The sequence below is a fragment of the Delphinus delphis genome, chromosome 10 (genome assembly GCF_949987515.2).
Source record: "Delphinus delphis chromosome 10, mDelDel1.2, whole genome shotgun sequence".
In the NCBI taxonomy this organism is placed as follows: Eukaryota; Metazoa; Chordata; class Mammalia; order Artiodactyla; family Delphinidae; genus Delphinus; species Delphinus delphis.
The window spans coordinates 61,123,243-61,261,976 of record NC_082692.2 but is presented as its reverse complement, the minus strand read 5'-3'; the positions used below and the strand labels follow the sequence as shown (position 1 = coordinate 61,261,976).

General features: G+C 44.5%; 2 protein-coding genes across 2 annotated transcripts in view; both read right to left on the bottom strand.

The window, feature by feature from the left end:
• Window positions 1-18,793: 18,793 nt before the first annotated feature.
• SCN10A (sodium voltage-gated channel alpha subunit 10) lies at window positions 18,794-94,668 on the bottom strand. Its single transcript, XM_060023762.1, has 26 exons — window positions 94,399-94,668; window positions 92,675-92,802; window positions 88,653-88,733; window positions 76,124-76,252; window positions 75,443-75,534; window positions 73,037-73,258; window positions 72,571-72,634; window positions 66,199-66,340; window positions 65,857-66,054; window positions 64,998-65,168; window positions 58,286-58,394; window positions 55,921-56,159; window positions 53,128-53,301; window positions 45,351-45,710; window positions 42,917-43,363; window positions 41,450-41,590; window positions 39,707-39,830; window positions 38,544-38,698; window positions 35,325-35,498; window positions 31,223-31,345; window positions 29,672-29,956; window positions 28,894-28,947; window positions 27,918-28,055; window positions 27,557-27,661; window positions 22,739-23,009; window positions 18,794-20,001 (listed from the first exon to the last, which is right to left on the bottom strand). The coding sequence occupies exons 1-26, from the start codon at window positions 94,666-94,668 to the stop codon at window positions 18,794-18,796; spliced, it is 5,604 nt and encodes a 1,867-aa protein (XP_059879745.1).
• Window positions 94,669-131,500: 36,832 nt separating this feature from the next.
• Window positions 131,501-138,734, bottom strand: part of SCN11A (sodium voltage-gated channel alpha subunit 11) — a 130,669-nt gene continuing 123,435 nt past the window's right edge. Inside the window, exons 29-30 of the mRNA XM_060022322.1 lie at window positions 136,187-136,457; window positions 131,501-133,251 (exon numbers count right to left, since the gene is read on the bottom strand). Coding sequence (XP_059878305.1) covers window positions 132,224-133,251; window positions 136,187-136,457 — 1,299 coding nt within the window. The 3' untranslated portion in view covers window positions 131,501-132,223. The remainder of the gene's footprint in view (window positions 133,252-136,186; window positions 136,458-138,734) is intronic.

Here is a 138,734-nt window from a genome sequence, read left to right as displayed (position 1 = left end):
AGAGTGTTCTTCGTATGCTTTCCTCTAAGAGTTTTATAGTGTCCGGTCTTACATTTCAGTCCCTAATCCATTTTGAGTTTATTTTTGTGTACGGCGTTAGGGAGTGTTCTAATTTCATTCTTTCACATGTAGCTGTCCAGTTTTCCCAGCACCACTTATTGAAGAGACTGTCTTTTCTCCATCATATATCCTTCCTTCCCTTGTCATAGATTAGCTGACCATTGGTGCATGGGTTTATCTCTGGGCTTCCTATCTTGTTCCATTGATCTATATTTCTGTTTTTGTGCCAGTACCATATTGTCTTGATTACTGTAGCTTTGTAGTATAGTCTGAAGTCAGGGAGTCTGATTCCTCCAGCTCCGTTTTTTTCCCTCAAGACTGCCTTGGTTATTCGGGGTCTTTTGTGTCTCCATACAAATTTTAAGATTTTTTCTTCTAGTTCTGTAAAAAATGCCACTGGTAATTTGATAGTGATTGCATTGAATCTGTAGATTGCTTTGGGTAGTATAGTCATTTTCATAATATTGATTCTTCCAATCCAAGAACATGGTATATCTCTCCATCAGTTTGTGTCATCTTTGATTTCTTTCATCAGTGTCTTATAGTTTTCTGAGTACAGGTCTTTTATCTCCTTAGGTAGGTTTATTCCTAGGTATTTTATTCTTTTTGTTGCAATGGTGAATGGGACTGTTTCCTTAATTTCTCTTTCTGATCTTTGGTTGTTAGTGTATACGAATGCAAGAGATTTCTGTGCATTAATTTTGTAACCTGCAACTTTACCAAATTCATTGGTTAGCTCTAGTAGTTTTCTGGTGGCATTTTTAGGATTCTATATGGATAATATCATGTCATCTGCAAACAGTGACAGTTTTACTTCTTTTTCCAATTTGTATACCTTTTATTTCTTTTTCTTCTCTGACTTCCAAAACTCTGTTGAATAACAGTGGTGAGAGTGGACATCCTTGTCTTGTTCCTGGTCTTAGAGGAAATGCTTTCAATTTTTCACCATTGAGAATGATGTTGGCTGTGGGTTTGTCATATATGGCCTTTACTATGTTGAGGTAGTTTCCCTCTATGCCCACTTTCTGGAGAGTTTTTATCATAAATGGGTGTTGAATTTTGTCTAAAGCTTTTTCTGCATCTATTGAGAAGATCATATGGTTTTTCTTCTTCAATTTGTTAATATGGTGTATCACATTGATTGATTTGCGCGTATTGAAGAATCCTTGGGATAAATCCCACTTGATCATGGTGTATGATCCTTTTTATGTGTTGTTGGTTTCTGTTTGCTAGTATTTTGTTGAGGATTTTTGCATCATATTCATCAGCGATATTGGTCTGTAATTTTCTTTTTTTTGTAGTATCTTTGTCTGGTTTTGGTATCAGGTTGATGGTGGCCTCATAGAATGAGTTTGGGAGTGTTCCTCCGCAATTTTTTGGAAGAGTTTGAGAAGGATGGGTGTTAGCACTTCTCTAAATGTCTGATAGAATTCACCTGTGAAGCCATCTGGTCCTGGACTTTTGTTTGTTGGAAGCTTTTTAATCACAGTTTCAATTTCATTACCTGTGATTTGTCTGTACATATTTTCTATTTCTTCCTGGTTCAGTCTTGGAAGGTTATACCTTTCTAAGAATTTGTCCATTTCTTCCAGGTTGTCCATTTTATTGGCATAAGTTACTTGTAGTAGTCTCTTAGGATGCTTTGTATTTCTGCAGTGTCCATTGTAACTTCTCCTTTTTCATTTCTAACTTTATTGATTTGAGTTCTCTCCCTGTTTTTCTTGATGAGTCTGGCTAAAGGCTTATCAATTTTGTTTATCTTCTCAAAGAACCAGCTTTTTTTTAATTGACCTTTGCTATTGTTTTCTGTGTTTCTATTTCATTTATTTCTGCTCTGATCTTTATGATTTCTTTCATTCTACTAACTTTGGGTTTTGTTTGTTCTTCTTTCTCTAGTTCCTTTAGGTGTAAGGTTAGATTGTTTATTTGAGATTTTTCTTGTTTCTTGGGGTAGGCTTGTATTGCTATAAACTTCCCTCTTACAACTTTTTTGCTGCATCCCTTAGGTTTTGGATCATCATGTTTTCATTGTAATTTGTCTCTAGGTATTTTTTGATTTCCTCTTTGATTTCTTCAGTGATCTATTGGTTATTTAGTAACATACTGTTTAGCCTCCATGTGTTTGTGTTTTTTACATTTTTTCCCTGTAATTGATTTCTAATCTCATAGAGTTGTGGTCGGAAAAGATGCTTGATATGATTTCAATTTTCTTAAATTTACTGAGGCTTGACTTGTGACCCGAGATGTGATCTATCCTGGAGAATGTTCTGTGTGCACTTGAAAAGAAAGTGTAATTTGCTGTTCTTGGATGGCATGTCCTATAAATATCAATTAAATCTATATGGTCTATTGTGTCATTTAAAGCTTGTGCTTCCTTATTAATTTTCAGTCTGGATGATCTGTCCATTGGTGTAAGTGAGGTGTTAAATTCCCCACTATTATTGTGTCACTGTCAATTTCCTCTTTTATAGCTGTTAGCAGTTTCCTTATGTATTGAGGTGCTCCTATGTTGGGTGCATATATATTTATAATTGTTATATCTTCTTCTTGGATTGACCCCTTGATCATTATATAGTGTCCTTCCTTGTCTCTTGTAACATTCTTTATTTTAAAGTTTATTTTATCTGATATGAGTATTGCTACTCCAGCTTTCTTTTGATTGCCACTTTCATGGAATATCTTTTTCCATCCCCTCACTTTCAGTCTGTATGTGTCGCTAGGTCTGAAGTGGGTCTCTTGTAGACAGCATATATATGGGTCTTGTTTTTGTATCCATTCAGCAAGCCTGTGTCTTTTGGTTGGAGCATTTGATCCATTCACATTTAAGGCAATTATCAATATGTATGTTCCTATTACCATTTTCTTAATTGTTATGGGTTTGTTTTTTTTAACATCTTTATTGGAGTATAATTGCTTTACAATGGTGTGTTAGTTTCTGCTTTATAACAAAGTGAATCAGTTATACATATACATATTTTCCCATATCTCTTCCCTCAGCCATAAAAAGAAATGAAATTGAGTTATTTGTAGTGAGGCGGATGGACCTAGAGTCTGTCACACAGAGTGAAGTAAGTCAGAAAGAGAAAAACAAATACCGTATGCTAACACATATATATGGAATCTAAGAAAAAAAAAAAAAAGGTCATGAAGAACCTAGGGGTAAGGCGGGAATAAAGACACAGACCTACTAGAGCATGGACTTGAGGATATGGGGAGGGGGAAGGGTAAGCTATGGGTTTGTTTTTGTAGGTCCTTTTCTTCTCTTGTGTTTCCCACTTAGAGAAGTTCCTTTAGCATTTGTTGTAGAGCTGGTTTGGCAGTGCTGAATTCTCTTAGCTTTTACTTGTCTGTAAAGCTTTTGATTTCTCCATCAAATCTGAATGAGATCCTCGCCGGGTAGAGTAATCTTGGTTGTAGGTACTTCCCTTTCATCACTTTAAATATATCGTGCCACTCCCTTCTGGCATGTAGAGTTTCTGCTGAGAAATCAGCTGTTAACCTTATGGGAGTTCCCTTGTATGTTATTTGTCATTTTTCCCTTGCTGCTTTCAATAATTTTTCTGTCTTTAATTTTGGTCACTTTGCTTACTATTTGTCTTGGCATTTTTCTCTTTGGGTTTATCCTGTACGGGACTCTCTGTGCTTCCTGGACTTGGGTAGCTATTTCCTTTCCCATGTTAGGGAAGTTTTCAACTATAATCTCTGCAAATATTTTCTTGGGTCTTTTCTCTCCCTCTTCTCCTTCTGGGACCCCTATAATGTGAAGGTTGTTGCATTTAATGTTGTCCCAGAGGTCTCTTAGGCTGTCTTCATTTCTTTTCATTCTTTTTTCTTTGTTCTGTTCTACAGCAGCGAATTCCACCATTGTGTCTTCCAGGTCACTTATCTGTTCTTCTGCCTCAGTTATTCTGCTATTGATTCCTTGTAGTGTAGTTTTCATTTCAGTTATTGTATTGTTCATCTCTGTTTGTTTGTTCTTTAATTCTTCCAGGTGTCTGTTCTTTAATTCTTCTAGGTCTTTGTTAAACATTTCTTGCATCTTCTCGATCTTTGCCTCCATTGTTTTTCTGAGGTCCTGGATCATCCTCACTATCATTATTCTGAATTATTTTTCTTGAAGTTTGCCTATCTCCACTTCATATAGTTGTTTTTCTGGGGTTTTATCTTGTTCCTTCATTTGTACAAAGTCCTCTGCCTTTTCATTTTGTCTATCTTTCTGTGAGTGTGGTTTTCCTTCCACAGGCTGCAGAATTGTAGTTCTTGCTTCTGCTGTCTGCCCTCTGGTGGTTGAGGCTATCTACTTTTCTCTATATTTTAAAGTTAGAATAAGAATCAGAAAGAAAGAAATTCTACCCCAACCAAACAAACCAACAAATAAGAGTTAAGTGAGTGGAGAGAGTGAGTCTAAATCACTGTTCAGTCAAGTTTTGCTGTGAAGGAGAGCAGTGAGATGGGACGGGAGTGAGATGTGGGGAGAAGGGGGAAGGGAGTATGTGTGTTTTAAGATGAGGGACACAGAACCTATTTGAAGGATGGTGGGAATGATGACATTGATGATGAAGGAAGAGGGATAACTATACGGTGGATGAGGATGTTATGTGATCCAGGGCACAGACTGACTTTCGATTTGAGCAGAAACTCTTTTTCCATTTTAGGAGGAGGAACACAGAGAAGATGCTTATAGAGGCAGGTGGATTCATCTATTTGCTTGTGGGAAGATGTCTGATCATTTTATTCCTTCAATGAAGTGTAACAGGATGTTAAATTGTAAGTGTTGATTGAGACACCAAAATATAATAAATCTGACATGCTAAAGTGAGGTGCTAGACCAAGATACAAATTTTTGAAGAAGTAGTTATATGACTCTTAAACTCCACCTGCATTGAGGGATAAATGAGTCAGGCTGTCTGGAGGAAGGTGGAAGAATTTTTCGAGGTCCAGGTGAGGAAGGGCCACCTGAGTCCTGCCTGAGAATCTTCTGGGGTTCTTTGGAACTAGAGGAATCTTAAAACCATGGATCACCTTTATACGCTGTGAGACGTGCTTTAGATGTTTTTTTTTTCTGGAAGTCCTGCAACTACCCTAAAACTTGAATGTATTGTTGAACAGACCTATGCCAACACTTCAGAGATGGCAGAAGACAAGATGGCAGAGTAGAAGGATTTGAGCTTACCTTCTCTCATGAAAATACCAAAATCACAACTAACTGCTGAACAACCATCGACAAAAAAGACTCAAACCTACCAAAAAAGATATTCTACACCAAAAGACAAAGGAGAAGCCATAAGGAGATGATAGGAGAGGTGCTTTCGATATATAATCAAATCCCATACCCACCATTTCCCACACACTGGTAAATAATTCTGTCGCAGAGGTTCTCCCACAGGAGTGAGAGTTCTGAGCCCCACTTCAGGCTCCCCAGCTTGGGGGTCTGGCATCAGGAGGAGGAGCCCCTGGGGCATTTGGCTTTGAAGGCCAGCGGGGCTTGAGTGGAGCTGCACATGACTGGGGGAAAAAGAGACTCCACTCTTGGAGGGTGCACATGAGGTATCATGTGCACTGGGACCCAGGGCAAAGCAGTGACTCCGTAGGAGCCTAGGCCAGACCTACCTGTGGGTCTTGGAGGATCTCTTGGGGGGTGGCTGTGGCTCTCTGTGGGGGCAAGAACACTGGTGGTGGAAGCCAGTGAATATTCTTCACTGTGGGCTCTCCCAGAGGCTGCCATTTTGGAGGCAAGACTTGGTCCCACCCAACAGCCTGCAGGATCCAGTGCTGGGACCCCTCAGGACAAACAACCAACAAGGCGGGAACACAGGCCCACTCATCAGCAAACAGGCTGCCAAAAGTCATCCTGACCCCACAGCTGCCTCTAAACAAACACACACCTTGACACAGCCCTGCCCAGCAGAGGGACAAGACCCAGCTCCACCCTCCAGTGGACAGGCACCCACCGCTCCCACCAGGAAGGCTGCACCAGCCTCTGGACCAACCCCACCTACCAGGACGCAGACACCAGAAGCAAGAGGAGCTACAATCCTGCAGCTTGTAGAACAGAGACCACAAATATAGAAAGTTAGACAACATGAGATGGCAGAGAAATATATTCCAGGTGAAGGAACAAGAGAAAACCCCAGAAGAACAACTAAATGAAATGGAGATAGGCAATCTGCCTGAAGGTGGAAGGATTTTTGAGGATTGTTCTTTGATGGGAGGGGTTAGAGTGGGCTGAGACAGTGTACAGAGACCCATCCCCACCTCCACTGGAGATGTATTGTGGGTCGGGTGCCTGCCTTTTATCTGAACCCTGTGAGGAGGATTTCAAGAGGCCAAATCTGGGACCCCTGCAACTGGGAGATGCACTGGCTGGTGTTTGACTCCTGCCTGGGACATTAAACAGCTAAAAATGGGCTGCTCTAGCTGTTGGTAGGGATGCTGAAGGAGAGGTGACTCTATTGTGACAGAGAGGCCCTCCCAGAATTTGTCAGAGTATTTGTCAGACCCGCAACTGTTCGCATACATCAGATGTGGGTTATGAGAGAGAGAGAAAGAGAGCGAGTTTATGAATCTATCAGGGCCTCTCAGCAGACAGAACCTGGAGGTGGACCACCTCAGGGTTTCTCAGGGCTGTGGAAGGAAGTGAGTAGGCAGATGAGCTGGAGAAGAGCATATTATTCCAGACAAAGGAACTGCAGGTGAGAGATCTCCAGGAACCAGAGCTTTTAGCTGAATTCATAAAAGCTCCCAGGGAGTCATAGTTAAATGTTGGCCAGGCTCAGAAAGCAGGAGAATTTTCCAGTTCCCTTCTCTCTCCAGCCCCCAAACCCTGTTGGAGTCAGAGACAGCATCCAGGAAGCAGGAGCAGGCAAGTGAGTGAGAAAGCAATCAACTCCCCTTCCCGGCAGCTGGCAGCCTGCTGCAGCCTGCCTCAGCTGAGGGAGGGGGAGGAGCAAAAATCTGAATGAAGTTGTAAACTGTGGCTATTACACAGGACTGACATGCTAAATATCACATCAACTGTGTTTTGGAACTTAAAGTGACCAACGGATTTCTTATTACATGAGTAGTCAGAAAAGTTCTGGGACAATCCAAGATTTCATTCAGAAGTGTTACAACTTCTGTCCCAAGGAAGAAATGCAGATGGCTAACAGGCACATGAAAAGATGTTCAACATTGCTAATCATCAAGGAACAGCTGTCATCAAAAAGAACACAAATAAAAAACATTGGCGAGGATGTGGAGAAAAGGGTACCCTCATCCGTTGTTGGTGGGAATGTAAACTGGTGCAGCCACTGTGGAAAACAATACGGAGGTTTCTCAGAAAACTAAAAACAGAACTGCCATATGACCCAGCAATTCTACTCCTAGGTATATATCTGAAATAAACAAAAACACAAGTTCAAAAACATACATGTACTCAATGTTCATAGCAACAGTATTTACAAATGGAAAATATGGAAGCAACCTAAGTGTCCATCAACAGATAAATGGATAAAGGAGCTGTGGTATATACATATATGCATATGGTTGGCCAAAAAGTTTGTTCAGGTTTTTCTGTAAGATCTTACACAATGGAATACTACTCAGCCATAAAAAAGGAATGAAATTTTGTCATTTGCAGCAACATGGATGGTCTTGGAGGATATTATGCTATGTGAAATAAGTAAGACAGAGAAAGACAAATACTGTATAATATCACTTATATGTTGAGTCTAAGAATTACAACAAACTAGTGAATATAACAAAAAGGAAGCAGACTCACAGATATAGAGAACAAACTAGTGGTTACCAGTGGGGAGAGGGAAGGGGGGAGGGGCAATATGAGGTGGGGGATTAAGAGGTACAAACTACTATGTATAAAATAAAGTATAAGGATATATTATACAACACAGGGGATATAGCCAAAATTTTATAATAACTATAAATGGAGTATAACCTTTAAATTTTTTGAATCACTATAGTGTACACCTGTTATATATAATTAACATATAATTATATATTATATGTTATATATAATATTGTGCATCAACTATACTTCAATAAAAAAATAAAATAATTTAAGGAATGGTGAATGACAAAAATGAAGTTGCATCATTGAATAGAGAAGTAAGAATTGGGAGCATAGACTGAGAATGAAGGAGGGGGAGAAGTCAGGGGTTAGGAGGGTTGGAGGTTTGAGAAGAGAGAAGGAGGCACAAAATATCATTTTGGTGGGTAAGAAAATGAACTTTCTAGGGAAATACAATAGGATCATTGGACAGTATTTAGAGTCCATCTAAGGTTTGTGGTTGTGAAACTGAAGTGAGACTAGCAACTCTCTGGAGCAGGATCAGAGAGGGTAGAAATTTGGGTTTAACTGGAGTAGTTAAGGTTTCACTGGACAAGTAGGATGCAGGAGAAAGTGACAAAAGATTTGAAAGTGTTCGGAAGCATGTGATTATCAAGGTAGACCATGACATCAGAGTGGGTAAGGAGAGAATGGGAGTGATGGAAAGGCAAAGGATGGAAGACCTACAGCATTTGAAGAATTATTTCGGTGGAGCTAATAAGGTAAGCGTACTGGAGAGGGGATAGTTGGCAAAATTATATGACTGGTGTTGCTGATAGTGATGACAAGGTTCAGGATATGACCACCGAGTAGGTAGCAAATGTAGGGTGGAGGATATGATCATTGGATCTGAGAAAACTGTGTATTGGACAAACCATTCTGGAACTGAGGACAGGAATAGGGTTGGGGACAGTGAGCCAGTAGCCGTCACATTGATGAATGGTGGAGAATATCCTCAGGCTGTTACTGCTGATGAGACTTCAGAGATCAGTAGGTAGGTTAGAAGCAGCAGTCATGGGGTGAACCAGGATGAGGCAAAAAGGTGTCAACGTGCAAAATTTAATTCTCAGGTTTATGCAAGTGCAAGATCAGCACTTGAGAATGAGCACTTTCCCTAAATTTTGTGCCCAGGGCACCTTGCTTGCCTCACTCGAGTCCCCACCCTGGTGAACAGTACTAGAAGAGAAGGCACCGTCCCTGCAAGAGGGGAGGAGGTAAGCCTACTTTTCTGTACTGATCTGGAAAAATATCAGAATTATTGTGTGGGGGCTTCTTGAATGGTGCCTCTGCTTCAGGGCAATCCATGATGACTGTGGGCACTCAGGGAGGAGGTGTTGCTAGATCTAAACAGAAAACATCTTTTCTGGTCCAAGAGGCCTCAGGATTCTCAGACAATATATTCTGAGTATCTGCTCTGGTGACCTCCAACTGTGGCACCTTCAGGATCTACTGTAACATTTATGCAGAAGCTATGTTCTCCCTGTGCTGCTCCCATCCATGACTAAAGATGGTGGGGGAACAAGAGCTGGGCCATTCTTGCCTAACAAAGAACACTTCACTGGGCAGTCTTTTTTCTGGGACTGCCCACCAACTTGGCTGCGACTTTCTCAGAGGTGCACTGTAGTCTGAGGTTCTTCCTGTCTCATCTTCCTTCCTTCCCTCTCTCCTTTCACAGTGGCAGACCTGCATCGCAGTCTGAGGCTCTCTCTGCCGACTCTTGCTCCTTTCCTTTTATTCTTTATAAATGTTTCTCCCGGTAAATCTCTTGCACATCTAGTTCTGACCTGACATCAGCTCTTGGAGGACCAGGATGGACACAGCAGTCCTCTCCACACCATGGCAGGGTGTTGTGGGAGAAGTTTGTCTTAGTCTATAGATTCTCTTGGGAGAGATCCAAGGAGGGATTTTGAGAACTGGTTGCTGCAGGAAATGTTTCAACTGGCAGGATAAGGACATCTAGAAGTGCTCGGTATTGTCCTCGAAGAGATCCCTATCCAGAGAGATTTAGAACAATGTAAAACATGGTGCAGGCTCTGTCCAAAGAAGGGACAGTGGGTGACTTAGGTGGCATCACAGTCCACACATAATGATGCCACTGGAATGAAGCCACCAGTTTGACCCCTTATTTTTCAGTGGTCAGGAGAGAGCTTTGGCTGCTCATTGATTTCTTTTATGGGGTGGACACCAAGGAGGGAGCCGGGGAGTTTCTCCCATAGTCCTCTGCTGCTCTGAGTGGCACAAGCCAAGCTCCTTGTTAACCAATAGTCATGTAGTATTGGGTTGGCCAAAAAGTTCGTTCGGTTTTAAGTAAAACTAAAAGACACATTTTGCATTTTCACCAAGAATTTGATTGAATAATGTATTCACTAACCGAACAAACTTTTTGGCCAACCCAATATAATGCTGTGTGCCAGAAAAAGGCACCATGACAACTTCTGGGTAAAGGCCCAGTTTGGAGAGTCTTGTTGCAAGTTGTAGAACGTCAAAGTAGCCCAATACAATAAACTGATGGAAAAGGGGGCCATAAGAGGTTGTGGACTTGTCAAGAATCTTGTCAGTTTACAAGACGTGGTGACAAACTGAAACTCAAGCTTGTAATTAAACTTTTATTCATTGTAGAACAGTTTTGACGGGGAGGCAAGGATCTACTTGCTCCCAAGGCAGTTATCACCAAAATCAAATCTTCAGTAGTGCTTGAGAAGGTGGGGAGAGGAGCCTTAACTGTCTCATCAGTCAGAAGCAGGTGGGTGATGGGTAGGGAGCTAGGAGGAGAGATGACAGTATCACTTCTGGGTGGGACCCTTTGCGCACCCCGTGTAACCTAGGGGAAGTGATTCCTTTCCTGCAGACCTTTGTCCAGGAGCCATATACAGCAAGCCTGCAGATGGGATGATGGATGTGTGGATGGCATGAGAAAACAGTTTCCTAATACTGAGCAGGGGACTATCTTGGAGTTTGTCTTAATTTGTCTTCCCTCAAATCAGGAGCTGAGACAAGGATTTGGGGGCAGGTTTATTTCAGAGGTGATTCCAGGAGGCAAAAGTGAAGAAGCAGAGACAGAATTAGCTAAGGAAGGGAGAAACTTCCCCCCAAAATGGTTAGTGCTGTGAGCAACTGGGCAGGGCAGGGGTAGGGTGAGCCTAGAGAGTTAAAAGTTAAGGGGGCACTTGCTCTCAGGATTGTGAAAGACTGGCCCTACAACGAGGGCTCAGACTTTCTATGGATTCTCTGAGAAACTTGACTCAGAATTGTTCCTCCCTGGTATGGGAGGGTAGGATATTAATTTATCTTCCAACTCTTGTCTTGCATTGGTTAAGGACTGTCCTCAAGGTTGTCAACATCTCCCCTTCACCCTGCACTTCTGGGCTGCGATGCCTGTGTGGGGAAAAGCCCAGTGGCTTTGGAGAAAGCCCTGAGACAAAAAGTTGCATAGTTCTATTCAAAATCAAATGAGGCAAGGAATGTGGTGTGGGGCACCAATAGTACCTGCTACAGAGTCAAAACAGTAGGATCCAAACATGGCTTCCCATAGTGGATTTTGGAGGAGCTACTTTCTATCCTGACCACCAACATGCTGGTTTTGTCCAGGGAGGACCCTGCGTGTGGTTAGATGTTCCTTTGCATGTGAAGCACAGTGTTTCCCACCCAACACCCCTATACATACTCAGTGGGGGAGGGGTGCAGCATTGCCCTATGTGAGGACCACCCTGGGACACAATGTGGCAGGATGGGCTCTCTTATTTCTCCCCCTTTATCTTTCTGCTTCTTTCAGTGGGCAGAGAAGGCATTTTTTATCTCCATTAAACCTCCTTGGTGAGTTCAGCATGGCAGGAATCTTTATTCCCATTGTATAGATAAAGAAGGTTTTCAGAGAGGTTGTGACATGTGAGCAAGAGAAGGTCTGGAATCAAAGTGGGACTTTCTGCCCTCATCCAGAGCTTGGTTCAGAGCACCAAATTGCTTAGCCGATGAGTTGAGTATTTCTGTATGGGTCATTTGCAGACATCGTCAGCTTCCAAGTGGTTCTGGGCTCGCTGTTCTAACTACAAGAAGCATCAATATTCGACAGGCACACACACACACATATCTTTATATTACTTTGTAATATGATTAAATCTGTAAGCAAGAGCAGCCACATTTCTAATAATCAATTAACTCAGTTCTGCTCAGGAAAGAAAAAAGAGTCCTCTTCACGCATACTCCTTTAGAATTTGTTATCTTTGTACAATGAACCATGTTGACCAAGTTTTGTTGTGGTTGTTGGTTCTACGGTCAGAACTGGTGTTTTAAAGGGTCAACAGTAGACACAAATTTTCTTGGTATAGATTTGATGCCCACAGGCAAATCTGGGCTTTCTCTGCCTGAACTCACTTGGATGATGATTCCTCTGGGGCTTCTCAGGAGAACACACCTCAAACATATTCCACTTCAGGCAGTATATGAGTGATTTTCCAGAGCCAGAGTACATGACTGATATTTGGGTCCTAGGGAGCATTTATTTGGAGGAAAAGGGCTTGGACCTGTCACCAGAGGTGAAGATGGAAGCTGGCACCCCTGTCCATGCTGTGGGGCTTCTACCTGAGCAGACTTGGTGACTTTTAGTCAATGCGCATGAGAAACTCAAAAATCCATTTGGCATACCCCCTCCTTAATCTCTCTGCTTCCAACTTCAACTTCTCTGTAATTTGTCACTGTTGCCAGAGTGATCTTTACAAAACATGAATTTAACTCGAAGTTTGTAACACTCATCAGGCATTTTTGTCTGCCTAGCCTCCTTCTTCCATTTGGTAACAGTGCCTTAACGTTTTTGGGGGGAAGGTGGGCATAAGGGGTGGGAAGAGATAATTGACTGCAGTCTTGCTGGAGCTGTCAATCAAAATGCCCCTCCCTTTTCTTGCTGGAGCTGGGCCAATCAGATGTTCTCTCCTTGGAATCTGAATCCTATCTGGACACTGGCGGCAGGGGTGTGGGGTGGGGGTGGGGGGGAAGTAGGAACTGATTGGTCCTGGCTCCATGAAGAGATTGTCTATTCATGCCTAATACCCAGAAACCTGACCAGCCTTTGCTGCTGTACTTGCTGAGTGTTCAGTGTTTAGTTTCTTTCTGAACTTCCCCATAGCCTTCCAGTACATTTCTTGTTTTTTTTAAAATAAATTTATTTATTATTCATTTTTGGCTGCGTTGGGTCTTTGTTGCTGCACGAGGGCTTTCTCTAGTTGCAGTGAGAGGGGGCTTCTCTTGCTGCGGAGCACGGGCTCTAGGCGCACGGGCTTCAGTAGTTGTGGCACGCAGGCTCAGTATTTGTGGCTCACGGGCTCTAGAGCACAGGCTCAGTAGTCGTGGCACACAGGCTTAGTTGCTCCGCGGCATGTGGGATCTTCCCGGACCAGGGCTCAAACCCATGTCCCTGCACTGGCAGGCAGATTCTTAACCACTTTGCCACCAGGGAAGTCCCAGTACATTTCTTTTATGCTAGAATGGGTTGTTGCTTGTAACCAAATAACTCTTACCAACACAGAAATTGATACATGGAAACTGGTTAATTAATATTAATAGACCTTAAAGTGCGACATTGGCCGAGATGAAATGGGGTGGGACACTGGAAACTTCTATTATGCTTTTTAGCTGTAGCTTGTTATATCTGGAGATTCAGACCACCTACCTCTCACAGGAGGAGTTGAAGGACCTTGATAGAAAAATCTACAGAATTTGGAAAGGTGTGGGCTACTTCTTGCAGGCTTAGTAAAGGCACACAAAAAAAGAGTTGTCAAAACTGGCTCATATGAAAGCGGAAAGAGAGGCCTTTTCTAACTATGGCCAGCAACCCAAGATCTTATAATCATGCCTTGGACAGTAGAAGAAACAGGTTTCTGTCCCAAGCTAATAATGGTGGAGGAAAAGCAGGGAGGTTGGAAACTGGTGTGCTGGAGCCAGCTTATACTGACCCAGGTCGACATCTCTTCCCAAATCTGCCTTCAGGGATGTCACATCGGTAGCTTGACGTGGGCCATGGTGCGAGTATTTACATCAGATAAATCAGAATATGCTACAAATAAGGGATTTCTTTTTTCTTGTGAAGAGCTAAATGTTAAACAATTTACCAGCATACTGATGGTTGGAAATACAGCGATAGAGGTAAGCATGGGAGCTGGGAGAAACCTGACACTCTCCCCTCCTCCCACACTCCCTCAAGGGATCCTGTCCCTGTACTCTTACAGGGCAAACGAGATATTACTCCAATTTAAAGAGCTGTCCAGTGGAATACAGACTGGGGTAGGGGCGGGTAAGCTGTGCCTCTACACCCAAGCCAATTCTTTTTTTTTTTTAAACAATATTTCTGTATGGTGGCTGCCTGAGGCCAGGATGCAGGCAATTCAGCTGAGGGGTGAAGGAGGGCAAATCATCTATTGCTAAAAGGCAGTAATATCCAGTCCCGATTCTAGATTGAAGGACCATAACCTGACAAGATCTAATGAGTTGGTAAAATGCAAGAGATAGTAATCATACTAGTGTTTCAAGGGAGTTGTATTGCCACAGAAACTTCAGTCCAGGGAAATAACAGCCCAAGATTGCTCAAACCTGAAAACAGTTTCCAGGGCTCACTGGTAACCAACAGAAAGTACAATAAGCTGTTGTAAGAAGAAATTGCTTCCCAGTGCTCCTGTCTCATGAGGGAGTCAGACAGTGGATGAGGAATGCTCCCAGAAGCAGGACCAAGAAATCCTTCCACTGTCAAGGCCAGCAGTACATACTCCCAGGTATACTGTGGACTGGCACTTCTGGATGTGGTTTCTCTTTTTCTAAATGTTTTTGTTCTTTTGGCTGTGCCACGCAGCTTGCGGGATTTTAATTCCCTGACCAGGGATTGAACCCAGGCCCTTGGTAGTGAGAGCTCAGAGTCCTAACCACTAGACTGCCAGGAATTCCTCTTTTTCTAAATAGAGATTTTTATTGAAGTTAACATGTTTATCCTATGCTATTGTCCATGGTATGGCTGGCCTTTGGGTACTGGGCCATGAGGAGCTAACTTTGGACAGATTAAGAAGAAAAAATTAGCCAAATATCGTGAATTTACTTTGACATTGTTTTTGGTGCTGGGGGTACATCCGTGAGCAAGTAGAGTCCATGCTCTCACAGGGCTTACATTCTAGTGGGGAAGACAGGCAATGAGAAAGTACATATATAACATATCAGAGCGCAGTAAGTGCTGGATGGGGCTGGTAATTAGATAGGTTGGTAAGGGAAGAACTGAAGAAAATGTGGGAGTGACCTATGTGGATATAATGGCTGAAGGAAAAGCAAGTTCCAAGGGCCTTTGCCCTGAGGCAAGAGCATGCCTGGTGTGTGTAAGGAACAGCAAGGAAGACAGTGTGGCTGAAGCACAGAGAGTTGGGGTGAAGATGAGGTCAGAGAGGAGTAAGGGCTAAATTATGTAAAACCATGGTAATAACGTCTACTTGGAGTACATAGAAGCCACGGGTGGATTTTGAGCTCTGGCTGCTGTTTGAGAATAGACTGCTGGGGACAAGAGTAGAAATGGGGGCAAGCTGTAAGGCTACTGAAATAATACTTGTGAGAGATGATCGTTATTGAATAAGGTTGATAGTCGAAAGTTCCCTTTCTCTAGAATTTTCTTTTCTGTTATCTACGATAGAACTCCTAATCCTTTTACAACTCAGCTCAGATAATCCAAGTCCAAGACAGAAACACCACAATTCAAAGCAGCAGATAGTGACTACTTCTGTGAAGAGGGAGGAGAATCTAACCTAAGCTATTCAAAAAATTTAACTTGTGAGCTATAACACACACACAGAAAACTGCAATTAGATATATATGCTTAGCTTAACACATGGTTATAAAGACAGCACTTATAAAGAGAACCACCTAGGGGGGAAATTAGAACATTGCCAGAGATCTAGTCACAATGCCTCCTTCCACCTATTACTAACCTCTACACTGCCTTTAATGGACAAATCCCTGCTTTTCTTTATGCATCCCTAAACAGTATATTTAATTTTGCCTGATTTTGAACCTCATAAAATCATATAGTATATATAGTTTGGTGACTGGCTTCTTTCACTCAATATTACGTTTTTAAGATTCATCCATAAACTTGTACAAGGCTATATCTCACTCTCATTACCACATAAAATTACATTTTAAAAATGTACCACAATTTATTAATTTATTCTACTGCTGATGGACATTAGGTTGTTTCTAATTTGGGTCTATTATGAACAATGATAATAAGAAATCTTGTTCATGTCTCCTAGAGCATGTGTGCATGGATTTCTCTAGGTTTCATACCTACCAGTGGAAAACCCAAGTCACGAGTATATGTAAAAAGTTTAAGTTAAACTGTTTTGCAAAATGGTTGTACCAATTTACATGCTCCAGCAGTGCATTAAACTTCCTGTTGCTCTACATCTTTGCCAGCAGTTGATATTTGTTAGATTCTAAAACTTTTATAAATCTGATAGGTGTGTAGTGATATTTCACTATGGTTTTAATTTGAATTTCCCTGATTACTAATTAGGATTGTGTGCTCTTTCATATGCTTATTGATTATTCAGGTTTCCTCCTTTGTGATGTGCCTTTTCAAATCTCTTGCCATTTTTCCTACTGTGTTGTCTATTTTGTATTGATTTATAGATGTTAATAAAAATCTCTGAATATTAGACTTTTGTTGGATGTGTTTTATTTATTTTATCCACTTGACAGCTTGCCTTTTCATTCTTTTTAATGATCTATTTTCATGAATTTATGTTCTAAATTTTAATGTAGTCAAGTTTATCAGCCTTTTTAAAATTTTATGGTCACATAGTTTCCTATATTATCTTCTAAAACGTTTATAGATTTGCCTTTCAAATATAGATACACCTGGAACTGATTTTAAGTACAAATAAGGTCAGATTCCTAGGTACCATACAGTTTTAGGTAGGGGTCCTTATCTTTTGCGGGGGACACAATTCAACTCACAAGCTGGGACAAAATATGTAACAAGAATATATTTGAGAATAATATCATCTACTTAATAAAACTAGTCTGATGGTTGGGTACATTTAAGTCTTCCACAAAACATTGTAAAAGTAAGCCACTCCCTAAGCTCTCTGTCCACCCAGCTGTCTTATAAACACTTGGGCAAGCATCCTCTCCGAGGGCATTTTCATCGGCTGCATGAGATTTAGCCGTTGAAGTAGCTGCACAGTGAATATGTGTGCTCTCTGGTCCAGTGCCATTTGGTTGAACTCATCTTTTAGATACAAACCAAGCATCCAGAGAACAGCTGATCTGTACTGGGTCAGCCTGTGCCCTCAGCTATTCCATCATCATCTTATTAACCTGCTTCTGTGGGTGCTTGCAAACCCCAATAAGCATTTCGAAAGCCTCTTTGGCCTCTGCTGGGCCAACTGCGATAGAGAAAGGATAGATTTTTCTGTGCGGCCCCAGAAAAATCTGTGTCCATGAAGCCTGTCAGGGGGACCAGTCTTTAGTCTTTGTAATAGAATAAACGGGAAATCTTATGAAGCGATAAAATACTTATCAATGAATTGACCTGAGCCTTGTCATCATGGCAAGGAATGTCCCAAGAGTTAATAGACGATCATGGCTCTCATTAAGACCCTTTATGTCTTATGCTATCACACGAACTTCTTAATCTCTTTCATCTCAAGACCTGCCATGTGACTTTGGCCTGAATATCATCCCTTGGCAACCCTTCCACCATTCAATGCATAAATCCAGTGAATCTTTTGGGGCTTAACTCTCATTGTGTCTTGTGCTTAGAGCAGTGCCTGTCATATAATAGGTACTTAAAAACATTTGTAGGATGAGTTAAAGAAAGTATTGGCCTTACCTTTTGTCTCCCAGATCATCTTTCTCAAAATGTTCCTTTATTTTTGATTATACTAATTATGGAGTCCTGGTCCGAGGGGAATGTGAAAACCTCCATCCTTAAGTCTATGAGAGGTGAAACAGCCTCTAGAATATATTCAAAAGCTGTCTTTTGGCCATACAGCAGAAAGGTCTGGCCATTGCCGCTTCAGGGGAGAGTATTTTCGTTGTCTGAATTGGGACAGGGCATCACTGAGTTCTACAACATGAAATGCAAAGGCTGCAAAGACTGTCCATTCTGCCCTCCGCCACCATGGGGAAGTGGTTCAGAGGGGAATGAGTTTGGCCCAGGTCAGCCAGGCAAGCAGTGGGAGAGTTAGTTAGGATGAGAACAGGCTCCCAGGACAATGCTCCTTCCTGCCTACCCAGCCTGAACCCAAACTGCAAAATATCAGGAACCCTGAAAGTGAAGGAGACGTGATTTATGACATGTCAGTGTCACATAATTTTTTAAAATGATGCTTTAGGATATAACATTGGTTTTGACATACCTTTAAAAATATTAATTTTAATGGGTATCTCAGAGGCCTTTCATGACATAGACCACAGGTATTACCCTGGGCTGGAGCAGCTGTCCGGCAGCTCTCAGCATGCAGTCATGCAAAATCCTAAATAACACTGCCAGTCTCTATGTGGTGTTTCACAGAGGATGACCTTGGACCTTTAGCAACATCCTTGCCATGTATCTTTGGAAATTCTGGTCCTGAGGTGTTTGTCTTGGTAAATATAAGCTCTGGTCACCATCAAAATAAAATGTTCCAGGGACATTTTCTGGAAAGTAAGGGAACCCATCATCTGATATTGAAAATTAAAAGGGAAGTCACAGCGGAAATGCCCTTGGCTTCTGACTCTTGTTAGTGTGTGAGGGTTTCTCCAAAGGTGGGTACCAACTGTATTCCCTGCCCCATTCTGACATTGTGACCAGTGGCATGCGTTGGTGAGGCGGTGGTGGTAAGTTGTCACAGAGCAGAAGGATACATCAGAGCTGGACGTGCCCATGCTGGAGGGTCCTCACTAGGGCCCAGTGGCTTCCTTAGTGGCAGCCTCCCCTTCATTTTGTATCGAGCTAGATGTGCTTAAGTTGACTTGATCGCTAAGGCCTCTAGTGACACTGTCGTAGGATGGTGGGAAAGATGTGGCAGAGGCAGTTTCAGATTTGTCTGGGAGCACACAGTTTTCATCTGCCGCGAATGCAACAAAGCCTTCATCTGGGAGTGGCACAGCCTCCTCCTCAGCCCTGGGCACAGGCGGGGGATTGGCGATCGTCATGGAGCGGTGCAGCACGTAGCTGCGATAGGCCTTTTGGATGACAGTGGCTGAAATGTCTTCTTGCTTCCACCGGAGGGTGGTTGCTATTGGTTCATAGGATGCTTTTGAAAGATTAGTTGCCATAAATTTCTCCTCCATATTTGCCTTCAGAGAATCCAACTCCCCAGATTCTCCCAGAACATTCTTGGTGAAGGTAAACAGGATGTCCAAACAGTGGATCTTATCTCCAGGGACCAAGGGCAAGTCCATCTGGATTAATATATTCCCATTGGGTTTTGGGATCCGCAGGGGGCCAGAGAGCGTGTCTGCAAAGTCTGAGAGGGCAGAGAAGGTAATGAACTGGGTGGCCTCCGGGTCGAACTTTTCCCAAGTCTCGTAGAACATGTCAAAGTCATCCTCGCTCAGGGGCTCCGTACTCTCCTTCGTGGCCACATTGAAGTTTTCCAGAATCACCGCAATGTACATGTTGACCACGATGAGGAAGGAGATGATGATGTAGGTGGTGAAGAAGAGGATGCCCACGATGGGGTTCCCACAGTCCCCTCTAGTGCCGTTGCTGTTGGGCAGGTTGGGGTCGCAGTAGGGAGGCCCCGTGTTGAGGATGGGGCTGAGGAGCCCGTCCCAGCCTGCCGACGTGGTGATCTGGAAGAGGCAGAGCATGCTGTTGGCGAAGGTCTGGAAGTTGAACATGTCATCAATGCCAGCCTCCCACTTGACGTAGGCGAAGTTGGCCATGCCGAAGATGGAGTAGATGAACATGACCAGGAAGAGCAGCAGCCCAATATTGAAGAGGGCGGGCAGGGACATCATGAGCGCGAAGAGCAGCGTGCGGATGCCCTTGGCCCCGCGGATCAGCCTGAGGATGCGGCCGATCCGGGCCAGGCGGATGACTCGGAAAAGCGTTGGGGAGAATAGATTTCCAAGTGATGTAAGAATTGCAGAAAACACCAGGCCTTTAAAAGTGAGGGGAAATGATCTAATTAGTACTTCCAACCATGAGCCCTGACAAAGTTGACTGGATCACACCCCCTCTTCTCTGCCTGGTATGGACCTCCAAGTGAGCACCCATATTCAGGGACTCTGGACCCTCTGAGCCTGGCACAGTGGATGGCATAAAGTAGGGGCTCAGTAAGTGTCCATTGCATAAATCCTGTCTCCCTCGAGTAAGTCTCACCTTTCCCACCATGTTCTTATCTTTCCCTCCATCCAGATACATTCTTAGTCAACCTACGTGGTCAAAACCCAATTTCTGCAGCCTAGTTCAGCTGAAAGTGATTGCACCCTGTTCCACATGCTCACAGTCCATTGTCTGTTTCCGTCTGTAACATAGACCCGGCTCTTTCCTGAGAATTCAGCCTTTGGGTCATGCCTTTACTTCCACCCTGGTCCTGTGCTCTGTGAAGGCTGGGACCCACTGTGATTCATCTCCCTATCTCCTACTGCGAAGACTGACTCAGTTCCTGGCACATGGGCCTGTGGATAATTGTACAGAGCCTAGTATTAATTATAAGGGGCCTGAGGACTTGGGCACCTTGCTGACAGCTAAAACAGAATGGTTTTGAATGGCCAGCTGTCTGCATAATAGATTTTATTTGTTTCTTTCATTTCCAGCTGTGTTTGAACTCTGTGTTAGGGCCTAGAGATGGGCTAGTTTAAGGTCATTTATAGCCCCCTAACCCGAACTATGAACAAGAGTGTGTATATCTCCCTATGTGATATCTAACTTGAAGATTTGTGAAACTTGGTCTTGGGGACCTGTGGAGGCCTGTTAAGACCACCAAAGATTAGGCAAGGCCTTTAGGTCAAACAGGATTCAAAACCTCTCGGGAGAAATGGTGAGGGGTACGATAGAAGCTCTCTCTCCTTGCCAGGGTGCCCTTGATTCCATTCTCCTACTCGCCTTTTGTCCTATGAATATGGGTGGTCACAGTATTGTGTTGGAAGGAGGAAGGAAATGGAGGAGAATTGGGATAATTATAATTTTGTATTATGAAATCTTTATGAAAGCCCCTCTCTTAAAGTCCAGTTTAACTGGGGCATTTTCCCATAGTGTGAGATACATATGTGTTTTTATAATCTACTAAGATTCTGCCAGCCAACTAGCCTACCTTTACAAGGGAGAATGAGTCTTCATACTTGTAACAATTAGACAATCAATACATGTCTTACAGGTGGAAAGGAAGAAGGGGAGAGGGAGGGAGAGTGGAAGAATGGCTAGTGGGTTCTTGCACTTGTTTTCGAGCTGTCGTTATGAGTGATTTCTGTCCAGTGACGGGTGTTTCTGTGTAGGTCATAGGAACTGGTAGTTAAGGTGTCCCCATAATAGAATGGAGTACTCTGAGTATATTTTATTTCTATAGTACTGATATGGGAAGTCACATAAGCAAGCTCCCTTCTCTAATATAAAATTAAAAATGGCCTTTAGAGTCTCTCACTTTGGAAGGCAAACAAACAAACAAAACAAACCTCCCCCACCCCGCCCCTGGAAAACCCAGCAGCAATAGGAAAATAAAACAAAACAAAAATAAATTTAAACTCCCCAAACAAACACAACCCAAGGCTGTGTTTCAGCACCAGGATAGAGAGATTAAGTGCTGCTTTTGTTGTATTCAGATGCTATTAGCTCTTGATAGCAAATCAATGGAAAATAAAATCTACAGCTATGCCCTGACATGAAAAGTAAGGAGGTCATGATATAATAGGTCAGGATATATTTACAAAGCAAAGTAAACCTGGTGTGCTGGGATTTGGCCTTTATAGGATCCAACTTTGGCTAAACCACACGAAGGCCAGGGACGGTATCTTGGTCTTTGGTAGGAGGCTGTTAGTTTATTAAAAAGAATATTAGCATGGTCTAAATTCAGCTCCACCCTTTACAAACTATATGACCTTGCATAACTTTCTTAATCTCTGAGGCTCCATATTAAATGTATAAAATAAGTATAGTAACACTCCTTCCCAGGGCTGCTGTGGAGATCCGTGGATCCCAGCCCAGTGCTCAGAACTCAGCAAACACTCAATTATGGTGGCTCCAATCCCCATTTTAACCTCTGACTCCATTCATTTTCTCTGAACACCGTTGGCCCCCAAATACTGAGCCTGTCATTCAACAACACCCAGACTAGGTCATAATAGCATTGATCTCTTGGCATTGGTCCCTTGACTTTACTGTCACTCATATTCCCTAAGTGGACAGTTATACAGAGATTTAATTCCAGACCCTTGACTTAAGAATCTCCTTTGAACAATCTCCTCCTGGTCTTTCCTCACTCTTCTGGCAACCACCTCCTTTTCCAGAAAGTATTTTATGACTCACCTCACACCACAGCACCCACTCTCTGCTTTGAAGGCCATAAAGATAAGACCCATTGGAAACTTCATCATCTTAGGTTTTCTTGTGCGTGATTGTTCCCTATCGGCTCCCAAATTTCTGGCGATGGCTGCACACACAGTAGGTGCCTGAATACCCTTCACGGCAGCATGGAGAAGGCTAGTGGAACCTCTGCATTTCACTGAGAGGCCCGGGGCATTTTAAATCTGCTGCTCTTGCAAAGCAGCAAATACTGGGCTCCTCTAACATACAACGTAGGTTTTTAAAAGTTTGTTAGCTGTCCCCTTGGTTTTGAAAGAGCAGCCAAAACAAGACCAAGTAGAGGCTGGGTGTCCCCACCACATGCGATGCCCACTTACTTCCAATGGAAAGGACCACGACAATTAAGTCAAATACATTCCAGCCATTGGTGAAGTAGTAATGCCTCAAGGCGAACATCTTCATGACACACTCGCCAATGAAGACGGCCACAAAGAACTGGTTGATTTTGTTTAGGATTTTTGTCTTTTCTTCACTCTGCTCATCAGTCTCCACCATCATGGTGATCATGTTGAGGCAGATGAGGACCATGATGATGATGTCGAAAGTCTGCCTTGTCACGATGTCAAAGACAAAGCCCTGGTACTTGTTCTGAGAAAACAAGAGATGGTACATCAGGCCTTTTAGCAACATAAACCAGGCATCTGGAGAGGCTGTGTTCTTCACAGATGGGTTTTTAAAGTCTGTCTCTTTTGTCTCCCTCACACTCCACATCCCAACAGAAGCAGAATCCTAACCCTCCAAAATCTCACTCTTAGTTGTTTCTACCTCATTGCCTCTCCTGGCCCCACGAAGTCACTAGGCACTTTGTCCTTGTCCACGCTCTTCCCTCCACTTGCAGTGCCCCTCCAGTCCTTTCTCTGGGCCACCTAAATCCCCATAGCCTTGAAGCTGCTGCATATCACAGGAAGATAAGCTCAGTGCTTTGTGATGACCTAGAGGGGTGGTATAGGGAGGATGGGAGGGAGGCTCAAGATGGAGGGGATATGGGGATATATGCATACATATAGCTGATTCATTTTGTGCAGATGTCTAAGCAGGTCTTGGTTGTTTGCATTCTTGGAGAGAGGCAGAGTGGTCTGGACAACCAAGAGATCATTTTTAGGGGGCTATTTTTATGGTGTTTAAAAAATTTTTCCTGGTGTGGCCCTCTAGACTTTCCTGTGCTGTTAACATCTTACTGGTCTGTGAGCTCTTGATTCCAATCTCATCCTCCACCCTCACCTTCTCAGACACTTCTGAGCTCTGTGGAACTCACCTGCCTTGATCTGCAAACTTCTCCTCCTACTCAGTGGCTGCTCACTCTCCTCATGCCATGGACCCTAGGGCTGGGGGCAGAGCTGAGGTCCCTCTTGTTCCCCATTGTCACTCCCAGACCTTTGCTCCTCCTGTGTCTTGTAAAACCCTTCCTCCTCTGATGCCTGTGTCTTCAAGTTAGCCTTCCTTTGCCCCCTCTTCATCGCTACCACTTACTGACCTCCTGGTCCCTCTGCTTCATTACTGATGAGTGAGACTCTTGGCCACACTTGGCCACTCTTGGCTATTAGCTCTCGGTTCCTTACCTAAATCTCTAATGACCTAGTTTTTCCTAACTTAGAGAAAAATCTTCCTGAATCTCACATCTCTCTCCAGCTACCAGCCTACTTCTCTCTTCACTTCACAGTTAAATTTCTTGAAGGAGTTGTGTGCAATCACTGTTTCCCATTCACGCCTCAGCCTCCAACATAGCTTTTGTTCCCATCCTGCCATTGAAATGGTGCTTGTTAAGATCACTCGTAACGTCCAACATACTGGTTTGGCATCGCTTACCGCCCCCTCTGCCTTGAAACTCTCTTTTCTTGGTTCCCAGAGGGCTTACTTCCCTGGTTCTCTTCTTGCCTTTCTGTCTGCTCTTTTTAGAGTCTTCTTTACTCAACCTTTAGATATTAGAGTTCCTCAAGGCTTAGTCCTATGTACCCTTTGCTCTTCACGCCATTCTTTCTCCCTTGGCAATTTCTCCAGCCTGTGAATTAATATGTGTGTGATTTTTACTAATTGTTTTCCTGTCTCACTGAACTGTCATCTCTGTGAGGGCAGGAACATCTCTCACTGCCCTATCCCCAGGGTCTGCATAGTATCTGGAATGCAACAGATGATCAATAGGCAGATGAATGAATGGATGACAGAACGGACAGCTCTGAATTACACACACTTCAAACAGAATTATAAAGCCACTCCACTAGGTTGATTACATTTAATTCTGTACAAAAGGCACTTCCTGAATGTGTACTGTGTACAGGGCTCTGCGTGAGCGGCTGTGAGGGAGAAAGGAACCTGTCATGAGTCTCACCAGGGAGCTCCCAGGAGCCACAAAGGGGAGAAGGGCTGTGACAGGGCTGGTTCCTGCTTTCTGCTTCATGGTGGGGATGGGTTGCTACCCTGCAGGGTTTGAGCAAAGAATCAGGGTGGGTCTGGCTCCAGGTATAGCTGCTGGCTTATGTCTTTTCTGGGATGCTGAGCCACTAATAGCTTTCATTTCATCACTGAAAATGGCAAAAAAAAAAAAAAAAAAAAAAAGAGGCCCATTCATGACTTCTAACTAAACAGAGCAGGCAACATTACTAAGTTCTGGGCATCAAGTTTGCCCTGGATATTCAGCTGCTGGGGAGTGGAGCGGCTCTCTAGCTGCTCTTGGCTTAGCTTGTGGGCAGGGATCACTTCTTTGCAACCCTCGGGGCTCTCAGAGATGATGAAGTGGGTGACTGATGATGCGATATTCTGGAGCCTATTATTTTCCTATAAAGTGGAGTATGTGAAACCTGATTTTAGTGATTTCTATAGTAGGGAACATTATAGAATAAAATTTCCCAGTCTTGTGGAAGCCTTAGGCTCTGCTATGGATGAAGCATAAGATTTAGAACTTGGGATTCACGTGTGGCAAGGAGTAGTATGTACATGCCTGTGTTGGAGGTCCCTATGTCATCCGAGGCTGGCCCTGCCATGAACTGGCACCCATGCACCTGTGGAGCAGAGTCCTGTGCCAATGCTCAGCTTACCTGACCAGCTCAACCTGTTGGGACCCCTCAGGGAAGAAGATGGCCTTTCCAGTGCCAATAATCTAGTGAGGAGGAAACTGGAGCTGGGAAGGTGAGTCTTAGGTGGGAGTGGGCATTTCTCTTATTGCTTGGACTTTGTGGAGGGCAGATGATCAGGCTGGTCCCACTGTGGGGTGGGTGCCAAGACGTTGCCTGCCATATGGATGCTGGCCAGGAGCTAGGATGGGCCAAGGCTCGTGGGCCCTGGAGAGCAGCCAGATGCAATTGCCGCCTGGGCCCTGATCTGCTAGTTTCCCTTTTGGTATCCCTAAACCTCAAAGTCTTGTTTAAATGTTCCAGCCTTGCCTCAGCTATGCTAAAGGGAACAAAGGAAATAATGTTTGCTGTGCCTGGACCAGAATATTAAGGAGAGAGCCATGTTCCTCCACTAAAGCTATTATAGTGTGGATAGTTAGTTAGTTAGTAATATACACCCCCTCCCACTCAAAGGGATGGCTAATGTCAGGAACACAGCTGGGCTATGAGGTCTCACTTTGCTTATCCGTATGGAAGACCTCCTCCAGGGCCAACCTTGGAGGACCTTGGGGATGGCTTGATTAGGAGACGTGATGATTTTGTTGTAGGTCTTCCTGCCCAACCACTGACTTCCACTCCTACTGCAGTGCCTGGAATTTCAGCATTAGGTTCCTACCTTTATATTAAGATAGTGTCCTTTCCAGGGTCCCTTTTGGAAATGCAGCTCACCCTGTCCCAAGGAAATTGTCTTCCTTGAGAGGAGGAAGCTGGAGGTGGCCTGTGGGATTGGCTGATGAGAGGGGAGAAGCTGAGATGTTATAGAGAGATGGAGTAAGTATGTAGGGAAGGGTACCCAAAACTGTCATGATTTTGCCAAGGGTTGACCCCAGCACAGAACACCTTGGTGTCTGTTCAAATGTGGATTCAACATCAGTCCAGCCACCAGAAAAGGTCAGCAGGGACATAACTGCTCGCTTCTCATTAGGTCTTAGGATCCTTCTCCCGTAACCCCTGCTTGACTCTGATTGGCTGGGCTCAGCCTTTCACCTACATCTTCTAATTTTGAGCCTGTTCCTGCCCACTGGACATTGGAGGGATACTCCCTGAGCCTTAGGGACTCTCCCTCAGGCTAACTCAACCCCAGTTATCTTGATCTTATGAGGTATTTGGAAGGACACCTCTGCCCCTACAGAGGTCTGAACATCTTATCACTCCCCGTTGTAACACTTCTTATCAGAATGGAGAATAGTAATACATTTGTGACCACTGTTTCCAAGTAAAGCATGTGAAAGGTCATAGCATTTTCTTCTCCTCCTGTAAATGTTTTTAAGACTTTGTGCTCATGAAGTTTTTAGTATCTTATGCAAACCCCATGCCTTGATTTAGAAATTATAATGTCTTGGCCAACAGAATGTATGTCTCCCTGATTCATTTAGGGAAAGGCCTGTACCTTTGCTGAAGGTCCTTAGGTTTTGCCCTTGTGTGGGGAAGGGCTAATGGGACTGTGCCATGGATCTTTTTGAATAAAGGAATCACAGGGGAGTATGCCTCTAAGTTTTGGTCAGTCTTTAAACACTAGAGTAGGATAATTTTTGGTTCCTATTGTGTCACCTGACCATGACCATGACTGGGCCCAGGATCCCAGGGTGGTTGGGTTTGGCTATTTCCTCTCTGTCTTCCTGTAGGCATGGGGTAGAATGTGGGGTGAGGCTGGCAATCCGTTGCAACCTACATCAAAATGCATAACCACAAATGTTTCATCTCAGGGCTCTAACCATCCTTACTATCATTTAGCCTAATCTGTTCCTGATCTGGTGCTGGAAACTTAAGCCTGTTGGGCAACTCAAGTACTTCCCTAAACAGGTCTATCTGGAAACCTGCAGGAGTATGTTCACTCCAGAAGATCAGAGTTGCTTCTTGCAGACTTTTCTTCCTTGGGCCTGGGAACTCTCATTACCTCATCCTCAAAATCAACCCAGATCTCCTCCTCCACAGAGAGCATTGGCCAGACGCCTACCAGCACAGGCATGGGCTGTCAGGTTGGATTTCCAGACACTTTCTGCTAGAGAGGCGAGCTCTGGGGCTCACCAGGGGCCGTGGGATGGGCTTCTGGGGCTTCTTGGAGCCCAATTTCTTCATGGCATTGTAGTACTTCTTCTGCTCCTCTGTCATAAAGATGTCCTGGCCCCCTAAGTGCAGAGAGATAGGATAACACACACCACTGTTATTGCCCCCAGATGGCAGCCTTCAGTCCTTTCTGGGCCCAGACCCCAGACAGGGGTGAAGCCTGCAATCAGGGGGCAAAGGTCGGTGTTGGTGCTAAAAGCCAAGATTGGGCTCCTGGTCAGGCATGGGGGCTGTGACTAGTGTTGCTTCAGTCACGAGGCCCGGGGATCGACGGTAAGTCTAAGACTCATCACTACCACAGAAACGCCTAAGCCCCACTTATCTTTTTTTTCTGTTGGTTGAAGTTGTCAATGATGACCCCAACGAAGAGATTGAGTGTGAAGAAGCTGCCAAAAATGATGAAGATGATGAAGTACAAGTACATGTACACGTTGTCCTCCCACTTGGGCTGCATGTTCACCTGTGAGCAGACAAGTGGGGGCATGGGGACGAGGGGGCATCTTAGCTTGTGTTTACCCCAAAGAACCCTGAGACAAGGACCTGGCTGCAGGTGGCTTATTTGCGAGGTGATCCCAGGAAGCAGAAGTGAGAGAGGGGGAGGCAGGAACAGGATAAAGGCAGCACCACTACCATGGGCAACAGGCACTCCATGCTCTAAGGACTGTAGAACACACTTCAGATTTGTACCTCCAAGGGACAGGGAAGTGAGAGCTTTTATCTACAGACTCCCAGAGCTTATTTGTGAGGGTTGCCCCTGTAGACTCGAAGTCCTCTGCCCTTGGGGGAAGAGCTGCTGAGCCAGCTCTGAGGCACTGAAGAAAATCAAATCTCAGACAGAATAAGAAACAAAGGATGAGAGTGAACTTAGAGGTGGGTTGAGGGGATATGGGGCAGGGCATCAGCAGTGTCTTGTGCCCCAGCAGGGAAGGGTCCTTCCCCAACAGCACCCATCTCCTCCACCTGGCTGCCGTGACAGTACCTGAAATTCCACTGTTCTAGCTAGCCACTGCCCTTGCCCCTGCCTCTGCCCAGGGAGCGCCCTCATGCACGGTCCTTTAGAGGTTATCTGATAATTTCCTCAACGGTGAACAGAGGAAGAACTTGAGAAGCCTAGGAGACTAGGTCAGCTTAAATATCCAACAGAAGGCCAGCTGGACACTGCTCCGGGGGGGATAGTGCCAGACTGCTGGGTGATCGCCTTTTCCAGTACCAAGGCCACCTTCACCCCATTTCAAATAGACTAATGTGGGCGGGAGGCACAGAGCGGGAGGCGGTAGTCACCACGGGCTGAGACTCACTTCCCGGGAATCGACAGCTGCGTACATGATGTCCATCCAGCCTTTAAAGGTTGCCTGGAAACAAGGAACAGAGGCCACTCAGTGTCTGCCCATCCATCTACATCGGCCTCTGTTTTGATTCACTTATTTGTCTGTTTTTCTCATAGAGCATTGGCCCCCCTGGAGCCAGTTCTGACATGACTCTGATTTCAGTGCCTAGCACACCATAGCTACTCAGGGACTTGTTGTTGAACGAATGCATGAACAAAGGGTGGAGTGCAGGAAGCTGTGGGTAACTGCATGACAAATGTATAAGCAATTGCATTAACACTGAATGAACAAGTGGATGAAGGCAAAGGATGAATGAATGAGTGGAAGCATGAATGTTATTGACTGTCATCATCACAAGCATTATCTATCATTACAATAGACTGGAACATAATTTATTACCCTCTAGGAGACGATCTGCAATAGAAGACTGTTCAGTCTGTGTGGCTATACCAGGTCTATTTTGTACAAGTAGTGAATTCTAAGTCATCACCTGATATAGCCCCATGGCAGGCCTATCCCTTTATTCTATTCTATTAGCCCAAATTGGTCTAATTGCACTACTGGGAGATCACACTCATTGGTAGGGCCCTCTAGCCTCATGGTGCAGTCTGTAGGAACAGGGAATAATCTCACTTCCCACTGAGTGCTACCCCTTGCAAAGTCTCCACATAGCATCTTCTGGGAGACCCCAGGCCCTCCACTTTATCGAGCAGCCAAAGGAAGAGACACGGTTGATCTCAGGACTCACCACCTGCAGAAGTGCGAGGTAGCCCATTGCAACATTATCAAAGTTGACCTTCACATTGACCCAAAAGAAGCTTCCAGTGTGGTTTTGACGTTCACAGTCAGACATGTTATTCACAGTAGTCCAAGGCACAAGAAGAAAGCCTTCACTGGTCTTGTTGATGCATTTCTGAAACTTCCCTGCGAAGAGGTTCACACCCATGATGCTGAAGATGAGCCAGAAGATGAGGCAGACGAGGAGGACGTTCATGATGGAGGGGATGGCGCCCACCAGGGCATCTACCACCACCTGGGGGGAAAGGCAGAAAGATCTGGAACCCCACCGATGCCACACCCTTCTTGCCCAATCCCAGTTCTTTCTACCCTCACTCGGGCTGCTTCATGAGCCAGTGGAAGCAAGAGAAGTGGGTTAATTAGAGCCATAATTCAGACTCAGAAGACAGAGACACTGGGCAGTGAGGATGGGTTTATACATTCTCTCTAAAGTTCATTCAGGGCAGGTTTCAGTGTCTCTCCTTAGGATTGAGGAGATGGACACACTTACAAGCACATACATACTCATTTAGGGGTGCCAGTGTGTGTTTTGTACTTGCACATACAGACTTCTAGAACTTTGCTTTATTTTATAAACTATATGTTTATAAAATACAGTTTATAGTGTCCTTTGGTCAAGAATCAGTGAAAACCCAAATCCATATTCACAAACTTGTTTATTTGTAAATTAGCAACCTGGAGATAAAATAAAATAAACATCAAAGTACTTCAATCATAAGCTTCTAGCGTTTGTAAAGATACAAGTTAATTTTAAAAGTCCACTTTTGTTTTGAAGGTACGATGTCTTCTTTGAGGCAGTGGTGGAGGAAGAAAGCAAACCTTGCTTTCTGTACCAGAAGACTTTCATAATTATGTGGAAGGGGAGGGGAGAAAATGAGCAGTCCCTCATCCCCTATAAGACAAGGGCCAGACTTGTGAGCATTCCATCCTGAGGAAGACAGTGAGGGCGAAGTGGTGGCTGAAAGCCTTGGATGAGGAGAGGGATGGATGAAAGGAGAGAATCCATAGGACCCAATGACTGTGCTGGGTTGGAGAGAAGATGCATTCCAGTGGGTGGTGACTGAGCTGCTGAGCCGCTGGTGTCACTGCATTTAAATGGAGTGTCAGAGGCAAGGCTCATTTGTCATGGAAAGATGAAGAGCTTGGGGTGTTCCGGAGATTTTGGCGATAAGGACAAAAGGCAGGGTGGGGAGATTGAGGTAAGAGATGCTTGTGACGCTGTGAAGCAGGATTGCCTCACTAAGAGCAGGAGAGAGTGAGGTCTGAGTCCTGGTAGATGTGATGTTTGAGGTGAGAAGGGAAGCGGGCTTACAGAGGGACTTGAAGGAGAACTAGGAGAGTTAGGATACTGCAGCACCACCAACGTAACAGCAGAAACTGGGGACCCCTGAGCTGACCTGTGGGGGTAGGGCCTGGAGCTCAGGGTCAGTAGTATGGAGGCCGTAAAGGGGGAATGGGTACCAAGTGCTGCAGACCAGAGTAATTAGGAGATAAGTCTTACCCGCATGCCTTCAAATCGAGACAGGGCCCGCAGTGGCCGCAGGGCACGGAGGGTCCGAAGGGCTTTGATGGATGCCATATCAGAATACTGCAGCACCTTCGCTATAAGGCTTGTCAGTGAGATCTGAGTGCAGGCAGAGAGCAAAAGCATCACCCTAGGGTTCCAGAAAGTTGACCCTGGTGGATGGAGACAGGAAATCCCTCCCACTCCCTACTCTGTCAGAGCCATCATCCTGGCTCCCACCTTATTCTGAACTCCAACGAGAGGTATAGTGAGAGTCCAATCTCTTCTCTTTCATTAAAAATTTCATTCATCATTTATCTGAACTTTTGGCCAAGAAAATCTCAGTCTCCCACATCGCCACCCCCTTGTATGTAGGTGATCAAGCTCCCAGTGTAGTAAATCAGCCTTCCCTTTCCTCTCTAGAGGCACCAGCCAGTTCCCAACAGCCTTTAAAATTTGATTGACTTTCAGAGACTTGGAGAGATGCTGGCCCTTCATGGGGGTTATGCAGAAAGTCTATCTTGAGGAATATAAAGTGAGGCTCGATTGTACGTGCTGAGAAAAGTGGGGAAGAAAGAGTCCTGGGCTGGGTGGGGTCTAGTTCCCTCTCAACCCTGATATTTTTGTGACCTTGGGTCAGTGCCTTGTTAGTGCAGGTTGTACTTTCAACCTTTGTAAAATGAGGAATCAGACTAAGAGAACTCCGAGGCCCTCACAGCTCTGCAGTTTTCCAGGAAGAGTGACTGGCATGGGGCCAGGAGATTCAGCTTTGACAGATAGCTGAGATATAATGACTGAGTTGTGAGTCCCTGTTGGTTGGTCAGTTTTACATTTTTTAAAGTGTTGGACCAAGGACTGCAAAGGCACAAACTTACATGGAAAAATGGTCACACCTTCCAGGAACTTTGAAGGTGCGAGGGAGATACCCTATGCATTGGCCTGAGCTTGCCAGAGACTGTGACCCAATCCTGGGGGACCCCCAACTGCACCACGACTGGTGGGCTGAATTCAGGCTCAGCTTATCTTGACAGCTAGGAGGGGATGTCAGAAAGGGAAGGGTTTACACTTGGGTGCTAGAGCCCCAAACAATGCCTGTTCTCTGAATGGTGGCTTATTCCACCAGGACAGAAAACTGGAATGGAAACAACCCCCTTCCTCCAACCAGGCAAGGCTCCAGACACCAGCAGGTGGCACCCAGCTGCCTGGCTAAGTGAGAGCAGGAGGTTTGGGGCCAGTTCCATGCTGGACCCTGTTCAGTCTTTTGCTCAGCCCCTGGGAAGGCTGCCTCATGTGCAAAATCTGCAGTTGGGGCAATTAGGAGCTGGGGCCTCTCCAGCAAAGCCCACCCATCCAAGCCCAGCTCCATTCCCACTGCTCAAGCCACAAGCCTCCCAACTGGTCTCTAGGCTCCCGTATTGCATCCATCCCATCCATTCTCCTCTGCAAATTTGATTATGATCATGTTTCTCTCTTACTCCCAACCTTCACTGATGCTTTATCATCTCAGGATAAGCTCCAGACTCCTTAGCCTATATTATATGGCCACAGCCTGCTTTTCCAGTCATATTTCACCCACGTATCCTACCCAAATCAAGTTGTTCCCTAAATGTACCTGTGTCTGTGCCTTTGCCCAGGGTCCTTCTTTAATTAAGATTGACCACCCCCAGTCCTTTTTGCACGTTGTTGCTCCTGCTCATTTTAAGCCTTATATCTAATGCCACCTCCTATATGAAGCCTGCCCAGCAACCCCACCCCCAGAGTGGAAGCAGGTTCATGTCTCTGTGTCCCTAAGACACTAACTATTTCCAGCAGTGCTCACCACATCCTCCCTCATCATATGTTTGTTTCTCTCTGTTGTCCCACCTGCTGGAAGAGTAAAGTATAAACTCCTGGAGATAGGGAATTTTTATTTCTTGGCTTCTATCCCCCCCAGAGCACTTCATAAAACAATCCTATATGCAGTAGTTATTGATATAAATAAGCATTTGATAAATTGAAAAAATAGAGAGAGGCATGTTGGGATGGATGGATGGAAGGAAGGAAAGAAAGAAGGAAGAAATCTTGATGGAAAGTTGAATGATGGTTGGATAGAAGAATGGACTAAATGATACAAAGATGGATATGAGAGTTGAAAGGAAGAATGGAAGAAAGAAAGCAAAGAAGAAAGATAAAATATAAAATCATGGATAGTGAATGAATGGGATGGATGAATTGGGGAAGGATGGATGGCTGGATAAATGATGGACGAATGAAAAGATAGAGAGATGGGTAGAGGAATGGAAGAGATTAGAGAATGATGGAAGGTTGACTGGATGGAAGAATGGGTGAGTGGATGGATGGATGGAAGAAAAAGGTGAGTGGACAGATGGGTGGAAGAAAGGAAGGATAGATTGATGAAGTAAAGGAAGAATAGAAAGATGGAAAATGTGTGAACAGAAGGAAAATTGGATGGAAGGTGCTTGAATGAGTGAATAGAAGGTTAGATGACTGGATAGTTCAATAGAAAGACAAGTCAAAAGATAGAAAGATAGAAGGGTTAAGGACAAATTGATAGAGGGATGGAAGGAAGGTTAGGATGAATAGATGGGCAGAAGGGAGGAGGGAAAGAAGAGTGAGAATAGTTGGATGGAAGGAGAGGACTGACAGGATAAACAGAAGAAGTAAACATGAATGGATGTTTGGAAGGAAGGAAAAAGGAAGGGTGAATGGTTGGATAGATGGAAGGAGGGATGGATGGTCAGAAGGAAGAATTAGTAGGCAGATGGATGGATGGATGAGTGGGTGACCACATCAGGGGATCAGGACTGAAACTAGTGAGACCTACTTAGGAGTGACTGCCCCTAACAAGAGTGGGTAGCTGGAATAAAATTTTCCTTTCATTTATGAATAATTATATGATATGCACAAAATTATCACCTGTGACTCAGATTGCAGGCCTCACAGCTAATTCCTGTGGTACAGTGGCCTGATGCTGCTAGCGCACTGGTATCAGGAAAGAAGAGAATTAGGTGCACAGACCTGCTGTGGAGGACCTGCCAACACAGGAGGCTGGACAGAATGTTCTGAACTGGACCCCATCCAGCTTCAGGAGGCAAGCACCAAATACAGACACATTTCCTAACACCTCTGATGTGCAGACCTTGGCACCAGTGGCTGTGGGAGTGTGGGAAGCAGAGGCAAACATAGCACGTGCCTCCCCCACCTGCAGGGACCCTCAGACGTGCAGCAGTGAACAAATAGCTCAGGCAGCCATCCTGAAATGCCAAGACTGCAAGGGCCTGGATAGATAGAGGACTGTATGGTTAAGAGGAAGAGGAGCTCTCTCCGGGCTTTGGGGGCTAGGAGAGCTCTTAGGAGATTTTCCTGAGGTTGGTCTCCTCACACCTTTGAGGAATCTCAAGTTTAATGTGTGGGAGGTACTTGGTAAATCCCCTAATGCAGGGCTAGTGGCCACAGGTTCATCTGAACACATGAGCTCCAGCCCATCACCTCTCCAAAGGGACTCTTTGCCCCTTTTAGTGCCACTGGGGAGACACCAGTGGTTTAAGCTCAGTGGTTCTCAATCCTGTCTACACATTGGACATGCCCAGGGGCTTTTACAAAATACTGATGCATGGACTCCACCCAGGACCAGTAAGACCCCAATCTCTGGGAAGAGTAGTGTTTGTTCACTCTGTTCTTAAGAGCTTCCCAAGTGATTCTAAAGTGCAGCCAGGGCTGGGGATCATTGAGTCAGTGGGAGGGCAGGTTCTCTGTGCCAGGAAGTCCTCAGCATCCCTAGGTCTAGAAGCCCTGACAGTGGATGCAAGGTCATGTGCCATCTTGCTTTGGATGTAAAATACAGAGGTAGTAAGTGGTCTTTCTGGATGGAGACCTAGGAACTGAAGACTCACCTGAGTGTCGCTGTTGTGTTGGAATCATGTACTGCCTGGATCTTACCTGGATCACAGGTATGCAGGGTTATTCTCAGACCCCTTGCTAAGACTTCTCTTTGGAGTCACCCTTGAAGGCCAGGCCTCCAAGCTTCCTTTGCGTTAGTTGCAGCCATCAGCCAGGGAAAAGGACCCCAAAGCCCACAAGTGCCCACTGAGACACTCACGTTCACGATGAGGAAGTCCAGCCAGCACCAGGCATTGGTGAAGTAACTTTTAAAGCCATAGGCCACCCATTTGAGCAGCATCTCAAACACAAAGATAAACGTGAACACCCTGTCGGTGTACTCCAGCAAGGCCTTCACCGTGGGCTTCTGGTCAAGGTAAAAATCTTCAAAGGCCTGGAAGGAAAGGAGCAAAATGGTAGGCGGCCTAGACCCACAGCACTGGGGCCCAGGGACAGGGAAGGACCCAGTCAGCCCCTGAGAGAGCTTTGGTAACCAGTTTGCCTGCATCATTTTTTTTTCTCTGCTCTGGGAGGTAGGGTGGGGTAGTGGAGGAGGCCCTGTGAGATACAAATGAGGACTTCCTCGGAGCCAACAAGGACACACAGCCCTGCTTATACTTTGCAGGGGAACTGAACACAAGTGAGAAAGGAAACCTTCTCTAATTGGATTTTGGAAGTGAACCAAAGGGACTGCTAACAGTGACTTAGTTTAAAAATAAAAGCAACAAAGGATGTTCGTGAAAGTGAAAGTAAGACTCACCAGTGAACTCTGAAAAAGAATGCTGCATTTCATTGGTAATCAAGGAAATTCAAATGAAGAGAAGATGCCATTTTTCTTTTATCAGATTGATGAAGAGGAAAGGGCATGGGTGGGAGTGGATGGTGGGGGGGAACCCCGCAGTCAGTTTGGCTGTGGGGAATCAGCTACTCTCATATACAGCTGGCCGGAGTGAAAACTGGTTCAGTTTTTGGGACCCCAACTTGGTAATATGACTCAAAGCTTTTAGAAATCCAGCAATTCTGCCTTCAAGAATGTATCCTAAGGACACTAGATGTTGTTGGTGTCCCACCTAGATCCTGCTTAAGGAGCCAGTATGACCATCCCCAGCTGCTGTGAACGTTGGTTGCTAAAGGCTGGTGAATGCCCCTGTTGCCTGAGGACACATCCCTGGGCTGAAGGGAAGTGCCTCCGCCTTAGGAGACTATATCACCCCTCTGGGGGCAGCCGCAGCCAGTGTCTGACCATCCCCTTGCCTCAAGGTGGGACTGTCTCGTGAGGCCCTTTATGCTTCAGAGTTCCTGTGGGATCAGGCTGAGGCTGGGCTTCATGGGAACCCATGTCTTTTCCCAGCTCCATTCCCTGTTCTGTCCTACTTCCTTCACATGCTCCAGCTCAAAGCACACCCTCCACAAACTGCACAAGAATTCCTGCTTCTGGTTCTACTTCTAAAGCTAGACCTAAGACGGGAAACAAGCCAACGTTTCCAAAGGAGTGCGCATAGGATATTCAATGCTTATTAGGAGTGAGCTTGGGGGTTAGTTACATTGCAGCCATTTAATGAGGTAGGAGGACCATATTACTGAGAAAATTTACTGAGAAATTACAGAATGCAAAAATGTGGTTTCCGTTTTGTAATATTTATGTGTTACATGCATAAGAAAGATGGGAAGGAAATGCACCAAAATGTTTTCAAAAAGTGAGATTCTCTTTGAGTGATAGGAAAATGGGTGATATTTTTTCTTTGCATTTCCCCATAATTTCCAAGTATTTTTTTTTCCCTTTACTTTGTCAGATAAAAACTCATGTTATTTCTTTTTTAAACGTACTCAAAGTAAAAGCATAAGGAAGACTAAATTTGGTGCCAGCCAGTTCAGTCCCTTGGGGAAGGAGCTGGAGAGGGGAGGGAGAACACTGGGGTGGGGCCAGCAGCTGGTTAAGGATGTGAGCTCCCTGCCGGGAGGGGAGGGCAGGGGAGCAGCAGGGGTGTGTGGAGAAGGGGAGTAGAGGGCCAAGGGAAGGAGGTGATGAAGAAAGCACTTAGTCCTCATCAAATGATTGAGGTTATCATTTGCAGGATAGAGGAAGGGCAGGTGTGGAGAATGCACTGCCCAGCCTCCCTTTGCCCCGCAGTGTGGCCTCTGCACTCAGGACTGTGCTGAGACTGCTATTCTAGGGGGGCCGTCACCACCCTGTGCCAGGGCAGTGGGCACCATCAGACGCTGCCACCCCCCCTCCAAGATGGCAGCCCAGCCTGCTCTGTGAGACTCCTCTCCCTCAGCTTTGTGCCCTTGCTGGCCTAGCTTTCCTTCCACCTCTCAGATCAAACTTTCTCACCTACCTTTGCTCCTCCCTAAGGCTGAGACAACACCCTGAGCAGTTTGGGCTCCCTTCCTGGGAAATATGGCATTTAAGTGGGTGCCCAGATGGTCAGCAGATTGTTTTCAGGGAGTAAATGGCACACAGGGAGCAAAAGGCAAGTGGAAACACTGGAAACCGTGAATCAAGAGAGTGGGATGCTAGTCCTCCCTTTAACTAATGAGCTGGGAGCCTGGGCAGGTACCTCCGTGTCTTTAGGCTGTGACGTCCTCATCCATAAAATGTGGACAGCCAAGGATGAGTCCCTTCCTGTGTCTACGTCTACCTTGGTTCATTGGGAAAATTAGTTGAGACTGTGTAGTGAGCCTACGCCATGGTGCAGAGAGAACATCCTTCCTTGTCCTACAAAGCTCGACACCCAGCAAGGGGCTTAGGAAGTGTCTCTTAACTCAGAATCTAGAGGACTGTAAGGTCTTGTTATTCAAAGTGTGGCCTGTGGACCAGGGTCAGCATCACGTGGGAGCTTGTTGGAAATGCAAATTCTCAGGCCCCACCCCAGATCTACTGAATCAGAATGTGCATTTTAACAAGTTCCCCGGGTGATTAAATTTTGAGAAGTGCCGTTGTAATGATTTGCCATGCACTTTGAGTGAGTGACAGCAGTACTTGCAAGCGGCTTGATAGGGCAGGGAAGGATGGTCCTTTTCGTACTGGGCCCTCAGAAAAGGGCAGTGTGTTGGGAGGTCAGAAGGTGGAAAATCAGGGGCTTTGGGATCAAATGAAGGCAAAGTTAGGTTTTCCTACTGACAAGCTGGGTAATCTTGGACAAGTCCCATAAACCCTTTGAGTGTCAGTTTTCCCAACAATAAAGTGGGATGTATACACTCACTGCTTGAAATCCAAGCAGCCAGGTGTAACAGGCCATGACACGGGCCCCTCAAGCACCTACCATGCCCTCTGCTAAGAGGAGTCCTCGTGCTGGGCTGCAGCTCGCCTTCCAGCCACACGTTGGGGACTTTCAGCCCAGGAATCAGGGGAACCCACTGCTGCAGCTCCAGGGCCTTTGGTGGTGGAGACCCCACCTGGAGGGCTTTGTGGCATGGAACCCCTACCTCCGCTTACCAGCGCTCCACTGCTGAGCAGGATCATGAAGATGATAAAGCTCTCGAACCAGCTGTGCTCCACAATGACGTAGCAGGTCTTGCGCACCTGCCAGCCCATGGCCCATGGAAACTTGGAGCTGTTCACTTTGCAGCAGGGACAGTGGCGAATGCAGCCTGTGGGGAGAGGGGACTGATGGTGAGCGATGTCCCACTAGTAAAGGAGGCATTGTTTTGACTCCAGCCCTGAAGGGAAACCACTCTGCAGGGAAACCCACTTGCCGCTATTTTGGAAAAGAATTTTTTCCTGGAATATGAGAGAAGTGGGGTCACTTTCAGGCGGTCTCTCCATCGTGCCCTTCAGGTGTCCCTCTCCACCACTGGTCTTGCACACTCTCACCTCCTCCCAAGCATCTTCCTCCCTACAGATGATAGCATAGCCCTTATCCTTATCCCACCCTTTCTGGAGCTTTGACAAGACACGGGGCCTGAGCCTGGGGGTGTCTGAGGGGCTACGCCTTGAGCCTGTGCTGAACTGGGGGGTCTCCACATGGCTGGAATGGGGCCTGGGGGCAGCCCAGCTCAGGGTCATGTGAAAGTGGAAACTCAATTAAGTGGTTTCTTTGTTTAATTATTTAGGCCACACTTACTTTCATAGCATGAACTATATGTTTATTCACTTATTGCACAGATATCTATTGAGAATATAACAGGCTTCACTGTTCTAAACATTGAGGAAAAAGAAGAGTAAGATGCAGGTTCTGCCTTTAAGGGTCACAGAGGAGATGCAGGGACACAGGTGCATCATGGCCCTCCTCTGGGTCCTTTTATGTCCCAAGTCAAGAGTTTATGGTGGTGGCTACCTTTTCCCTTTCAACCTCAAGAGGGCTGGTTTATAACTCAGTGAGGTGTTTTCGAGGGTGATGAGGAAGGCAGAGCATCTGTTTGCCATGTCTGATGTGGCATGAGATGCAGATCCCACCAGTCAGCTGCTGCGAGTCTGGCATCTGTGTTTAATGCTGGGCTCTCAAGCTTGGGAGTGAGGAGCAAGGGGCACTGCTTGCCTGTCTCCCCTAGACCCCAGGCCAGAACCCTGGACACAGAGGTGACCAGATGAGTACTTGTTGCGCTGGATTCTGGCCCTAATGAATGTCAAGTGGAGGAGGTCTGTGGCTGCCACTCTACCTTCTGTGACGCAGTCATCTGGCTCATCGAGGTCATCCGCCAGCTCAGGGATCTTCCTCAGGATCTCCCCAAGATCCAGGCAGTCCACAGTGCTGCCTTCTGAGGAGTTTGTGTCGTCCACTCCCTGCAGGGCAGAAGCCCCGGCAGTGAACCCAGCTCTCTGAGGGGCCCAGTGAATCTGCACACTGTCACCACAGGTCCGACTGGCTCAGCGCTCCGAGATGCAGAGAGAGCCCCTCAGGGCTGGACCCACCACGGCGTCCCTTCTGTCTCGGTGCCTTGCCAGCTGAGCCCCAGAACAGTCATGCTCTCTGAAGAGCCCCAGAGGTTCAGCTGTGTGAGGCTTTAAACCTCCAGGCCCCTGATGGAGGGCTGGCGATGGCCCGAGACACAGTAATTACACCCATAAAGACTCTCAGCCTTCACTGGGCTTGAATATTTAACCATGGAGCAATGCTGCAGGGGCCCTGTTGCCCTCCTGGCAGCTTCAGCCCTATAATGTCTCCAGATGAATTCAATTAGGAGCTGAAGCTGCTCTCATATTAGTAAACCTGACCGCTTGACTAATGGACCCAAATGGTGGGGTGGGTCCCCATCTGTCACCCTCCCCACCCTCCCTGCCTGGCTAGGGTCATGGACAAAATCAAAACAAAAACAAAAACAATCCCCAGCGGTAGTGTACTGAAAACACCGAGTAGAGAAAACTAGCCAGGGGAGTCCTTAGAATGCTCAGCAGAAACATGTTCTCCATGTGTAGAAGATGGCAACCCTCACCCAACTGGAACCAAGAGGCTGGTGTTCACCCAGAGCCCTCAAATCCCTTCTCATCCCACCCTCTTCTCTCACCCCGCTGGGTCAGCCTTGCCCAGAGGCACACAGCCAGTGGCTGGCACCCCTCAAGCTGATGGGCTTGATAACTTTGGGATGAATTATGTCTTCCTTATCTTTGCTTACCCGGTGCCTGTCACCATCGGCACTCAGTGGCTAGGTGTCAAGTTAACTTCTTGCATTTAATACAGTGCTATTACAGATGCTAAATCTTTAGAGATACCTCTTTCAATGTAGCTTGTTTTCTTTAAAGATTTGTAATGAAACCACCAAGTTTATTTTTACCTCTTATAAGATCTTCTTCCTGCTCAGTCTATGTAAGTCTGTCAGTACAGCACTCAGTACAGATAGCCTCTCCCCGGCACCAGTCTGCTTTTGGCCCGAGAAGACAGTGTGGACAACAGAAAGTGGGGGTGGGAGGTGGGAGATGGTCACAGGGAAGACTTCCTCACCCACAGCAACTCTGACTTTTATCTGCTGGCTCTGAAAGATACTTAACTTTCTCTGTGCACTGTCTTTTGTTTCCTTTTTTCTTGGCTGCCATTTTCTGGGCACTTACTCCATTTCAGGCAGGAGCTAAACATTTGACAAGCAGCATCTCACTGAAGCTTCAAAAGAATCCTACCAAGTAGCCATTACCACTTAGCTTCCCAGATGGAGACACGGAGGCTCAGAGAGGTTGAGGAACAGGTCCTCGGTCCCCCAGTCTATGGAACCTCATTCTTCCCGGTGAAATCATGCTGATTAGCCCACAGGTTTGGAAGGACTTTAAAAATTCCCAAGATGAGACATGAGCCTCCACAGTTGAGCGTAGTCTGGAATACCCCACGCCCAGCCCTATCCTCCAGTCCCCTCCATCCCACTGGTCATTGTCCGGCAGGCTGTTTAACCTCTCCAGGAAGCTCACATACCTACCTCTGTAGGGCCCTGAGCAGGAGCCTCGTCTTTCAACTTCTCACCTAGGTGTGGAGCCAGGTCCTCAGAGGACATTCCAGAACCTGAGCTCCTGGGTGGCAGGTGGTCCTCATATCTCCCGACTTGTTGCCGCTGCTCCTGCTAGTGAGAGAAAGCCCCAACTTGGGTACCTGTGCCCACCCTCAGCTAAGCAATTCTAACTTTGAAGAGTCATCTGCCAGAGCCAAGGACCTAACATATGCAACGAACATACATACATACAGCCAGATAGATCTGTGTGTAATATCTCGTGTCATTACTTACAAGTTGTGTGACACTAGGCAAGTTATTTAACCTCTCTTATTTTCATTTTTCCCATCTGAAAACTTGAGAAGGCAAGATCTACTTCATTTGGTTATTTTGATGACTAAATATGTTCATACTTGTGAAGCACTTCGCAAGCAGTGCTTGGCTCCATAGATGTTAGCCATGATCATTATCACTTGTCCAGGGGTCAGAGTGGTAGTGAACTTTGCCCTCTGGAGACCCCAAGAACCCCCAAAGTAATTGAAAATGACTCTGAGTGGAGACAGCATCACAGAGTTTATGTCCTTTACTCTGGGGATGGTGACGCCCTGCCCTCGGCTGTCACCCAGGCAAAGGCATGTAAAATATGGCAGCTGATAACAGCAGCTGCTGGAACACAAGAGCAGTGACAGCTGCGAGGGACGGAGGCTAGGGAAGAGCTACAGACTCAAAGCACAGCTGTCTGAGGCCACTTAGTGGCCTGGCCAGCAGTGCTCTGTCCCCGGGTCCCACAGGGACCCCTGCCTTCCAACATTGTGGAGACGTGCATGCCCTGAGTCGTTGAGAAGAGGTTAATGAGGGTTGATTTATCAGCTTAAGGTAGAAAGGAACTATGCAAAGCATTTAAAAAAATATATATATTACCCAAAAATATGCTTCAAATTCTTTGGTGCCAAAGGAACAAGTGTCATTTCCCTGTGACATCCCCTGTCGGGAAAAGCTGGATGAATGAGTCACATAATGATCAGGACTTTTTAGTCTGCTGGCGAAGATGAGACGAGACTTGCTCTTGGACAACATCCTGTTCTTAGAGCAATCTTATTAGCACCTCCTGCACAGAGACTGGGTTGGGTGGAGCAAATGGGGCAGCTATATGAAAGACAATTTCAAGCAACTCCAAGTGGCCTGGGGCTCAAGCAATGCCCCTGCTCCCTGCTTGCCTGGTGAATTCTGACCCTTTCTTCCAGGCTCTGATTAAATGTCACCTCCTCCAGAAAGCTTGGCATGGCCTGTGCTTCCTATGTGAAGGGGTCTCATGCCGGGCTTGCCTGGGGCTCTTCAAGGCTGCGCCAGCCCTGAGGTTGGAAAACCTCTTCATCAAAATTTCCCTACTGCCCCTTGTCACTCCAGCCCTAAGTCCCCACCCTGCTTCCTGTGGCTGTCCCGTGGGAGAACTCTCACCTGCCCTTGGGGGATCACTTCCTGCTGGGTGCTCTGAGCATCCTCCTCACCATCATCCTCCAAGTCATCGAGGTCAGACTCGCCCTCGGCAATGGGCACAGAGACCCATATGTTAGGATTGGTGATGAAGTCACTGTGGTCATCCCTGGGGCCTCCGGGAGCCAGGAGCCCTCCAGGGCTCCCCGCAGCCGTGTCAGCAGTAATGTGGTTCTCAGCTTTGGAGGTGGAGAGTGGGAGTTTCACCACCAGCTGGGGCTCTGCCTTGGGCCGGGGGAGCAAGAAGGGCCAGTTGAGGAAGCTGCAAAGGGCCTTCTTGATGCGCCGGCCTAACACCTGGATCCTCGCTAGGGCCACCTGCAGGTTGTTCACCTCCCCGTCGTCCTCTGGGGCTGTGAGGTTGTCGGTGCTGAAGGAGTTCAGCAGCAGGGCAATGAACAGGTTAAGCACCTGGAGAGAAGGAAAGGAAGATCACTCAATCGATGAGCTGACCCCCTCCGTGGCCCACCAGGTCAGCAGCTGGGTGGCAGGACAGGCACACTGGGGCCTCTCCCTGCCCACCCAAGATGCTTTCCTTCTTGGGGGAACAGACATTCTGACAGCAACTGAGAGGAGCCTCGGGGATGCCCCAAGCAACTTGCTTCACGTGGACAAGGCTTGGAAGTACATTCCCCACCATAGAGGAGGGTCACCCCTGCTGAGCAAAGGGACATTCAGGGACAACAGAGAGGAGCAGGCATGGGCCTGCCCAGGACCACCCTCGTCAGCCATACCGTGGTTTCTATTGCTCACTCTGGAATCCTGGGCACATCTCCTCTCTGCTTCCAACTTCGTGTCCTTCAGGACCCCCTACCTGTCAGAGTGGTTGTGAAGAGGAAATGGCACGAGGATATAAAAGTGCTCGGAAAGGCAAACTTCCTGCCTCAGGGTCAGGGGCCTCTGTGACACTGCAGGGATGGGGAACTCAGCCTGGAAGAAAGGAGTTTTGCCCAGCCCCCTACTCGGGAGAGCAGGCAGAAGGCACCTCTGGCTCAGGGACCCTGTTGGGAAAGACCTTGAAGAGTCTGGATTTGTTTTTTCATCCTCTCTCTTGGTTTAGCTTTCTCTTATCTGTAAAACTCTTATGGGAAAAGAATTCAAGTTGGTTGACTTCCAAGGCAATAAGAAAGGGGCTCCTGCAAGACATGGAAGCAGCTCAAGTGCCCATCAATAGACGACCAGCTTCAGAAGATGTGGTACATATATACAATGGAATATTACTCAGCCATAAAAAAGAATGAAATACTGCCATTTGCAACAACATGGATGGACCTAGAGAATATAATGCTTAGTGAAATAAGTCAGACAGAGAAAGAAAATTACTATATGATATCACTTATGTGTGGAATCTAAAAAATAATACAAATGAATTTATATACAAAACAGAAACAGACTCACAGACATAGAAAACAAACTTATGGTTACCAAAGGGGAAAGGTAGGGGAGAGGGATAAATGAGGAGTATGAGATTAACAGATACAAACTACTATACATAAAATAGATAAGCAACAAAGATTTACAGTATAGCACATGGAATTATACTCAACATCTTGTAATCATCTATAATGGAAAAAAACCAAATCGCTATTCTGTACATCTGAAACTAACACAATATGGTAAATCAACTATACTTCAATTAAAAAAAAAAAGGGGTTCCTAAAAATAACACCCTCCCCTCACCCTGGTCAAGGCTGGGAGAGCAAAGGCACCCAGAACTTGAGGGAGTGGAGCCAACTGAGGACAAGGAGCCAGACTGGGCCAGAGAAGGGGTGCTGGGGCCAATTGGGAGAAAGGCCTCCAGAGGGGCTCCCCGCAAACCTGAGAGTGGATTTTGTTATTGTCATGGCATTGGATGTTGTCCAGGATCCAGCTCCTCTCCTTCCTCTTGTCCCATTGTGCCTCCCCTCCTGCTCCTAGGTAGAACCTATGTAACTCTACTCCCCCCACCCCCGACAGGAATACCTTCTGAGAACCCTAGAATGGGGAAGGGAAATTTTCCTTCAACAGCTAACAGCTACCATTTATTGACTTCCTGCCTTGGCCCAGAAACTGCACTAGGCAATTTGTGTATGTTGTTCCTGTAATTTAATTCTCCCAGTAAGCCCATAAGTAAGCACTATTTTCTTGATTTTAAGGAAATTAAAGCTTGGGAGATTGTCTCTTGTGCTGGGTCACCCAACTTTACTAGAGGTGGAGCTGGGATTCTACATCAGGTCTTTCCTGCTCTGTCATATGGGCTTATTCCAGCTGCTTCCCAACAGATATTTCTTATGTGTCCCGTACAACTTGGAAAAGTGTGAAGACTTTTCAGTCAGGGAGGTACAATGTGGGCAAGACATGTGCAATGTCAAACTTTCTAGGATAATATGGAAGTCTCCTGCATTGCCCATGCACTCACCACCAGGTTGCCCAGCACCATAACCGTCAAGAAAAGGATGAGGCAGATGGACTTCTGGCCGACTTCCATGCAGGCCCACATGTTCTCAATCCACTCTCCACAGAGGATCCGGAAGACGATGAGGAAGGAGTGGAAGAAGTCGTGCATGTGCCAGCGTGGCCATTCTTCGTTAGGTGCTGAGATTTTGCGCCGGTTGTCACGGTAGTTGTCCCCGAGGAGCTGCTTGCCAACCAGAGCAAAGACGAAGACAATGATGGCCAGGATGATGGTGAGGTTCCCCAGAGCCCCCACCGAGTTGCCGATGATCTTGATGAGCGTGTTTAAGGTCGGCCATGACTTGGCCAGCTTGAAGACCCGCAGCTGCAGAGAAACAGAGACCGTGTCAGGTCCTGGTGGCTGCTTCCATCACCTTTCATCTCAAGTCTTGGCCAGAAACAAAAAAAAGCACAAGGTAGCTCATTCCATCAATGTGGGTTGATCCCGGGAAGCTGCTTTCAAAGACCTTTCTTCGTATGTCACCAGTTACTCAAAAATATGACCAACTCTATATGGTCCCTATGTACTACTAATGTGCTCCACTGACTGTGGCAAAGTCAGGGGTCTCATGTTGGGGTGTTGGTCGTGTGACGTGTACTCTGTTCTATAGCCACAAGCCTCCTGGATGTAGATCTATTCTATGGGGTGGAGTGGGGTATGATGGAGCTCATAAATGTGTGAGAAGAGCCCACCTTTGACCTGAAGAGAGCCTAGCTTCCTGCAGGTAGGGCACAACCCACTGCATTTGAGAGGTATTGGCTACCCATCATCTTGGGGCATTTCTCATCCTGAGGCCTTGGACAACATCTTTTACCCCCACCATCTCTGAAATGGCAAGTATCTGTGATTTCATGAACCTGGGATTCATATGTTTATTTAATTGACCAACCAATCTACCTACTTTGTTGGACACCAGCCATGCACATACATAGCACTGTACTAGCCTGTGAGGTATATGGAGAGAAGTCTGTGGACTCCTGTCCTCATGGAACTAATGGTTTAGTTGCAGAGATAAGGCAAAGACCCAGAAAGTCTTCACTGTAAACCCAAATGTGCTAAGTCCCACAGGAGAACAAAAGCACCATGCATAAAGATGCCTAAACATTTAAAAAATACATTTGTGTGGTTCTCTAATTTGTTAGAAAGAAATATGTGAGCTCAGCTGTCATGGGGTATTTATGGAGCCCTTACTAAGAGCCAGGCACTGGCCAAGGAGCTGGGATGCTGTGCTGGACACAGTAGCAGCAGTTTTATCACCCAACACAGCAATAAGTTCCAAGGTTTAATCCTCTTATGCAGGAAGCTCCATACATATTTTTCTTTGTGATGGAGGCGGTCTGTGTTCACCTTAGATCTAATCTGGAACTTACTTTAATGAGGATGCTTTACTTTTGGAATAGAATGCAAGGTAAGTCTAACATCTGCCCTCTACTGAGGAGGTCACCACTTGGTGATGAAATGGGCCTCGAACTTGTGAAGAATATCAGAAGATGAACTAATATGGTAGACTATATTGGGTCCCCCTTGGGTTCCCCTTTCCATCAAAAAGTTACTAAAAATGCTAGATAATAAAATCTTAAGTGCATTAATGATCTGTCAATAAAGTAAGTAATTCTTTAGCCAAAAATTAAATAACTACGGGAATTCAGAGATATAAACAGATTGCTGAAGTCAGCTTTTCTCTGAAGACATTTGCAAAACTGATGAATCTGAGCATAAGTTTTAATGGTCTCATGAGGCACAGCAATCAGGAAACACATCCCAGGGCTGCCTAAGGTAGACAGTATAACAGGAATTTCTCCCACCATTAAGGCGAGATCCCATAAGAAATATCTCTCAAGACAGGGGCATGGGACTTCCCTGGTGGCGCAGTGTTTAAGACTCTGTGCTCCCAATGCAGGGGCCCGGGTTCGATCCCTGGTCAGGGAACCAAATCCCACATGCATGCCACAAATAAGAGTTCTCATGCCACAACCACGAGTTCTCATGCCACAACCAAGGAGACAGCGAGCTACAACTAAGGAGCCCTCCTGCCGCAACTAAGACCCGGCACAACCAAATTAAAAAGAAAAAAAAAGATAAGGGCAAATTGAACGGCAAATTTTAGATAAAACTGAGAGAGGTTACTGCCAGAAGGCACTCACTGAAAGAAATTCTAAATGATGCACTTCAGGCGGAAAGAAAGTGATCCCAGAAGGAACGTATTATGTGCAAGAATGGATAAACAGCAAGGAAGCGCTAAGTATGAGAGTGAATCAAAACAAACATTGAATGGACACAACAGTAAAGTTTCACGGGGTAGGGCAGAGACTGGCTATATGGTCACCATTCACTTTTACTCCTCTCAGACACAAAGGAAGACTGTTTTCCCACTTTACTTGCAAATAGTTGAGGTCATATTATTGGGTTCTGGCTGATGGAATGGAGATGGAGACAGAAGTAATGTACACTACTTTCAGGCAGAGCCATAAAACATCATGCACTTTCTCTTCCCCTCCTATGGCCACCACAGAGGCCACCCATTGAAGATGGTGGTGACATCACACCATCCTGAGTCACTGAGTCACTACTTGGAGCAGACAAACCAGGAGAGTTTCCCAACCAGCACTGAATATGCTGTAAACATAAACCTCTATTACGTTAACTCACAGATTTAGAGATTGTCATTACAACTAGTTGTACTTCTCTTGAGTAATGTAGAAATTGGTACATTGCAGAGAGCCATTTCAACACATTGGATATGTGGCACTGGCTTAGTGATCACGTGGTGTACAATAAGGAAACTGATAGAAGAATCCTTGGAAAGTGTTGATCTGTGTTGCAGGGGCAAAACGATGGTCTGCAATAATTCTGGGGCAGATCATGAACCAGTAGCACTAGGCAAAGGGTCCGTAAAACAGAACCTTAGTATCATGTGTCAGTTGTAGTTGGTTACGTTTGTCAAGACATTACAAGAAAGAGATGAGTTCAGGGAATATTTGGTTGATTGATAAGAAATAAAAGGAAATAGAATCCAGAAGTTTAATGTATAACTGAGTCACTTTTCTGTACAGCAGAAATTAACACAACATTGCAAATCACTATATTTAAATAAAATAAAATAATCCAGAAGTTTAGAGTCTTGAAGGTTTAGGGAAGTACATTGCTTTAGATCTCAAAGAGTGAGCAATGAGATTAAGTCTTTATGAGTTCAAGACCAGTTAAATTTTTCAATGAAATGAAGCACATCTTAGTAAAGATGCTATTAATGGCGTAGCCACCATTTGAGGCAGAGAGAGGCAGGAGGACAAGAGAGCAAAGAAACAAAGCAGAACTGAGAACTTTGTCATAGAAAGCACTCTGGATGTATAACACACACAGAGGTCTGAAACCATCTAAGTTTTGAAGGAATTGTATTGCAAAAGAAACCATGAGCCCTGACTAAAAAAGCCTTTGACTGTGTAAACTTTGCCATCTTTCCACAAGCAGGAGGCAAGCTTTGAAGGTTGTACAGGCCTTCAGATATGGCACAGTCACTTCTAGAAGGAGTCCCACCTAGAGCTGACTGGCTTCCATCAGACTATGACATGAGTGAGGAATAAACCTTTATTGGGCTAAGCTACTGAATTTTCAGAAGTGTTTGTACAAATCTGGAATTATTTATCATGAATTAAGTCATATAGCTTTTAAAAACAAGATAAAATTAAAATAATTAACACGATAGTAAGTTGGGAAGGGGTAACTGGAATAAAAAGTTGTCCTGAAAAGTAAAGATTTTAGCTAACTTTTGACTTTAAGTTAACAATACATGCTGTCATTTCTAAGGTAACCACTCAAAGAATAGAAACAGAGTATTTAGTTTCCAAACCAATAAAGGAGGAAAATGGAACAAGGAAAAACAAACAGTCCAAAATAAATCAAGAAGAGAGAGAACAAAAATGCTACAACAGAGGAAACAAATAGAAAACCGAGAATATAATGATAGACACACACCCAAATATTATCAGTATTCACAATAAAATAAGTAGACTAAATGCTTTGGTTAGAAGACAAAGAGTGGATTGAATAAGAATCCAAAATCTGACTGCATACTATTTACAGTAGACATATAACAACCTTAAAGATATGCAAAGGCTGGAAGTAAAAGGATAGATAGAGATATATCAGGCAAATTCCAAACTAAAAGAAAACAGAGTTGTTTAATTACTACAGGCAAAAGAGACTTTTAAGGCAAAAAGCATTTCTAGGGATGAACAAGGTCAATTCTCACTGATAAAAGTTTCGCTCCACTGGGAAGATATAATAACTTAAAATATGTATGCATTTAATAACATAGCCTCCAGATAGAACCGTAAGGAGAAACATCACGCCGTAATCATAGTGAAAGATATTTTTATACACTACCATCTCAGTAATTGCTAAAATAAGCAGGGATATAGAATATCTGGACTACACAATGAACTTTCTCTACCCAATGGATATATATGCAGAGTATTGCACCATACAACTGCAGAAGACGCATTCTTTTCAAGTGCATAAGGAACATTTTCACTATACTGAGCCAAAATGAGATTATCAATAAATTTCAAAGCATTAAAATCATACAGTGTATGTTTTCTGAGTATAATACAATTAAGCTAGAACTCAATGGCATAAAGATAACTAGAAATACCACATACATTTCAAAATTAAGAACCATGCTTCTAATTAGCCTTTGAGTCAAAGAATAAATCAAATTTGAAATTAGGAAATATTTAGAACCAAACAATAAGGAAAATTCTGGGGCTTTCCTGGTGGCACAGTGGTTAAGAATCCGCCTGCCAATGCAGGGGACATGGGCTCGAGCCCTGGTCTGGAAGGATCCCACGTGCTGTGGAGCAACTAGGCCTGTGCGCTGCAGCTACTGAGCCTGCGCTCTAGAGCCCACGAGCCACAACTACTGAAGCCCGCACGCCTAGAGCCTGTGCTCCGCAACAAGAGAAGCCACCGCAATAAGAAGCCCACACACCACGACGAAGAGTAGCCCCCACTCGCCGCAACTAGAGGAAACCTGCGCATAGCAACAAAGACCCAATTCAGCCAAAAATAAATAAATAAATAAATAAGTTTAAAAAATAAATAAATAAAATAAGGAAAAATCTACATATTAAAGCAGTTCTTAGAAGGAAATTGAAGTCTTCAATGAATATATTGGAAAAGGAAATAGGCTGAAAATTCCAACCTAAGAAGTTAGTAAACAATAAAATATGTGGAATGTAAGCTGCAATTAAGATAAGATGCAGGATTAATTGAAATAGAAAACACCAATGAAGTAGAGAGGATCGACAAGCTAATAGATGGTTCTTTGAAAAGACATTAAATTGACGATCTTTGGCAAGACTAATAAAAATAGATAAAAGAAAGCACAAATGACTATTTTTAAAGAAAGAAAAGGATAACATAAGTACATGTGATATGGAGCATTAAAATGTAACAGCATAGCATATACAACTTAGTGTCAATAAAATTAAAAATTTAGATAAGAAGCAAATTTTTTTAGAAAAATAATAACTTACCAAAACCAATTCGAGAAATTGAAAATCTGAGTAGTTTCACAGCCATTAAGAAAATTAAATCAGTAAAGAAAAATCTTGACTTGCAGATGGCTTAATTAGTGAATTCTACCAAACTTACAAGAAACAGTAATTCCAGTCTTACCCAAAGATTGGGTGTAGAAGAAGAGGAATATTCCTCACTTCTTTTTACGGAGATTAGCATAACCTTGATGCCTAGATACTAAAACCTAGCAAGAACAATGCAAGTAAGGAAAATTACAGGCCAAATATTACTGATCAATATGGAGGCAAAATATTTTTCTAATTATTAGCAAACTGAATCTTCCAATGTATAAAAAGTGTATCACGATCAAGTTGGGTTTATCCCAGGAATGCAAAGTTTATTTAACATTAGAAAATCAATTAGTATAATTCACTGCTTTAACAGATTAGAGAAAATCATGTGATTATCTTAATCATGCAGAACAATTGTCTGATAAAATTAAACATCCGTTCATGATTAATATTCTTAACAAAAGAGAACTTCCGGGTTTCCCTGGTGGCGCAGTGGTTGAGAGTCCGCCTGCCGATGCAGGGGACACGGGTTCGTGCCCCGGTCCGGGAGGATCCCACATGCCGCGGAGCGGCTGGGCCCGTGAGCCATGGCCGCTGAGCCTGCGCGTCCGGAGCCTGTGCTCCGCAACGGGAGAGGCCACAACAGTGAGAGGCCCGCGTACCGCAAAAAAACAAAAACAAAAACAAACAAACAAAAAAGAGAACTTCCTAAACTGATAAAGGAGTTTTAAAAAAAATCTTCTTAAAAAACCTGCCACAAATATCAGACTTGCTGAAATACTGAAAGCATTTTCTCTGAGATCAGGAAAACAGCAAAAATGTGGCTATTAACACATCTTTTCTACAGTGTACTGGATGTCCTAACCAGCACAGAAATGTAATAAAAAGAACCAAATGGTATAAGGATTAGAAAAGAAGAAACAAAACTCATCATTTGCATATGATATGATTCTGTTAACAAATTTAAAAGATTGCATAGATAAGTCATGAGAATTAATAACAGAGCTATCTGGATCCAAAAATATTAAATAGCAAAGTGCTAGCAAAAAAAACAAAACAAACAAAAAAAAACAACCCAAACCCCAGAAAAGAACATTTAAAAAGAGGTTTCATTTGAAATAGTGTAATGAACTAGGGAATATCTAGGAATAAATCTAGCAAAAGATATGCAGGAAGTCCCTTATGGAGAAATTATAAAACTATTGAAAGACTGAAATAAATAGATTGTGTGCCATTTTTGTGGATCAGAAGACTACATAACATAAAGGTTATATTTCTTCCCAAACTGATCTATAAATTACTGCAGTCCTAATAGAAAAAAAAACCCCAAACCCAACAATTTTGTGTGTAGGTGGGTATGTAACTTGTCAAATTGATTCTAAAATGAAGTGCAGGGGCCACGATATTCTTGAAGAAATAAAACAAGGTGGGTGACTTGCCTTACAGACACAGACATCAGGGGGACATCTCTTTTGTTAAGAATAAGGGAACACATCCTGCAGAAGGCGTCCTGGAGCTGAGTTGGGAGAAGAGCCAGGACGGGAGGCTAGTAGGAGGCAGTTTTTGAGGTGGGTGAGATATTGGGGCTGTGATTTGGGGACCAAGGGAATCAGAGGATGATCAGAGCTGGGTCTCTGGAGTCAGGCAGCCTGGCTTTGAAATGCAGGTCTGAGGCTCACTCAGCAGCAGGGAGACTTTGGGCCATCATTTAACCACTCTGTCTCAGTTTCCCTCCTCTATCTGTGGTGATAGTAAAAGCAACTCTCTCAGGGTGATGTAAGCATAAAATGAGATGTGTTATGTCAAGGGTTTAGCTCTGTGCTTCATGTATTGTCAGAACTCAAGAAAGAGTAGTTGCTATGATTATCATTTACTGTTATTTGGTAAGAGAACAAGAGGGTGCTAGGAAGTCTCCTCTTAGCGCAGATGAGGGGAGCCAGGCCCAGAGAGGAAAGGGCACACCCCCACTTTGAGTAAGTGCAAAGCACCACGTCTCTGGCTCCCAGGAGCCATGCCCTGCCTCCTCCCACAGGGAATGAAGAGGAAGAGGGAGCTGGCTGGTGGGGTCCCCAAAGGACAGAGTCCGTTTCCAGCGGGGAGCCTCCTTGGATGTCCACGTGGAGGTTCCCCAAGTTGCCAGAAGAGTACATTACCAGGCGGAAGGTCCGCAGCACTGTCAGGCTCCCCTTCCTGACCGCACCCAGCTCTATCAGGCTCACTGTGACGATGATGCAATCAAAGATGTTCCACTTCTTCTGGAAGTAATAGTAGGGATCGAACGCTATGATTTTGAAGACCATTTCAGCAGTAAAAAACACGGTAAAGACCTGCGGACAGAAACAGGGATCCATCTCAGCAGGGTCTGTGGGGTCGGGTGACAATGACAAATAGAGCAGGGGGGAAATGTCGTGTTTATAAAGTGGCAAATCCCTTTACCTCGTTTTTATTCTGTTTCTATGTTATCTGCAGGCTCCTGACGGATTGGGGATGGGAACACTCAGTGTGGCAGCAGAGAGAAATCTCTGGATCAGTGCTCAGGGAATACACATTAGTGTTTCCATGCTTCAGTGTTTCCGTTTGAATGGTGTTGGACATGGAGTAAGTGGATAATCATTAGGATAATAATTATTATATAATTATGTAAATGAGAAGTCAATCTGGTTCAGTAGTTTAAAAGCAGGGATCGTGGGGCAACACAGACCCAGAGAAAAATGTCAACTCAGCCATTCCTAGCTTGTATAAGCTTGGACAAGGAGTGCACCCTCTCTACCTCAATTTCCTCATCTGTATAATGGGCTTTAAGTGAGATAATGCATACGCAATTCTTAGCAAAGGTCCTGGCAGACAGTACTTCATTAATCAATAATAGCTATTAGTAAGAACAATAATAATACATTGTCTCTAAGATTCTTTCAGCTCTGAGTATCTTTAATGGTCTTAAACAGGATAGAATTCTGACATTTAGAGAGGTCAGGGCCAGGCTTGGGTCACACAACAACCAGCAGGGAAGGGTGACAGGAAGAAACCAAAGATCAGAGTTAGGTGTTTTTCTCTCATTTGCCCTCATCAGAGCTTCTCGCCAGCCTGGGAAACAGAGGTAGTTACATCCCTTTTACAGAGAAGGAAGTGGCTGAGAGTTTAAGGGACTTGACTGATGCCACAAGATGGCAACTGTGAGATGCAAAGAGCATCTACTGAGTGCCCTTTGTAGGCAAGTCAGCGTGGTGTGGGGGTGGGGCGATCAGGTCCTGTGCTCTAGAGAGACCTGGGTCACCTCTGGCTCCACCTTCCCCACCTGTGCTACCTTGGGCAGGATACTGAACCTCTCTGAGTCTTAAGGCTCTCTTTTGTGCTGCGAGGGTGGTGATAACCTCATAGCGTGTTGTGACGCTGAGAAAACACTTATAAAGCACCTGACTCATCATAAGCACCACACAGTGCCTGCCTTTCTTTCTTTTTAAAAAATGGCACTGGGCTCTGTCACAGTGGTAAAGGCCTTTGGTCTTTCTTGCCTCAGCTTCTCCAACTGTAAAACAAGGTGCGGGCTCAGAGGTCTCTTCCGTCTGACCCTTTGGGGTCTATGATGACTTCTTGGCAATAAGCTCTCCCTTCTCTTTCCATTTCCCCTTTTCGTATCAACTTTACATAGCATGTGTCTTCTTAGCCTAGGTGCTGCTGAAACGTAAGGCATGCTGGCTCCACAGTATCCCAGAACCTACTGGCATCATTTTCACATCCCTGGATTCTGGGAAAGGGGGAGATTTCTAGAGAAGAGCAGTCACATTTCCTCTGGGACCCCTCCTTCCACCTAAGTCTGCAGCCTACAAGGAGTTAGAAGAGCTGTATGGTCCTGGTGGAACTAGAAAGCCACCTGCAGTGGAGTGGACAGTGGTGTGGACATGGAGGCAGGACCCTGACCTTCACAGCTTCTGCTTTTCTTGTGTGCATGTGCGCACACACATACACACACACACACTAGCACGTCCTGTGATGGGGTTTAGCACCCAGGAGTTGAGAGGTGTGAGCTTCAGAGCCAGTTGGCCTGGGTTCAAATCTTGATGCTGTCACTTACTCACCTCTAGCACCCTGGGCAAATTAGTTAACCTCCTGTGCCTCCGTTTTTCCATCTGTGAAGGGGCATAATAATAGTACCTACCATATTGGGGTTTTGTGACAATAACATGAGATAACCCATGAGAAGCATCTGAGGCCATGTCTGGTCTTGAGTAGGTGATCAAATAAAGTTGGCTATCATTACTGTTCCTGTGGGGCACAGGCTGAGGACAGTTCTCCTCTGAGTCTGACACTTTACTCAGCATGTAGGGAAATCCAGTAAGGACTTTGTGCTGTTCAAAGAAAATTATACTACAAAGTTATGGAGGAAAATTTAAAGGAAAGTCCTGTCTGAACCAGATTTTAAAAAAAGTTCTGACTCCCTGACACTTTTGTGATAACAGCAAGCATGATCCCAGGTTCCCTCTCTCTCATTATCTTCCCCTCCCTCCCCCACTCTTCTGCACTTAAATGACAGCGTTGAAAAACCACAGACACTGTGTTTTGCAGTCACAAAAGCAATAAAATTGGAAGGAAATTTGCAAGTCCATAGGTTGTCTTTAGATGGGAAAGTGGCATTTATCATCATTTCGAGGTAGTGGCAGCTGCAATGCTGAGAATTCAGGTGGCTGTCCTAAGTTCTGCAAAGGGGAGGCTAGCTGCCCCTAGGTCAGGGCTCTCTCTGTCCACTTCCCTGTGCTCATTCATCCCAAAGCAATTCCCAGCAGCTCAGCCTGGTCCTCCAGACTTGACTTCCTGCACTAAGTGTCTACACATCTCCCGCACTGCTCTCAGCCAGCAAGATCAACACTCCAGTGAATGAGGGCATGCTGCTACCCCACCCAGAGCCCCACAGATCTGACAGCACAGGCAGTGGCTGCCAGGGCACTCACAATGTTGCCAATCTGAAGCATGGCTTCGAAAGCGGGACTCATGCCGTAGTGCTCCATGGCCATGAAGATGGTGTTCACCACGATGCACAGGGTGATTGTGAGCTCTGCAAAGGGGTCCGTCACAATCACGAAGAGAAGGGTCTTAAGCTTCACCCACGTGGGGCAGCAATCCCAGATCAGATACTTCCGAGCCAGGCTGGTCAAGCAGGGTGGGCACCTCTGTTTAGACTCCTCGAATTCTGCATCACAGGTGTGGTCAATGACAGCTCTCAGCCGGGCATGGACTCAGACCCCCACCCCATGGCCAGCTTCTAGACCTTGTCATTACTTATTGGTGATTCTCTTGGTAGGTTTTGGAGACCCATTATAACACCTTATAACACCTCCCATCTCCACTTCAGCACTCACCCTTTTCCTCCTTTTTGAGCCCCTGTAGTCTAGCAAGTACAACCCAGCCTCTGTCCCCATTCAGTCCTCCAAACCATGGACCGTACACTTTTTAACCATCCATCGCAAAGGTCATGCATGTCTTTGCTTCTCAACTTACCCAGCTTACATTTCATGTCCACCCCCTTTATACTCCCTTGCAGACACCTCAGTTCCCTTGCCCTCTCCCCCCTCCATTGTACTTGCCTGGCAAAACCCCAACTCTGAATAAACCCAAAATGGAGATGACTCTGTACCTGCGCCCAACCAACTGAACCTGGTTGGGAAAAATCCACAACCACGCTGACTGGTCCCAGCTTGTCACTGCCCTGTGTTTCTCCATTTCATTCCTTCAATCTTCCAGACCAGCATTTCTCTCTACCTTCCCTCTCCTCCAACCTCTCCCTCCTCCTCCACCTCTCTAATCCTCACTCTCTGCTGATGAGTAATTATTAAATAGTTATCCATGAGCAAAAATAACAACAACACTTGTTATGTACACATTTCTCAAAACACAAACTCAGTTATGCAAGAAATGTAGCTTACGGGGTTTTCTCTCCCGTAACTGAATTCAATTTATACTTCAAGTCTCCAACCAGGGGACTTCGTTTTGGTTAACTCAACGTCTGCTACTACTTCGTTATTTGAAGTTGTGTCTGAGTTCTGGGGAGCTGAAGGTTGGTGGAGGGTTGAGCTGGTCCTAAGTCATTGCCAAGTGTATTTCACTTGAGTCATCAATGTTCCCATTTGGTTGTCGCTGGTGGGAGAGCCATGGAGATGGCTGTTCCGTCTTTGCCTCTCACTCATCTCCTTCTGCAGCCTTCAATGGGAACAAGGTGATCATCCAGATACTCTCCTGTCATGCTGGGGCCACAGAGCACCCTTTGAGGCTGCCTCAGTTCTTTTCTACCCAGGCATGTTACTGGCCCATGCTACCCTACGGTTTCTGTGTCATACTAGGCATGAGGGTCTCTGTCTAAGACTTGCCGCCTCCAGCTTCACCTAGAAAGTAAGGTACAGGTTGGCTCTGTTTTCAAATCACTCAAACATTTTGTTGTTGTTGTCTGTTGTCCACCATGCCCTCCCCTGCAGTTAGAATTCAGCCCAGGGCTGGGAGGAGAGTACACAGGGCCCCTTCTCAGGGACACACCAACATCCAAACTCCTTTCTCCATCCTCCAGCTCAGGACATTTTAAATTTGTCCAGAGGAGATGAATAACTAGATATGACTAAGGCCATGTTTTCCATGCCCTGAGGCAAAAGAAAGGCTGGATAAGAAGACAGGTCTTATACTCAGGGTGAGAAGGATATAGCCGTGCTCTTTGGTACTTGAGTGCCAGGTGGCCATTCTCTTCCTCCACCCTGTGGCTTGGTGTAAGCAGTTAGAATTTAGATCCATCCCTGGGGAGGCTGAGTGGATTCCCACCTGATTGATGGAACCCTGAATTGACAAGGATTTAGTTAAACTGAAGGATTAATTTACTTAAACTGCCTTCTAATGTTCAGCATGAGCTTGAGACAGAAATTAAGTTATAACCATAAAAGTCACTGCCATGAAACACATGGGAACAATTTTTCCATGTTTGAAAATTAAAGACTGTTAAATTTCTTGCATACCTGAGTGGTAGCTTGAAATTCTCTGTGCCTGCTGGATCACTTTTTAAAATCCAGTTTTGTGAATACATATGAAGCAGATGTTAATTTGAACAAGAAATGAACTAGAGCATTTCATTCAGTGGATTCTATTGTTTTTGAAAATTTATCCACATTTTAAAAACCACATTGATAAAGGGTAATGGGGACAAGGGCATAAAAATGAGGAGTATCCCAGGACACAGAGATGGGTGCTCTTCGACACAGGTTTGGGGCATCCCATCTTCTGCTCATATGGGGACTCCTCATGGCACAGTGAGTGGAAGTTCCAATGAGCAATACTTACCCTCGAGGACAGAGGTCATGATACTGACAACACTCATTGCCCTTTGGGTTCGGAAATGTTCATTCAAGTATTCTGCTGTCAAGTAAGTCTTCTGTCCTGCATCAGATGCCTGCTGGGACACAAACAGAGTCAAGACATTCCCCTAAAGTCTTCAGTGGCAAAAACAGATCACTCAGCCTCTTATTGGCCTCTCTTGGGTGGTTGTGAGCTGCCCAGTGAAGCTACGGTCCTCTGCAGTCATGCTTGGAGTAAAGGGGCTACTCCATGAACTTGGGGTAAGAGCTCAGATGTGAGGAACAGTGTGACACGGAGCTGGGGTGCAACCAGAGCCTGAGTTCGTAGCTAACAGATGACCTGGCCTCACCTGAGGCTTTGCAGAGTCCTTCCCTAAGACAGGTTCCTGGGCACCAGGGTTGGGAGGGGGCTGCCTCAAGGGTCTCTGAGGTTTCTACCAAAGGGTAGTGGGAGTTGCAGGGGCATCAGGCCAGGCAGTCATTATTGGACTTCTGCCGGGCTGCGCATATGACATTTACAGAGAGTTCCTACTCCATGATAGGCTTCCTTGACCTCCCTCCTAAGAGGCCCATTTCTCTTCCCAACATACGACCCATTTCCTATTCCACATGGTCTCTCTCTTTCTGAGGGAATATTTGTTGTGTCTTGATTGTTCAATTCTTAGTTTCTGACACAATCCTTTTGACTCTTCTCTCTCTGGGCCTTTATTGGAAGCTCTGTCTGGATTCTGTGCCAGGGCCCTAACTCTAGTCACACACTTACCCTGGATGTGGGGAGTCCCAGGCCCATTGTAGCTGACTCAGCACTGCACTAACCATTCAGAGTCCAAATTCAACAAGTATTTATTGAGCATTTGCTGTAGGTGAAGCTCATAGGTATATAGTACATATAAAGAAAGTTTAGAAATTTCTCAACCATGAGGACTCAACAAAAGGTTCTAGCATCTACTGCTGTTATTGGTCAGATGTGTACATAAATGAAGGCACTTTGTGATTCCATTTAACCCTTCAGCCATTTAGAAACCTTTTTATAAGGTCTTTATAAGGGGAGACATGGAGGCTTGAAGAATTTAAGGGACTTGCTAAAGGTGACTCACTTGGTAAATGGCACAGCTGTGACTGATGTTCAGGTCCATGTGACATGGAAGGGATTAAAGAGTTAATCTTGCACTAGCCAGATAATTTCACTAAAATGAATCAAGGCTGGAATATCCAGGAAAGTGGTAATCCACAGAGTAATAACACGGTTTCCTGAATGAGGCATTTTCTAGAGAGTTAAAGTACCTCCAAGAGGACCCTGAAGCCTGGCTTTGACTTGAGGACTTTGGGTTGGTGATTCTCTTGGTAGGTTTTGGAGACCTACTCTCTACCATCTCTGCCCTGCTCTGTACCCATGGAGGGTGACCTGAGCAAACTGCATCACCCTCACCCTCTGGTTCTGGTCAGGTTTGGCCAGTGGGAGGCACAGACAGGAGATCCGAGGCTGGGAGGAGAGAGGAGCTGGCTATCTGCCAGCTGGCTTCTTCCCTGCTGGGCTGTGGCTGGGCCACCTTCCATCAGGCTGCCTCTCACATAAAGGGGCAGGTCTTGCTGGGCTCTGGTCCTTCCCCTCACCCCTTAAGCCTAGGCTTATTACAGCTTCCCACTGTGGCTAGTTCCTCAGCGCCTCACTGCCCCTTCTTAGTTCCTGAGCCCAGCGCCCATCTCTGTAAATACTTCCATAAACCCTCTCCACTTGCCCACTGCAGTGGTTCATCTGTTTCTTGCTGGGACCCTGAATCCCATGCATCCAGTCAGAGATGGAACTAAGGTAACACTGTAAGACTTATCCAAGTCACTAGAGCCATATAATGGTCAGCTCACAAGTCAGTTTGTAAACCACTGTGTGTCCTGGGCTGGCCAGAGGGCCAAAAACAACAACAACAAAAAAACAAAATGGGGCTTCCCTGGTGGCACAGTGGTTGAGAGTCCGCCTGCCAATGCAGGGGACACGGGTTCATGCCCCGGTCCGGGAAGATCCCACATGCCGCGGAGCAGCTGGGCCCGTGAGCCATGGTCGCTGAGCCTGCGCGCCCAGAGCCTGTGCCCCACAGCGGGAGAGGCCACAACAGTGAGAGGCCCGCATACCGGAAAAAAAAAAAAAAGAAAGAAAAGAAAAGAAAAAACACTAGAAGCGTCATTACTGAAGATGGAGGGAGAGCTTAAATTAAATCACAGCTCCAATCCAATGAGGAGTCCCTGATTTGCCATTACACTCTGTGATTATTCTATTAAGAGTGCTGGCCAGTTAGTCACTGTTGCCTAATTTGTGCATTTTGGCAAGTTATTGCTTCTCCAACTAAAGTCAGGGATACTTTGCTTCTGCTAAGATCTGTCCGGGGCCCCTCCCAGGATTTCTCTGAGTCTTAATTGTCAAGCCCAAGGTAGTTTTCACAGAGTCACAGGCAAGAAGAGAAGAAGCTTTAATTTTTTTTCACACTCGTCCAGGAAGCAAACAGGCCTATTTCTAAAGCCGTGATAGTGAGTAGGGACAGAGAAACTCTGGGGGAAAAAATGATATCAATTGGAAAATAGTCTGTATCACCGTCCTGCAGAGTAAACCAGAATACCTGTTTGATCTCAGTTAAACCCAATCTCTCCCTCTGGGTCTCACCTGCCTTGTCTGTAAGATGGGGATAGATGGGAGGTGCTGGGCAGAGTGATGTCTAAAGGATCCTTCCACGGGTGACACTCAGGGCTTCTTGGCCTGAGGCCTCTAGCCGGAGAGCAGCCCCAAAGAGTCTGGAGCATTCACAAACTCACCGAGACTTCGATGGCTCCAGCGGCAAGCTCACCAGTGGGCAATGCTGGGGGTCCATCTTCTCCACGCCCTAAGCCAGGGCTGGGAGTTTGAGGCAGTGGACTCCTAGGGAGGGGGCCTTGCTGGCTTGCATCCCTACCCAGCAGCAGAGAGCCCCGATGGCTTTGACAGTCTCCAGGAAAGACTCCATCATCTGTGACCCCATCAGGGAATGAGATGTCTCGGCCAGGGGCCTGGAAATGGAACACACTGCCATGGCTAGCCTGGTGTCTCCCCGAGGTGAGGCCTAGGAAAGACTGGGCATTGCCCCAAAAGAGCAAGAAAGAAGGCAGGCTGGAAGAGCATCCTGCAGGCAAATCTGGAACCCAACACTTCCCCCCCACCCCCACCCCCACTCCCACCTCCCTGCCCTCAGCCTCGTGACCTTCCCATAGAAAATTAAAGACACAGACCTACGGGGTATTCTAGGTATACATGGGGAGAAAAGAGAGGAAAAGAATATTCTTGACACAGCCTGGGAAAGGGCCAAGATCAAAAAGAGATTGCAAGGTGTTCAAGATCAGCAAATAGGTCATCATGGCCAAGGATGTGTCAGAGGACAACATTGTCACCCAGATGGGTCAGTTGTTTGCCAGCCTTTGGTCATGGTGCTGGACAAAGGTATCTTAAGTTCCCTGCTTCAGTGCAAAGTTGTGACTTCAGTAGACAGTTATGTACACCAGTACAGGAACAAGCTTAGTAAAGGGTTGTTGAACAAACGAGTGCTCTTATTTTCTGAAAATTAGGCTCGACAATTCATTAGATCCAGCCTATATGGGTGTGAGAGTTTGTTTTGCAAAGGAGGAGATAAGAGCTTTGTAATATAATGAGCTTCTAGGATCCCGCGAGGCAAACGTTGAACAGTCAACAATGGGGAGATTGAAGGGAGAGTTGCAGCCTAATTTCCTGGAAGAATAGTGCCATTCCTCCAAATCAATAAACATTTCCCATCAAAATCTTCCTCCGAGGGAACTGTGTGGCATACAGTTGCCAGAGGAAAGGAGCTAATTCAGAGGCCCAGAGCCCCTTGAGAGTTAGTGTTCTGGGTTGGCTAGTTCCCACGACCACGATCTTGACCAGACAAGTTATCAATTCTGTCCTCACCTCATAGAAAGTGCTTCTAAAATTTAAATACTGACTTCCTATCAAACTCTGATCATAATGCTGAATTTTTCCCCCTTCCTTAATTCCTTTTATTTACTAAATTACTAAAGTTGGGACACTTTGTCAATTAAAGCTCTCCTGACCTATCCCCCTCTCCCACAGAAGTGAAATTTGCTTTCTTGATCATTTGGAGCCCAGTCCTGTTCAACAACCATCACTGTAATTCAGTATTAAAGTCCCCCACAGCACTAGGGACTTCCCTGGTGGCACAGTGGTTAAGAATCCGCCTGCCAATGCAGGGGACACGGGTTCCATCCCTTGTCCAGAAAGATCCCAGATGCCACGGGACAGCTAAGCCCGTGTGCCACAACTACTGAGCCTGCACTCTGGAGCCTGCGAGCCACAACTACTGAAGCCCGCGTGCCTAGAGCCCGTGCTCCGCAACAAAAGAAGCCCACGTACTGCAACGAAGAGTAGCCCCCACTCACCGCAACTAGAGAAAGCCCATGCGCAGCAACGAAGACCCAACACAGCCAAAAATTAATTAATTAATTTAAAAAACACAGTGCTTTTTCCCTAGAATATATGTCCAAGGACATTGAACTCATAAAAATCCACGAATCCTTCCTAGTTTTGAAGCAAAGGAACAGAATTGGCATATCCTTATTAAAGATGGGACAACTGAGTTATATGCACTTGGGCACTAAGCAAACCAAGAAACTAAGAAGAAAATTTTGGTCCCGTATTTGACAAGCAGTGCCTCCTTGGCCACCAGCTAATATTTCACAATTAACCTATTTGACAAATGGTGGACAATGAACTCTGAATCTAAGTATCAGACGTGCCTTTAAAATGCATCCTCCAAGCAAACCAACTGGTTTCCTGTGTGTTCCCTGAAACCCCTGCTGTGTCTCTCTGCTAAGTGCTACCCCCAACCTCTCTCTCATTACTGCTGGTCAGAAAATGGCTTTTTATTAAAACCTCCTATGGTCTATTTACTACAATAACACACCTGGGAAAGAAGGAAGAGGATGCCTTATTGAATGGACTCCAGTTAATCAGTTAGTATTAAGGAAGTACCCAAACAATGCCTCCCTGTCTTTGCATAAACATGACCTCCTTTCTGCCTGGAAAATATTCCTCCCCAAACGCTCCCAGTTCTCAATTACTAGAGGACACCCCTACTCACTATTTACTATTCACTTAAATTATCCCCTCCTCCATGAAGCCTTTCCTGATACACCCTCACCCTCATAAGAGTAGACGTTTCCTCTTCTATTCCCCAAACACCATCTATGTGTCCCTAATAAAGCACTCAACACACAGCTATTTTTATATCTTCCTCCTCCACCCAAATGGAAGTCCTTGGGAAATGGACTGTGTTTTAGTCAACTCTTTATAACAAGCACCTAGTGTTGTTGAATTAACAAAACATGGTTCCTCTTTTTCCTTTTGAAGGTAAACCTAGCTGGAGACACAAGCACACAGACACACACCAGACAACCATTGGACATCCAAGTGCTAATCTGTGCGAGGCTGACTGAATAGGAGAAATTAAAGCCCAATTCAGAGTGTCACTGACATGTCCACGGAAGCTGTGATTCATCCTGTTCCATGGTTGTCAGAGCCCTAGTCAAATCCCCTTTGAAACAGCTTCTGAACTGTGCCCTGTCCATATCAGGTGCTGCTCAAAAGAGGCAGAGCAAGGAAGGGAAGGGCACAGACTCTGATAAATGCTGAAGTGTCGGTGTCACTGAGGTCAGTGTGCATGGGAGTGTGCCTGTGTATGTCCATGCACACAGAAGTCTGGGGGTTGTAGAGATCCTATTCCAAAAAGTAGAACATCCTTCAGAGGAGCACAAGGAAAAGAGATCGGGAGGGAAGTGAGCGTCAGCAGCCTTGAAAAATAGCCATGTTGATCCCCTTTCCCATACTGTTACTGTGGGATCTACTCTACCACAAAGGGGTTATTATCTCTCAGGCCTGTGGAAAGGGTATATTTGGGGTACATAGGACTTTCAAGGGAGAAGGAGCTGGTGGGAGGAAACTTGGTGAGTACAGGGAATCTTGGAGTAGGAGGTAGCGGGTCATGATGGTGGCGAGAATTGCTACAGGGTCTGAAGTGAGGTACTGAAGTTATTCCCAGGCTCGATTGTTATCACAGAGACAGGTGCTGGGATCTCCTGTGCCAAAAGTAGGGGAGAATTTGAGCTGCAGGGGCTGAGGCATGAGGTCAGAAAGAAGCTTGTAAATGATTTCAGCATCACGAACAAGGATCCCACTCCTGCTCCAGAATTGCAGATCAGAGTATCAGAAGGAAGCTGACCCTTGATGTCCACAGGTCCACAGACACCTCAAGGTCAGCATGTTCAAGGTCACAAACAATCCAGGGTTCTTCTCCAGTGTTACTGCCTTAGAATCACCACCTACCTAACTGCCCAATCTGGAAACCTGGGAGGCATTTTGGACTTCTCCCTTCTTTTCCAACATTCCAGAGTCCCAATCTTGTTTATTCCCTCGAGTCCCCATAAAAGTCTTCATAATCCACCCTTTTCCCCATCCATAATGCCCCTGTCCTAGTTTAGGCTACCATTGGTTGGGGGGCGTGGCAGGCAGGGTCTGTATTATCAAAACGTCCTCCTAGTCTCTGTGCCTCCAGATATCTCTCTGCTACAAACCTCTTCCCACTTCAGCATATTGTCCATGGCAGCTGGAAAGGTGGGTCACCTTTAAGGCACAAATCTGAGCCCCTTACCATTCTGTGCTCGTTGTAAGACTCAGTCTGGGGTGACTTGTTGTCATCTGTGGAGCCCTCTGACACCCTTGGCTTCATTCTGTGCCTTCTCACACTGGCATTTTTGGAGGCCAAAGGGGATCCATTGTGGGAGTGGAGAGAGGCTGTGTCAACCCCCAGGGCTGCCAGCACCTGAAAGGAGAGAACAGCAGTATCTGGATGAGCTTAGCATAAATGTGTGTCCCCCAGACATGGGGTGTCACAGAGGTGATGGCATCTAAACCAGAGGAGATCAGGATTAGGACCTGGGTGGTGGTTGGATTAAGACATGGCAGGAAGAGTCACCTCCCTCATTCACACCCTGTAGTAAACTCTGTTGATGCCCTGTCCAGATCTCTTTTACCAGGTCAGTACCCTCATCTCAAGCTGCTTGAATGTTAGTTACTAATGGGTTACAGCTGCAGGATTTGCAGAAAACTTTCTTTGACTATACATTTGACTGGAGCAAGTATGGAGGTACAAAGGGCCAGCGTTCTTGCCTCCAGGTAGGGGTAACCCTGTGGAACAAGTCATGCCCTGGAGCTCCCCATGGGATCAGGCCAAAGGTAGAATCTAGCTGAGGCCACTTCCTTGTTTAATTCTTCCCCTGTCCCATCCTGTTTCCTTCAGTCTCCTCCTAAGAGCAGCCCTCAGTGAATCACTTGCACAGGCTCTTCATTCATTTTTTATGAGAAAATCTAACCTAAGATGGTCCCTGAGATAAGATGAATCTTCCTATGGTTCCTTAAAATGACAGTCTTACTCTAAGAGGCTAGTCCAGATATCTGCCCAAAAATGTACAACCTGCAACAGATTTCACAAAGATCCACCCCTCACTGACCTCCTGCTCCGTCCGGAGCATCTGAAGGGCCTCCTGGAACTTCTTCTCCTTGGCTTCAATTTCATCAGTGGTTGCCTGGTTCTGCTCCTCATATGCCATGGTGACCACAGCCAAAATCAAATTGACCAGGTAGAAAGACCCCAGGAAGATAACAAGCACGAAAAAAAACATATAGATTTTCCCAGAAGCCCTCAGGGTCTGCAGATTCAAAAGAAAGAAGAGAGACTTGTACCTAGAGAACTTGGGCCCCTGACATGGTCAGGGTCCTCCAGGAAGAATGTAGCCATGCAGCCAATGCCCCAGCCTCCAACCGAGTCTGTATGGGGACATGCAGATCAATACCTGCTGGTAGAGGCGTTCCCAGGAATCCTGTGTCATGAGGCGGAACAGTGAGAGGAAAGCCCAAGCAAAGGAGTCAAAGCTGGTATAGTTAAAATCTGGGTTGTCAGATGTTTTAAGGCAGAAATAACCTTCAGGGCAGTGGCTGCAGCAAGAACAGAGAAGGTTGTCAATTGCACAGCCTCCCACTTACTGGGGGCAAGACAGTCCAGAGTTGTGGGAAGACCTGAGGGTTTGAAGTCAAAGACTGGAGTTCAAGGCCTAGCCTACCTCTTATTAGCTGAGTGACCTTGGACATTCAGTCTCTTTAGGTCTCAGTTTCTCTTGCCCATTAAATGGGGACGATAATGTTAGGGAATTACTGACTGAAACCACCCGTCCTGGCCAGGTTAGAACCGCTTACGTGAGTTGTCTCACAACAAGAGGTCTCAATAAGGAACATGGAACCAACAAGCTGCCACCAAAACCAACCAGAAGAATTTGGGAGGGGAAAAAAGGACGGAGGAGGTGCCAACCCATAATAGTCCTGCAAACCTCCCAGACTCCCTCGTGATAGAAACTGTCTTGACTGAGAGATGTGTGTGCAGCCAGGAAGGGTCCTGAGTCAGACCAAATATGGGCACAAGCAAAATGATTGGCCAGAAACAACCCAGAAAGTTAACCCAACCTCCATAAATCCTGAGACCGCAAGCCATGAGGCAGAGCAGTTCTCCGAGGTTCCCTACCCTGCTGCTGTCTGCTCAAACACTCATTTACAAAAAAGTGTTTTATTTTGTCAATATGCACGTTTCCTCAGACGATTCTTTTTTTTTTTCTTTTTTGGCTGCGTTGGGTCTTCGTCGCTGCACACGGGTTTTTCTCTAGTGGCGAACAGGGGCTACTCTTAGTTGAGGTGCGCAGGCTTCTCATTGCGGTGGTTTCTCTTGTTGTGGAGCATGGGCTCTAGGTGTGCGGGCTTCAGTAGTTGTGGTACGTGGGCTCAGCAGTTGTGGCTTGCGGGCTCTAGAGTGCAGGCTCAGTAGTTGTGGCACACGGAATTAGTTGCCCCGTAGCATCTGGGATCTTCCCAGACCAGGGGTCGAACTCGTGTCCCCTGCATTGGCAGGTGGATTCTTAACCACTGTGCCACCAGGGAAGTCCCTATGATTCATTTCTGAGTGTTAGACAAGATCTCATCTTGGGCCCTAGAAGAGGTACCCCCCCCTCCCCGCCCCACCCCACCCTGGTAACATAATACCTTCATGTCAGAGTTTCATGCAAAGGGAAATGGCCTGGAGAAGGCTAGCTGGCTGCCCAGACATGACCCCATAAGATGGTGAGCTCTTTGCAAATTGACACCAGCGGAGGCAGAGTCAGTAAAACCTGAGCCAGTTGGCATCACCTGCAGAGTTGTCTTTCAAAGGAGGACTCACAGTTAGCCAAGTTCAGTGACCAATTACATGCAACAATCAAAACACCACTTTCCGGGCTTCCCTGGTGGCGCAGTGGTTGAGAGTCCGCTTGCTGATGCAGGGGACGCGGGTTCGTGCCCCGGTCCGGGAAGGTCCCATGTGTCCCGGAGTGGCTGGGCCCGTGAGCCATGGCCAATGAGCCTGCGCGTCTGGAGCCTGTGCTCCGCAACAGGAGAGGCCACAACAGTGAGAGATCCGCGTACCGCAAAAAAAAAAAAAAAAAACCCACCACTGTCCAATAACTGAGCACGTACTGTGTGCCTCTCTCACTCCTAAGTGCTTTACAAATGTTATAATTTCATCATCTCAATAATCCTTTTTTTAAAAACGGATGTGTGGTACTGGCACAAAAACAGAAATATAGATCAATGGAGCAGGATAGAAAGCCCAGAGATAAACCCACGCACATATGTCACCTTATCTTTGATAAAGGAGGCAGGAATGTACAGTGGAGAAAGGACAGCCTCTTCAATAAGTGGTGCTGGGAAAACTGGACAGGTACATGTAAAAGTATGAGATTAGAACAGTCCCTAACACCATACACAAAAATAAGCTCAAAATGGATTAAAGACCTAAATGTAAGGCCAGAAATTATCAAACGCTTAGAGGAAAACATAGGCAGAACACTCTATGACATAAATCACAGCAAGATTCTTTCTGACCCACCTCCCAGAGAAATGGAAATAAAAACAAAAATAAACAAATGGGACCTAATGAAACTTCAAAGCTTTTGCACAGCAAAGGAAACCATAAACAAGACCAAAAGACAACCCTCAGAATTGGAGAACATATTTGCAAATGAAGCAACTGACAAAGGATTAATCTCCAAAATTTATAAGCAGCTCATGCAGCTCAATAACAAAAAAACAAACAACCCAATCCAAAAATGGGCAGAAGACCTAAATAGACATTTCTCCAAAGAAGATATACAGACTGCCAACAAACACATGAAAGAATACTCAACTTCATTAATCATTAGAGAAATGCAAATCAAAACTACAATGAGATATCATCTCACACCAGTCAGAATGGACATCATCAAAAAATCTAGAAACAATAAATGCTGGAGAGGGTGTGGAGAAAAGGGAACCCTCTCTTGCAGTGTTGGTGGGAATGTAAATTGATACCGCCACTGTGGAGAACAGTATGGAGGTTCCTTAAAAAACTACAAATAGAACCACCATATGAGCCAGCAATCCCACTACTGGGCATATACCCTGAGAAAACCATAATTCAAAAAGAGTCATGTACCAAAATGTCCATTGCAGCTCTACTTATGCTAACACATAAATATGGAATCTAAGGGGGAAAAAATGTCATGAAGAGCCTAGGGGTAAGATGGGAATAAAGACACAGACCTACTAGAGAATGGACTTGAGGATATGGGGAGGGGGAAGGGTAAGCTGGGACAAAGTGAGAGAGTGGCATGGACATATATACACTACCAAACGTAAAATAGATAGCTAGTGGGAAGCAGCCGCATAGCACAGGGAGATCAGCTAGGTGGTTTGTGACCACCTAGAGGGGTGGAATAGGGAGGGTGGGAGGGAGGGAGATGCAAGAGGGAAGAGATATGGGAACATACGTATATGTATAAGTGTTTCACTTTGTTATAAAGCAGAAACTAACACACCATTGTAAAGCAATTATACTCCAATAAAGATGTAAAAAAAAAAAAACAGATGTGGAAGCTGGGGTTCAGAGAGAAGTCAGCTGTCTAAAAGGACACAGATGCCAATGGATTTATTTAAAAGGAGAAACATAACTGTCAAGTAGTTTATGAAGGAAGGCCAAATTGAAGATGACTGCCTGGTGAGCACTGGGATGGCGAGGGCTGCACTGCCCTCTCTCTCACAGTAAGAGGGTGAGTTGGTACCACGAAGCATCTCTAAGCATTAGGCATGTGAGTGCTCCCCTGCACCCCAGTGAGATGGCCTGGTTGAGGAGACAGTAACGCCTTTTCTGTAGTTCTGGATTCTACTTCAGGATTCCTCCACCAACACCAACCCTGGGGGGTCTTCTTATTCCAGACATCCATACAAACACACATCCAGGAACCCACACAATTGATTAGGGCCTGACAACTTGATTATAACTAAATCCCAATTCTGTCTCCAACCTTGGTTGAAGATTTGCGAGTTTCCAGACTCTGTAGACCCACATATAAAGACAGTCTCTTGGTTCTGCTCTCCCAAGGAGCTAGTTAACCCATTACCTGTAGGTTTGCTAGTTAACACTAAGGGCAGCCTATTTCTATGTCTGCCATAGAACACTCTATAGCTGCTACACATCAACAGCTAACTGCTCAGAGAATTAAATGAGACCACGGTGTAAAGGCTCTTGCAAGATGCCTTCAGCATAGCAAATATTGTATGTCAAATGCAGAAATAAATTTCTTGGTGTTTTTAATCTGAAGCTACCAAAAAGATGGACTAGAATAATGTATGTGAAAGAATGCTGAAAATCATCAAGTATTTCCTGGTACTTGTTCTCCACTTTGAGACCCTGGACTTTCTCCCTGCAGTGTCACTGGTCAGTGTGAGCTTTTGCTCAGGGCTCTGGCTTCTCTGCAGCTCAGCACAGAACCCAGGTTCGGTGTTCACAGCATGCTTGTCAGGGCTCACTCTGCCCATCATCTAAGCTGGCCTCTACTTAACATCCCAGCCCTATCCACTCCTTCCCCGCCTGGCCAGGACCTATGCAGCAGGATAGCTGGTCTCTCTCAGCGTTGGAGAGGGGCCCCCATGGATGGACCCCACAGCTTTACCACAGTCAGTGCATGGGCTACTGTGGAACCATCCTCATGAGAAATGCCATAATCCAGACAGGAGGAGGACATTGACGGGTCCTTGGTTTCAATTTAAGTCAAATGCAAATAAAAACTGACATCAGAACAACCCTCTTCCTGAACTCAAGAACCAAATGCCAAGTGCATTCGTGAAGAAAGAGGCCAAGGGGTCTGTGTTGCTCAAATTCTCCTGTTAGTCCCACCCCTCAGCTCTAGCTGAGATTGTTTTCCTGGGGAGCTGATGAAGGCAGAACTCCATAAAGTTCCCACCCACCTCCACTTGTGCAATATAGGGCTGTTAGCCACTCAGGGAGGAGGTTGTGTGGGCTCGGGGTTCCAGACCCCCTCGCCATGGAGATGGGAGGGATGAGTCTTTCTGATCTGTTGCCTGATCTCTTTCTGCTCACACCTGTTCCCGTGGTCAAAGCAGCAGGCAGACATGAGGGGCCCTCTACCCCTTTGCTTTGTCTCACATTCTGTTCTGCTATCTAAAGGCTCCATCCGGGCTTCCCTGGTGGCACAGTGGTTAAGACTCTGCCTGCCAATGCAGGGGACACGGGTTTGAGCCCTGGTCTGGGAAGATCCCACATGCCGTGGAGCAACTAAGCCCGTAAGCCACAATTACTGAGCCTGCGCGTCTAGAGCCTGTGCTCCATAACAAGAGAAGCCACGACAATGAGAAGCCCACGCACCACAATGAAGAGTAGCCCCCACTCACCGCAGCTAGAGAAAGCCTGCACACAGAAACGAAGACCCAACACAGCCAAAAATAAATAAATAAATTAAAAAAAATAAAAAATGTAAAGGCTCCATCCAAACCATCTCTTGTTCATCAAGCCTGGAGACATCCTGTTTACCCTTCAATCTCACCTCAGTCACCACCTCTAGGAAACCTTCCCTGACATCCTCCCTGCCTCACACCATCACCTCGCTGTGTTTCCCCAGCCCAGGGAGCCTCTAGGACAGCACTTGTACTTCACAGCATAGCATCTTTATGTATATGCATCAGAGCTCACAAACTGGCAGATTGCTAGTTGAATTTGCATTGCTAAAATATTTTGTTTGGCCCACAATATGTAGACATTTTCTGAAATTGGTAGCCAATGTTTATAGTTAAGAGAGTTTACATAAAAATTGAAATTTCCTGTCTCTCTTTTAAAAACTTGGACGTTCTGGAAACAGTGGACCCACATTTCCACATGACAACCAAAAGCTGAACTGAGAAGTGGCTACCCCTTTAGATGGAGCATGAACTCTCATGATCATGGTTCCCACCCAGCCTACTCCTCACATTTGTTGTTATGTGTCTGGCCTCTGCAAGAATTTGAAACTGCAAAGTCTGATGCATGTGTTTCTTCCTCTGCTATGTGAGGATAATGAAACCCATGTGATAGAGTTGTAATTAAATGTAGAGCATTTGACATAAAACATATTTAATAAATATTTGTTCCTTCCTGGGGCAGATTGTTTGTAAAAATGACCACAATTATTCCCATCCCTGTCTCCACACCCCTTTTAATATGATGTCGCAGGTTCTCCCAGCAACAGGTGGAGTCTATTCCCCCATTCCTTGGATTTGGACTGGCCTGTGCCTTGCTTTAGTCAATAGGATGCAACAGAAGTGACATTATGCCAGTTCTAAGCCTAGGCCTCAAGAGACCTGGAACACTTCCACTCTTTCTCTTGGAATCCTGCCTCCACCAGAAGAATAAGCCTGGGCTAGTCTGATGGGGGGGGTGAGAGACCACATGGAGCAGAGACAAAACACCCCAGCTGAGGCCATCCTAGATCAGCCAGACCCCTGCTAATCCATCTACTGTCTGCAGATGCATGAATGAGCCCAGTCAATATCAGAAGAACAGTAGACTGATCTCAGCTCAATGTGCAGATCTGCAGAATCCTGAGCTAAGTAAATGGCTGGTGTTTTAGGCCACAAAATCTTGGGGTTGTTTGTTACACAGCAAGAGCTAACTCATACACCCCCTCCTCATGAGCCTGGGATGGCAGAGGCCATGACTTATTAATTTCTACATCTTCCTCAGGACTTGCAACCCAGGCTTCACCCAGAAAAAGCTGATGACAAGAAGGAGAAAGGGCTGCTGGGCATTGGTGCTATGTCATGGCTTGGGTACTCACCCTGAATCAGATCCATTGCCACACAGTAAGGGATCAGAAGTGCCTGGTTTGTTGGTGTAGAAATCTGCAAAATAAAGGAAGAATTGAAAGCCTCACATGGTTCTCAACCCTCAACTCAAGCCTTGAGTGGTGAAATCAACACCTGCTGAGTCTTCTGCCAGAGTGAGGAGAGAGCCCTTGGCCATGTGCCCTCACTGGATATGCTGAGACGCCTGGAAGGGGAAATGTCTCATCTGGGAAGAGAAAAGCTGAGCAGTGCCTTCAGCTTTGAGCTTCCTTCAGCAGAGGCAGAATGACCTGCCTCTGGATTTATAGCTCATTTCTTTGTAAAAGGAAATTTGGCAACAGAGAATGGGGGGGCCCAAAAGTAAAACACAACTCATGAGAAGCATTTCAGCAGAAAAGAGGAATCAAAATATATGTCTATACAGGTATGCAGGGGCTTCACACCCCCTGCCAACCAGACCTGGGTCCCTATGACAGAAATTCCACTCCCGTTTTTCATGAGAAGAGTAATTGGCCGTCTCGTTGACAACTGTGCAATTCTTGACACATTTGTTCTTGAGGTTGCCCTTGAAGAGCTGCAGGCCCACCAGGGCAAAGACACTCAGGCAGAAGATGGTGAGGATGGTCACGTCAGCCAGCTTCCTCACCGAGTGGATCAGGGCTCCCACGATGACCTTCAGCCCTGTGGGAAGATGACACCGATACTGTCACGTGGATGAGGTGCCACACGCAGAACACACACGTGTGCCTGGCACGCTTGCATCTTAGCCACCCTACCCTCTCACTACACACAGGTGTGAGGTATTTTACAAACTCTAGGGCAGTTCCAACCCCAGTTTCTCATCTGAACCTTGTAATAAGTCTGAGAGGCAGACAGAGATTATTGTCCCATTGTAAAGATGAAGCAACTGATATCCAGGCAATGCATTTCATTTTAAAGCTAATAAATTCTGGAGAGTAGCAATTCAATTTAAAAAGTAATTGATGAGTACCTGCCATGTTCCAGGCACTACACTAGGCGTGAGGCTACTAACTTCATTCCAGTCATTTGGTATCTGTTTTTCTGTCCTTATCTCAGTCCTGGGAGGCAGCTCAAGGCTGGGGACACACGTACCTCAGTGTGTGTGAGTGTGTGAGTGTGTGTGTGTGTGAGTGAGTGAAAGAGAAAGAGAAAGAGAGGAGGAGGAGGAGGAGGAAGAAAGGAGGGAGAAAGGGGGAGAGAGAGACATGCAAGGGAGATAGAATGAGACAGAGATGCAAAGACACATATGTACATAACAGTGTGAAGCCATGAGGGACACTGAGAGTCACTGAGGAAGAAACAGAGAATCTGAGAAGGAGCACAGCTGGCAGCAAAGATGGGGCCCCTGCTTGTTTAAGGAAAGATGATTTGTTGCTCTGGCAAAGGAAAACACCTTCTTCGGGAAAGCAGCTCCCCAGGTAGCAGAAAGAGCTATAACCAGGGAAGCAGACTGTGATCTAGCCTTGCATTCTCATTCTGGTCAACAAATAACCCATTGAGCACACCCCTTGCCCCTTGTGGTCCCCTCTGGGAGCCGAGCAATGGTTAAGGCACTGGCCTGTGGTGGGGCTGTCTGATGAGTGAGGGGAAACTCCATAGCATTATTGAGCAGGTGGGCACACAGAGGAACAGCCCCTCACAGAAGCCTGGGAGTCGGGGTAAGATGGGGTGGAGGGTGGGGAAGATGGGAAGGACCGGGGAGTCTCCTTGAGGAGGTCAGAGCGTGGCAGAGCCCTGAGGATGCATATGAGTTAAGTGAAGAGAGAAGGAGGGATTTCCTGACAGAGGAGCAGCATGGCCCAGGGCTGGGCAATGAGCAAAAGCTTTGAATGTCTGTGGAACCACAGGCAGATTCTGGAATGTGGTGTGAGGTGGGTACAGGAGAGAGATGAGGCAGGGAGAGGAGGAGGGTCAGGACAGGCCAGGTCTTGTAGACAAGGCTCAGGGTCTTCCTGGCTGGGAGTAGGTGAGAGAGGTACCAAGCAGCAGAACTGACTACTTATTGCTCTGATTTTCTTCATGAAGAAGCTTGTCCAGTGCAAGTTGGCAAAGACTTTTCAGTCGTTCCCTGCAGAACCAGTCACAGAACCGTGGAAAGGGACTTCTACTCTAGCGTGAGTATTTCTATTTCCCAGATGAGGGCATGGGTTCTCAGGGGTGAGGGAGGGTAGATAACCCACCAGGCCACAAGGGAGAAGCATTGAGTCCCATCTCAGGGCTGTTTCCTGGTCTCTGGCCTCACTATCCCCTCCATCAACCCAGTGGAAGATGAGGAATATCACTGGGCTACTTATTGGAGGCCTGGTAAGATGAGCCCTGGTATACTATTTTTGTTTCTGAATTGCCTGTAATCAAGAATTGTCTAATTATTTTCTCTTCTGTGGGTCCAAAGACAGGGCTGAGGCCCAAATTTTCAGATCCATGGAAACGGGGAAGATACTCACCAGAGCCTAGGACTGCCTTTTTCCTTCTTCACTGTTTCCAAGTTTACATTTTGGTTTAAAGTATAAATGAGAATCTGACTGGAGGCTTGCCTGAACCCCACAATGAGAACATAAAACGAAGACTTGACCTTTTTGTTCTTTACGGACACCATGGGGTACTGTGGACAGAGTGTTGGCTGAGAATCAGGACATGAGGTTTCCAGGTCACAAATGCCTCTAGTGATGAGGATTTGGGATTGTGTTTTCTACTCTCTGGGCCTCAGTTTCTTTGTCTCTTAAATGGGGACAGTAGTCCATGTCCCAGAAATTTATAGGGCTCTTGTGAAAATCAAAGTGGGACATTAGGCTGTGGAAACAAACATAAGCTCTATGAGTAAATGTACTGGTTAAAGCGGCTCACCTGGGATCACAGACACTGTTTTTAAAGCTCTAAGGACTCTGAACGTCCGCAGGCCTGAGATCCCTCGGAGATCTATGGCTTCACCAACATACCTGTAGGACCAGAAGTCAGTCAGCATCTCTGCAAGAAGAGGTACTTGGGAATTCAGGCAGCATAAATAAGGACAATTTTGGGTAACACCAGCCTAGGAAGGACCCAGAACAGACACTGAGAACCTACTAGCACTTCCACTTATAGACTGACATGAACACTGATTTAATTAAGGCAATATTTTCCAGAATGGCCCCTTTGAGAAGATGTATTGTGATCTAGAAGGCTCCGTGTGCTACATGTGTGGATGGATATTCAAGCATGTGGGTGTGGCCAACCCGTCTTCTCAGGCACTGGTTCTCAGGTAAAGACCTTCATATCTGGTAGGTACAAGGCTGAGCCTTGTCTGATCCACTTTGACAGGCCAGTTATCAGCTCAGATCTGAGGTCTCCAACTTCTCCCTGAGTGTATGGGACTAACCCTAGAAAATGACTCCCAAAGCAACAGTCTTTGGCAAAGAAACCCTAGGCCACACAGTCCCGAAAGAGGAAGCTGGACAGAGATAAGGAAACATCCCCAGAGTGGCAGCCTGGACACACCTACAAGCCCTACACAGATGCACATACAAGTCAGTGTGGAGAAATACTCACGCCAGGGTGATGACACTAAAATCCAGCCAGTTCCAAGGATCTCGCAGGTAAGTGAACTCATTTAGACAAAATCCTCTTGCCAGTATCTTTATCAAGGCTTCAAAGGTATAAATGACAGTGAAGACATATCTGGGAGGGAAGGTGGAAAGGGAGTATTAACTGTGCCTTGGAGAGAGCTCAGAGGGACAGTGGCTGTGATTGTTCCAAAGGAGAACGTGCAAAGATCATCGCCAAGGTGGGGAAGGGGAAGAAGGGAAGGTAGGGAGATGAGACGCAGACGGAGGAACTCAGAGGAGTCACACATATGGGTGGGGTGGGATGATCGGCAGCCTCTGCTGCTCTGAAGGTAGGCAGAGGGCGATGGCAGCTGAGAACCTCTGGCACCATGAGGTTCAGAACAAAGTTCCTCCTGTTCCATGAGGCTCCCCGAGGATTTCTGCCCTGAGGGAAGCTGGCAACTCCTCTCTCAACTTGTTGATGGCTGAAAATATGGAAGAGGGAGGAGGCCCAACTACATCCCTCCTCTCCAAACTTCTCTACTTCTGACTCTTTTCTTCTCATACCGTGCCTGGTCTGCCAGCATTTCTGGCCTCAGGGATCCCGGTCTGTTTACTGTCTAAGGCAGTAAACAACTAGGTGTCATGGAAGAAAAAAGCATCTGAGTTCACACACATTTTCTCAGGAGGATGGTTCCTGTTAGAGGAAGTCATCTCAAAACAGCCACTCTGCTGGGCACTTTGTGGGTTTGGATTTGAAGAGCTGGATCTGAAGCTTAGGTTGAGAGTAGGGTAGTGTTTCTCAAGTGTTCAAAATCCCTCCATCACCAACAGCAGTGGTTCTCAGACTCTAGCACGCATCTGACCCCCTGGAGAGCTTGTTCAAGCATCTGATTTCTGGGCTGCACGTCCAGACTTTCTGACTCGGTAAGTCTGGGGTAGGGCCCAAGAATTTGCATTTCTCACAAGTTCCCAGCAGAGCCTAATGCTGATGGCCTGAGGAACTACACTTTTAGAACCACCGACCAAAGGGATTCAGATGCATGCATAAATCACACCTAATTTTGGATACATTACATTTTAAAAGTTATAAAATTCTAAATGTAAGCCCTGGTATGAAAAATGAAAAGACTTTTGATTAAATATGGCAGATTGAAGACATGTATTTACCTCCAACCTTTTGGAAATCCTTCTTAAATGATAGTAAAAAGAATTTTTTAAAAAGCATAAATTCACTAGGGCAATGATAATGGAGAACATAACAGCACTCTGGAAATTAGAGTGAAGACGGATGAGTGGTAACTGACAGAGCAGACCCTAGAAAGCTGAAACCTTAGCTGGAAGTAGGGAGTTCCCAGAAGCAAGCCAACCCACATGGCAGAGCTCCTTAGGACTTAGGGATGCTAAATACCTCTGAAAGTGGGGCCTGGGGAGACAGTGGCAAGAGGGTCTGAAAGGGCAGTTTGAAAATCTTTACAAGAAGCAGTTGGGCTTTCTAAATCCCCCTCCTCACCAACCATTCAGGGAGGAACTGCCTCCTCTGATCTGGAAATAGACTGGATTGAACAAGAGGGAGAGAGTTGCATCCTGAAACAGGGGTATAAAGGAAAAATTTACGTATGTACTAAAAGGCAGACAACCTTCCCACCCACCCACTTCTTCCCCTCAGTAAGTTCCTAGAAGCCTGTCAGTCAGGTTAACAGCTCAAGAAGTTGCTGCACTTTTAATATGGACAGCCAGCCAATGATCATCAGGAATCTGAAGCCTACTTCTAACACCAAAGACTAAAAGAACTAAACAGGAAAGAAAGAAAAAGAAAAAAAGACAATGCAGATAGAAGAAGAGTCAGGAAAAAACCCTTATCATTAATATTTTTAGAGAGTTAAGAGATGAGAAGATACTGGATACATATAGAAGGCTATAACAAGAATATTCAAAGAACAAAAGAGAACTTTTGAAAACAAAAATATGATAGCAAAAGTAAAACATTAATAGAAGGGCTAGAAATAAAGTTGAGGAAATCTCACAGAAAGTGGAACAAAAAGAAATAAATAAGAGGTGATTAAAAATATGAAAATTCGAGAATTAGACTAATAGGTACAATGTCTGATTAATAGGAGACCTAGGGATTTCCCTGGTGGCCCAGTGGTTAAGACTCCACTCTCAATGCATGGGGCGCAGGTTCAATCCCTGGTCAGGGGACTAAGATATCACATGCTGTGCAGTGGCAAAAAAAAAATAGGAGATCTAGAAAGAAACAGAGAAGGAAATAGACAGGAGAAAATTACCAAAGAAATAATATAAGAAAATTTCCCTAAACTGAAGGATCAAAATATTCAGCTAAAATACCCATGAGTGTTCAGGAAAATGAATGAAAAAGGTTCATATCAAGGCACAACATCACAAAATTTGAGAACACTGTGCACAAAGAGAAGAGCCTAACTTTTTCTGAAGGAGTGAAAATCACAGGTCACATACAAAAGATTGAGAATCAAAATACCATCAGATTTCTTAATAGCAAAATTGGAGGTTATAAGACAGTGGAACAATGTCTTCAAAATTGTGAGGAAAGTAATTTCTAATTTATAGCTGCTTCCCCAGCTAAACTGTTTAGATGAGGCTAGTATAAAGATATGCCAAGTCTCAGAAAATTTATTTCCCACCTACCCATCTAAGAAAGTTACCAGAGGATATGCTCCACCAAAACAAGGAAGTAAACAATAACGAGGAAGATATGGGATGCAGGGGAGTGACAAATGGAATCCAAAAGAGGATGGAGAAGGAAAAATCTCTGGAAAAGAGCTGTACATCAGGCCTAGGGAACATCTAGACCAGATTGAGGCAGGAGTTGAGGGACTCTAAGAAGGATTTCCCCAAGAAAAATGGAAACTGATGGATAATCTGATACGTTCAAGTAAATTTAAGCAATAATTAAACCTCTGGAGAAGAGTTTAGTGATAAAATACAGAAATTAGTGATAAATATACAGAAACTGAGCAAATGAAGAAATTAAATCCTTATTAACTCTAGAGAAAGCAAAAACATTGTGCAAAAAGGAAATGTAACCAAAGTATACTGCATGATACAGCTGTGAACAGTATTTGCTTAGCAATACTATTATATAATCATATATGTAGTCAGACAATGTACATATTGTCTGATTATCTAACCAAAAATTATGATATAACTATATTGGGAAGAGGAGTGTGACAGAAAATGAGTGTTTGTATGTGGACCTAATCCCCTTTTCTTTCCATAACAGAAAGCTGATAGATAATATCTAATGTGGAAAAATTTTTTTAAATAGTAGTCTGAGGGCTTCCCTGGTGGCGCAGTGGTTGAAAGTCCGCCTGCCGATGCAGGGGACGCGGGTTCGTGCCCCGGTCCAGGAAGATCCCACATGCCGCGGAGCGGCTGGGCCCATGAGCCATGGCCGCTGAGCCTGCGCGTCTGGAGCCTGTGCTCCGCAGCGGGAGAGGCCACAACAGTGAGAGGCCCGCGTACCGGAAAAAAAAAAAAAAAAAAAAAAAAAAATAGTAGCCTGGGTATATCTTTAGAGCTAGAGAGGTATCAGAAGAAAGCAGTAAACAAATGGTGAGAGTGGTTGCTTCTGGAAATATGGGATTGGGGTGAGGAGATGAGAAACATGAAATTGCTGTTTTTGTTATAATCTTTATGGAGCTATGTGACCTTTTAAACCATGGATCTGTATATCTTAAATAAAAGTAAAAATTAAATTTAAAAGTGCATAGCAGTAATGTTTCTTTCCTATCTGTGAGAGGAGAAATAGTGTTTGAAATCATTCACAAAGAAATCTATATCTGCCTGGGTAGCAACCTGAGCTGTCAGCTGCCATAGCTTGTTGGGTTTCCCCCCACTCTTTATGTTTTCTAAATTAGAAAATCTTAACTCAGAATTATAGGTTGTTGGGAAGCTTTGACAGATATTTTGGCCTTTCAGGTCAAATGCAGATCCAGAAATTATGGAGAGAGTTCTCTCCAAAGGCTATTTTCAGTGTTTCACCAGAGGACAAGTGTCCCAGCTTAGTGCCACTGAAAGCTAGAAGGTTAAAGTTCTCGGCTTGGGAGACAGCAGCTGATGGAGTCACATCCTCTCTCTGGTGACATTTGGCTCACAAGGTATTTCTGCATGTTCAGTTGTAGCATTTGGATGTGATTTTTAATATGCAAAGACATATCTTAAGTGTTTTTCCTGATGAATGAAGACAAGCATTGGTACTGGGGAAAAGTCAAACTCTCAGCCACTGAGCCATTTGCACCAATGTTAAGTTTTAAGAAGTCATGATGTCTAATCATTTAAAAATTCTGATATTTAGACCCTGAAGTCAAAGATCCAGACTATTCAAAATCCTAAATGTACTCCTGAGACATGCCATGTGTATTCACAGAAATAGTCATTTTAAAAGATTTAATATCTTGCTGGAAAACACTGCAAACCTTTTCTTGCTTGCCAGCCAGAGCAATTCAGTGTAGAAAAGCATCCTGTACTCACTTGTTTCAGCCCTGTAGGCTGAAGAAACATATACTAAGTGGTCACAATCAGTTTGTGATCACAACTTCCATGATGTCCCTCAACAGCGAATCAGGGTCTGGAAGTATGCTATGGACCCTCGCTATTTTCACAAATAATGTACATACCACATTGGAAGCAACATCTTCCATTGGTATAGCGATGCCCTTCCTTGCTGACCATCTAGCTGGAGCTTCTTCAATATCAATTCAGCTATCTTTTCTTTTCTTTTTTTGCGGTACGCGGGCCTCTCACTGTTGTGGCCTCTCCCGCTGCGGAGCACAGGCTCTGGACACGCAGGCTCAGCGGCCATGGCTCACGGGCCTAGCCGCTCCGCGGCATGTGGTATCTTCCCGGACCGGGGCACGAACCCGTGTCCCCTGCATCGGCAGGCAGACTCTCAACCACTGCGCCACCAGGGAAGCCCTATCTTTTCTTTTTAATTGTAGTAAAATACATATAAAATTTACCCACTTTTAAGTATACAATTCAGTGGCAATAAGTGCATTCACAAAATTGTGCAACCATAACCACTAACCATCTCCAGAACTTTTTCATCATCCCAAACAGAAACTCTGTACTCATTAAACAACTACTCCCCATTCCTCCCTCCCCTGCTCCCTGGCAACCTCTGTTCTACTTTCTGTCTCCATAAATTTGCCTATTCTAGGTACCTCACATAAGTGGAATCATACAATATTAGTCCTTTTTGTGTCTGACTAACTTTACTTAGCATAATATTTTAAAGGTTCATACATGTTGTGGCATATATCAGAATCTCATTCATTTTTCAAGCTGAATATTCTGTTGTATGCACCTACCACATTTTGTTTATCCATTTATCTGTTGATGGACATTTATCCATTTATCTGTTGATGGGACATTTGGAAACAACCTTTTGACTACAGTGAATAATACTGCTATGAACATTGGTGTAGAAGCTAACATCCCTTTTTAACTCTGTTTCATAGTTTACAAACTAATCTTTAATTAAACCAGAAATCTCATCTTTTAAAATCAGCTTCATGATAAATAGGACAAAAAGCCATTGATCACTTCTCTCTCACATATATGGTGAAACTGTACTGACAACTGATTTATTCACAATTTTATTCAACTATAAAGTACAATGTCTGCTTGTTTACATACATAAGAGTCATTGATTTTTAAATGTCAGTCACATTATAAGAAATCCAATATTTCTGATGAAGGAATTCTATAGATTATTTCTCGCTTTTTTTCCAACTACAATATTTGCCATTGATTTTGAAGCTGGTTTCATATCGTACTGGCAAGGGTATAATTTTGCTTGTTTTTGCTATGAGGGCAAATGATGACTCTATAGTTTTCATGTCTTTCAACTTTTAACATCAAATTTTGACAATTTTGTACTGGAAATCCTTATTTTATATTTGTACTAGAGACAGTCAGTTGGTTTAAAAGTGAGGTTGATAAACTTTATTAGAAAATAATATGGAAGTTTTGGTAGCTTTCTATTATTACTTGATAAAATGTTGAGATAATAACTTAGGTACTAGAACAAAAGGCTCATTGATCCAATAAAATTTAATTATCATTATTCATTGTCATGCTCCCTGTTTTTTTATTTATTTTTTATCAGCTTTTGTGAGATTATCCACATCCATTGTCCACTTGTCTCATGACATACAGATTCAAGCTTTATGTCTGTGACAGAGTCCATTCATTACTTATAGGATTTATTTTTCTATTTTCATCACTATTGTTATATTTCTGCAAACCACTTTTGAAATGATGGTTCATTTTCTGAATTGTAATATTATGTAGTGGTAAAGATGAGAAATGCAAGTTTAACAAATGTAAATGTAATGTCATAGGACAATAAAATACATTAGTTAAGATAAAGTGCCCATGATTAATTCCATGTTAACCAGTATGAATTGTCAGTCCTTGAAGTTCATACGCTGCTCTAAAGAACACGAAAAGTCAGAAATTCTATGTAAATTACAAATAATCTTACATTTCAGACTTTTAACTTATCTGTGCATAAAATGATTGCATTGCTTTTTCTTCTGAATCTGTCACATTTTTTAGAGGCTACTGAGAGCCTTCTAGTGACCAGTAGAGATCCTTCTATTACTTATTGAGAAACGCTGCAGGGGATAGAGAGCTGAATTACTCTGCAGAACAGAGTGAGAATTTGGAGTTCTCAGGGACAAGAGAGAAAGAAGACAGTGAGGCAGAGAGATGGAAAAGCAACCCAAAGGGACAGCTTATGAGAGAAGATTATAAGTCAGCCTCATTCACCAAGATAGGTCAAATGAAGTGCTGGCAAACTGAATCTAGCATTGATTAAGCTAGAACCATTAAAAGAGATTAGCAAATTTATTAATGTAAACTACTATATTAACAGATAAAAGACTATTTGATAATCTTAATAAATATAGAAATATTGATAGAAACCAACACTCATTCAAAATGAAACTCTTAAACCAGAAGTGAAAAGAAATTCCCATAACTTGATAAGCAGTAATTATGAGAATCCCATAGTTATCATGATAATAGTGAAATACTACATGCATATTATTTAGAATCAAGAACAAAAGAAATACGCTCACTATTATAGCTTCAATTCAGCATTGTGATGAAAGTCCTGGCCAGTTCAATAAAACAGGAAAAATAAACAAGTGGTATAAGAAACATAAAGGAAGAAACAAGTTCATCATTATTTGCAGATGATATACTTGTTCAAATAGGAATTGTTAAAAGAGTTCTGCAAGGTTGCTGAATGCAAAACCAATGTACAGAAATTTAATAACATTAATTTATTTTATCAATAAAAATAAATATTCAAAAGGGCAAGCAAAATGATATATAATGTACCTAGAGATAGGATATGTAAGAACTTTATAGAAGATGTCAAATGTTATGGAGGAATATAAAAGAAGGCATATATATATTAGGAGATACAATTATATATGTCATTGTGGCAGTTCTTCCTGTGGTAATAAATAAATTCAGTGCATTTACAATCAAAGTTTCAACAGAGTTGTAAGACAAGAACTTGAAAATCTGACCCTTAAATTGATATGGAAAAGTAAAGAAACAGGAAGAACCAAGATAATTTTAAAGAAGACAAATAAGGAGGGGTGCTATGATCAACCAGGTCAAATCTTATCATAAAGCTTTTAGATTGTATGGTGTTGACTCAGGAGTGACAAATAGCTTACTAGGAAAACAGACTTGAGTATGCATGAGAATCTGGTGCATGACAGAGGTAGTAGAAGGAATCACTAGAGAAATGATAATCTACTAAAATTGGTGTTGGAATAATCTTTATGGAAAAATATGAGAAGCCTATCACATATCATACACATACACTCAAAAGTCTGGGAGGATGAATTATCTACATGTAGAAAGAAATATGACTTTTAGAAGGAAATACAGGAGAATATATTATGGAATGTTAGATAGCAGTAAAATATATATGAAATGGATACATACATACATAGTGTTTTTAAAAATTTTTTTCTTCCCTAGAAATTTTATAATTTTAGTTTGGTTTTTTTTTTTCCCATCTAAGAGTCCTCTAAAAGAGGTTTTAAAAATTATCAAGTGGAAAGGTCTCTTTTTTTTTCTAATTTTGTTATTATTTTCTCATTTTATTGTAGTGTGATCAGAGAATATTTTCTTTATTATTTTACTTTTTGGATCTTGTTAAGGTTTTGTTGTTTAATACCGGTCAATTTGTATAGTTATTTTTCAGAGAATATAGTTTGAAAGATATTAATTAGATCTCTCTTACTATGTTACTCCAGTTATCTGTATCTTTACATACTGTTTTATACATTTGATCTGTCATAGGGCTGAAAGAAATTAATTACACTTCCCTATCGCTACAATATTCTTGTCTACTTTTGTCTATTTTATTCTTGTCTTGTATATAATTTTTGGTTTATAAACATTGTTGCCACATTATTTGTTGCAAATATATACATTACTGTTTATGGATTATTTAGCATTACAAAGTGTCATTTTTGTCCTGTTTAATAATTCTTGGCCTAAATTCTACCTTCTCTGATGTTAAGATCATGCCTCCTGCTCTGTTTGCCTTTGCCTATATCTTTGCCCATTCTTTAATTTTGACCTTTCTGTATCACTTTGAGTGGTATATTTTTTAGTCAACGTAGAGTTCAATACTGCTTTGTTATATAACATGACTTTTTTTTTAAACAGATGAGTAAAATCCATTTATATTTATTGACATGATAGATTTATTTGATCTTTGTTTATATTACTTTATGTTTTTTATTTATTTATTTTTGACTTCATTGGGTCTTCATTGCTGCGCGCAGGCTTTCTCTAGTTGTGGCGAGTGGGAGCTACTCTTCGTTGCGGTGCGAGGGCTTCTCATTGTGGTGGCTTCTCTTGTTGCGGAGCACGGGCTCTAGGCGAGTGGGCTTCAGTAATTGTGGCTCACGGGTTCTAGAGCGCAGGCTCAGTAGTTGTGGTGCACAAGCTTATAGTTGCTCCGTGTCATGTGGGATCTTCCCAGATGAGGGTTCGAACCTGTGTCTCCTGCATTGGCAGGCATATTCTTAACCACTGTGCCACCAGGGAAGTCCTTGTGTTATGTTTTTAATAGTTTTTAAAATATTTCATTGTCTGATATTTTTTATTTGCTTTATTTTTTTCTGTATGATTCTGAATTTAGAAGAGTTTTTATTTTAGTTCTGGTAGTTGCCTTAAAATATACATTCATAATCAAAACTATGTAATACATTGCCTTTACTATGCTATCTCTTTAAATAATATCTCTGATTGCCATTAATTCTCTTTCCTTTTCCCTCTGTTTTATCCATCATCTGAATGTATTAATAATATCTTTTTCCTGCTTACCTTTGTACTGTTAAATGTAATTATTTTTCATTCCTTGATGTATCAACTTTAAAGAGTGCTCTTTAATTTCTTGCTACTATAGAAGTGACAATAAGTGAACATCCTCTGCTCCCATGTTCTTCCCTCTTTCTAGTCCCAGTTTTTGCTATTTGTACCATGTCAACATTTTCAGGGCCTCTGGAGTTTTAGGGGGTAAAATGACTTGATCCCCATTTTTATCCCCCTCTGCAGGCACTGTCATTTAACAAGCCCTCGTCTGCTGAGTCATTTACCGTCCTCCACCCACTTTCGGTCTTCTGAGATTATTCTGACATCTTTTGTCCTCTGTGCTTTCCTTTCTACTTCTCTTTGTTCTTGTATATTTATACTGTTCTTATTCCCATGCTGTCATTTCATTGGCATTTTGAGAGGGTTGGGGTAAAACATATTCATGCTATTTTCCATATTTAACCAGAATCCCCAAATAACTCTTACTTTTGATAGAAAATGCTTTGCATTAGAAATTTAAAAGGATAGAAATTTTACATGCTATATCATCTTAGTATATATATGTGTGTGTGTGTGTGTGTGTGTATATATATATATATATATAGAGAGAGAGAGAGAGAGAGAGATAATAAACTACAATTCTAACAGCAATTTATCTACATAGTTACTGTCTTCTGACATATTTTCCAGTATTCTGCATTTAATGCAATGGCCATTTATTTTAAATTTATTTTGTTTTGAAGCTTTTCATTATGATATGTAACAAACATAATGAAAATGCACATGAAACAAAAATTAGTTGTAAAATGAACGGGTCCAGCCGCTCTGCGATATGTGGGATCTTCCCAGACCGGGGCACGAACCTGTGTCCCCTGCATCGGCAGGCGTACTCTCAACCACTGCACCACCAGGGAAGCCCAGTTTGTTTTTTTTTTAACCTTCAAAAAGCTTGATGTCTTTGTCTTTCACAAAGAAATTTAGATCTTAATCCACCTAGAACTGATTTTTGTGTTTGGTGTAAAATTGGATGTTCAATGTAATTTTTCTGTTGGGATTCCTAATTCTTCAGCATCATTTACTGAAGACTGCCCTTTCCCTGCTGTTTTGCAGTGCCACTTTTGTCAGCAATTCAAGGTTTGTATGTGCATTGGCCTGTTTATGGGCCAACTATTCTGTTCCACTGGTCTGACTAATCTTACACCAATGGCATACTGTTTCAATCATTAGAGCTTATAGTAAATCTTGATATCCAGTAGAGCACACTATTTTCTCCTACCTTGTTTTTCTGTCTCAAAAGTGTCTTGGCTATAATTGGCTCTTTGCATTTTCATATAAATCTTAGAGTCAGTTTGTCAAGTTATATTAAAAAAAGCCTGTTGGGAGCTTTGCTGGTGGCGCAGTGGTTGAGAGTCCACCTGCCGATGCAGGGGACACGGGTTCGTGCTCCGGTCCGGGAAGATCCCACATGCCGTGGAGCGACTGGGCCCGTGAGCCATGGCCGCTGAGCCTGCGCGTCCGGAGACTGTGCTCTGCAACGGGAGAGGCCACAGCAGTGAGAGGCCCGTGTACCACACAAAAAAAAAAAAAGCCTGTTGGGATTTTGATTGGAATCACGTTAAATTTATTAGTCATTTTGGGGAGCCTTACAATATTGTGACTTTGAATCTAAGAATACAATATATCTCTCCATTTTGGGGGTTTCTGTAATATTACTAAATATTTTTATAATTTTCTTTTTAGGGATTTTACTCATACTTTGATAGTCTTATCTCTAGAAACTTGATATTTTTAACTGCCAGTGTAAATGGTATTCTTAAAAACTATTTTATTTTCTGTTTGTTGCTAGTATATATATACAATTGATTTATGTATATTAATTTGTACCTAGCTGCTTTTCTATACTCTTATTAATTCTAATAGTTTACCTCTAGATTACATTGGCTATTTTATGTACATAATTATATTATCCATAAATCATGGCATCTTTGGTACTTCTTATTTTTTCTTTGAATTTTATTTTTTTATACAGCAGGTTCTTATTAGTTATCTATTTTATACGTATTTCTTTTCTTATTCTTATACCTTTTCTTTCTCTTCCTTGCTTTACTACACTGGCTAGGATCTCCTTTACAAAGCTGAATACAACTGATGTAACAGAGATCTTTGCTTTTTTTCCTTCTGATGTCAAAGAGAAAGCTTGCTGTGTTTCACAATTAAGTATGATGTTTACTCCTTTCTTCAAAGTGGTTACCCTTTATCAGAGTACAGCAGTTCCCTTCTACTACTTTTCTAAGAGTTTTTAATCATAAACAGATATCAAACTTTATCAAATGACTTTTCAGCATCAATTAATATGACCACTTTATTTTTCTTCTTTATTAATAGAAATAGAACATATTTTCTATTGTGGCATGTATTAATTTACAGTCAGCAAAAGACAAAAATTACAAAGTTGGAAAAAGAGAAAGCTCTACAAAGCTCCTGTTATTATACCAAAAATATGCCCTGCTTGAGCTGGGCAGGGGGCAACCGTCCCAGATGGTTTGGTGAAGAATGTTTTTGGAAAGGCCTCACAGTCTGAAACTACAGAGATTCTATCATTAACCCAGGGAGATAGAATAATCTCAGGAATTTTATGGTCACTTTGAGGTATACAGCCAACAGCTTCATTCATGGGTTATTTTCTGAATATGTTCAAGAACCATTTGTTCTTGGTTCTGCATCTCTTTCTCTTTCTGAGTAGGACTTCCCTCAACTACATTCAGGTGCGCACCTAACAGGTGGGGGGGGGAGGCAGGGGGTTCATCTGCCCTGGCCACCCCAGACCAATGAAATCAGACCCTCTGGGGCTGGCCCCAGGCATTAATATTTTTTAAATCTCCCCAGGGGATTCCAATGGGCAGCCAAGGTTGAGAACCACTCATCTATAGCTCTTTGAAGCTGAATATCATATGTGTGTTTATGAAACAAAGTCCACAGAGAAGATATCTAAGCATTGCAAAGTCAGATAGGCAATAGGATTCCACATTACCCAAATGAGACCAAGCAGGATGAATAAGAGAAAAAAGTCGCCCAGTGAAGGAACAGAAGGAGAGGACAGAAAGGAAAGGCACAAGAATGACAGCAAATCTACTCACTCCATTCTCTCTGGAAGTTCGGTTTGGGTCATGCCCACACAATTGACCAAAATAGTGATGGTTATAAATAAACTGAACCACCTGAGAGGCCTGTGTTAAGGAAAAGCTGAGAGTCACCACGTTTTCCTGAGGTCACTTCTGATCACCTTGACGCTGAATTGATTAAATCCATAACTCTTTAGCTAGGATCAACTTTATGTTCTTGTCACATAATAACAGCTGACACTGAGTGCCTACCCTCGGCTGAATACTTCGTCCACATTATTTCTAATACAACTAACCTACAGGTGGATATTATTACCTACACTTTGGAGCTAAGCAAACAGGCTGACAAAGCTTAAATATTTTTCCAAGGTCATATAGCTAGTCAACCATGGCGCTGAGATGTGGACTCAGATTGTCTGAAAATAGAACCCTGAGCAAGATGAAAAGAAACAGAATCCCTTTTCCAAAATGTCCTTCTGCCCTGACACCTGTATTTCACTATACAATATGGCCTGAAATTTCATCCTGCAAATGTCTCTTTTTTCCTAAAAGACAAGGAGAATGCAATAGCGCCTCCCTTATCCATGGTTTCATTTTCTGCAGTTTCAGTTACCTGTGGTCAATGGTGGTCTGAAAATAAGCTTTAAATTATCCACCATTCTGAGTTAATGTGATGACATTTCAGCCTTCCCACTCCCTCCCACCAGGGATCCCCAACCATTAACATTGTTTGCTTCTGACACCCAACCATCGACATCATCATGGCTCCATGATCTGGGGTCACCCAAAGCACATGCTCCTCCCTCTGACTTATCATCAGGAGGTCAATAGTAGCCTAATGTCCTGTCACAATGGCTACATCATTCGCCTCGCTTCATCTCATCACGTGGGCATTTTACCATGTCACATCATCACAAGAAGAAGAAGAGTGAATACAGTACAATAAAGAGAGACCAGGGCTTCCCTGGTGGCGCAGTGGTTGAGAGTCTGCCTGTCGATGCAGGGGACACGGGTTCGTGCCCCGGTCCGGGAAGATTCCACATGCCGCGGAGCCGCTAGGCTCGTGAGCCATGGCCACTGAGCCTGCGCATCCGGAGCCTGTGCTCCTCAATGGGAGAGGCCACAACAGTGAGAGGCCCGTGTACCACAAAAAAAAAAGAAGAGAGAGAGGGACCACATTCACCTAACTTTCATTACAGTATTTTGTTATAATTGTTCTATTTTATTATTGTTGTTGTTAATCTCATACCTAATTTAATCTCTTGCTTAATTTATAAATCAAATTTTTTCATAGGTAGGTAAGTATAGGGAAAAACATATAGGGTTCAGTACTGTCTGTGGTTTCAGGCATCCACTGGGGGTTTTGGAACGTATCTACCATGGATAAGGGGGAACTACTATACTCCTAGGAAGTTAGAGATAAGGGGATGGCTACACGCTTTCATGGCAATCAGGTTCGTCAGATTGTTTTTCCAATTTAGCTGAGATCAGGCACACTGAGGAAATGGACATCTGGTTAGGAATGGAGGCAGGCACAGGGGAGTAAAATGCCGGCTCAAGGAGAAGATCCCAAACAGGATTAGGCTGTTGAGGAGAACTCTGAATAGCAAGAGGGGAGAATCTTAAAGGAGAGGTTGGGGGCAAATGCATTACAAGAAGGGGATAGAGACACTGAAAAGTAAGGTGAGTGGAAGAGGGTAAATAGATGGGGCAGAAATGTTGGTGGCGAAGTCCAAAGATAGATTTCCCCCATTGGACATTTTTCTGAATTCCTAACAATTACTTCCTAAAGAAAACGCCTGAAGATGTAAGCTTGACCTACAGAGTGAACCACTCATCTTTCATAATTTCAATTTGAGCAGAAGTATCTAAATCTATTTTAGTTTTCTGTAAATGCCTTTAATGTGCCCTGTTTTACAGTTATTTAGGAACCCATCTATTTTGAAAAGGGAAATTCTACTAATTAAACCACATTTTCCTGTTGACTTGCAATTAAATTAAGAAATGTGTTCAGGTTGGGGGGAAATGTTAACCCAAGGATTAAATTAAAATCATATCTCCAACTCCACAAACCTTTAAAGAATTATGATATATTCTGATAATATTACTTGTGAAAACATTCAGAGCAAATTTGATTAGAATTATAATTTTGGTGAAATATTAATAATAGGAGATTGAGAATTCCATACCTTGAATAATATGTGGGGGGCTGGAGCTACAAAGTTCATGAGATTTAAATATATAAATTCAGACTTTTGTGAGAAGGAGACCCTTAACAGCTTTTCTGTCCAGCTGTGACTCCACCCAGCAATTATTTATTCATCAAATCTCAAGATAAAAGGAATATTTACTGGTTACTTGGTTCTTTAAAGGGGTTTTATTTCTAATTAGTTGTTTCTTACTTAACTAGATGTAATTCAGCCGGGATGGATGAAAAGGAGTTTGTATATTTGCTGTTTTTCTTTATTTGTAATTTTTATGTAATTGTATATTAAAAAAAAAAACCTATGTAGAGATGACATAGTTAGAGAAAAAATTACCCTAATTCGTTTCCATTAACTGCCTACTTCCTTATTGCTGATACTGCCCTAAGCAGGACGCAGGCTGGACCTTTTAACTAGCTGTGTGACCTTGGGCAATTAATTTCATGCCTCTGAGTAACAGTAACATGTAGGATGGAGGTGCTAATCCCTTCTTCAAGGGTTTCTGTACCTATGACAGTGTTGATGCTTAGGAGGTATTTAGCAAATAGGAGACTTTTTTTTTTTTTTTTCCAGTACGCGGGCCTCTCACTGTTGTGGCCTCTCCCATTGTGGAGCACAGGCTCCGGACGCGCAGGCTCAGTGGCCATGGCCCATGGGGCCAGCCGCTCCGCGGCATGTGGGATCTTCCTGGACCGGGGCACGAACCCGTGTTCCCTGCATCGTCAGGCGGACTCTCAACCACTGCGCCACCAAGGAAGCCCCTATTATTATTATTAAATACTCTTCTACAGCATTAGGAAAGCCGAGATTGAATTAAGAAAATATGATTCCCACTGGTTGGCCATAAAGGTAAAACATGTAAAGGGAAAATGTAATGTAGTGAGCTACCAGGTCACTGAGTGCTGTCCAGCAATCCAACAATCTACCCCAGAGTGCGAGGCAAGAGCCCTTTTACTAGACACCTGCTAAGAGGCTGGCTACCATCTGACAGGCAGCTGAGGCAAGGCTGGTCTTGCAAATCAACCTCCGAGAAACCAAGGCTGAATTTGTTATTAGGAACTTCCAATTTGGACAGTCGCTAGGGAAGATCCTTGGAAACCAAGCCAAAGTCTCTTGTTTGTCCTAGTTTGGCTTGTCTTGAAAAAAAAAAAAAAAGAAGAGAAAAGCTCGAGGCAGCTTCTGAAGCTACATAAAGCAATTAATTTAATACAGACATTTGACCAACGTATTTCTAACCATTACTACGTTCCTCAATGGCATGAACCTCAGACTACTGACATTTTTAACCGGCCAGTAGTTTGGGGGTAATGTGCTGTAGGCAGTACCCCATGACCAGTGGGGTCCCATTTAGACAATCTTCGCTCTGCCCGTTGCAGTCTGTTCTCTTTGCCTTCTCAAGAGTTGACTTTTTGCCAAATAAGCAATCACTCTCCAGCATGGCTAGGAAACAGAATATCAACCCACACCTATCATATCTGCCCAAAGAAGCCTAGGGACCCTCTTACTGGTTATTATGTTGTGGGAAGAACAGGCCACATATGATGAGAATGTACCTGGGTGTATCAGCAATCTCCCCTTTTCAACTTGTGCATCCACACATGTGTCCAGACTGGTCTAGTTGAATCCCAGACCAGGTGTGGGTTGCATGAACACCTCCTCTGTCTTGAGACTGCTTTTGGGTGTTGAACACACTAAAAACACAAACTTTTTTTTCAATTTGATGATCTCATTGTTTTAGGATTCAGTTGGAGGAAGGCTCTATTGTTAACCCCCAAAGAAGGTACATGACACAGTGGGCACCGCTTGATTCTAACGTGGAAGGAGCAACTGTGCAAAGGATATGAGTGGACAGACACTTTGATGGCTGTTCTTCTGATCAGGTTGAAAGGACTGAATAACCACAGGGCCCGAGTGGCACTAAACCGGGAAATGGTCCTCCCTTTGTTCAGCACCATAAATGTCTAAAACAAAACACAACATAAAGCTGATTCACTTTGTGTACAGCAGAAACTAACACAACATTGTAAAGCAATTATAATCCAATAAAGATGTAAAAAAAAAACCACAACAGAGGGTGGATCTCCAGTGAGAAACATGCATCCTCCTCCAGCCATGGGTTTGAGCATAAGTGAGATCATCTCAGGCTCAGGAGCAAGTAGGGCTCTGGGAACCATGGGTCAATGAGAGGCAAATGGAGGGGCAGAGAGTAAGGGAGGATCAGGGGCTAAAAGCCATATCCTCACCCTTCTAGCAAGACCCCAGGCCCTGCGGCAGACTGCATCAAGATGGGCCTCTGAGATTGCCCAGTCAACAGGCAGCTGACCCAGGGTTGGTGAGATGCATCATGCCCAGGGAGAGGATTCTGGCAGCAGGGGGGTGAAGTTCTGGTTGCATTTAATTCCTCTTCTGATTAGTGGATCATCCCTGGTCTGTGATGGTCCTTCTGTTCTCTACCTCCTAGGTCTCCCCTTTTAAACCCTCTACTGGTTCCCTCCTCTGAGCATTTTGGGGGATAACAGCTCTTGGCAGGTGAGAGGAGAAAGTCATTTCAGTGCCTTTTTTATTTTCTCTACAAACCATATTTGAGATGGCTGATTCCTGCCCCTCCCAACCCCCAAACATGCACACACCACTTTTTCAGCTGTATAGAACATCCAAGATAAAATACAAACAGGGTAATTGTCATGAAACTGTTTAAACTGGTGGTTCTCAAACTTTGATTTTAGGACCCTTTTGTACTCTTGAAAATTACTGAGGACCTTAATGATCTCTTGTTAATGTTTATACCTTTTTGCTTATACCATGTGTGTGTGTATGTATATATATGTGTGTATATATGCATGTATATATATGTTTGTACATATGTGTGTGTGTGTGTATATATATATATATATATATATATATATATATAATATTAGAAATTTAAAAAGATAGGACCTTTTAAAACACAGGAGTATACAAGCATACATTCCAGTAGCTGTTAGACAGATGTGATCCTCCATCAATAGCCTCTATGTTAACTATTGTATGTTCACAAAAGAATGTGAGTAAAAAAGACAAATGACATCTGAGTATTACTAAGAAATAGTTTTGAACTCCTGAACCCACTAAAAGGGTTTTGGGAACCCCAGGGGTTTTGAGATCATACTTTGAGGACCACTGGTTTAAATCATCCTGATTTCGGTTCCCCTTCCCTATGCTACGTGGCAGGACAGGTACTCTCAATCCCAGCCTCAAGATCTCTGCTCCCCACTTGCATAGAAAGCCAACATCTCTGGAGATCTGAGGCCAGAACTTATCCAAGGGAATAGCCAACTTCCTCTGAAAACTCCACAGCAGTTGTCACTGCTTTTGAGGATTTGGATTTAATTAACCTCCACCGTAAACACCATAGAGATTCAAAGAGAGTATTGAGGAGGTGAATTAGATATATTTTTCACTAACTGAGTCCAGCTGACAGCCACATCACCCACGGTGCAGGAGGAATCCTGGACTGGGTGGGACAGAGGTTTCCTCTCCCAGAGCTGAGAATGGCCATTCCGGCCAGTAGCCCTTACCCGGTGTGTGCTGTAGAAGGGGTCCAGATCCTCCAGTGGCTCCCCGACCAGCTCTGCTGGGAGCTCGCCATAGAACTTGGGCAGCTGGTTACACGCTTTCAAGTCAAGCTGGGGCCGAGTCTTCTCTTCCTGGTCCTTCTGTTTCTTGGACTTCTCTTTGGTTTTCTTTGCCTCCTGCTTAGCAGCAATTCGTTTTTCAATCTCCACCAGAGACTCTGGGGTGAATCGATGGAAGTTGGTAGTTTCCAGAGACCCAGAGGGGAATTCCATCTTCTCATTCTTCTTCAGGAAGAATTTATACTCTTATGAGAGTGGACATAACCACAGAGAGGTAACAGCCTGCCCACTGGCTCTCTCCCTCCCACCTTGCTTGCTAGAACTCTTCCCCCCCGACCCCCCACCTCTTCAGTTCCTTTCTTAACTCACACTGAGCTCCCCCAGGACCCCACTGCCCTGCAGCATTCTCGAGGGAGGCTGGTCAGTTCATCTTACTCCATGTACCTCAGGGTGGTATCTATGCTGTCCATGAGCTTCTAGTCTTTGTTCCTTCATCATTTTTGTACCCCCTGCCCCCCACCAGATCCAGCCATACTGCCCTCTCTCCTCATTTCCATGACCACGGAGTAGCAGGCACTCTCCTGCATTCATCAAAGACGTTGGTACATGATCTACTTTATCTTGGGTCTCCTCCTACTTTCTGATCACAACATTTTTTTATTGACATTTTCAATGCTTCTCCCCGTCTCTGAACTCCATTTGGACTCCCCAGGCTGCTTTCTCTTTGTCCGTGGCTGAACACTTCTTTCCATATCCAGATCAGATCCTGTGGTCCACCATTTTGACCACTCCCTTGTCCTTATCCTAAATACCCAGCCTAGGTCAGTCTAAATGAGTCTAACTCAGGTTTCTCTGAATCTGTACTGTTGAGGGGTGATGAGGAACAACAATGCCACTTAGGAATCATATGGTTTCGCTAGGCAGCAGTTTCTTCTAGTCTGATATTTCAAATACTGTTTGTCTTTCCTGACTGCTATTCCCCATTTCCCCTTCCAGTAAGACAATGACCACATTGCCTACCTCACGAAGAAAACACAGTTCCTTCAACTTCATGCCCCCAAACCTCCAACTTACCTGCAATCTACACCCTTCTATCTTCCCTCCTCCTGTCACAACAGGGAGAACATCACTCCTCATTCTGGCTAAGGCCAATCTTTTCCTTCTGTTTTGGATCTTATCCCCTCACTACCTCATTTCTCTTTCCTGACTTGTCTGCTGGTTCCCTCCTATCAGCCTTTAGAGATGCTCAAGTCTCCTTCAACTTTAAAAATTTTTACTTAGTACATAGCCCATTCAGTTCTTCCCTCTTCTCTCCTCCCATTCCCTGCTGAATTTCATAAAGGACTCATTTCCACTCACTGTCTCTGGTCATTCTTCACTTTTAGCAGCTTAACATCTGTGTCCACTACCTCACTAAAACGCCTCCTTGCAAGGGCAGCAGAGACCTTCTTCTGCCTAAATTCAGGGAGAACTCAGTTCTTATCTTGATGGGGTTATTGGTTATTTTGACTACTTCCTCCTTCTTGAAACACAGTCTCTCCTCAACTGCTCTGACACACTCAATCTTCTTTTCCTCACTTTCTCCCATATGTGACTATGACTCTAGGGGCTCTAAATTATGCTTTTTAAAATTCTGCATAATGATAATAATAATAATAACATCGATAGCACTGATAATAACATTTACAGAGATTCACTATATTCCATATTCTGGATTAAGCAATTTGCACGCATTAACATATTAACCATCACTGTACCCTATGAGGTATTATCTCTAATATATAAATGAGAAACTAGAGTGGCAAAATTAACTTCCCCAAGATCACATAGCTAATAAGTGGCAGGACAGGTACTCTCAATCCCAGGTCTGTCTGACACCACCTCCTGAGAGCATCTCATCCATACTCATGGCTTCAGTTCTCATGTATATGCAGATGACTCCTGAGTCTTTATCTCCAGCTCTTATTATGCCCATGGGGATCAGACCCAAATTTGGCACCTCCACTTGAATGTCTACTGGGTACCTCAAACTCAATATGTCCCGAACTGTACTTATTACCATCTCTCCACCCCTTTCTAGTACCTGTCTCTCCTCTAAGACTCTCTCCCTCTGTGAATGGCCCCCAATAGCCTATTTCTGTGCTTGTCCATAACCTAGCTATCATCATGATGTCCTTTCTATTTCATTCCCACATCCAATAAGACATCCAGTGCTGTTGATTCCATCTCTTTAGTATCTTCTCTCCATGTCTCTTTAGCTTCTCCATCATACTGGTCGTTAAATCACTGTCATCCAATGACCCCCTATGTATATTTGCTTCCCCTTTAGTCCTTTTTCATCTATTCTCCAACTGAAACCAAATGATCTTCCTAAAATGCAAATCTGGTTATATTATGTTCTTATTTAAAATCCTTCTAAAGCTCCCCACAGCCCTCAGGATAACCCAAACTGTGTGCTTACCTCTCCAGCACTGTTTACCAGGCATACCATTTTTATTAGTTTCTCCTTGAGTCTGACCCATTCTTTTTCATTTTAAGACCTTTCCATGTTCTATTTCCTTTGCCTAAAATTACTCCCCCACCTTGCTTTGCCTGATTAATCCCCTCTCATTCTTTTACTGTTGGTTTTCAGATAACTCCTCCATTTCTGATCCCATATGAAGTCTCTGTTAGGCTTCCCATTTTGTGCTGCTGTAACTCACTGTGTTTTCTCTATAAACCTCTGGTTTGTAATTGCTATTTGCTTTACTACTTCTCTCACTAAATTGTAAGCTCAGTGAGGGAACACATTTATCCTGTTCAGCACTGATTCTCCAGGCCATAGCATAGTGTCTGGCATTTAGTAAATACTCGGCAGATATTTATTAAATGAATAGTGGTTTTGAGTTTTAGAAAAAAAGGGAAGAGAAAGCACTGGTACTTGGATTGTGAGACCAGGGTGGGCAGAAATTGACCATATTCCAAGTTACTGGGGGGAAAATGTGGTTTCTGTTCACTAACAACTTAAGGCTGGTGTTCTTAAAATCCACCCTGATTTGGATAAAATTTGTTCTTCAAGGTGGAAGAAGAACAGTGAGGGCTGAAACCTGGAGGTCTATGGGGGTGAAGAGGTGTTGAGCATTACAGAGATGCTATAGCCAGAAAGAAGAAGAACAAAATCTGTCAGTGTCATAGAAGAGCAGGAAGAGAAGTTTTAAGAACTGCTAAGCCTTATTCTAGGGGTGGGAATGGTTTTAGTCATGGGGATTCAGGGGGAGCATGAGTAAGTACCATGGGGTGGAAAGGATGTGACTAGATTGCTTGATTTGCTGAAAGAGAGTGGCTGGGTATGGGTGTAACTACAAACATGATTAAACTAGTTATGTGGGCTACCCAAAAAGTAGAACCATGATTATAAGCTGCTTCAGGTTCTGCTTCCATGACTTGGATGCCTGGTGGAACAGCAAGCATATTATCAGGATGTCACTAGGACTGAGAATGTGGTTGGACATTTCATGGGTGGGCTGTGAATGTGACTAAGCTGGTGCTGAGAAATAGTAACCAAGCGATTGGCACATCTGAGTGAAACTGTATTGTGCATGGTGCTGAGAGTGTGGTTAGGCTCTTTAGTTAGTGTAATGAGCAACCTAGCTAGCTTTAGCACTAGCTAGGGATATTGCTGGGGTCTCTATGCTAATGGGAATATGGAATTAATTGTCCCTGTTTTGAGGGATGTGGCCATATTAGTGAAGACTTAGAGCAGTCCCTAAAGTGTCAGCATTTTAGATAGTTGGTGATACTGATATGTGTCTATCTGAGTTGTCCATTGCCCTGAAATTTTTAATTGTTAGGCATCTGATTGGAGCAACAGGGAAACTGGACATGTGAGTAAGCTATCCAGAGAAGAGATAGAATTTGAAGTAGCGATGCCAATGGGAAAGTGCAATAAGCTGTTTCTGGTGATGAAGGTGAGACCACATTATCCATACTCCTGCCCAGTAGTCAGAGATTAAGCCTCAGCTATCTGGGACAACAGAAAAATATCACTGAGTTGTCTTTGAAGTTGAATAGTCCTGAGTTGTCCCTGGTGCTAAAGGAATGGGGCTATGGGAATCTTTGCTGAGCATAATTTACCTCCGAATGATTCAGAGATAATAGCTAGCTGATCTGTTGTCCAGGGATGGAGTACAACAAAAAGTATTTACAGTGTGGTGAAAACGACATACACCATCAGTCCTTGGTGAAAGAGCAAGGCAATGCCTAGTATGCCCTTGAGCTGTCCATGGTGCTGAACAAGAACTGTGGGGATGGGTGAGAGAATTGAGTGGGAATGGCTTTCTACCAGGCTCGGTGAGTAACTGCTGTAGGGTTCAATGAGTGTGTCAGGCTATAGTGCTGAGAATAATCAAATTTCTGTGAGGGATAAAGTGGAAGAAAGGAGTAATTCAAGGAAGAAAGAAATGTGAAAGTTTGGGAGAAAGTGCCTAACAAGCATTTAATCAAAACATCTCTGCCCAATAGAACAGAGATCCAAATGAAGCTGAAGAGGAGAAAAATATTCTTTTCTTCAGGGTCTTTGTCTCACAACCCCAACCCACTGAAAACAGAATCAGAATGAAGGAAAATATTTTTGTCAGTAAGGAAGAAATCAAGTTCCTCATCACCTGATCTGGAGTGTTATGGACCCAGAAACTCAGGATGGTGGATTGAGTCAGTTCTAGAGACTTCAAGTTATAATTGGTCAAACAAAAACAGAACAGAGAAGTAGTGTGGTTTCGTTAAAATAGCACTGGAATTGGAGGGAGGAAGCTTGGGTTCTGACACTAACTAGGTTTTTTTGAATTGTCTTACCCTCATTTCTATGATTTGTGAACTGGAGATGCTAACATCTGCCCTGCTAATCTGACACTGTTATTGGGAGAATCGAGTAATATATGTGAAAGCATTTTGTAAGCTAAATGCTGTGCAAAGGCACAATGTAACTTTAAAATTTCCCATTATACGTGTGATAAAATAGCCAATAGCCATCTAGCCTATTTCAATTCCATACCACTAGTTCTCAGCATACAAACTAAATAAACATTTGAGATCATTTACAATTAAACACAATATTTAAAACTCATAATGTTTCCACTTTATTTCTCCATCCCCCACCTTTAGTGTATGAATACTTTTTAATATGGCTCAGCTCCCCAAAATAAAAGTGTTTATTTAATGAGATAATACAAATTACAGTATACTCAAAATTTGAAGGGAATTCATGCTGTGGATAAGAGTTTTTAATAAAAACATATAGAATCTTTCTTCTTTCTCCTACTTCTATTACCCTCCCCAACAGAATTCCTATCCTCTTCAACAGGTTCCTATCAGAGTATATCATTAACAGACCTTCAGAATTCTTCGGTGAGGGAGGCTGAGAAGCGCTGTGAGTTCTTATAGTTTTTAAAACATGACCAGGTATATTTAAGTAAGCTAGAGATTTCATGAGTGCTGGTGTCTTATGAATCTGGAAGTAATGCGATGGCTTTGACTCATTTTGAGGGTGATCTTGTGAGGAAGCTAAGGTTTTGTCTAGTTAAGGACAGGTTGACTTTGCAGTAGGAAACATCAGGATTGGGCTTGATCATGCACCTGGTAGAAGTATTTCTCCCTGACATGATTGATGTGTTCAGTTTCCTTCTGGATGCAACTCCTGGAGGAATAGGAGGATTGCCTTTCACATTTATTTTGCTTCTTGACTCTCTAGGGAAACAGGCGACAGATCTGTGTTCTCTTGGCTACAGTCAAATATGAACATGGCCTTGTGCCTTTTAAGGTTCAGAGGTTCTCTTCAAACTGCCATAGCCTGGAAGTGTTCAGCTGAGCTGCTGGAGGTTGCAGGGTGAGTCAGGAAGACTTAGCTCTTTCTCATTTTGTCAAATATTCAGAAATTCTTCCATTCTTAGTAATTGCTAAAGGTTTAATATGCATGTAGCTCTTTGAGGTGTTGTGGAAGATGAGGTGGTGCAGAGGAAAGAGCACTGGGCCAAAAGTTAGAAGACTGGAACCGCAGCCACAGGTCTATAATAAACCTTGCTCAGTCATTGCGTATTATCTTTCTCTGGATTTCAGTTTTCTCATCTGTACAATGAGGGAATTGGTCTAGGTATACACTGAGGCCCTTCCATCTTGACAAAAAGCCATGTTTCTTGCTCTGGGGGCCTTTCAGACTTCTCAGGGAGAAAAGAATCCTAACAATTAGGAAATAATTGGAAAAAAATAAGGGCTAAATTATGTGGTTCTGACCATGGAGTTTTTAAGCCATAAAGACAAGTGCCTGAAGGTTTTGAAGAAGAGCAGGACCAACCTAGATGAGAGAAACTGGTGAAGGCTTACTGTTTTTAGAGTGTTTTTATGACTGTATGTATCGTAATATGAATGTCACATACTCTAGCTGGGAGAGGCACAAGTGCACTGTGGGCTAAGAGACCCTAAAGAATATGCAAATTCACACCCAGGCTGATGGCTCCCACTGGAGTATTTTCTCTCTCTGTCTGGCCTTGGTTGAACACCTCCTGAAAGCAGTGGCACCTATAAGAGGCCTCTTTCCATGACGCAATTCTATGGCTGTTAATCTTCTTCTTAAACATTAATTCTTTTAGAGTCAAACATGCTTCTCATGAATAATAATCCCCCTTTTTCTTTGCTAGGTTTCTAAAGAAAATATATGCAAATTCTGACAGGTAGAAATGGGTTTTGGAAAAGTTTCTAAGGCAAGAGCACTGTGAATATTATGTAAATGCCAACCAATATAATGTAGCCCATCAGTTTATTCCAGGGAAGCAAAAGGTACTCAGAAAGTCTGGTGCTGCTGCGTGGCTCTTGGCATTGAAGGAATCTTTTTTCCACAAATCACATTCTGACTTGGTCCTCAAATCCTGCTTTCAATTGGCAAATTCTGACAAAAATAATGTGTCTCCTTTTAGGCCACTGAGTAAATGTCACTTCCTCAGGGAGGCCTTCCTTGATCTTGCCTTTCTAAATTAGGTACCTTCAAGATGATGTCCCAAAGAATCCTTTCCTTTTCTGACACTTATCACAGTTTATAATTAAATTTATTTGTGTGTTTGTTTAATACCTGTCTGCCTCAGTCAATTGTAAGTCCTGTGAGGGCAGAAACAAATTTATTCTGTCCACAGCTCTGTGGCCCCCAGTGCCTGGCACAGTGTAAAGCATGAAGGACTGTCACTGGGTAAAAATGGGGTCTCAGTGAAATTGTCACATTTTAAAACCTATATGGTGCATGCTTAGTGTTTCAGATCTTTAAAATGCACTATGTGATTTCATCTAATATTTAATTTCTCTAAAATTTTTTAACACGTTTTTACCTCTCCCTCAGTATAGTGAAATATTTTCCATTGGTTAAGAAACCGGTATGTAGAGAGGCAACGTGTAATGGCTAAGTTCTTGGATTCTGGAGCCAGACTATCTGGGTTTAAATCCCTACTCTACAAAATTGCTAACTGTGGGACCTTGGGAAGTTTACTTAACTCCTCTGTCCTCAGGTTTCTCATCTATAAAGCAGGCATAATAACAGCACTAAGAGATTATCACGAGGATTAAATAAGTGCTTAGAACAATGCTTATCTATAGTGCTGAGAGCAATGACTAGAACATATATTAAGGAAACATATATTAAGTTTGCTGTTAACAGTAGTATTCCCCAAGGGAACATAATTATTAAGTAGTTGACCCAGAAGTGCTACATAATCCATCTGATTTCACATCAAAACATATAATCTCCCTGAAGGACAACTGTCTCTAGATGACAGGTAAAGACTCTGAGACCCAGGTGGATAATGGATCTTGCCCAAGTCCTCCAACTAGAAAGAGGCAGAGCTGGGACAACAACCCAGATATCCATCAATCATGCTGTCAGTTTCCCCAGGATTCCCTTTATCCTGCCCTCATACTGATGTTCCACAGAGCCAGGACTGGAATAGATGGGAGCAGGAGATATAGTGCAGTGTCTGGATGAGCACTGAACCAGTGGGCCAACCAGGACATTCCAAGCTGACCCCATTATTAACCCATTTCTACAGATAAGGCACTAAAGCCTTCAGGCTGACATAGCCAAGGTCAGAGCCTATTGGTGACTTAAGTCATTATTCTTATCTGTTCTGTCCAGAAGGTGAAGAATAAAAATATTAACACGATTCTTTGGGGGGATTATTTTTGGTGATTTCTTTAAAATGGAGGGGTAATATATACATACACAAAGTAAATAAGAGGCACTCATTTTAACTTTACAGTTTGATGCTTTTTTTTTTTTAACATACGCAAACACCTGTGTAACTAGTACCAAGACCAAGATATAGCACATTTCCTGCACCCCAGAAGACTCCCCCGTGTAACCACTACTCTGACTTTTGTCAACAGAGTTGGCACTTTCTAGGTTTCTCTGATTCTTTGCCTATGTCTCCTCGCTGTACCCCTCCCTCCTCTGTGCACAGTAAACCCCCCTTCTCCATCTATCTAAAGCCCACCCACTATACAAGGCCTTCCTCTGCCTGAAGCATCCCTAATTTGTCCTGCCTGTCAGCTCTGTGAGCCCCTCAAACAATAATAATAGTAATAATAATAATAATAATGCCACGACTCACTCCATCTCCTTTTCCCTAGGACTGTGTCTAATGCAAGGTCAAGCTCACATCTGCTGTTGCATACACGCTGGGCTTTGAGTGCCTTGGTCCTTCCCTACAGAATGTGAACAAAGCATCTCCAAGAAGGCTCCCCTCTTGTCACCTCGAAGCCAGTCAGTGCCACGTGGCAGGGGGAATACCTCACAACATGGGTCCCTGCTTCTTGTGCCAGTAACCACCTATGTAACCTTAAATAATGGGTGGGCTTTAAGAATAAGTCACTAAAACTGAAATTCCAGGTCTCAGTTTCATTATAAAATGAGGGCATAGGACTAAATAATACTAGGAATAGTAGCTAATAGGCTGGGCTAAGTCCTTTATACATACCACTGTTTAAAATTCGCAATCATCTTGTGAAATAGGTATTATTATGGCCATTTCACGGTTGAGGAAACAAAAGGAAGGGGGAGAGTTTCCTGATGTGCTAATAAACAGCAAAGCTGGGACACTACCCAAGGTCCAGCTCCGTCGGTAGGCCTGTGCTCTTAGTCACTGTTCTCTCTACCTGCCTGTGGTCACTGTGACCTCTTCCTGCTCTTCTGATCCAGTTCATGAAACATGACTCTAGTCCTCTCTGGAGCACCAGGGGAAAGCACGATAATGAATAGCAAGGAAAGAAGAGTGACCATGGGGGTCTAATGAGCAAGATGGACCACAGTGACATCTTCCCCAAGGACAAAGAGTTCTAAGCTCCCAGAATTAATACCAGCAGGCAAGGGAGAGAACACATTTGCTTGAAGCAGGAAGGTGAGAAAAGGTGCTACTGTACTTGAATCTTCTTCCCATATGATCCAGAACCCCAAGCCATGATTTTTATTCAGGAAGCACTTACTGAGCTGTTAGTGTGTACAAAGTTGTGATGGGGGTATACAAATAAAGGATGCTGAGATCCTGCCATTCAGAAACTCACACTCTGGTGGAAGCTGTAATAGGGGACATACACCATACAAAGAAACATAAATGAAACAGTGAGGCAGAAGCAGAGAAGGGGAAAGAGGGCCTTAGGGGAGAAAGAGGTCTATCCAGGACTTTGAAGGACAGGTAAGATCTGGGCAGGAAGTGATTATGCAGAAAGGGCAAGCCCTCTAATGAGCAATGTACCAGAAAGGGCACAGCAATTGCAGAGGAGGAAGGGATATTGTTTCTTTCATGGGCCCAGGAGGCATGGACTCCAAGCTCATGGTATTGGTTTGTATGTGGGACCCAGGACAGGTCTGTTCTGGGGTGGAGCGGGTGCTAATGGGAGCCATGGGGCTGCTGCTCATAAGAAAGCTGATGTTTCAGGAGTCTTTTTGCGTGATTGGGCTCTGACACAAGGGAATGTACACCCAGTGTCAGTGATCTGTGTTTTTTCTCCTCCTAGAACAGCATTTCTTTGGCAATATTTGCTTGTGAAAGACTCTTTATCCACCATTTACCATTACAGACCCTTCTCTTTTTCCATTTCCTTCTGATGATGATTTTTTTAAAACCATCCTTGCAAAGATCCACTTTTATGCCTGGGGCAAAAAAAATTGCTGATGTTTCACATTAAATGCTTGTTCGTTACTATTATTATTATCATTATTATTATTATCACCATTATTTGATTGCTAAGTGAGCGGACAGGGAACCCGTAAATTACTTTTTAAGACCACTCTAAAATCCTCCTAACATTTGAAACCAACTTTCTGCTATTTCAAAACAAATTCTTCCATCAAACTGAAAGCAATTCATTTCACACCATCATTTTCTCCTTCCTCCCATGTCATGCGGCTGGAAAGCTCAACCTTTCGGCAGCTGTTACTCAGAATACACACGTGGGATTGCTTCTGCCTGCTGCATTTTGCAAGTCCAGGAAAGCCAACTCAAACTACATTTTAAAATCATAGCAGACTTTTCTCTCTTTTTCTGGTACTGATCCAATCAGGTAATCTCGAAGAGCAAATCATGATCAAGAATCAAATGTACACTAAGTGCCCTTGAACTATGGGAGGAAAAAAAGCCAAAGAAAGCCAGAACCATAGAAACTTCTGAATGGGTCATTCTTCTGGATTGCAGATTCGGGGCTAAAAACGAAGTAGAGGTGGCTTTGGTTCGACCTGTTGTCAGCTTTCTGAACATGTATGAATTCTCCCTTGGAAGAAGCTTGGAAAACACCCTTGGTCACCTGGGTTTGTCTTTTTTCACCACAATCTTAAAACAAGCATTCCTCAACCTTGTTGCCCATCAGAATGTTCTGGAGAGCATTGAAAAAATTATAGATTCTTAGCAGTCACTTCTAGACCTTCAGATTCAGTAGGCCTCGAGTGGGTCCCAGGAGTCTGCTTCTAAAAAGTTCTCCCGGTTATTCTGATTTGTGACCAAGAGCAGAAACCATTGCTTTTAACCTTACTCGTATTTCTCTAACAAGAGGACTTGTTGCCTAAAGTTTGAGGCAAAGCTTATCTCTGAAGGAGTGTATCACCTCCTACCCAAAGACCATACATTCTCTGCTTTCTATGTCCATTCTTATTTAAAGTTTCATCAATATTACTAGGATATTTGTCCTCTGTTACCACAGCTTTGGTAAAATTTCTGAAATTACACTGGCTAGTAAAACATCTCTTTATATCAATGTGACTCTTTGAAGAGCATAAGCTTGACATTAATGTGGCATATATATTTGATAGTTTTTGGATTTAGCCATATTTCTTCCCTGATTCTTCAGAGGAAGGGAAGCAGCAGAGTCTTCTACACAAACAGATTAATTGTAACTATTTTCTAAGAACTATGGGTGTTTGGGGAAGGTCATGTATTCAAACAGCCTACAAAACATGCTTCATTTTTGGATCATGGACAAAGCCTATAATTCTTCCCATATCACCCCAAACAAATCTTTACACCATTAGCCATAGACAGGCCCCCGAGTCCCACAGTCATACCTTTGCTGCTCAATCTTGATTGTCTTCTAGATGAGAGGTCACCTCTTCTACCCCAGATCGCCTCCACTGGAAACCATGAGCTCCTGGAACATACGTTCAGCTTAACATCAAGCATGGTACGACACTGACCAACGTCTGCTCTGCCAGGAGGCTATGAGCGACTCTGGGAGGGGAGGCAAGTCCAGGACCCCCAGTTTTGCGAAGACTTACACTTGTTTGTCCTCAGGGAGGTGGTTCAGCCTGTCTGCTGGGAACCTCACTGTCGTTCAACTGGAAGTGCAAGGAATCCTGCTTTCTTGGCTGTCGTTCCCTTTTCCCGTCACGAGATCCACCCTGGCTGCTGGTGCTCCAGAAAGTGTTCTCCCTGGATGGAAGCAGGGCGTGGGGAGGGGGTGGGGAAGCTTATGTGTGATTAGATGGTAAAGTAACAAATGTGATTTTAAATGATCTCATGGGAAATGCTGAAACCTGAGGAAGCAAAGAAGCTGCACTTTAGATCACAGTGCCTCTGGCGTCCACAACAGCCGCCCAGGCTGGAGCAAGGCTGCCTCGAATAGCCGGACAGGCAACTCCCCACCGTTGACCCCAGAGAGCAGGGCTGCACGGATTCACAGGGTGTCTTCCTTGTCTCTACATTCTGCCTCCAGAACAAACACTCACATTTATTAAAATATTTTTGTTCCCCTTCCCCAACTAAAACTTTAAAATTTTATTTTTTGTATTTTGAAAATATTTAATTGAAAAATGTATTTGAGTAATTTTCCTATTCTTCATGTATACTTAGAAATAGATCAGGTCTTATGAAAGAACAGTTTGAAATGAAATTACCAAAAAGGCCTAAGACCTCAGATTTGGTAAAAGAAAAGAGCAGGAGAAAGTAACCTGTCCACATGGCCATGGACCAAGAGGGAGAGGGGAGTGAAGCCGAGGGGTCCCAGCCCATCTTGACTACTCTGAGGCTGCCTGGTTCACCCTGGGCTGGCGTGGGAGTCATTCCTCAAGGCCAGTTTATACTGCAAGAAACTGGCTGGATGTTTTATTGCATTATAACTTCATTTACACAAAATTTCCCAAATCAAACAAAAAACAGCTTTTTCAGGTCAGGATTCAGTTCTTATGAAATGCTGGTCTCCCCCTGCAGGAACCAAAACTTTCAAAGGGACAGGCCAAGAAGGGCCAACACCCCTGCTCTAAGGCATAGCTCATAGGAAGGCTGGAGGCTAGAGGGTTTGGGCATCACAACAGCTCCGTGGGTGTAGGGAAGGAGGATGGCACTTCTTCTGCCCCTGGCAACCTCTTAAAGATGCTTCGCCTGTGGTCCACCCAGGCAATGGCATCTGAACTGCCTGAACTGCCTCAAAAGATGAAACTTCCAAAGTATTTATGGGTCGAATGACATGATGTCATTCGACCCATGAATGTCTGGGATTTACTGCAAAATAACTCAAAAGGGGAAGGGTGAAGATGAAACAAGATTGACCATGCGTAGATAATTGTGGAATTGGGGTAGGTAAGGATTTATTATACTATTCTCTCCAGTTTGGTGTATGCTTGAATCTCTGTGACAAAAAGTTTTTAAGAAGCAGGCTCGAAGATATAGAGTAGCTACCAGTGGGAAGAGGGAAGGAGAGAGGGGCAATATAGGGGTAAGGGATTAGAAGTACAAACTATTTGTATAAAATAAGTTACAAGGATATAATGTACAACACAGGGAATATAGCCAACATTTTATAATAACCATAAATGGAGTATAACTTTAAAAATTGTGAATCACTATATTGTACATCAACTATACCTCAATAAAATTTTTTTACATTTTAAAACATGTTCATACAAAGGCATTAACAACAGGCTGTTATATTTTATGAAAATATAAAACTATTCTAGCTATCTGCAGAGAATGTTGTCTGGGAGGTAAGACACCAAAAGTTTATGTGTTTGTATGTATATTGTAGAATTATGAGTAATTTTTCTTTTTTCCTTTTTTTTTTTTTTTAAACTCTCTTCATATTAAAAATTTTTTTCTACAACAAACACGGTACTTTAAGACAATATTTGAGGACCATGGTTAGGGCTCCATCTCCCAGGATCTTTGTTTTGCAAGTCCTGGTCTAGTGAGTAAGAGAGAGTAGCTGGGAGTGCTGGCTGGGAGCAGGGAGTTCTTTCATTCAGGACTGAGTGCCATTATCACCACGTGACAGAATCTGCACAGCAAGGAAAGGGCTGCTCTCTGCTTTTAGAAAGCACCCTTTTCCCACTTTCTTTCCTCCTCCCAGCTGATAGTCCAGGCTTCAGAATTCTCAGAAGCGGCATCGTCTGGGGAAACAGCTCTGGGTTGATATCAGGGAAGGTGGGCTCTGCTGCTGGTACGTTTGTGTCCTTGGACAAGTCATCCAATTTCTCTGAACCTCGTTTTTCCCACTGCCACTCCACACTCTCCACACAACACCTGGGATGTTCTTTATAATAGAATCTGATCAGAAAACACCTCTGCCAAAAACCCCTTGTCTGCCCATCGCTGTTACAAGGAAGTCCCAGATCCTAGAAGTAGCTCGTGAGCTCTCATGACCTCTTAGCCTCAGGGTGACAATCCCTCACATCACCCCCATTTCCATGCCCCAGTGATACTGGGCCACTTAACAGATGCTTGAACACACCACACTGTCTTCCAACTCGGAGACTCTACAGATGTTCTTTCTTATTTTCTTATACATTTCTTTCCCTTCCCTTCACTTACTCATTTCTAGTGACCCTTCTTCCTCAGACTGAATATTACTCCCTTGAGAATAGATTCCCTGACTCTCCAAACCAAACTCATGTTATACCCTCATATGAAGTTTTTCATTCACTCAACACGTATTTATTGAGTACCAACTAAGTGCCAAGGGCGCACAGTCTAATCGGGAGATAGACATTGAACAAATAATTCTGAAAATGACCACGATAATGTGCCTTGTGAGGAGGTATCCCATGAAAATACAAATTCAGACAGACAGCGATCAGTGATTGGCTCCCCTCCTTGGCGGCTGGCTTATCCTGGTCACTTGGTGAGACGTGATAATGCAACACACATTCTACATGACTGAACATTTTGGGACTCACTTAAGGCCTGATGACAGGATTTTACTCTGTGACCAATTCACATCACTGAGAATATAAAGCATTTCTTCAAGTCATTTGTTCAATACCTATCTGCCCTCATCCTGTATTTACTTATTTTACTAGTGCTTCAAAAGAACCTATGATGTGTCTTTGTTGAGTGCTAAGCTTATAGAAATGAAAAGATGAAGTTCTGTTCCCATGGAGCTTACATTCTAAATTGGGGGGAGGGGGGCGCAGAAAATAAGAAGCTAAGAAATTAGTGAATGCATTATGTGATGTGATTTTAAGATTTTTTAAATTGAAGTATAGTTAATTTACAATGTTGTGTTAGTTTCAAGTGCACAGCAAAGTGATTCCATTATACATATATATTCTTTTTCAGATTCTTTTCCATTTTAGGTTATTACAAGATATTGAGTACAGTCCCCTGTGCTACACAGTAGGTCCTTGTTGTTTACCTATTTCATATATGGTAGTGTGTATATGTTAATCCCAAATTCCTAGTTTCTCCCCCCCCATCTTTCCCCTTTGGTAACCATAAGTTTGTTTTCTATGCCTGTGAGTCTGTTTCTGTTTTGCAAATAAGTTCATTTGTGTCATTTTTTTAGATTCCACATATAAGTGATATCAAACGGTATTTGTTTTTCTCTGTCTGACTTACTTCACTTAATAGTTGCATCCATGTTACTGCAAATAGAATTATTTCCTTCTTTTTTATGGCTAATATTCCATAGTATATATACACCATGTCTTTATCCATTCATCTGCCGATGGACATTTAGGTGGTTTCCATGTCTTGGCTATTGTAACCAGTGCTGCTTTGAACATTGTGGTGCATGTATGTGATGTGATTTATAATAGAAATATATATTTGATCTTCATCTCCCTGTTTCTGGCACAGAGCTCCTGAAACCCTTGAAATTTCCTAAGTGATGAGAGCCATAAAGGTGTCTCTTGCTATGTTAATAAGGTGACTTTTGGAGTGTACCTAAGGATGCGGCTGGTTGCAGGGAGAACCATCTATGTATGAGAGGATTGGAACTTTTGATCTCACCCCTTAACCTCTGGGGAGGGAAGCAGGCTGGAGATTGAATCAGTCCCCAGTGGCCAATGACTTAATCAATAGTGCCTCTGTAATGAAGCCTCCATAAAAATCCAAAAGGATGGGGTGAGTTTGGGGAGCTTCTTTGCTGGTGAACACATGGAGATTTGGGAGAGTGGGTCTGGGAGAGGGCATGGAATCTCCGTGCCCCTTCCCCATACCCTGCCTTGGGTATCTCTTCCATCTGGCTGTTCCTGAGTTATATTCTTTCATAATAAACCTGTGATCTCATGAGCAAATGGCTTCCCTGAGTTCTGTGAGCCATTCTAGCAAATTAATCCAACCCAAGGAGAGGGTGGTGGGAACCCCTGCTCTATAGCCAGTTGGTCAGAAGGGCAAGTGACAGCCTGGGCTTGCAATCGGCATCTAAAGGGGAGGGCAGTCTTGCAGGTCTGAGCCCTTAGCATGTGGAATCTGATGCTATCTCTGCATAGATGGTGTCAGAATTGAGTTGAACTGCAAGACACCCAGCTTGTTGGGTGTCAAACCAGATTTGCTTGTTGATGTGAGGGAAACCTACACACACACACGCTGGACCTGGGTGCTCACTTTTAGTGTATTAAAGGAGAATTATTTTCCAGAAAGTAACATATTTTGCAAAGATTTCTTTTGCTCTAGACAACCAGAGAATTATTTTTCACCCCATCTAATTCAATCTCCATTTCATCCCAGGAACCTTCCTTTCCTCAGTAGACACCCAAGGAGGTCTTCTTCCCCAGTAAGTTACTACTTTCCTTCCGTGTTTCATATATCTTCTGTTCATCGTCCTAAGAAGTTTTATTTGTGCTCCTTGAGAAAAGTGTGGCTGTCTCTTCTGGCATGCTTCACAGTACTGGCCACAAAGTAGGTCAACACAAACCCTTTTTGTGAGCCTGGGAGGCCCTCCAGGGCAGGGTCCAGGACTTATCCTGGGTCTCCAGCCCCTGGCACTATGCCTGTCTGGATAGAGAGGTACTAAGCTCAGGCTAATCTAAGGAATAAAGGAATTGTTCCTTTTAATCCATTAGCGAGTTGTCATGCTTTCATTTATCTAATTGTTTTGAATACAGATGACGTTTTTAGCCTGCTATTGCACGAATTCCTTACATGGTCGAGGGCTTTGTAGCTTATACTTTACTTTCAATAATGATACTTGATGGACATCTGGTGGATCAAATGGCCCTTGTTTTACATGTGGGGAGACTGGGCATGGAGAGGTTGACCCCCAGCTCTGAAGTATGAGGACAAGGATGAGAACACAAGGTCTCCCACTCTAAGGCTCTTGACACCACAGGTTCGCCAGATGTGATTCTTGCCTCCTTTTGTTACTGCTCCTTGGACAAGCCAACTCTTTCAGGCAGTAACCATCCCCAGGAATCATGGCAGTGGGAGAGAGTCATTGCCACTTTCTTGGTCCCTCTGCTCTCCGTGCTCCTCCGAGCCCCAGCCTGTGATGTGCCCTGGATACAGACTGAGAGGGTGAGGAGGAGCCCAGGGGTGAGGGCGCTCTGTGGAGTCTGGCCTTCCTGTCAGAACTCCAAGTACCAGGGAATGAAGAGCAGCTTGGTTTCCATGGCGACCTGCCCACCCGGTCCCTACAGCTGCAGCCCCTCTCTGGCCCCCTGAGGTGAGGGCTGCGGGTGACCCGAGCCAGTCCTGTGCCCACGTCGGCTCCTGCCAGGTTCAGGCCCGAGGCACGCTGTTCATTCTGAGCTGGAGCTTTGCCTGACACGGTTCCCATGGGGACGGCGGTGGGCACATGCTGCCTGCAGTCAGATCCCCAGATCAGAACTGCCCTGCAATTCAGGCAGCTCCTCTCGAGCTCAGAGACTTTGGAAGAAAGACTGAGTTTCAGATGCCTTAGTCCTTTAACCCACCCCTTAGCCGAAGGTGGATTTAAGGACTTGGCCCGGTGGGGCTGTGTCATGTACAGGGCATTCCCTCTGTGCCAGGGCCTGGGGACACCAAGATGACTTGAGGCACAGTCCCCACCCTTAAGGGGAGCGAGCAAGACAGTCCATCAAGCTAGCAATGACAGTGCATCAGGGCCAGCAATGTGGGACTAAGAACAAGAAGCCGGAGGGATGCTCAATTCTGGGAAACATTTCAGAAGGGGAGCAGGAGGCATTCCAAACAGAGGGAGGGGCTCCTGCAATAATGTAAGAGGAAAGAATATGCTGTATGAAATACCAAAGTTCCAGGTGTTGGGGAAAGAGCTGAGAGGAGGCTGCATGGCTGGGGTATGGGCAGGAGCCCGGCACTGAGCCCAGCTCGGGCTGTATCTTATAGGGAAAAAGGAGTCATTTTACACAGGAAAGCAACATGGCTGGACTTAGAAAGGTCACCAAGGATGCTGTGAAGGGACCGATTTAAGGAGGAGGAGATTAGCAGTGGGGAGGACAGTGAGGTGGCTGCAGAAATTCTGGTGAGGTCACAGAGGCTGTGACTAATCTTTCAGAGTCAGGGGCCTCCTACCCACCAGGTGTGGCCAAAGGCGTCAATTCTGTACCTTTGCGTGGAGATGGCAGGAACCAGGAGCCGGGAGACATGGCTGTCCGCTGACAGATGCCTTGCCCACCTCTTGCCACAGGTCAGGAAGACTCTCAGGGAGGGAGGTCAGCCTACAGAGGAGAGCCCTGGGTCAGCACCTGTGAGGAAGGGGCGGTGGCAGGATTAGGCAGGAGGAAAGGTCAGCTGTGATCGACCCATGGGCAGCTCTGGAACTCAGATGCACGTCAGAGGCGTCCTACATCAGGCAGGTGGCCAGGTTTTTACACCCCCCCTTAGTGGGTCGCTAGAGGTGGGCCATCCCCAGAAGAGCAGGACCTGGAGGCAGCTGCCTGCCGCTGAGGTTGTCCCAAGAGCGGGGAGCTGCCTCTGCCTCCAGCACTGCCAGAGCTGGGCGGTGGGTCCTCAGTGCAGGGGACTTGTGCACAGTTCATACCTCGCCCACATCTACAACTTCGTCCTGGGCAGCTCTCGCAGTTGGAAAATTGATGGGTCTGGAGTAAGAGGTCTGGAAAGTCCTCTCAGGCTTGGTGCCTCCCGAGTCAGGGAGATGATAATAACAGCAAAAATAACTATCATTACTGAGTGCCTATGACATGTGTGCAGACTCCAGGCCTTCACACTCTACTTATATCACCTCGTTTCATCCTATGAGATAGGCACACCTATTAACCCACTTTGAAGAGGAGGTTGCAAACGTCAGAGAGGTGAAGTAAATGACCAGGTCCCCAGCACCTAAGTGGCAGAGTCTGGTCCCTGTGCAGAATGTCTCACTTCCAGTTGGAATGGCCTCCTTCTTCACTGCAGCTCCCACAACTGCGCTGGAAGATTGAGGGATGACGATGTGACAGTCATGCAAGGGCAGGCCAGTCCACGAGGTGTCGCTACCTGCCAGGAGCCCCAGGTACCAGGGTGAGGCTTACAGCACGCCTTCCCCAGCCACCTATTGCCTACTCAAGCATCCATGGCTAGGGCCTGGGACTGTCCTTGGGGTCTAGGGAGTGGAGCAGTGACACATAAAAGAAAAGATACCCTCACTGAGAAATGCACTTGTCGGATTTATAAGCAGAATTCCATTCAGTCAAAGTGGAGGAGGAGTGAGGAGCCAAGCACTGAGGACCTGAAATGTAACTCACTTGGTAATCTTCCTCCAGTGCTTGCATCCCCTTCTCTTCCCTTGTAAGCACCGTCCGTGAGGTGGACTCTGTTCCTCCTTCTCTACCTCCTGACAGCTAATTCTTTAGCAAGATGCTCACCCCCATTTACTGAGCGGCCAGTACAGGCGAGGGCTTATGCCCGGACATCATCTCACTCTCACAACAGCCCTGGGAGACAGAGGCTGTCGCCTCCATTTCATAGAGCGGTAAATAGAGCCCCAAATGCATTAAGTCACTCGCGTGAGTCACACAGCCATTGCGGGACAGGACTTGAATCTAACTAGTCTGTCTTCTCAACCGTGGTGTTGAGGGGATTGAGAGAGGGTTCAGGTAAAGGGGCCAGGATTAGAGAAGGATGTAGTCTTGTGGGCTTCAGCAGGAAGGAGAGGAAAGTCATGCAGAGCTACTGGGATGTGGGGCCTGGTTGTTCCGGAAGCCACGGCAAGACGAGCTTCGGAAGCAGAATCTTGAGAGGGGGAGTTTGAGTTGTGGGCAAAGGGCAGTTTAGATGAGCTGGCTTGGTGACCATTACAGGGGGTCTAAGAGCAGGTTTAGAAGGAGGCAGTGCTGAGTGGCACCCCACTGGGGACTACTCAGGACACCTGGTCTCCTGCGGCTGAGTCTCGGGGTTCCTTGGTGTAAAATGGCCAGGGAGGTGGCAGTAGGGGAAAGATGAGATGGGATGGTTTAGAGCGTGTTTCTCAAATCTCAGTGTACATTAGAATCACTTGGAGGGCATGTTCAACTAGATTCCTGGGCTCCACCCCAGCGGTTCTGACTCTGGTGGGGAGGTCGGGGGTGGGTCATATTCTCCGTTCCTAACAAGCAGCAGGTCCTGGCCCTGCTGTGAGGAGCACTGGTTTGGTGGTTTCCACGGGCCCCTCCTCCCCAGCAATCGGCTTTCTGAGACTCTGAGATCGGCTTCCCAAGCAGGGCCCCTCTCCCAAGGCTGGCCGCTGTTGACTCAGGCAGGAGAGAAATGACCCTCTTGCTCCAGGAGCTATGACTGGGAGTGGCTGCCATTTTCAATATGCTTTCTGTGCAGACTTTACAGATAATAAGCCTGGTATCAGAGAGGTAGTCCCAGAGTTTACACAGCTAAAAAGTGCTAAAGCCAAGATTAAATCCTGGAGCTTAGCTGAGACCCAAGGGGATAAGGCATAGGCACTAAGGACGCCCTTCAGGACCTGGAGTGCCCATTGCTCTATGGGAAGGTATAACAGGATATTTGTTTGGGAGGTTTGGGGTTCTGCAGGCCTGAGGTTCATCGAACCACGTCCCACCAAAACTCCTGATATAGGAAGGTGCCTGGGATGAAAGAGGGACAATTTGCATAGGGTCTAGGAGTCATCTGGGAGGAAATGGATTGATACCATGACTTTTCCCCTGGGGTTCCAAGTTGGCTGGATGAACTAAGTACAGTGAACTCACCATTGAGATTCTTGAAGTTTGCATGAACCAGTGGCACTGGGGAAGAAAGACCCCCTCAAAGAGAACAGAACAGAGCTTGGAGTTACATGAATTTGAATACTAAAGGAGGTGTGATTTTATTTTGTACCCTGAGTTCCTTGCTACAATAGGATTGGATGGGGGCGGTGCTGGCAGGAGAAGTGCACTGTTGCTCACATTATCTCTGAAATAGATGCACATTCATTAAAATGACAATTGTTTTAGAGTCATAATTGATAACTACTTTCATAATTTCAAAGTAAGAGAAAAAAAATAGGTAGAAGAAAAGATGCCTAAATCAGCGATGGCAGTGAAATCAGAAAGCACCAGCCTGAGACAATGGCATTTCACTTTACAAAACACTGTTCAGAGGAGAATGCATTGCCTGATATGGATTCAGTAGAAGTTGGCCGAAGAAATTCTTATAAGAAGAGAAAACATTTGGGATCTCAAACCTCTTAGTCCTCGGCTGGAGGAAAAACTCAGAGCTGGGCTGGAAGAAGCAGGGTGTGCTCTAAGAGCTATGCCAGGCCCTGGAGAATCGGGAGCTCTGAATATAACTTAATCTAAATGGACAAAGGAAATACAGAATGGATGTTAATGGATATTTCAACCCAAGATGAAATACGAGTCCAAGGAGCATTTCAGTATAATATATATTTAATTGAAATAAACTACATATCTTAAATCAAAAATGACGTTAGTGATTCCGTGCAGAAAGAGAATTGCTCTGTGACCTTCATTTTCTCCCTCTCTAATGCTTATTTGGGGAAAGAACTGTTAGCTCAAGTATTTGCTGAATGAATGATTGAACAAATGAAGTTGCATTGGTAGAGGAGGTTTCTGAAAATGTACTTTTAACAATGCAGTTAATTTCCTGTGCTTTCCAGGTTTTCTACGGTGAGAAGAAATTACTTCAATAGTCAGAATAAGATTAGAATTGGGTCGGGGACAGTTTCCTGTGAGGGGCAGTGAGATACCTACTCTCCCAGGCCACAGATGGTGCCCTTCTGACCTGTGACCCAACCACTGGGAGAAAGATGAAGACAGGTGCTGGTCAGCAAGGTTGGGGTGGTGAACCAGCTGGGACCGAGTCTCTCTGTATCAGGAGTTGTGCATGGCGCTGGCGTTCCAGGGGAGGCACTCAGACGACCTCTCCCTCAACAAACTCACAGTTTCGGCTGTGAAGGTTCATGCACTTGTCACATGTAATTCTAGAACAACCTGTCTGCATCTGTGGCCAATAAAACAGCAGAACTGGAGCTGAGCTGAAGAAGGGCAGCTGGCAGATGGGTGGGAACTGTGTCTGTTCAGAAACAGCTGTTAATGCAAAGGGGAAAGGTGTACCCTGGCCCACAACCCCTCTCACTGGTCAGAAATGACTGGAACATGACAAACCATCTCAGATCTCCCTAGGGTATGCTTCCTGGCACTCAGAGCAGAAAATTCATTGAAGGATTTCACTGGAGTCGGGGTCACGGCAGGCTGGACAGGCTGGAGCTTTCCTGGAAGGGGCAGGGCTGTATCTGGGCTCCTCTGGATGGGGAGGGTAGAGAGCGAGGATGGATGGAGACCCAGCAATGGACCAGCAGAGGGGCAGCCAAATGTCATTCACAGGAGTATCCTGTCCAGCAGCCCCTGTCAAAATTGCCAGGGGTGATCCTAAAATGTATAGTCCAGAGCCCTATTTCTAGGGATTTCTTCTTCTTCTTCTTTTTTTTTTAGGTTTGCAGTTGATTCCAAGAAACTGCATTTTTCACAAGTGCATTTCACTCTGGATGATTCTGATGCAGCGTGTCAAGCATTAGACTTTGGATACTGTATTAGCGTGGGCTGTCATGACAAAATACCACAGGCTGGGTGGCTTAAACAACAGAAGTTTATTTTCTCACAGTTCTGGAGGTTGGGAAGCTGCAGATCAAGCCTGGCAGGGTTGCGTTTCTGGTGAGAGCTCGCCTGCTGGCTGTCGACAGCCACCTTCCCACAGTGTTCTCACCCGGCCTTTCTTCTGTGCACTTGTGATCTCTGGTGTTTCTTCTTCTTCTTATAAGAAGTCCAGCACTCTCAGGTTAGGGCCTCATCCTTATGACCTCCTGTAACTTTGGTTATCTTCTTAATTATCTTCTATCTCCAAATACAGCCACATTGGGAGTTAGGGTTTCAAACTATGAATTTCGGGGGACACAAACCAGTCCACAGTGGGTGCCACTCCTGTGGAAGGGAACTGGGGCCTGCATACCTGGCCGAGGATGGTGGAGGATGTTCAGTGAGATGGACCAAGACTGGCAAAGGATCTTCTGCAGGGAGATGACTGATGTCAGTTCTGCCTCCTGTTTCAGACCATTTGAGGATCAGCATGTAGCAAGCAGGGGTTTTACTACGCTATAACTCAAGTAATGCTATATGACTTTATTTTTCTGACATTAAATGACATATGTCCATCCCTCTGAGGAATGAGAACTTCACCTCAGTCATCCCTGGGGTGCTTCCTCTCTCTACCTCCTCCCAGGAGCGAGTGATCTCTCCAGGCCTTCCTTACAAGGTCTGGAGCATCTGGGAAGGTGCCCTGGCCTTGCACCTGCACCAGTCACCATGGTCATGCTCATTGTTTAAACCTGCATGGTCTCTTGAAGGTGGCAACTGACTGCTTGGTGCCCTGCTTGGTAAGACATCTTTTGCCAGGGCTGGGACACCTAGGGCCTGGAACGCAACTTCCCTTGAACATCACAAGTGTATTTTGCTCTGGTTCTGCCCTGACCCCTGAACACCCTCATTACCCCTAGCTCAAAATTTCTCCCCAGCCAAACTGAAGAGAGTGCACAAAGTACTGAGGTCTCTATCATTCAAGAAAATCCCCTTCCTAGTTCCAGGGAATGTTCACTTCATTCTTAGACCCAGGCCATTGATCCTGCACCACTCCATGCCTTCTGCTCTGGGAGGGGAGGTCTTCCGTGATCTGTGCCCAGCAGGCCTGTGATGGGATGCTGCTGTACCTCCTCCTTGGGTAGGGGCTTGGGAGGAACAGGTGAAAGCTGGTGATTTGGTGGAAGCTGAGAGTTTGTACTGCAGAGTTTAATGGTCTATCCCTATCAGCTCCCTTGGAGTATTTAGGTCTCTGGAACCTGAGGCACAATATGCAGGGTCACCCAGCCCTGGAAGGCAAGAAAGAGCCAGGGAGCATATTTCCTAACTGTCTGAAAAGTAACGGGACCAAAAGAGATCCAGAGTGTCTCCACCAGAATGAGAGGATCATAGAATGTCAACGCTAGAGAGAACCAAGAGCTCACCTAATCAGTTTCCTTGTTTCACAGGTGAGGAAACAGAGGCCCAGAGAGGGGAAGGTACTTGCCCAAGGTCACACAGCAGGCAGGTTCCAGGGCAGGAACAGATCCCCCACACCCATGACTCCCACACTGGCCCTGCTCTTTTCATTCTCATCTGATGTGGGCCTGGTTCCTCTGCTCCAACTATATCTTATAATTTACTTGGTTCTACTAACCATAAAATTACCATGTACTTCATCAGAAAATGTGTGGTAGATCTGGAAGCCCTAGGGAAACATACGTACACACACATACATATGTGCACACATTCTGAGACACCGAGGTAACCCCTGTCAGCATTGGGAGGCCTGTTCTCCCTGGACGTCGGGTAAAAAGCCCAGCCCAGAGCTCTGGTGCCCGGCCAGTGGGCAGCTTCACACGTCCTCCCCCCTCTAATGATAAGCGTGGACCACAGCATCCAGCTCTCACCGTCAAGCTCAGAATGGGAATGGGTGGCCACCAGATGCAGTGTCGGGGGAGAAGATCCAGAGACCGCTCCCTCAGCAGCATTAAAACTACAGTGCTTGACTGAGATTTATCCATGAGCCATTAGGAAAGTGGGGAGTGCTTTCATGCCCTGGGCAGGGACATGGTCAGCACTGACTTCTCCAGTGAGCTGTTCTGACCCAAGGAGGAAGGCTGAGGCCATGACAGACGGTGAAAGCAGGGAGAATAGCACCAACACTAACAGTGATCCAGCCGACACTGCTTATTACATGCCAAGAGGCTTACATGGTTATTGCACTTAATTCCCAGAACAAAATGAGGACAAAGGTAGTGGAGCTGCGAGTGAGAAGGGAGCTGCCGAGTGACATCCGAGGGGCTGGGATGGCCAGGAGGACCAAGAGTGGCTCCCGGGTTCCTCTGATGAAATGTTCTAAGCAAGTTCTGGGTCGTCCCCTGAACTCACCCCCAAAACCCTTCAGCCATCACCTGGGAGCCTCCCTGGTTGGGAAAAGCAAGTGTGTGTATGTGTCCTTCTGGCCATGGCTAAACAACCAGGGTGGAGAGAGAGCACGGGAAGGAAGCTGGTCCTGGCCCCCAAACCATGCTCTCCGTCCTTCCCGTACCTGGGGGGCTCTTCCTGACCTGGCTGGTGCTGGGACAGCCCCAACCAGGCATTGGAGCAGAACGAGGCAGCTCTTGGAAAAGAGGGAAGGAAAGGTTCCCTTATGCAGGTATTTCTCTAGGGAGCAGTGCTGGGGTGGGCACAGATGGGCCTCAGACAGTCAGACATCAGAGGCAGCACTGCCCTGACTGCCTTGCCAGGGAGTGACCCATTTACTTGGGTAAGTGTCAGTTTGCTGCAATTATTCATGTGACTCCCCCTTCTTCCTGTTCCTCTAGGCCCAGCACCATGAGGGCTACTGCATTTCTCCATGACCAACCTTCTGGGCAGCTGCAGGGGGGCCTGGCAGGTGGACCCTCAGCCAGAGAGATGCAGAGGAGGGCTGCATGGGGCCAGGACCCACAGGCAGACGCACCAGAAGGAGGACGGACACTGACTGTCCCTGGGTGATGGGCAGCACACCCAATCTCTCACCTACAAGCCTCCTTGAGTTCTCACAGCAGCCCTGAGTCACTAGTGGTTTTATCTTTCTCATTCTAATGCCAAGGAAACTGACTTAGGGACAAACTTTTCTAAGACAAAATGGAAAGGCCAGGCAAGACACTGAGGTGACCAGTTTCTTAAAGACCTCTGCACTGTCCAGAACACTAGAGAAACCCATTCAGAACTCACCTAGCAGGGTCCCTAGGGACCCTGGGAAATGGACTCTCAGGAGAATGTCCATCCAGATGCTTGTGGGGCTGGGTCCCAGGATGCAGAGCTGTTTCTCTGGCAGCATCCAAATGATTTCCTAACAATCAAAGACAGGCAACAAGAGTCAAGGAATGAAGACTAAAGGAATGAGATTGGAGATTCCTTGGGGGAAGCGGACTACTCTTTTGTCATCTTTGTATCCCCATCAAATCCCTTCGAAATCTAACAATATACATCAATAAATACTTAACACATAGCAATGTTAATACTAATTGAGCCATATCTCACTTAAGGATCATAATTGCCTCATGAAATAGGTATGGTCATTATTGTCTTCATTTTTAAAATGATTAAAGCTCAGAGAGACTGAGGACTGCGTCCAAGGTCACCCCGCTACTATTGGGTAGCATGGATGTGAGACCCATGCAGCTGCCATTGTCTGCCATGTTTTTGGCCCAGAGACAGCAGCAGAGTCCTTGCAATAAGGATGGCACAGGGCTGGGAGAAGACTGCACTCACAGACCCAGCGGCACCCTCTCTGGTTCAAATTTATCTATTTCTGGTCATTTTAAATTCAATTTAAATTCTATTATTTCATTCTGGGAATGGAATACATAGGAAATTTTGTGTCACCCTTCAAAGTTGATGACAGAACCATTGTATCAGTTAGAAATTCCCCACAGTCACTTGAAACAGAGACTTGCTAAAGATTGGCTTAAAGAATCTGCATCTCTTTTTCTCTAACGTAATGTGATGTGCAGAAGTAGGTGGTTCAGAGCTAGTGCAGCAGAGCCATGATCCCCTCAGGTCTCACACTCTTTCTATCTTTCTCCTCTGCCATCCTGAGGATGTGGCTTCTATTCTTTAGTTCGCCTCATGGTCACAATATGACTATTGAAGCCCCACCATTACATCTGTATTCCAGGCAGGTAGGAGGAGGAGGTGGTAAAGGATAAAAAGGCATATATCAACTGATTTAGCCCCCTCTTTTAAGGAGCTTATCTAGAAGCCTCATTCAGCAATGTCCCAATAACTCATTGGCCAGAACTTAGAGCAAGTCTACTCCTAGGTTCAAGGTAGAATTAAAACTGTATTTTTTTAAGGTGGGCACTTAAAACCGTATTTTTTTTTTTTTTTTTTTTTTTTTTTTTTTTTTTTTTTTGTGGTATGCGGGCCTCTCACCACTGTGGCCTCTCCCGCTGTGAAGCACGGGCTCCGGATGCACAGGTTCAGTGGCCACGGCCCACGGGCCCAGCCGCTTCGCGGCATGTGGGATCCTCCCGGACCGGGGCACGAACACGTGTCCCCTGCATCGGCAGGCAGACTCTCAACCACTGCGCCACCAGAGAAGCCCTAAAACCGTATTTTTTTTAAGGTAGGCACTTTGACACCTCTAATAAAATCAGATTTCTTTTACTAACGAAAGAGGAGAGTGGATATTGGGTAAGCCCCTCACCACCTCTGCCACAACTTTACTTTGCCTTGGCTACTTCAGTCCCAGTAGTTAAGGATAGCCCTGGGGAACACTTTCATAGAGACTAAGCTGTAAGTGGCTTGACCATCAGAAGCCTGAGGTGAGCCTGGCCCTGCTCTTAAACTCTTTCTAGCAGCAGCCTCAATAGCACAGCCCGTCTCTGGGCTGGCCTCAGGTAGGAAAGCACCTATGTTGGGGGAGAATAAATACCTTTGGCTTGACCATGTCCCATGGCTGCTGTGAGCCTCAGAGGAGCTAATGCATGTAACAGCACCTCATAAAGTATGATGTCCATGGCCTCACCACTAAGAACCAGCAGCACTGGCATACCTGGGAGCTTGCTAGAAATGAAAATTCTCAGTCCCCCTGCTGCCTTACTGAATCTTTATTTTAACCAGGCCGCAGGTGATTCAGGTACATTAAAGTTTCAGATGCACTTCCCTCTAGAGCCGTGGGATTGAATCACAAGGGAGGCCAGGTGACAGGAGACAGGTGTGCTCACCTGAGACCCTTCCTCCAGCCTGATGAAGTATCTTGGGAAAGTCACTCTCCCCCTGTGGCCTCGGTCTTCCCAACCGTTTACAGGAAGGGTTTGCACCAGATCCTCGCTCAACAAAGTATGGTCTTGATCAACAGCATCAGCATTACCCTGGAAGAAATGCAGAAACTCAGCAGTCCCCCCAAACCCAGAGTGACTGAAGAAGAGTCTGCATTTTGGCAACCTCCCCAGGTGAGGCATCTGTACGCTAAAGTTTGAGAAACCCTGCACTAGACGCTCTGTGTGCTCTGAAATGAGAAATCAAAGTCATTTAGGCAACTGGTCCCAGGTTCCCAGCCTGTGATGTAGATGATGGGAGACCACTGATTCCTGGAGTTTCTTGGGTTGGGCTGAGGGGAGATAAACTCCCTTTGAAAGCTCAGTGACTGGCAGAACACAGGGTGGCGAGCCACGCGGCTGGTACTGTGGGTGCCTGGGCTAGGTCTGGAGCCGGCATCAGACTTGGGGGTTCCTCATCAGGCACTTCTCTGGAGCTGGATGGGTCCCTGGAGCCAGAAGCGCAGCTGCAGGCAGCGCTCCGGTGATGGCTCTGGACCACCCCTCCTTCCTGCCCTTCTCCCTCTCCAGGGCAGAGGTGGGCACACCTGAGATGCACAGGTGAACAGCAGATGCATCACGGAGTCAATGCTGCCGGCTTTCAGCTGGAGAAGGCGGCGGAGCCTACCTCACTAGTCTTCTTGCCCCTGAGCACTTCGTTATTTAAAAGAATCCTTTAAGACTGTTTGATGTTTTGGACTAAATAAAGCTGTGCTCCCACTCTGATTGAGCTTATAATGGAGTCTAATTTTATAAAGAAGCCAATTAATGGCTTTGTAAATATAAAAGAAAGTATCCCTGCTTCTTTTCTTGACAAAAAGGCCCCAGAAGTTAGTCCTGTAAAAATGTCAAATCTTGCTTTAAAGAATGGCAGGACTTCTCTGAGGAGAATAACAGGAAATGACTCACAGAGGGCGCCCCGACGCTGCTCAGCTGTACAAAGCGGGGGCCCCGGGGGGGGGGGGGGGCGGCGGCACCCGGGGGGGGGGGGGCGGCGGCACCCGGGGGCCCACCCCCACCCCCGCGCAGTAATATGAGGCTGCCGGCTCACTGCAGGGAGGAAAGTGCCCCGCCCACGGAGGGGACGCTGTCTTCTCTAGGCCGGAGCTCTCTGAGGGGCCCATGCTGGCTTGCAGAGACAGACATCACGGTGAGGCTGAGAGTCCAACACTGTCAGGATTTAGCGCCTTGAAGAAAACTCACCTAGAAATGCTAAATTAACCACACAGAATTGCCAGTCCAGGGACTCTTACCTGTATTGGACTCTCTCTGGCTCTCATCTTGATCCCATTTGATGAGCCGGTGGAGACCGGGAAGATGTCTTCCTGGGTTCTTGTGGACTAACTCAGACCTGAATCTTCTATTCTGCCTCTGAGCTCCCTATCTGTCTGCCTTTCACTTCCTTTCTCTCCCTTCCCGCCCACCGCCCTCCTCCGCTCCCCTGGCCCTATTCCCTCCTCAATCCATAGGCTCTCCCTGTCTAAGGCCCTCACTAAGGACAGCAGCTCTGCCCCAGAAGCCCAGATCTGATGAATGGGTCAGAAGATATTCATATGGAGCACATCAGTACAGCCACAGCAGCCAAGTCCTAGAGCAAATAGAAGTCCCATGTTATTTTTTTGTTCTTGGGGAGAAAAGCCATCAGATATTGAATATTTTCCATGCCAGTTGTGGAGTAGCTGCTGCCTTGAGCCCTTGTACTAGTCAGAAAGCAGAATCCTCCTCAGGTGGTTCAGGAAACTTGAATGAAGGACTATTTACAGACTGTGGATGCAGTTGCTTTAGTTACCCATTGCTGTGTTACAAATTACCCCAACAGTTTGCAACTTAATATACATTTATGATTTCACATAGTTTCTCCAGGATGAGAATCTGGGGGTGCCTTAGCTGGGTGCTTCTGACTCTCATGAGGTTGTCACCAAGCTGTTCATAGGGGCCACAGTCACCTCAAGACTTGGCTGGGGCTGCAGGCTGCACTTCAGAGCCCATTCAGGGTATTTTGGGCATTTCTGCTCCTGACCATTCCCCTTCAGGCCTCCAATCTTGGATGTGTCCTCTTGTTCTTGCTCTTCTCACCCAGAGATGAGGGGCTGCAAGGGTGAGCAAGTTGAGCATGCCCTCTCAGCTTCCTTTTTGTTAGTGTCAAAGTGAGGCCCAGAGAGGGCATGGGCATTGCTCAAGGTCACACAGCAAGTTGGTGGCAAAGCAGAGCTCAGGCCCCCGCTGCACTGTGAGGAAGGGCAGGGAAGTTTTCTCAGCATCTCATCAAGGGAGCAGGAAGGCAGCTAGAGGCCCCAGTGGCTCTGAGAAAAGAGCCACTGAGCTGTGGGGCTCAGCAGAGCATTCTTAAGTGTAATTGACTTTAGGCATTAAACTTTTACCAGAATGAGCTCACAAGGTCTGTAGGGAGAAGGAAAGTGCCTGGCATTTCCTGCCTCTTGGGGCAGCGTCTGGGGTGCAGAAAAGCCCATCTTCCAGGCTGCAGGATGGAGCCCTCCCCTGGGAGGCAGAAGAAGGGTGAGGCCCTGGGAGAGACTGCAGGTCAGGATACTGAGTGTTCAGTGGCCACCTGGTTCTCACTAATTCTCGGGGGTGGGGAACGGGAGCTAAGACCACCCACTCAAATGCGTGACGGCCCTTAAGCAGTCACGACTATGCAATGAGTAACTACTGCGGGGGTGGGGAGAAGGGACAGAGGACTTAGTCCCTGCTCGTAGGGAGCAGCCCCCCAACCCCTGGCCATGTCCACTCATCTTTTTGTCCTTAAACCTGCCCTACTATCAATCATGGACCTGGTATAAATCACAACCAATCTCTGGGCATCAGTTTTCTTATCTGTATAATGAGGAGCTATACAAGATGATGTCTTGAAATCTTTTGAGCTTTGTCTTTCCGTAATGAAGGAGTTATCCCAATTCTTATCCCAAGGTTTCTTTCCAAATATTGAGGAAGCCACTCTACACATCCAGGCAAGATATCACCTTTGTTTGATGTGTCTCCCCAGCAGCCTCTCCCTTCAGATTTAGTGCTAAAATAAGAGCTCCAGAGGCATATTGAGACTTCCATTTAGATTCAAAAAACTCAAGGGCTTTTTTTTTAAACAGGCTTATTGAAGTATAATTGACATACCACAAACTGCACATATTTGAAGAGTATAATTTGATAAATTTTGGCATATATATATATATATATATATATATATATATATGTATTTGGCCATACCACACGGCATGCAGGATCTTAGTTCCCCAACCAGGGATTGAACCCGTGCCCCCTGCATTGGAAGCGTGGAGTCTTAACCACTGGACCACCAGGGAAGTCCCTAGACATATATTTTTCACTTGTAAAACTTGATGGTTTTACAAATGAAAACCACCACGATCAAGATAGTAAACAAATCCACCATCCCCCAAAGTTTCTTCATGCCCGTTTATCTGCCCTTTTTACCAACCCTTCCCCTATCCCCAGATTACCATTGATTTACTTTCTGTCACTATAGTTTAGTTTACATTTTCTTCTTTCTAAAGGAAAAGGCAACCTACAGAATGGAAGAAAATATTTGCAAACCATGTATCAGATAAGGTGATAATATCCAAAATACGTAAAGAACTCATACAACTTAATATCAAAAACACAAACAACCCAATTAAAAAATGGACAAAGGACCTGAGTAGACATTTTTCCAAAGAAGACATATGTATGACCAACAGGTACCTGAAAAGGTGCTCAACATCACTAATCATCAGGGAAATGCAAATCAAAACCAAAATGAGATATCACCTCACACCTATTTGAATGACTATTGTAAAAAAGACAAGACATAACAAGTGTTGCTGAGGGTATGGAGCAAAGAGAACATTTGTACACTGTTGGTGGGAAGGTAAAATGGTACAGCTAATATGGAAAACTATATGGAGGTTCCTCAAAAAATTCAAAACAGACAACCATGTGATCCAGCAAACCCTCTACTCAATATATATCCAAAGGAAATGAAATCACAGTCTCGAGGAGATGTCTTCACTCCAGTGTTCACTGCAGCATTATTCACAATTGCCAAAGCAAGGAAACAACCTAAATGTCCATAAATGGATGAATAAAGAAAATGTCCTGTATATACATACAATAGAATATCATTTAGCCATGAAAAAGAAGGAAATCCTGCCATTTGCAATAACTTGAATGAACCTGGAGGACATTATGCTAAGTGAAATAAGCCAGACACAGAAAGATAAATGCTGCATGATCTCACTTATATGTGGAATCTAAAAAAGTCAAACTCATAGAACCAGAGAGTATAACAGTGGTTACCAGGAGCTGGGGGTAGTGGGTGGGGAGGGAAAATTAGGGAAATGTTGGTCAAGGGGTACAACCTTTCAGTTATAAGATGAATAAGTTCTGTGGAGTCTAACACACACTAGAGTGACTGTAGTTAATGATATTGTATTGCATACTAGAAATTTGCTAAGAGAGTAGATCTTAAGTTTTCTCAGTATACCAAAAGGAAAAAAAGGGTAACTATGTGAGGTGATTGATGTGAGAATTAACTTGACCGTGGGAATCATTTCACAGTGTATACGTATTTCAAACCATCATGCTGTACACCTTAAATATATACAATTTTCATTTGTCAATTACACCTCAATAGAGCTGGGGGGAAAAGAAAAAGAGTATAAGCCATCATTGTGTTTTGGCTCCAAAAGTGATATTAAAATGTAGAAAGAGCTTAGAGTATGGGATGGAGGTAAGGAGACTTGAAGCTGTAATGGCACAGAGGATACAATGCTTTTAGTTAGACTGTATGCTCGTTCAGCGTGGCTTGGGTTGGGGGACTGATGGAGATTAAGGAAGACTAAATCAGCACCCTCACTGTCACCTCTTGATACCACCGCTGTCTGACTAGCACACTTGAAGTCTACGTTAATAGGGATATATTGTCCAAAGGGAGGGGATAGTCCCTCTCTTGCCCCCTGGGTGCCAGATGCTAGAGGATATAGATTAACCAGAGCTTGCCTAGAGAAGAAGGGAGAAAATGATAAAAGGATTGAAACTACATCAAAGTATTAGAGAACAGAGTACATAGAATTGAGGCTGTTAAATTTAGAGAGGAAGCATAGCACCTCCCACGTAGAGGATGTTTCCACAATGTAAGAACTTTTAAGACATGCATTGTCTCCAGAGGAGAAGAAATGGATAGTAAAAGATCCGCGGTCATAACGAGAAATACTCTGTACCTTCCCTTCAACTTCAATCACACCGTTTCTGTGTGCTACAGTGGTGATATAGCTTAAGCACTGGAGCCAGACTGCTTGGGTTTGAATTCTGTCAGGGCCACTTATTGGTTACGTCGCCTTGAACAAGCTTCTTATTCACTCTACATGCCTCAGTTTTCTCATCAGAATAATGAAGATTCAAAATAGTTTATCCCTACTAGAGCTGTTGTGAAGATTAAACAAGGTAATACTGGAAAGTGGCTACTAAGTCCAGAATAAATGCTCAATAAATGTTTTTTTATTGCACTTGTCTTCTCACTGCCTCTTTGATGACTCCTAGGCAGTGAGGGACAGGATTGCCCACTGAATGACCCTGGAGGTTCCATCTGGGTTGTCAGGCAACAACCATCTGGGACCAGTGGCTCCCTCTCCTTGAGCAGGAGGAGCTGTACAGGATTGCAGCCTCTCTAAGGACACTGGGTGCTAGTAGCTGACATTCCAAGAGAGCTCTCCTGAACAGCTGGCTCCGGAGTCTGGATTATTTACAAGGCAAGCTCTCACGCTTGCTCCATGAAAGGGTAGGGATCCCTTCCTGGAACACCACCACGCTCTGCCCTGGCTTCTTGAATGCTTCTTGGTGGAAGGGATGAAAAGGTGGGATCATGTATCTCATCTTGTTGGCTATGACTTTCTTGTGAAGCCTGCTCTGTGCCCACGATGTGTGTCGTGGTGTTACCTTCACCTACCTCCCCACACCCTTCTCTGAACCGTCTCCTCACCTTTATTCTCTGAGAGCATGGCCCCCATGGTGAGTCCTCTGGTATGCTCACCCCTCCACGATTTAGTCTGCTCCCGGGGTTTCAAATGTCACCCTTGTGCTGAGGACTCTTGTCCAGGCCATGTCCTCAAGTTCCAGGCCTGGCTGAACATTGTCACTTGGACCTGGCATCTTAAACCTTCAAAATGTTCAAAACCGAGTTGATTTTTAGATTTTATTCTTCCTTCATGAAAACAAAAATAAATGAAAAAAACCTTATCCCTCCTAGGCTCATTAATTTGGTCACTTGTGCTGCCATTTACATTGTCACCCTGGCCCAAAATCTTAAGGTTCCTCCCTAGACACCTCCCCCATGGACAGGCATTTGGCACAGGTATCTGAGTCACACCGCATTGCCCCCTGCCTTCGTCCTCACTCAGTGCCTCTTCCGCACCAGGATCCGCATTCTGATCTCTTTCTCCTCCATTCCACCTGAATACTCTGTCCAGTTAATTTCCTCCCCTGCTCAAACACTGTCAATGCCTCCTTATTACCTAAATATGTTAGCACCCTTCGCTCTGGCATTCGAGGCTCTCCACAAAACTGTCCATTTCTAGATTCAGCTGCTGCTGCTCCACTGTCTATACTCTGAGCCCAGCCAATTGAGGAGCTCGTGCTTCCTTCCACTGTTTACACTCCTTACACTCCAGGGTGCTGCCTATACTGTCTCCTCCCCTTCAAACACCCTCCTGAACCACCTCCATCCGTCACAATCCCACACATTACCCAGCTCATCTCAGATGCCCCCCTCTCTCTTGTGAAGCCTTCCTGTGAGCCTGTCTCCACTCACACTTTGAGAGCAGAGCTGTGTCCTGGTTCATGCACTTGTTATTTTGCATTGTATTGTCATCACACAAACACCTGTCTAATTCTCCTCCCAATTAGCATATATACTCTTGAGGTCAAGAGCCATTGGTTAGAAGCAGTTTGCACAAGGTGGTATTGCATTGGCCCCCCGGAACTTGTCTATTGACTGAATTGAGCAGGGGCTGATTTGCCTGGATAAAAGAAGGCTCAGAACACAGGGGACTGGCTTCATGTGCCTGTAGGGCTGTCTACGGTTGACATTCAGCACGGCCCCAGGAGGACAGAGCTCAGACCAACATCTCTGCCTCTCGGGAGTATCCTGGCTCCTTGCACAGTGAGAGCTGTCTCTGGGGAGTGTGAGTTCTCTAGCACCCATCCAAGGTAATTAAACACTTCCTTGCCTTGGCTCTCTTCTCCACCTTTAGCCCTCTGGCTCTTTGAGCTCTAGGCTCATACAGAGAGATGCTGTGCAGCTTTCAGAAAAGAACATGTTGGGCATTTGCTGCCATCTAGTGAAGGAAGCATGGCTCAGCCTCTTGCAGAAGCCAGAGGGAGGGATCCTGTGCTCTCCCCAGAAGCTGGCTCCAGGAATCCAGCACTGGCGAAAGGGGACCATGTGGGGGTGGACAGGTGTGTGTGAGAAGGGCAGAAGCTATTGCACAGAACAGATTATATTCAAGCCCCTAAATTGTAATCTGGAATAGACAAGACCATGTCCTTCCAGACCCTCCCTTACCTCCAGCCAGGGGATATCCCTAGTAGAATCAGGGCCAGCCATCTTTTCCAGAAGACTTGGTAGGGATCCATAAAACACCCAGAGTTCATAATCGGAGGCATCTTTTAGGGAAGACACAGGTAATCCCCAGGGCCTCAAGCAGAACTGGCCATGACTTTAGAACTGGTGATTTCCACAAGGCTCTTGCAGCCCTATATGGGAGCCCTGTGGTCCTGTCTCAAAAGTGCCCTTGTTCTGGCCATTCCCCTGCCTCAGCATGGCACAGAGGCTCAGGCTCCACCTGCTGAGTGACAGCACACTCACTGGGCTATTGTGAGGTACAGATGAGATTATGCGTGGCAAACACTTAGCCAGTGCCTGACACACAGCAAATGCTAAGTAAAAATTAGATATTGATAATAATTAGATAATGATATTACTACTTTTTGCCAACGCTCCAGAGCACAAGGCTGCCTACAAAACTCAGGCCCTGGACACGAATACATTGAGTCATGGTTAGATCTTGTGCACATTGTAAATAAGCACCCCCTCCGTGCACCACAGTATCTGGCATTGGCCTTACCTCCACTGGACAGTGAAGGGCAGGGCAGAGGCTCAGGCCTCAGACTCCAGGCTGCTTACAGACACATCAACTCCTCCAGTCTGTCTGAGATACAGGATTCCAGGACTATTTCTGCAGGGTTCTCCTCCAAGCCTAGATTATCACAGTGTAGTTCTTTGTCCCCAGTCCAGCTAATGTCTTGTTTGGCCTCTGGGCATCTCCAGTTTTTAGGGAGGTCCTGGGCTACTCCTGGGGCCAGGCCCTTCTGATCGACCTGGTTGTTCTCTGGGCTGTGTTTGATGCAGACATTCAGCCAGAACTGAATGTAGGGCTCATCAAATGACTGAGGTCACGGGCTAACCAGTATGTCTTATGGCTCCCCTGCCCTGGGGTCCAGGTGTTGTTAAGGGGTTGCTCTCTCCATCCAAGTTGCGCATTGCAGATATTTTAACCAGAGGTAAGTGAGACTGTCTTACTGGTTCCAGCCAGTGGTGTGCTGAGCCAGCTCCGGGCAGCTCGCGAGAACTGATTGTGGACGTCTCTTCCCAACTCTACGTTCAGAAACATGTTGGTAGCTTGAAATCAGTCATGATGGGAGTATTCACCACAGAAATCAGTAAATGCTACAAATCATGGCTTTTTTTTCCTGAAGAGCAACTGTTATACACTTATCAGCACACCACTGGCTCCCGCCTTTAATTCCAAGCAAAGTACCACATTTAAACCACTACTCACACAGCCACCAAACAAGAGGATTTTTAGTGTAGTGTCTGAATGAAATGCAAACTGAAAGTCTCATTTATTTATTTTTTCCCTGGAAATATATAACAGAGATTGCAGCTGGTGAAAGATACGGTGGTAACTGACAAGTCATGACCATGCTTTTAGGTTTGAAATAAACCCCAAAAGTTTAATGCTGGTTAAAAAAAAATCTGCAATAAGTATTTATTGGCAGGTTTTGAATTTTCACTTAGCATGCAGAAGAGTTATGTGTGATAAGCCATATATTTTATTGGGGAAAACATCAAACAAAGGTGTTGGATACTGTACTTAAGAACATTTGGAAAAACACAATTTAAAATGTTAATGTTTTCTGTTTCTTATTAGTTTCTTTTGATATAATTTGAACTGTGCTTCAATCCTCACATTAGTGTCCCCTACAGCAGCGGTCCCCAACCTTTCTGGCACCAGGGACCAATTTTGCAGAAGACAGTATTTCCACAGACGGGGTTGCGGAAGGGTGGTTCGGACGGAACGCGAGTGATGTGGAGCGGCAGATGAAATCTTGCTGGCTCACCCTCTGCTCACCTCTTGCTGTGCGGCCCAGTTTCTGACAGGCCACGGATCGGTAGTGTGGTCTGCAGCCCAGGGGTTGGAGACCCCTGCTCTACAGTCCATTCTAGTGTCTTTTTCCTGGTTAAAACAGTACCGGTGGTTATAGTCGGGCAGCCTTATCTTGTATCTCTATAAGAACCATTTGAAGTGAACTCAGAAACACCATTTCTTTTAGCCAGAAAAAGAAAAATGGAATGGCTAATTCAGTGAGTCCACTGCTTGTTCGCACACTGAGCTGTGGACCCCTTGGAGCTCAGAGGCTGGAGGCAAGGCTCTGAGGCTGTGAGGTAGGGGTGGAGGTGAGGGGCTCAGTCGTAGTGGACCTTGCCCTCGGCCACCCCAGAGCTGGACAAGTCTCCATTGCAGAGTGTCTGGAGGGGTGAATGAGGCCTGTCTTCCAAGGTACACTTGGTCTTCATCATGTACTTTCGAAAGGCCTTTTGAATTACAGCAGCACATCTTTCCTCTTCCTTCCTCTTGGTGGTGGTGACTATGGGTTCATATAACTTCTTGAAAGGGTTGGTTTCCATGAACTTCTCCTCCATCACTGCTTTCATGCTATCCAGGCCACTGGACTCACCAAGTACCCTAGCAGTGAAAGCGAACAGGATATCCAGGCAATGAAGGCGATCTCCGCTCACCATGGGCAAGTCCATGACTAAAAATTGGTATTTATTTGGCTTTGCCACACGGAGAGGCTCAGGAAGGGCATCAGCAAAGTCAGAAAGAGCAGAATATTTGATAAATTGTGTTGCTTCCGGGTCAAACTTTTCCCAGACTTCGTAGAATATTTCAAAGTCGTCTTCACCCAAAGGGTCCTCACTTTCTTCAGTGGCTATATTGAAGTTTTCTAAAATCACAGCAATATACATGTTGACCACGATGAGAAAGGAGATGATGATATAACTGACGAAGTAGGTTATGGCTATGGCAGAGAGGTAACAGTTCTCTGACTTGGGGTTACATGAGTCTTTTGATTGCAACATGGGGCTGAGGAGGGCATCCCAGCCTGCCGACGTGGTTATCTGGAAGAGGCAGAGCATGCTGCCTTTGAAAGTTTTGAAGTTGAATATGTCATCAATTCCAGACTCTTCCTTCACTTTGCAAAAACAGTTCATACCAAAAATGGCATAAATAAACATAACCAGAAAGAGTAGAAGGCCAATATTGAATAGAGAGGGAAGAGACATCATTAGCGCGAAAAGGAGAGTTCTGATTCCTCGTGCTGCCTGAACAAGTCTCAGGATTCGGCCAATCCGAGCCAAGCGGACAATTCTGAAGAATGTTGGAGGGAAAGGAATGTGTGCCTGGGTTTTCAAGGCAGAAACAATTGTACCTTAAGAGAAGGAGAAGGGTCAATCAATTTCCAGCAGGCAGACTGACTGACATAGCTTCTCTCTGCTGCCTTGAATCTGAGCGGAAGCAACTTTCTATCATTACTTCTTAATTTATGTACAAAATTAAGATTTTTTTACCTATGTCAGGGAAAATATATATCTGTGCCTTAAGTTGGAGAATAATTTCCAAGGTTCGTACAGTTTTAGATGGGACTTTAGATGGGATAGGACATCTAAAATACTGAAGACCCCCAAGGAAAAGAAATAAAATGCTGTTTATGACAGGTTATTTTATTAGTTATCGTATGCACTTGAAGTGCATTATCCATGTTGGGCATTTAAAGTTATTCATGGGGTAACAAATATAAGTTTTCCATATTTATTGTATATATAGAATGGAAAACTACGGATGGAGTTATTTAGATTAGAATGCAAGGAGAAATTTCTGCTACTGAAGGTCAGCTTGAGCCTAAGTTAACAGTGGAAGTTGTACGATCCCAGCCCAAAACTTCTTAAACAAACAGGTTCTTATCATAGAGGAATTTGAACACAGCCTGCTACAGGCGAGGACAGGGCTGGAGAAAGAGGGTGGTGTTGGGATGTTCATTTTTGGGCTAAAGCTGCCATGGATCTTTCATCTCTGTCAGTATGCTCATTCCAAGTTCTTCTGGAAGACCTAATTCAAAAAGCTTAAGGGACTAAATTGGAGACAGTTTCTCTGATGTTGTAGATACACCAGAAATAGCATCTCAAGCAAAGGTTTCTGCAGACTGCTAAATATTTGGCCTAAAATGTCACCCTGTTTTCTCATTGCCTGCTCTGCAATCAAGTGATACAAGAATTTAAAACAACTCACATTTTGGCCCAAATATTATAGAATGGCTGGAACATGCTTGCCTTGTATAAGACATGGCCTGGTTCTTGCTCTGGGGATCCTCTAAGGTCATTAGGGGTGATGGGTGGCCAACACTACCTGCCATCACCTAATGACTAAAGAGAACTAGTTGGTGATATACTTCACTGACTGCCTGATTGTATCAAGGAAGTTTAATTCATATGCTAATTGGGCAGGCAACTCCGGTGAGATGTGGAATTGACTACAAACCAATTCAGCAGCAACTGGAGGAGGTCCCTCCTTTAAGGCCCACCTCCTCCATGAATATTTCTTTGAGTAATCAAGCCCAGAGTAATCTGTCTTTCCTCTGAGCTCAGTTCTTTTGTGTACCATGTGATTTGGGGTTCAATCAATTTCTCTTTTTCTGATCCCTTAAGGTGGTAGGTCTTAATACCTCAATTGGATTGTAAACTCCATAGAGAGAATAACTTCGACTCACACTCATTTTGTATTTCTCTAAAAGCTCAGGGGAGAGCGTGAGAAAATGTAGAGGCTAAGGATTGGATGGCAGATCAACTGGCAAAAACATAGAAAATACTGCCCACATTGGTGAGTAGGACTTGGCTCAATGTGTGGACCTTCTCATCCATTGGAACAAGATGCTATACAGTGCTATGCAGTGTAGCTGCAATCGCTTAGCAGTTGTTCATAGGACAGAAGTCAGAGATATTTCCATGAACTCTACAGTGCCTGGCACTGCCTGCAAGAAGGTCAGTAAAGAGTGAAATGAATGAGCTGCTCTCTGCATATTGGAGGAAGAGCCCTTTAAGTGCTCACAGGGCTGCCCCAGACTCACCCCGTCATCATTTTCTAACTTTGCTGCTGCTGTCGATTTCACCAGGAAATGACTAATAATGCTTGGAATTGACTAATAATGATTAACAGTCTATGTAACCGTAACCATGTGGAAAGATCTATTACTAAACCTTATCTACATAAACTTTATGGCTTAGAAACCAGAACAGACTATGAACTGTACCATTCATTTTCTTGGTCTCTGAAACATCTGCATTGCTGCTGTGGTGATAGGAACCAAAATATTTTGATCCAGCATATCTGTTTAATGCATCCTTTCTGAGATAGCACAAAAACTTCCACTTGTGAAATCACTTTTCATTGTCTTCATTGCTCTTTGAACTATGAGAAGAGCCCCTGGGCAGTTTTACACAATTATAAAAAGTCAAATTATCAGTTTAGTTAAAAGCAGACTTCAAAAACCCAGAGTGAAATCTTATAGCTTAGTCATGAAGAATTTAATTTCAAAGTTGATGTGTGTGTGTGTGTGTGTATGTTTTATAAAAAGGTGTATGACAATAACCCTCTTTTTTCCCTATTCTTCTTCCATAAATCTTATAGTTAATTTCTGCCTGTGGTTAAGAAAAATATGCTGATTATAGAGTGAGACTGGTTGGTGAATGGGATCCGAGCAGTTGAGACAAGTGTAGTTCCCACTGTGCTTTAAGTTAACATGAGATACAGAATACAGATAAAGCATTACTTGTCCTTATGACACACTCTTGCAAGCCCCATCTAGGCTGGGCCATGGAGGCCCTGTATAAGGAGGAGGTACGGGAAGGCCTGGCAATGTCACGGGTGCACAGTAATTGTGATCTGACATCAACATGGATTTTGAACTAGGGAAAAACATGGAAACTAAATGCCAAATCCTTAAAACAAGAAATGCTCTTTAGTTGCACAAGAAAGGTAGAACTTTGACTCAACTCCCTGGATAAAGCAGGTAGCCCCACAAAAACTTTTAAGTCATCTTAATTTTGTCTACCTCCGTTGAATAAATTATCCACATAATTATTTAACTCTATTTCAATTGTGTAGATAGTGAAGGGAATGGAAATTACTCTGTATCTCCTAGCAACTCCCCAAAGAGAATGGCATTAGTTCATCTGTGTATTTTTTCAGAAATCACATTAAGCTTAATTTTCTGCTTTGTGGATGCTCTGGACATAATTCCAAATGATAAGATTTATAAGTTTACTTCTGGCTCTTAGATTAAAGCCCCTCTGGCTGCCAATTTTACTTACTAACAATAGAAATGACCACGATCACACAATCAAATAAATTCCAGCCACTGGTGAAGTAGTATTGCCTCAAAGCAAAGATTTTGATGAGACACTCAGTTGTAAAGACGGCCACAAAGGCCAGGTTGAGACGCTCAAGGAAGAGTTCCATGGCTCTGGACTGGCCATATGATTCAGCCATCATGCTAACCATGTTGAGGAAAATGAGGATGATGATGATGATGTCAAAGACCTGGTGTGTAACTAGGTCAAAAACAAGACCCTGGCATTTGTTCTGAGGAAAAAAAAAAAAAAAAGGAATCATAGATCATTTTGAGTTGTAGGAATGAAATCATATACATTAAAAGGCACATACAGCAGCATTTGTCCTCTCTTACAATTAAAGCAGTTTCTTGGAAAATGCACAGACCTTTTTTAAAGGGCAAGAAATTCTTCTATAGATATTTTTTCATTTAATTTCATTAAATTTAATTAGATAACTGATTTTAAGTTGTAGGCTTATAGCTTTAATTCCATTTTGAAACCAAATAAGTAAATTAATTAAATTTTTAGTAACAACATAACTTTGATGTGGTGGATGATTTGTTTTTGCTGAAATAAAATAGCTCATGTTGGATTTAATCATAAAAAATGAAGTTCGGTCTCTGTATTTCACCTGCTTCTGTATTTTGACTTCAATAATTCTAATGCAGAGAATACTTGCTCACATAATTATGTTGGACAAAAGAGAATTAACATCTCCAAGCCTCCATTTGTCAGTTCAGAATAATCAGACCTTATACTTAACCAAAACTCTGTATTCAAGCAATTCTTGAATGCCAATTTTCTAATTCTTGTTCACTTAAAGATAAGGTTAGATAAATAGGATTCTGATCCAACGATTACTAAAAATGGAAACAGAAAAACTGATTATTTCACGTTATTACTGATGGTAAACTTGCATATTGGTTTGTACATGGATGGCCTGCTCCAAAGTAAAAATGTGCTGATTGCTCTGGTACAGGTTCTAACTCAAGTTTGCATGTCTAATCTACCATGTGCAGTGAAATGACTCAATTATTCCACTATTTTCTTTAATTTAACATCTATAACGCACCACTTTTTTCTTTACTTAAGTGGAAACTTTTCTTAAACACAAACTCAGACACTGATATTGTACGGCATACTTGGCTATACACTGGTTGTTTTACATTATATGTATATATTAGATTATTTCATATTACATATCATCTAATCAAAGTATACATATAGTATTCTATTTAGAAACCTCATAGACCCCCTAAGAATTCATCTTTATAACCCCTGGCATCTGTTAAGGTAATCCAGGCAAGAGATGATGTTGGTCTGTGGTGGTAACAGTGGAGAAAGACATGAGCATTTAGGTTTAAGAACTAATATGGAAGTAGAAGCAGCAGGAGTCAGAGAATGTTTGAATGGAGTAGGTTATGGGAAAGTTAAGGCTGAGGCTATAATTTCTGCTTGGTGGAGCATTCAAACAACCAGAGAACAGGGGATGAGGAGTTCTGGGGGAAGATGATGAATGTGTCCTGAGCACATGGAGTTTGAGGTGCCAGTGGGGCATCCAAGGGACATGGGCAGGTAGAGGTATTGGTCTGGAGCTCAGGCAGAGAGCTGTAATGCAGATGTGGAGTACAACAGCACCAGTACTGATATGAACTAAAACCAAGAGAATGAATGATATCACTCAGGGAGAGCAAGGGCAATGAGAAGAAAGAGGGTCGGGACGGCAGTGGTAAGATACTACCTGTAAGTTTGTGTCTTTCAAACTTTGCTCCAGGAGCCCTAAAGCTTTTATCAAGGAGTCTGGAGAAGAAACTTGAATGTCAAATGCATTTCCTATGTGAGAATGCATCCGGGAAGTCAGAAAGGACCTGGAGAAAAGATACTTTTAAGGGTGCTCTCCAGGGAAGCAGAACGAAGGCTGAGAATAAATGTAAGGAACGGTAAGCATTGGCCTTACAGTTCAACCCTAATATTTAGAAAATGGAGATTAAAAGTATAAGCTACCAAACGTGGTAGATGATCAAAACACATTCTACGTAATTTTAAGATGTACAGGGACTCCTATATCTCAGGATAATTTTTAACCCCAGTAATGAAGCTACCTTGTGGCGGTACCTCAGGTAGAATCAGAAATGATTCCAGATTTCTTGCTCTTACTGCTAGAAAGAATATCCATCACTCCTCAGGTTAAAACAGCTGTATTTTCCCCTCTATGCAATTGCTATTCCTTTGTTCCAAAGGCCAAAAGATAATATGTAGACTTTAGAGATTAAAAAAAAATCTGTGGGGAGGTAAAGTTGTGAGTTAAGGGCTAACAGCTGATTTGAAGTCTTAGCTCAAACTCAGGGACACCAGGGGATATGCTTTTGGGTTTATCTCATGCAGAACTGCTCTCTGGAATACAGAGGTTAACATAAATGTTCGGCATTAACTGGTGAGTTGTACATGGCTGTCGGAATCACTCATTGTGAAATCTCGATTGGTGAGCCATGCAGGAAGGGCTTTGGGATAGCACCTACTCCCCGAT

Excerpts from the sequence above, each read along its gene's own strand:
- SCN10A (XM_060023762.1), bottom strand. The coding sequence starts at position 94,668 with ATGGAATTCCCCTCTGGGTCTCTGGAAACTACCAACTTCCATCGATTC. Across the intron at positions 75,535-76,123 it reads TTTAGTGTCATCACCCTGGC|GTATGTTGGTGAAGCCATAG; the intron begins GTGAGTATTTCT and ends CTGGTCCTACAG. Across the intron at positions 28,948-29,671 it reads ACCTCGCACTTCTGCAGGTG|GCAACCTTTAAAGGCTGGAT; the intron begins GTGAGTCCTGAG and ends CCTTGTTTCCAG.